We start from the raw sequence: 144,179 nt of genomic DNA, 5'->3' as shown, positions 1-144,179 counted from the left end.
CTGGACCAGGGCATCAATGAGCTCCTGGATCTGCTAAGCTCTGAAATGCAACCTGGCAGCATCGGATGGTCAAAAACATGATGTTCCAGAGGTGTTCCACTGGATTTAGGTCAGGTGCGTGTGGGGGCCCATCAGTGGCGTCGATTCCTTCATCCTCTGGGAACTGCCTGCATACTCTCGCCCAGGGGACCAGGCATTGCCATGCACCAGGAGAAACCCAGGATCCTGTAGAGGTCTGTGTGTCCCTCCATGGATATGCCTCCTCAGAACCAACCCCCCACCAAACCAGTCAAGCTGAACCATATTACAGGCAGCATAAAGTTCTCCACAGCTTCTGCAGACCATTTCACATCTCTCACTCAGGCTTATCAGACTCCTGGGCAGTGAACACAGGGTCCTGTAGGGACACTGGGCCCTCAGGTTCAGAGTTCATATTGTAGCTTTGGCAGTGGACATCCTTTTCCTCTGTGCACAAAGGAACAAATACTTGTCATGCTGTTGGGTTAAGGACCTTCTACGGCTCTGTCCAGCTCTCCTAGAGGAACAGTCTGTCTCTGGGAATCTCGTCCATGCACTTGAGACTGTGCTGAGAGACAGCAAACCTTTAGACAATGGCATGTATTGATGTGCCACCTTGGAGCAGTTTGACATCCTGTGTCACCTCTGTAGGGTCACCACATCGCCTCTCGTTAACAGCAGTGACACTGACCCTAGCCAAATGCAAAACCAGTGAAAAAAAGACCCAGAAAACATGAGGACAGAAAAATGACCTCCAGCTGTAAAACCGTTCCTGTTTTTTCCTGTTTTCTGACTTAACGCTTTACTCTGATTAAAAAGTGTTTCTTTAACCTCTTAAGCCCCAAGCCTAACTGATCTCCTGCCTTTTGCCCCCGTATCAGGGGGTGTTGGGGGCTTATGAGGTTAATTTTTTTGAGCTGCATGCATGATATGGATTATCAGGCTAAGCAGGGTCAAAAAGACTTTGACACAGAAAAACAGCAGCTTAATTGGGGAATTAGACCACTGAGAGATTTAGAGTTATTAGTCAAAGTGGGACACTGAATCATGTTGCTAAACTATTTTATTTAATTTAAATTAACATAGTTATTACACAATTAGCCCACATTTTTAATTTAATGTTGCGCAACTCGTCAAAACATCACAATCAGTCTGAAATACCAACACTGTGTAAAAGAACTTAGACACATCATTGTTATTCACCTCAACATTAAACCGAATGTGAGAAATTCTGATGTGCTTTGTGAGTTCCTTATCAACTCATCGTTAACCAAACAAATATTGAAAAGGAAGAAGCTGAATGACTGCTATATTTAGGGCATGACCAGAATTAAATAAACACAGATTGCATCCTCATATGTATGACAAGGGCCATAACTGGTCATTCATTTTGTGAGGATAGCAGGGCTGAGACATTCCACTCGATCTTGCTAAGATGGATGTGGAGGGCTCAGCTATTCCATTACACTGTCTCAGTAATGCTGAGCCTGTTGGACTGTGCTTAGGAGGAAGTGCGCATACCAATAACTCCAGCATATACGTCTCTGTACACAATCCTGGATGGAAAAGCACATCTTCTTACCTTAAAATATAATTACTTTGACATGTATTGGAAGATTGAAGTGTTTTCATGATAGTTTCGAAGATAGGAAATCAAGCCAACTGCAGCAGTAAAATGTGCCCCGTATGTCAGCAGCAATTAACTCTCGGTGTCACTTTTACAGAGTCTCATTGTGGTCAGTGGTGCTCAGACTGACTGACTGTATTGGCTGTTTTGTTTATAAATCTGACTTGCAGAATTGGGTTGGAGTTGCCACCTGGGAATGGAAATACTTTCAGGCAAGTGTAATGTGAGGTCCTAATTAGTTCCACAGAGGTTAAGATACAGCACAGTTTGGAGCACTGATGGCACGATTTCATAAGTGTGTCCAGCTCTGAATGCAAACGCCTATTTTTAGCATTAATAATTTGCCTTTTTACATTCTGAATTCATGTCTCCCCCCCCCCCCCCCCCCCCAGAACTGCTTAAAACATATATTCAATATTCAGGAACAACTGCTGTCTACAGTATTACACTAACCAGACAAGATGAAGGCAACTGACAACATCTGTCACATACTCTTTGAGGACTCTGCTCCGTTCTTTCATAAAGTTTTCACATTAAATAGATAAACTGAACTTTAATGGATGTGAATAAAAGGTGACCCTTCTTGGCTTGTAGATGGTCGATGGAGAAGTATATGCAGAGTTTACAGAGTGAAATGCACTGAGAATAGGAAAAATATCTCTACCTGCAGACGTCTCTCCCAATGTCTCAGCTTAGGGGCAAAGGTATATTACAGAACAGAAGTCAGACATTAAATTGCCTTTATTGTCATTCCAGAAAACACACAGTATGCTCGTTCACTACACTGCAATTAAAATGTTACTATCAACTTATACTCAGAGGCAGCTGCTTTAGCCCTACTTTGTGGGAATTACAGAGAAACTCTATTGAAGACAAATGAAGTTAATTTGAAAAAAAGGATTTAATGCTAAGAGACACTAAATGAGAGAGTAAATTACTTTACTTTGCTATGAGCACTTTCTCATTTCTAGACAGGACAGCAAAAAGTGAGCAAAACAACATTTAACAGTCAGAGTCCTGTATAAACGAAAAACTAAATGAGGCTCTAAATAAATATGAAAAGTGAAGGGATAAGAATATCTCCACAGTCCCAGAAATTCCTCAGATTAATAATGATATCTTTCAAAAAGACTAAATGATGTCCGCTGGGCAGTGGAAGGCGATGCGACTGTAAATTTTATATTGCATTAGCATGCATTATGGATGAACTGCAACAGTTAAGCTGGGATGCATATAGCAGACAAGAGGAAGGGCAACAGGACTTAAAGGAATACCTTGTTAGCCGTAATAAATCTGTGACTAAATCTACACAGACCGTCACATGAAGAATAGCACATTCACTTTCATGCATCAGCTTCAAGAGTGTCATATGTGGGAGCCTATGGGTATAAATGGCATCAGTGCCTGCAAAGCATCTGTCTGTCCAGGCAGCACAGAATGCATCATGTTTATGTGGATCTCCCTTGGTCTTACTGCATGATGAAGCAGGTCGACAGAACAGAGAGTACAGTCAATAACACGCGGGGTAACTGTGGACAGCTGTAATCTCATAGCACACAGGATTATGTAGTTGCCCCCCCCCCCCGTGACAACCCTCTTGCTGATAATAGATTTGACAACACGAACACTGTGTGCTGTCTCCAAGGAACCATTTAATTTACAAGCCATTGAAATGATTACACGCACAATTTTCTGCACATATTAAAGCAGAGCTGATGTTGTTCCTTCCCTTCAATTGCATTATCCTATTTACAATCCCCTTGACAACTGAAAGTGTGATGCAGCTCTATTAAACACATTTCATTCTTTATCCATTTCATGCTCCAACATAGATCATTCAGTGACACATCGGGGTGGGGGTGGGTGGCTGACAACTGGAGGTTTTTGGAACGAGTTAATAAAATCAACTTAGTCAAAATGTCAGCTGCCTAGAAAAGCAAGGAGCTGTGATTTAGTTAGACTCTTTTCCCTTCAGTCTTTTCTTTGTCTGCCTTCTCTACACCTGTTGGACAACTTCTTACATTATTAACATCAGATTTGCTCATTCAAATCACAAAACTGATCTGAGTAAACAAAACTCCACGTTATTGTTGAACTCCCTCTAAATCAGGTAACGTTAACATTCTGTGCAAGTTTGCTGTTTTCTAAGTCTCGCGGCATCCTCGTACTGCAGCTTGGAAATGGATCACTCTCGCACCCCCGTTGACTGGCAGCAGTAACAAATAAGATTGTTTGTGGCATATTGGCAGATGAGAAGAAAGGAAATGAAATGCTGCCCCTTGGAAGGACAGATGTGCTTCCTACCACTGCAAAGCTGCTTTGTTCTGTGCTGGCATTGCGGGGATACATCAGTAGTCAGCACATGTCTCACCTCGGGTCTTTATCCCTGAAATAATGTGATAGACAGGGATTACACAGCTGGAGTATGTACAAAAGGCAAACAATAGCACAGGGTGCACAACTCCTGAGAAAGAATGTCTAAAACAAGTGTTTTTATCCTGACCTCTACTAACCAAGACTGTAAACAGAGTGACATTTTAGTTTTTCGAATCTGAAGCTCATGCACCACATCAATGACATAATTGCACAATTAAACATTAAAGATGAATCACAACAGCTGCTCAGATGCTCACACTGAATTACCTGTAAATCTCTTCTCTGTCAAAGCGGTGGAAATTTAGCCAGGGCATGTCTCATCATCTCTATTTATCTTATTGATTTAGAGCTCTTTTAAAAGAGACACAAGGTAGCTTTGCACCTTAAATCACATAACTTCTAGAAACGGAGGCACGAGCCAACACATTCTTACACTGTAATATTTCACTGGCTCCAGTAAGAAACTTTGGAAATTTTGCGTTTACTGTGTAATGTCATAGACAGGAAATACAGTATGAGACGGCCAGCTATGCGCAGGTACAATAACAGCTAGTTAGGAATAAGGAGAAAGCTTTTTTACTGTGAGCTCCAGAACCTTCTGTGCTGTGAAAAACATAAGGCTGGTACCTGGAAAAAGCAATCAAGAGGAAACCTAAGAAAAAGTATACGTGAAGTGATCCGTGAAAAGTGGAAGCTGGCTTTTTGTTTGTGATGACAGATTGTGCTCCCAGTGGTTTCACCTATGTTATCTGTGAATTAATGGGATTTGAAACTGTCACTCTTTAACTGCCTGCATTGTTTACTTTGTTTCATATTATTCATTTACACTGCATATGCTCTACCATGCATGTTGTTTGCCTTTAGGCTCTTCAGCTGCTGCAGGTTTTCACTTGCTTTCTCCTGCACTCATTTTTCTCTTTTTTTCATAAAAAGTCACCAGGACACTACCTTTTCCCAAATGGTGATAACACCAATAATTCCATTTTAATAATTAATGACAAAGTGAAATGTAATCACTTGAGCTTGTTGTAACAGTGTAGCAGATATCAGCTTTTAGTGAGAGTCACAGTGATGCTTTTGTGTTTACGTGAACGCCTTCCTGATTTTGTAAAGCCATTCATCAAAGTAATATTTGCACAAGTGTGAAAAACACCACCATGATAGGAAAAATGGGACAGCGTTAGCCATTAAAAGGAACGGTAAAACTAAAACAATCTTGTGACCTTCATGCACAGGGCTTTAACCCCAAAAAGCATACATTGTTCGTTTGGTGTTTGCAATTTCCTGCTCGGTTTCTCTGTGTTTGCTTTTGTTGACCTCTAGTTCAACACAGCCTTTGCATAATATCAGACAATCCTTTAAGAACAAGTTCTGACAACCAGGAAAAAGGCAAAACAGAAGTGAAAGCTGGTGAGAAAAAGGACAGAGAAACTTTATATGAAAAAAACAAACAAAAAAAAAAAACAGTGTAGAAGCACTGGGGGTTTTTTCTTGCTGAGAAACAGTTGTATGCGTGCCAGGAAAAAAAGGGAGACCTGGAAGGCTTGGATAGAAATGAAATTGTCCAATTCTGGTCTCTATTGAAACTTCTTCCAGTGCCTGCAAACAGCAAACTGAAACTGTGAGTTGTTAAGAGACATTCTCAGGCAAATGTTAGAGCAGGCTGATGTGATTTGTAAAGATGTGGCATAATGGTTCAGGGGATGAACGGATTGTGATAAACTTGATAAACATTAAGCAACAATGGCACACCCTTAGAGGAAAACATAGATGGAAAATAGTTATTTGCCTTGACCCACAAATTCACGTTTTATTTATGTATTAGCAATTCAATCAAGGAGCATTATCCAGAGACCTATACTGATTTCTCCATGGCAGCTAGCTGTACTTGACAAATTGATTTTTATTTCTCAGAGTGTCTTGGGTTAAATTACCTATATTGATGAGAATTTACTTTTTTTTTCAGAAAACAGACAAACCCATTCACTTTTTGACACAGTTTGTTATTGTGTTTTGTCGTAGCTTCAAAGTTTCTATAACTAATCTTCACTCAATACAAAGGCAATCAAAATTTATTGCAAACATATATAATTTATTCATTTACTATGTGAAAAGTACAGTATTTTCTAGAATTGCACCCAGTATCAGCTACTGCACAGCACCTCAAACTTACTGAATCAAATACTAGTATCCAAAGTACGATCTCTTACAGTTTATTAGACTAACACTAAAGTTAATGTTTAAGTAAATATTCAGTAACATGTAAGTAAGTAGATAAAGGAAGACATTTTCAGGCATCTCAAGGTGAAGTTTGACTGCATTCAAGTCAGGGCATTGGTCACACAAGATAAGATGTGGTCTAGTTATTATAAAAGTTGGGAAACTATTGTGTTACAGTAGCCAAAACATAACAAAACAACAATCCAAACAAAATAGATTCAAAACATTAAACAGCTCAGTAAAATAAACAGAAAAAAGTGAAGAACTCAATAAATCAAAATCTGAACAAAATAGGAAAAGAAGCCCGATAAATAAACTCTTACTAAATGCGGGTGTCGTGGTTTGAAGCAGACAAAAAGACAAAGTGTTGTGCTGCCTGTCCAGTAAGTGGTGCATAGGGTGGTTTGCATCCATTCATTATGCATTCACCCACAGTCATTTGGATGACTTCTGCAGCAGCTGATGGAGGAATGATGGAGGAACTGGATTCAATCAGCAATAGCAATGACGGGACAAAAATTCCCTTGGCAGGTAAGATGGACAAATTCCCAGAGCTAGCAGTTCAAAATTCAGGCCACAGACACATTATTTTAAAATAACATTACTGAGATTAAACCACTTACTTAAAAACTGTAAGCCCAGTGTTAATTTTTACCACTCAGATTAATTTCCCTGTCTGCCAGGAAAATTCACATTGTGGTTTGGGAAGTGTGAGTGTGGCTCTGTGAAATCAAACTACACTCATTATTCTCACTGGTTCTTAAACTGCTCACCAGGCTCATCCATCTCGCTGTCCAAGGACTTCACATTTCCCATGATGATTGTTGGAACAGATGCTTTATATTTCCTCCTCTTAACCATTCCCGTGGTCTCCTTGCAGGTTCTCCAGGATTAAAAGCCTCGCTCCGTGGACTAGAACTGCCGGTGTGATTAGCTGGTGTGAATCTCTGTTCTCAGAGTATGCGAAAAAGCAGAAAGTAGACTTGCAACACTTGACAAGACTTACAAAATAAAAAGCAGGCATTTCTCCACCACACCAATAAAAATCAACTTCATGTGATGATGAAGTCATTAATCTGTGTGAACATATTTTCATCTTGGTGTACTGTACTGCCATTCAGCCTAACCCTGACCAGATCGCCACACAAACACACAAAATTATGCTGCCACCATCACACCTGAATATTGAGAATATTGTTAATTGATACCAATGTTTGTCCAGACACAAGGTTCAGAATTGAGGCCAAAAAATTCAATCACAGATTTATCAAACAAGAAAATGTCTCAGTGGACCAGATTAGAGATTAGGGCATTGATGGTAGTCCTTAAAGAGATTTCTCACATCTCAACCAAGGATTTCTTCAGATCTCCCAAAGTTACCGTTTGTTACTTGGTCTGTTCTCTTACCAAGGCCCTTCTCCCCCAAATGCTTAGTTTGGCCAGAATACAAGCAGTAGCACAAACCCTGTCTATTCCAGATTTCTCCCATTTACAAATGATTTTGGACACATATGCACTGTCATTTGTTGGATAGGTGAGTAGTGTATCAATGAAAAATCTAATGAGCAACAAACAAAGGTGTAGAAGTAACTCAAAGAGAAAAAATTCTGAATATTTATGTCAATGTGTTTTTTTTAAATGCAAAAGTAGTAATCACAATTATACATTTATAATCTAATGAACAAGTTTAAAAATTATCAAGATTTTGTTAGATGGGAGTCGTTGATTACTTAAGCTCAGATCTCACTGATATTGCATGGCTGTCATTGGAACCTCAGTTCTCTCTCCAGTTACCCTCCCTTGTTGGTTTTATCTCCCGCTTGGTGAGATAACACAACAGGAATGTGACACAGGAGGTACTGCAGAGCTGCTTTACTTCCTTGTATGGCTTCATGTCTACAGTTTTCCAACTTATCTTCACTCTAAACCTGCTCAAATAACTAAAATGTGCTTTGACCTGGGACAAAAAAAAAAGGAATATCAAAACAAAATCATTGAATAGTTCATAAGTTGAGTTCATCACGAGACTGAACACAGCTGCGGCACGTCCACACATTCTACGATGATTGTCAGTACTGGAAGAACATACATGCATATCTTAGTGTGGTGGCACTGGAATACTTCATTTTGATTATTTTTATCAACCGAAATCTGAAGGTCTCTCTCTCTCTCTCTCTCTCTCTCTCTCCCTCTATATATATATATATATATATATATATATATATATATGCAGTATTATCATCTTTCTGGTAAGACACCCATCCATCAGTCTGTTACAATTAGGCAATGAAAATGTGAAAATACATGCCAACAGTTTACCACTATTTAATCAACAATCCCCTTTCAGCCCCAACTTATCTAAGTTATCTAAGTTACCTCCCTAGAATTCTCTGCCTAAGTCCCTTTCATTCAGTGCACACTGCCAGGTCTTAATAATCTCCAACTCCTTCTTTATCTCAGATACAAAAAATGATTTTCTGGGATGTCAAAATTGCCCGCTTTATTTTTCAACTCCCCATCATGGCTTACTAGTTTTTCTGAATTTATGGCTAGTCTTATGGTTGATCTTGACTAATCCGTCCCTGAATGTGTGAAGCTTGGTAACAAAAAAAATCCTTGTTGCTTTTACAGCTTTAGTAGCAAAGGTTCAGGTGTCTGTTGCCACTCTGCATCAGTCAAATTCTTGTATTTCTCTGCAACTTTAGTCTCCTAATGGTGATTCAAACTATGGTGGATATTTATGTTTGAATCCTACTTTACCATTGACCTCACCAGTCAGGGACAACCAAAGGGCTGGATGTGGCCTAGAGGCCATACAATGTCCAGATCTGGTCCAGACACTGAGAGATTTAATTTTAGTCCCTTGAAGCACAATCATATTGTACAAATGGAATTACAGAGCTGTAACCTCTCACATTAAAAATAAATATGAAATAGAGTGCTAATCAAGACCTAATAACATCAGGAAGATAATGGAGAACGCCAGCAGTGTGACAAATTTGAGTATGTCATGTTCTGCTGGAGGCAATGGAGATGTGATTGTAAATGCTTTGGCTGCCTGTTTCATTTAATCTCTAATGCTAATTTGATAAAGTGTTTAAAAGATCTTGTGCATCTTTTATCTAAAAATGCATGTTGTAACATAGTTAGAAAAGTTATTATATAAATTAAGTTCATTATCATTTGTTTTCTTTGTTAATGGATTGTGCTACTTCAAATGCACTCTACAATATAATAGCGTTCACCTGGATAATGGTAATATCTGATTTTACATTATGGATATTCAGTTATTAACCAGTTTGTACTGGTCACAAGAGCACCAATAACTAAGTGCCATGTCAATTAAGCACTTTAAAGCCTTTGCATGTCTTTTCTGAAAAATGCTGTATAAATCAAGTTCCCTTATTTTATTTTATTTTATTTTACTTATTACAGTTTAACCATCCCCTTAAAATGTAATGATTTTTAGTTGTTTTTGACTGAGTAAAGAATATGTTTTCTTTTTTTATGTTAAAAATTATGTTAAAAATCACACAGTCAGATCTGAAATTCATGCATTGTTAAATGGCTAGGTCTTATGCCTTTAGAAATAGTTTGATTCTGTTAGTTCAACAGCGTGCTAAAGCGTCAGAAATTTGGTCCATGGTGATATGATGCCACCACACAGTTGCTGGAGATGTGTTGGCTACACATACATGATGTAAATCCCCTGCTCTACTAATCCCAAAGGTGCTTTATTGGACTGAGATCTGATGTCTGTGGAGACCAACAAACCAGTTTGAGATTATTTGAGCTTTGTGATATGGTGTTTTATCCTCCTCGAAGTGGCCACCAAATGATGGCTACACTGTGGTCATAAAGGGTTGAACATGGCCAACAACAATACTCAGGCTGTGCTCAGCTGGTACTAAGGGGCCCAAACGAAACCATTACACCACCACCATCCACCTAGACCAGGGGTGTCAAACTCAATTGCACAGGGGGCCAAAACTCAAGGCACACTTTAGGTCGCGGGCCAAACAAAATAAACATTTATTGAACACACTAAAACAATGTTTTTTAAACATAAATATGAATAAAAACAGACAGGAATATTATTCCAGATTAAATAAACTTAAAAAAAAAAACTTTAACTTTAAATATTTTGCTCTTCATAAAACTATATCCTGTCAAAATTATGCAAGTTAGAAATATGAACATGCTGCCAAAAACCCCAGAAAAAAAATAAATGAAAGCATATACGAGGTTCGAGCCGCATGTAGACGGAGCTGGGCATTGCTTCAGGAATGGAACTAATAAACTGTGCAGGCCATTCAGTGTCGTACTTTCCCTTGAGTGTATCATTACACTGCAGCTCCATCTGAATCTGCACAGGTGCAGTTCAGCAAAGTCCGCTGACTTTGTTCAACATTACTTGGCAACAGGGAAAGTGAGGCAGGTTGCACTGGTGCATTTGTGACAGCTTCACTTGAAATGTCTTCACCGCATCATACAGGCCATGTCTATGAACTGACAGATTTCCTTGCTGAGCTCAAAAACTCTATTGAGAATTTTTATCCCAACTCAGCCAACGGACCTCTGTATGATAAGGCGGCAAACTCTGAATCTATTTCCCACATAAAAGACTGAAATTGACGGTGATTTAAACTTTTAGCTCAGATAAAATTTACGGTCTGCGTTACGGTGATCATTACATGCTCCATTTTTAGGACTTTACCACACGGCCTTTCCTGGTGTATGATGCAGTGATGCTGTTAACTCACCGGTACAGTTCTCCTCCTGCATCTTTACTCGCATCCTGCTGACTAGTCCGCTTTTTTCACTGCACAACACCGGCGCTCCATCTGTTGTAAGTCCAACAAGTTTGTCCCAGGGCAGTTTCATGTCGGTTACACTTTGACATACGTTTTTAAAAAAATGTCTTTTCCTGTCGTTGTCCCGTGCATCGACTTAATGTTCAATATTTCCTCTCCACGGATGAAGATGGCCAGCTGTGCAATGTCCATCATGTCTATACTTTCATCCACAGCAAGAGAGTATGCAATAAAGTTTTTGCTTCTTTCACACAACTGTGTTCTTAAATCAGTGGCCATCTCACAAACCCGATCAGCAATCGTATTTCTCCTCAGGCTCACATTTGCCAAAATCTGCGTTTTGTCTGGACACAAGACGTCGCACACCTTCATCATGCAGCTCTTCAGAGTGGTACCGGGCTGATTTGGCTCCTCTGCTAAAGTAAAACTTGCTTTCACAACAGCTTCACTTTGTGATTTTGCTCTGGTGAAAAAAAAAGTCTGCTGAAATGTCAGATTCTTCTTTAGACGTCTACTTTCTGTAGTTTCTGCTCTGCATTTAGGTTTTTCAGCTTATCCTGACGTTTTGTCTCGTAGTGCCGTCTTAAATTCCTTAATTACAGCCACATTAGCTCCACTACACGGGTTTACCAGCAATGTCTGTAAACATATATTCAGTCACCCACTGGCGCTGAAAGGCTCTGTTTTCAGAATCAACTTTTCTCTTTGCCATTGTGAGCGGCTAGCTTCGCAATAACAAACTTCGCAAGTTTGACTTGATTGATGCTGGAATGTTCCCAGTTAGCCTAGCTTTCGGCAAGGAGGCTACAGCTCTGCATTATGGGATTTGTAGTTTGTATATTATTAGTGCCTCATATCGCCGGGCCATGCATAACAATAATAATACACCTATATAAAATGATCTCGCGGGCCGGATATATATGTACGCCGGGCAGGATGTGGCCCGCGGGCCTTGATTTTGACACGTGACCTAGACTGTTAATACAGTAGATGGATCAGTGCTGTTATTTAAGTCAAATTCTGACCCTATCATCTGAATGTTGCAGCAGAAATCAAGGCTCAACAACATTTCCCAATCTTCTAATGTCCAACTTTAGTGAGCATGTATGAATTGTAGCCTATGTTTCCTGTTCTTAGCTGACAGGCGTGCCACCCAGTATGGTCCTCTGCTGCTGTAGCCTGTTTGCTTCAAGGTTCAAAATATATTCGAGATAGATGCTCTTCTGCATACCTTTGTTGTAACAAGTGGTCATTTGAGGTACTGTTGCCTTGCTTGCAGTGTGGACATTTTCCTCTGACATCTGGCATCAACAAGGTATTTTAATTTCTCACTGGATATTTTCTTTTTTTGGACCATTCTCTATAAACCTCAGTGTGGAAAAATCCCAGTAAATTAGCAGTTTCTGAAATACTCCAGCCAGGCCAGTCCATCTGGCACCAAGAATCATCCATACACATTCAAAGTCACTTAAAAAATCTTTCTCCCCCTTTTTGATGATCAGTTCAAACTTTAACAGGTTGTTTTGACCATGTCTGCATGCTGAAATGTACTGAGTTGCTGCCATGTGATTGGCTTTAATGACAAGTTCATACCGTACACATCAGTATTATGTTTACAGATGCTTTCTGCCAACATGTCCGATCCTTGGATCAGTGAACATCACCAATCTAAACGCTAAAGGATTTCATGCCATCTAAAATTAAATTAATAGGCTCAGGGGGGAGTTTGTTTCAAAATAATAATTATTATAATGAAACTTAAAAAAGTTTTTTTTTTTAAATTGTCCAAAAAATATATTTCACCTAATTAACCTCTCATCTGCCTCATTGGCCTCATTCAGCCTGTTTTGGCTGAAGTCTCTCAACATGGCAACAAGCAGCAGCTGGGAAATGCCACAAGACTAAAACAAAATTTAAAAGGATAATTATTGCCACAGCAGAAGATTTTTTTTTTATTATGAAATTTTAAAACCACAAAAACAGCAGACTTTAAATGTGGCTTAAATATACCAGAGGAAATTAATGTATATTGTCTATTGGTGTGTGAATTTTTTCTTTTTGCTTGCTTTTCTCCATTGAGGTCAAACAAAGTCAGCCCGAGTACCACAGAACTGATACAGATGGTTATTAAATTTACCCAGTGACACTCAAGTTCTGTGTAATGTTTGTTTTCAATTTCAAGTCATTACACAGCCTGCTGTTGAGGGACCCATTCACATCTCTCAAAGTTAAGAAAGCTATTAACAGCAATAACAAAGAAAGAGAAAGTTGTCCACTTTCTCCTTTTCATTCACAGTCTTATATCACAAAGCTTGGCTGCAGATACTGCCTGCTGCCTCCGAACATGCAACAGCATGTCTAGAAGAAACGATAAGATTGCTTTAGTTGCCAAGAAAAACCGTTAATCATGTCACTTAATTCTATTATGGTCTGTTCTATAAATGGTCTTTTGTCCCCACTAAACAAGCAGTAAATGTGTGGTAATCAAATCTCCATGTGCCAACCTGAGATAGGTGGGGAGTTCCACAGCTGAGGGTATCAGACAGCAAATGCCCGGTCACCTTTGGGCACAAGCAGAGAAACAGGAATCATCAATAAAGTGCTCATGGGGCACATGGAAGCAGGAGTGTAATAATCACTTAAGGCCTAAAATCTGACATGATTTCAGTCTCATGGAGAATCTCAGCGTGTTTGTCAACAAATTTCCCACGTGTGGGACTAATAAAGGTTATCTTATCTTAACTTGCCCACCTCTTCTATCCAAGTGCTAAACTAAAGCGAGTTTTGTCGGGAGAAGCCTCATTAAAATTGCAAACATGTCTAATGGCAAATGAATGCTACTTATACAACCCCTGTTAGAGTAAACGCATGTGGCAAAGGTAATTTAAGTTGATTCAAAGGGATCTGATTATGGAGCACGACTGCGTGACTGTAATTCGATATGAAATATCCTCTGATGTATTTATGCAAATCTCTTATTATTCTCTATAATTCTCAGTACAACAGTATTTTTTTGTGCAAACCTTGACACATCTCTAAACATGATACAGGCTGTTGATGGAGCAAATTAATTCGATCATCTGCAAAAACCCACATAAGCCTGAATGTTAAGCAGGGCTGCTAAATATTTGCATATACAGTAGTGTTTACATACTCTGTGTTCTACTGTCATCTGCTTGTGTGTGTCTCTGTGCTGGAAGCACAGTTTGTGCCTTCCTCTTGAACTCGCAATAACAGATTGCGTTTACTGTATAATGGACTTCTTGTGTGTTTGTTTGGATCCAGCATCTGTCAGCCTGCGTTAAATCCTTTGAACATACCTTTGCTGGGATGGGACCAGATGCCATTCTCCTATTACCTAAATGAACTGTCATGTTTCCATCTGGTATAGGAAACAAAGGGTGAATTTAGTATTTCATACCATATATAACTGTGACACTAAAGGTTTACCATTTGAATTTATGTTAAAAGCTGAGATAGCTGTTTTACACTCAGACTAAAAGAATAAAAGAAGTGAAAGAATTGGAACAGAGAAGAAGCAACAGTGTTTTCAAAATGCGCACAAGAATACTGTTGCCCATGTGCAATCATGGGAAATGTGCTTATTTAAATAGAAATAGTCCTGCTAAGACAAACAATCACATGTCATTACTTCTCTAAAAGCTATAGCTTTCCAGTGTTTTATCTTTTTTAGCTTCACCTCCAGTTTATTATACTAAGGAATAGGTTTCTGTCATCAAGTCTCAAAGAAGCTATTCAATACTGTAAATAACTGTAATTTAATATGTCAGTACTTTATGTGTTAAATGATACGCCTGAGCCTGCCATTGTTATTCCAGACAAGTAAATGAAAGACTGAACAGGATTTTCGGCTTCCTCTCAAAGAGCTCACAGTTTACAAGATAACAAAAACAAATTAGGCCTCAATGTTTTGCATTCTTTTTAATGAATTAGGAATTACATTTTAGTGGTAAAATTAATTTTCATCTTATTCGAGAACACCCCAATGATGCTGGAAACAACAGCAATAACCAAACCAAAACACAGTTAAAGACCAAACAAAAACAACAACAACAAAAAGTGTTTAACAATCTGCTGATTATACTAGATGCTGTCAAGACACAAAATTACTTCCTGGATAATACCTTGTCTTTGTGCCTCTGAGTCTGTTGCCATTGCTGCTGGTGTTTCATCTGACTAGGTAATCGATTGCATTCAGGTCTTAATTTCCTATTTGACAACAAGGTAGAAAACAATCAGGGGTCTGTTGCTGGTTGCTCTAAGTAAAGCGTGATAATGTGACCAGAGTTGAACAGATTTAAAGGAACACAAATCCACAGCAGCACATTGCCTCATCTTGGCCAGGCTCACTCTACACAGTTGAAAGCTTGGGCGGGACACACTACTACACTAATACTGTGCTCTTGACATATACCTAGGCCAAAAATTACTCTTTTGAAGGAAACTCAATTTACAGTCTTTGATCTTGTATTACTCATTCATTAATGGCTACATCATAATTATCAGTGAGTCTTGCTTTTCACACTTTGCTATAGTAACAAGTAGACATGCATTCAACATGATTGGTTCATAGCTAGGTCCATAAATTTTGGTCAGCGACACAATTTTTTAAATTTTGTACGGAAGTGGGTTAGGACCAGTGGAGAAAAAATGTGGGCGTCTTTTTTTGCCCCAGAATTCTGACTTTTTTTGTAATTTTGCCTCTGTACACCACCACAAAATCAAGATGTGATTGAAGTGCTTTTAGTGGTAATTCAAGGGGCTTAAAAAAAAAAAGTATTGCATACACTTTTTCAGAATTTTTTGGATGAACTGACAATTTTAATTGAAAGGATTGTTTTTACGACTTGGATGAAAATCATTTTAATTCAATTCAGTTCCTTCGATTCAATTTTATTTATATTGCGCCAAATAACAGCAGCAGTTGCCTCAAGTAGCTTTAGTCACTCAGTGATTTTCTGAAGTCCAGAACCCATGGACGGCACCAAATGCTGTTTCCTATCTTGAGATGAACTGCCAGGTCTTGACTGCAGCTACCTTCGGTTGCTACTTGATTCAGTATTCAGTTTTATCTTCAGTTTTTAAAAACCTCTCTGTTTGGTTGAGATCTGATGACTGACTTGGGCATTTAAGAATATCTAATTTTTTTGCCTTGAAAAACTCTTTGGTTACTTTTGCAGTATGTTTTAGGCCATTATTGATTTGCACTGGGAAGCGCCATCCAATTAGTTTTGCAGGATTTCGCTGAACCTGAGCAGAGATAGTATAACTCCGCTCAATTTTTAATTCAATAGTCATAATTCATCCTGCTACTTCTGATGGCAGTCACATCATCATTAAACACTATGACAAGGTTCCACTACCAGCTGTACGCATCAATACCATTCATAACCAGTGATTTCCATCTTCTGTCTCTCTGTATTTACATTCTTGAAGGCATCTCTTGATTGATTTAGATACCTATCTAGATGCTGTAAAGTTGTTTTTCTTAACCATAAAAAGAATTTTGTGACTTTGGCTGTCTTCTGTGGTCTTTCAGGCCTTTTGATGTCTCTACACTTGCCAGAGCATTCTTCTTTTTTTAAAAACTATGTACCAGATTGTTAATTTGGCCACTCCTTAAGTTTTTCCTATCTTTCTGGTAGTTTTATTTTTTGTTTTTCAGCCTAGTGCTGGACTCCTTCACTTATACTGACATCTCTTTGGACTTAATATTGGCAGGTCTAGTGAACAGCTACCAAAATCAGGTTCAACACATCAAACGAATGTCAGACTTTTTATCTGCTTAATTTTCATGAAATAGTGAGAGGACACGTGTCATCTGGCCATGAAACTGCTTGTCAAGCAAATATCCAATTACTTTTGCACCTCTGAAATTGGAGGATGAAGTATAAAAATGGCTGTAATTTCTAATTAGACATTTTTGATTATTCCCTTTTTCTACACTTCAAGCACATATTGTTGGATTTAAAAGTTGTGTTCCCCAGTTGGGCTGTTGATTGGCTCTTTGGGGGGTAGAGGCACCTTCCCATTATCCATAGATGGCTATTTAGTGTTTAGGAAAGACTAAATCATTTTAACCAGAAACATATTTAACATTAATTTCTATCACATAATATCATGACAGATTTATCACAGACTGGCACTTATTTTGTTAAATGCACAATGACTGTATCATTGACCAACACTGTTTGTTGTCTCCACTTAAAAATGAGCAGTGTGTAGTAATGAACTCTGAGTGTGCCTGCCTGAGATCTCCAAGTAGAGAATTCCACAGATGAGGGACTCAGTTAACAAATTCCTAATTTTAGGGCCAAGTAGAGAATCATGAATCATAAAAAAAGGTTCTTATTGATGATCTGAAGTAGTAACCAGACTCACAGGGGGAGTTAAAAGACTGCTGATGTGGACAGGAGCCCCATCATTTAAGGTTTTAAAAATCAAGCAGTAATATCTTAAAACCATTTCTAGCATTCCCAGATTCCCACTGAAGGACAGCGACAATTCGTGTATCTGGGCTGATTCTTTCAGTACATGTTACAAGGCTGACAGCAGTGTTTCAGACCAACTGCAGTCTTTGGATATTTCACCTGCTGATCTAAAAGCAAAGTGCTCTGAACTGGTCGATAATGCAAGAGATAAAAGCATAGATGGTGCTTTTTCTAAGTCATTAGTGAATATGTAAGACATGATCTTTCTTAACTGTCTCTGGTGGGCAAAGTAGAGGGTCCACCACTTTAGCCACCTGAGCATCAACCGACAGTACCGAGTAAAAAATTACTACTAGATTCCCTCTTTCATAAGTAAACCCGACTGGAGGAGAGATCAGTAATGCTGGTATTTATTACCTCAAATTTTGAGTAATTTGGCTGCAGGAAACATTTGGACATTCGTCTGATTTTGAATTGGAAATTAGTGCTGTGCCCAAATTGAACTAGAGATTTCACATTTTTACTCGGTGTACTTCTTATACCATCAAATATCAATTTCAGGTTTCATAAAGTAATTTAAGTAATTCATTTGCCATCACAAGTCCTCTTTGGAAACTCCCAAGTAAATGTCAAGAATCCTCTTAAAGCAATACAAAACTGAGTTGTCATGGAGATGGTTAACTTCATCCCCTGAAGACAGCCATGAGAGGTCGTTGAAAGCTTTGGAAATATAATACAAGTGGGAATCATGTACATGATTTTACAGTCAAGCTGTTGCTTTAAGGTCAATGAGAAAGATTCTTCCTTGTCATTCTTGGAAATGGCTCCATGTTCCCTCTTGTTATGAATCCTTTACGTCTGCTTACAGTTCTGCTTCATTCAAAGCAGTTTGTATTTTAAAAGGTTTTCACTATCTCGCAATGTGTGGACCACTGAGATCTACTGAGACTTAAACTGTAGGATTTAAACTTTAAAAAAATGTTTTACCAAGCTTCAACTGTTGGTTGTATTTCAATAAATTCCAGTTCTCCACGTTCAAATTTCTATGTAGATTGTAACTGACAAGTCAAACATACACAATAATCCTGCCAAAGTTATTGTTTACATTTGTGTTCTTTATTAGAACAAATGGGAAAAAGTAACTTCATCACAATATTTTTTAATGTTTGAAATAGAAATAAAAAACAATCACATAGCAGTAGAACAATGGAAGATAAACCGCAAGTCTCTAATGTTTTGCAGTACCTGTAACACGGGTTAAAGATTTAAAAAGGTCAAAACTCCTGCAGTATAAAAAACTGTCAAATCTAAATATTTTATATTTTATGAGTACCAAACTCTTCCCACACTACACTGCCTAACCAAGGCTAACTAAGCTCAATAAGACTCCTTCTTCAGCTTGACAGCTCCCTTCACCTCTGGTGTCCAACATCTGGTTTTGGGAACTACTTTGTGGCTGCAGCTCCTTGCAGCAGCTTCACCAATGCGGGTGTTGAGCATGGTCCACTTCAACTCAATGTCCTTAGCTTCCCTCAGAATACAATCAAAGCTCTGCAAGAGGTTGGAATTGAATATTGTGGAGAGTGGGGCCTCTACCAGACGTTCCCAGCTCACCCTGAATATACGTTTGGAACTAGGTCCGTCCCCATCACCTGACCTAACTCACCACCAGTTGGTGATCAGTTGACAGCTCAGCCCTTTTCTTTACCCCAGTGTCCAAGACATGGACAAAAATCATTGCCTGCAACCTAGGGTGTTATTGCGCCATGTGCACAACATCCTTATTGTCAAATATGGTGTTCTTTATAGTCCAATAACAGAACACCAATAAGGGTCAGATCTCCCTATAACACCCTTCCATGTCACACTGGTGTTGCCCATGTGACCATTGAAGTCCCCTAGCAGAACAATGGAGTTCTTAGTTGAAGCACTCTCCAGCTCCCCACCCAGTGAACCGTCATTTGGCACACAGACATAAATGACAGTCAGGGCCCATTCCCCCTCCTAAACGTAAAGGAAAGCAACCCTCTCATTAACCAGGAAAAACTCCAACATACAGGAAGCAAACCAGGGGGAAACAAATATACCCGTGCCCACCTTCTCTCACCAGGGGAAACTCCAGACTGGAACAGAGCCCAGCCCCTCACCTAGAAACTGGTTTCAGAGCCTGAGCTATGCGTAGAGGTGAGCACGACTATATCTAGACAGTATTTCCTAGCCTCATGCACCAGCTCCAGCTCCTTAACCTCCAGAGAGGTGACATTCTATGGGCTCAAAATGTGGTCATAAATATTTTGTACTTGTAAATCAGGATTTGTATGTGTAAAAAGAATTTGTGTGTGTGTAAAAAAGATTTGTATGTGTAAAAAAGATTTGTGTGTGCGTAAAAAAGATTTGTGTGTGCGTAAAAAAGATATGTGTGTGCGTAAAAAAGATTTGTGTGTGCGTAAAAAAGATTTGTGTGTGCGTAAAAAAGATTTGTGTGTGCGTAAAAAAGATTTGTGTGTGCGTAAAAAAGATTTGTATGTGCGTAAAAAAGATTTGTGTGTGCGTAAAAAAAAAAAGATTTGTATGTGTAAAAAAGATTTGTGTGTGTGTAAAAAAGATTTGTGTGTGCGTAAAAAAGATTTGTGTGTGGACTTAGCCAAAAACCCCCTGCAAGTTACACGTACGAATTTTGACCCTATTTTTCTTCCTTTCATCTGATTGGTCAATGTCATGTCAATCACAAATGTAACAATCCAATCAGAGAACAGATGGGTTTGGCTGTCGGAGGGACGCTTTTTTTGAACTGCAGGTCTTTGAAGGGAATAAATGCCCTTTTACATGCCAACCCAGCGTTTTCCTTCATCACCACGAAGGAAAACAGTCTGTGGTCGTCTGAGTTTGGTGATTTTTGTGTCACAGGTCTATGTGCTTAATACAGGGACTTCCACAGCCTTTTCAACAGCGCTGCGGACCGCGGGGGGCGGGCAGTGTTTTGGAAATGACAGTCTTCATTACAAAGCTTTCTTCCTTATGAATTAGCATACATGTTTTTATTGAACATTTGAAGAACTAGCAAAAAAAAAAAAAAAAAAACTCTTGTAGAGGACATAAAGTCAGAGATAGAAATGACAAGGAGCAGGTGCATCTAGTACAGGTAGAGCTGCTGCAAAAACCCACAGAGCTCAGCAGCCAGCGCAACAAATTCTGGATCCTTTGCTTTTAGTTAGCAGTTAGCATTAGCAGCACATCCTGCGTCCGATGTGGAAGGACTTTTATGCTGCGCACTGTGACTCACAGCAATGGTCCCGGGTCAGCCCTGACTTTGTGTTAAACTAATCCTAAAGTAATGATGGTATTTCTAACCACTGACATACCACAACTTTATCCTTTCAACAGCTGCTGAAAGTTAGCGGACCTAGCTGCTATCGGATATTTATATAGAGATCCTCCAGCTTCAAACTGTATTACCCTTCAAGGACCTGCATTTCAAAAAAGTGCCCCTCCGACAGCCAAACCCATCTGTTCTCTGATTGGATTATTACATTTGTGATTGACATGACATTGACCAATCAGATGAAAGGAAGAAAAATAGGGTCAAAATTCGTACGTGTAACTTGCAGGGGGTTTTTGGCTAAGTCCACACACAAATCTTTTTTACGCACACACAAATCTTTTTTACGCACACAAATCTTTTTTACACATACAAATCTTTTTTACACACACACAAATCTTTTTTACGCACACAAATCTTTTTTACACATACAAATCTTTTTTATGCACACACAAATCTTTTTTACACACACACAAATTCTTTTTACACATACAAATCCTGATTTACACATACAAATCCTGATTTACAAGTACAAAACTGATTTACAAGTACAAAATATTTATGACCACATTTTGAGCCCATAACATTCCATGTTAAGCCAGTTTTGCAAGCCGGGAATCAGAACGCCAGGACCTCCACCTCTGACTATCGCCTATACCCCCTCCCGTCGTTGGTGGGTCAACAGAAGGACAGAGCCACATAGCTTCTTCGAGCAACCTGCAACAATTCTGCTAAGAAGAGGGGATCAAACTTCCTTCGCACCACTGTGAAAGACTCATTGCCAGTTATCACAAAAGCTTAATTGCAGTTCTTGCTGCCAAGAGTGGCACAACCAGCTATTAGGTTTAAAGAGCAATTACTGTTACACAAAGGGCCAGGTAAGTTTGGATTCCGTTTTTTTCCCCTTAATAAATTAAATGATCTTTAAAAAAAACTGCATTCTGTATTTACCCTGGTTATCGCTGTCTAATTTTAAAATCTGTTTGATGAGGCACGATGATGCATGTAACATGAAACATGTAAGTGTGACAAATGTGCAAAAATCTAAGAAATTAGGCAGGGGAAAATGCTTCCTCATCTACCTGAACCCCAAACCAAACAGGAATCATTTCACTTGTTTCCAGCTGAGTTAAAGGCTCCATCTAAAACCCTGTCATTCTACCAGCTTCGTTTTGCTTTGGATGAAGAAACTCCATCACAAAATTTATAAGTAATAAGTACAAAAAAGGATGAAGCACTTATGCTAAAGAAACTGTATTTACCGCAGTGAGTCTTATGTAATATACAGTGCAATGCTAATACAAATTGCAGAGTAAGAAAATAATGATTATACCCATTTCAACAAATTTTGAATTTTCACCAGAAATGTACTAAATGTGGATAATTTTTTGTTATCAATGATGAGCTTAAAGTGAGCTACAGTCAGAGGTGGAGAGGTTTATGCAGAGCACTGAGGATTAATGTGCCCCTGTACTCGAGCTGCCTTAGATTCAGACTGATCTGCGACCATGACATTAAGATTGGTTATCCTTAAGTGATTTGATGGGACCTCGACAGTTACAAAAGCCACTCAAAGGTCATTTTGAGTGAATATAATGTGAATTGGGACCAGAGAGGGACATCATAATATTTACTGCATATTTATGAGCCTGTAAATCTCTTTTACCTTGTGTTGGACAGATGATAAATATCCTGTTCAACATTGCTGTCAAGGCACAGGCAAGTACGGTGACTGTCATTCAGGTGAGGTGTCTGGATCTTTGCCAGACACAATGGGTATATGTGATCAATGAGATCACTACCTGCTTCACTGCTTCTTTAACCGAGGCTGAGATCAAAAGCCTCTCAGTTCTCTCCTGTTATTTGAAAGAGCAGTTGCTCTCATGCTAATTAACCCAGTGACAAAAAGCATCATTGTAAAGGAAAGAATAAGGATGTAGTGAGATAAGGCATGTGTGGCTTAGTGCTCATTTCCCTCCATTCAGCCGGAGCCTAATGATGTCTGGCCATGTCTCTGCTTTGTCTGAGGGGTGAGACGGTTGACTCGGAAGAACCATGTGTCTGACTCCGGGCTAGCTCTGTTTTCAATCAAGGTCAGCTCCCAAATGTTTCCCTGCTAAGTCTCCCATGCATGTGCACATAAACACCACCTTCTCTTCTTAAGTGTTTACACTCTCTCTTGCCTTGACCTCGGGTTTCTGCGAGCACTGAGTTTATTGAGTTACACCGACCCTGGTTACTTTTCCTTCAACGAAAACAAATCAATTTAAAAAGCTACAGATGTGTTGTAAACTTTGAAAATTGAGAATGACAGAGGAATCACACAGGACAGTGCCCCTAGCAGGATTTGGAAACTCATGAGGGAAATTTTGAAGATGGAAGCGATAGATTCGCAAACAAGACTGAACCCTAGCTATCTGATGGGGGAAACAAAAATTGGGAATCATTTAAAACATTGCTAAAATACCTTGATGCCAGACCCTTCCTTTCAGAATTCTTTGAGCTGTTAGGAAGTCAACAGTAACTCAAGCAACAACACATTCAACCTTGAAGCAGCTACACCAGCAGAAGAACACACCCAGGTACTACTCCTGTCAGCTAAGCACAGGAAAGAGACTACAATTCACACAGGCTCATGACAGCTGCTTAGGAAAACCTTGCCTGATCTGAAAATTCTCAACTTTTGCTGCAAAATACAGATGGTAGAGTCAGAATTTGGTGTAAACATGAAAACAGTGATGCATCCTGCCTTTTATTAACAGTTCAGGCTGGTGAAGGTGATAACGTAATGATGTGGGGGATATTTTCCTGGCACACCTTGGCTGTACAAAAGTTATGGCGGCCACTTCTATCAGGATAGCGCACCATGTTACAAAGCTCAATTTATCATAAAATTGGTTTCTTGAACATGACAATAGGATCACTGTAGCCTTGAATAGACCACTTTTGGGATGCGATGGAATGGGAAATCAACAAAATGGACAAATCTGCAACATCTGTGTGATGCCACGATGTCAACATGGACCAAAATCTCTGAGGAATGTTTTCAGCACCACATTGAATTTATACCACAAAGCATTAAGGCAGTACATGATGTAAAATATAAAGTATTCCTGTGTCAAAATATTGAATGTTTCTACTAGTTTATTGCTCTTAAAATCATGTAGCAAAACATGCAATAATACAAACTAGGGATTCGAGTCAAAACACAAACAAGTAGCAACAACAGAAATGGGACATTGACCAGAGTATTGCAAAAGACAAAATTGTAAAAAAGACTAAAGATTTGTAAACATGAAATTACCAGTGCAACTTAATCAGGGTACAAAGAAATGTTTAAAAGGAATGTGCATGTCCTTCAAAGTTAGCTGATACAGAAGGCGTGGGATTTTCTTTAGATTTTTTTCCCGCCTTTCCTTTCCTTCGTCTCTTCTTACGTTTTTCGCCGTCGCTTTCCCAAAACAGGCGATAAAGTGGCATTGTCTTCTGTGGAGTGGGATGTTCGCTTTCGGCCTGGGGTCCTCTCTACATCTCTGTGAATGAATATTTAGAGACAGCTAGTTAATGTTTTGTGAACAGAAGAGATTAGAACAAGCAGCTTGGAAGGTTGGAGCGTCAGCAGATGTTCTTATTGGTAATGTTTTGACAACGTAAAACTGAAACCAAAAGATTTGGTTATTTATTAATTGAGGAAAATAATGTGCAAAAGTATTGAGTGTGACCCCCTTGTGAAAATATTCCACCATGTATGATGCCTACTTCCCTGGTTAAGGTAACAATGGTCTTGATTTTCCACTTTTTGTACTTAATTGCTTGACTTATTGACAAAAACCATTTCCAGCCCGATGAGTCTGAAGAGCATCAAGCCCTCAGAAATATCCTTTGTCCGTGCCATAATACACTTTGACAGATCCCCATTTGGTAAATAAAAACGAGACATCCATTCACATCTGTTTGTCATCCCACTAAACACCTAATTTTATTTTAATTTCACCTACTAATTAAGTGCTACTCCAAGAAGTTAACATACCTTTGCCTCTGTCTAACACATAATATTGGAGCCATGGGCTCTTAAATCCCTTCATTTTAATCAATACTGAATCTCATTAAATTAGCTTCTAGGTTTGTTCTCTGAGGAAACACAGAATACATTTAAATGGGTGTGAGAAATCCTACAATTCAGCCACTTACAAGATTAAATTCTGTGATTTCCCAGTCAGACATGATTACTCGAGCCAAAGAAAACCTTCCACAGGAGTTATGATGCACATTGCAAATTAAAAATGGAAGATGAATGCCTATTTGCACTTGCATCTGACTAACCAAAAGTTCATACAGTCAATTAACACCAAAAGCCCCTTTAATATCACCAACTAATGCGGAGAAGACTCTATACGTTCTGACGAGAACAGGAGCGAGGACGCAAAGCCTCGTACTGCATTCGTACTGATTGTCACGCTGCTGAAAGAAAAAGAAAAAAAAAGACTATCTTCGGCAACAGACGGCTTGACAGCCCTCCAGCAAATTTATTACAGTGGGTTAAAAGGTTGCTCACACACAAGTTCAAAATAACTTTGAAAGGAAGAATGTTGAAAGGAAGAAAGTTGAAAGGAAGAATGCACGCCTCTGCTAACACAAAGCTCTCACACTACTGCCCGACGACGATCGGGCAAAATTAAAGTCAATGTTCATTTGAGAACGTGGTAGAAAACTATTAATCAAAATATTATATTTATCATGCTTTGCCAAAGCACAAACTGCAACATACAGAAATTAGGTGAGCTGCACATGTGCAACTAAAACAACTGCACATCATTTAAGTCAACCTCGGTGAAACTGCACGATCGTTAACAAAATTAGTAGCGCTAATCTCGCTGCTGTGCTTTTCCTGCTATTCATATCAAAATATGTTATGTGAAAGAGGTCAATTAAATCTGTCAGAGGAGGAAACTTTGTATAATTTTATCCTCCATATGATTACATTTAGGGAAGTGTTATGTGGAGGGATAAGATTAGGAGTAAAAATTTCTCCTCCTTTCCTAAACAATAACAAGAACATGAGTTTTTGAGAGCCCTGGCATTTAATTAATAGTTTGAGCTTCACAGGGTTAAATAAGATGGGTAAATGAAATGCACCCTTCTTACTCTTAAAATATAATCATCTCGGAAGCAAACATTTAAAGGTTTACAGGAAAGCTATAGTGAGAAAAGAATAGAGGTGAATCTATACACTCACTCACACTCCCATCTTTTATTCTGGGGGAAGTGACGATCTTGTCTGCAGAAGACGTCAAGAGTAAATACTCAATAGTTCTAAATAAGCAGTTTCCCTTTATGGATTACCTTTCGCCACATCAATTTTTTGCTACCATGTGTCCCCATGTGGGCTCAACAGCTCAGCACGTAGCTTAAAGTTACATCCCCGTTAATGAATCATGCTTGACATTAACAGACAAGGATGTGCAATCTCCTACACAACAAGTGTGCAGATAACATGGCTTAGAAACCAAAAGGGAGCCCTGATGCCACCAGTGTCTCATGTGGGGAATCACTTAAAGTTTCACCTATAGATATAACTCACCATTCATAGACAAGGTTTATGGCTTTTAATCATAACTGCATAAAGAGGAAAAAACAATATTCCCGCATTGGAATTAGGGTCACAAGGCCACATGGACATCGTAAAAAAGGAGGCGTCTAGGTGTTGTGGATTATCAGTAAGCACAGTAGGAAGCCGATCACTTTTCTACTGGTCCACACTTTGCTCAGTACTTTTCCAGAGTCTGACAAAAACTAGAGGATGGATATAAATCCTTGCTCGATGGAAGAACATTTCCTTTCATTCTTGTTTCAAAAACACTCGACTTCAGCCCATAGAATAGTGCCATATGATTACATTCAGTCAAGTGTTATGTGGAACGAAAAGATTAGGAGTGAAAACTGGCAGGTTTGAACCCAACTTCAGGGTCATTCAAAAATACAGATAAAGAGCGAAGTCCAGACAAGGAAAAAAAACAAAGCTGAGAAAAAGCTTAGAAAATGTTTGTGCTATCACCTTTGTGACAGTAGAGCTGTGAATGAAACTTAAAACAGGCCTTAAGTTAAGGTCTCTAATTTGTCCTACATTAAAAATGCATTTTCTAATTGTATTTTATTTATTTATTTATTTATTTTACTTAAGCAGCAAAAAACACATGCTCCTAAAATGGAGAGTAAGGAAAGATGCAATACACCACCACCCTGGAATGATTCAGTGTCCTAGTGCATGGTTTGCAAGTGAATGAGCTCCGACTCAAGTGTTGTTATTTATGTAAGTCTTTTGGGGGTTAAATTCTGCGTGTGGTGTTCTTTTCAGGCTGAATCTCACTTGACAGAGATGACAGAAACAAAGCCCGAAAAAGTAAGTATGAGAGAAAAAAGAAAACCCAGAAGGCACACTTGCATTCAGCTCACACGCGACAGCTACAGTATGTTCAAACCGACCACCACCAGTACTCCTCAAAAATTTGATATTTTTAATAGAAAGATTTCATTTTCTGATTGTTTAATTTGATTAAAATCACTGTTCTATGGATGTTTAAAAAGTCAAAACGATAACAACTTTTGTGCACTGGAACACATTACAACCCCCCCCCCCCCAAAAAAAAAAAAAAAAACTATCAGCCATTTGCCAAAAATAAATAAGAAATTTGCAGGAGTGACTCAAGCAAAATTATATTTCTGCCTTTATGTAAGTGAATTTTCTTAATCCAAAAAAAAATTAAAATAAAATATAAACTCCCAAGAGTTTATGTGTCCTGGAAAAAGTGTTTACTGACAAATTGCTAAATGAAAGAAGAAACATAAGGAACTTAGTGGTGGTGGAAACTGTAGCCATGTGATCATGTACATTTAATTTGTTAATCATATTTCCTGGTTCAGACCTCTGTTAAGCATCTGCTAAAGTTTAAATGAAATAATAATTTAGACATTTTTTTTGTCATTTGTCGAAAGGAAATTTTTTAATATGTATTACTTTGTTGTTGTTTATATAATTTTATGGTTAAGAAGCATGTTCACTAGTGGTGCAACGGATCAAAAATATCACGGTTCGGATTGGATCACGGTTTTCAGTCACGGATCGGATCAATTTTCGGATCAGCAAAAATAGAAAAAAAAAGACAAAAATTCGACTCGCCATTTACTTATTTAAGAATTTTTTGCCTATTAAAAAACATTCAACTGAAGACTCATTCCACGCACTTATATAAAAATAAATTAAGGTGCAATATGGACATTATGGACCATGCTGGGCATCCTCTGCACACGGCCATAAACAACCAGAGGAGTCTGTTCAGTGAGAGGTTGCTTCTCCCAAAGTCAAGGACCAGCAGACTTAAAAAGTCCTTTGTCCCACACGCCATCAAACTGTTTAACTCCTCGCTGGAGGGGAGAGGGAGGGAAAACGGGGACAAAGGAGGGGGGAACAAGTAAGCTGCAGTGCCTTTTCACTGTGCAATAGTTTTTGTTAATATCCAACGGTGTAATAGACTCACAATACTTGAAATGTGCCGTTCCCTTGTATTCTTATTCCTATTTATTCTATTTATCCCTTTTGTATTCTCTGTATTTATATATGTGTATATATGGTATACTTCTGCTCACATTCTGCAACTTCTGTCGGTGCTGTGCTACTGGAAACTGAATTTCCCGGAGGAACCCACCCGAGGGATAAATAAAGTTTCATCTAATCTAATGTAATCTATAGGGCAGTGCAGGGCTTTGTATCTACCACTCCGCTGTGATATAACGAGCGGTCATGGTCACGTAGCTTTCTGTTGCCCTGGAGGTCCACCCATTTGTAGTAGTTAGGGCATCAGAAGATGCCTGGGACAGTTCAGCCATAACTTTAAACTTTTCCTGCTCATACATGCTTGGAACGATCTTGTCACACTGAAGTGGACGCGCAACGAGATATCATAGCGTGGCTCAAGCACGTTCATCACAGTTTAAGCCCCTTGTTTTGCATAACGGAATACGGCCTCCCGTCTGCAGCTAAACTCCCCATTAGCTCTTGGAAAACAGCCCGGTCGGATTGGGCAGCAAAAGGCTGCTTAAATGCCGCAAACTCCTCTGCTCCGCCACTTGGACCGCTAGCGCTGACCATAACTACCACTTGACAGACTGACCACGCACACCATACACATACTTTTTTTTTCTTTTTCGAATCTTCGGATCACGTGCGTACCGAACCGTGGAGTGGGATCGGTTCGGATTTTGGATCAACCGTGATCCGTTGCACCACTAATGTTCACCTAATTAAATAGTTACACAATCTGGAAATTGTAATGTGGAAATCTGTATAATAAAGTACTATAAAAAAACAGATTCATTTAAGACAAAGGGGTCAGCACAAAAAGCAGACTTCAGGTTTCCAAGAAAAAAATAGATTGAACTGGAAAATATAAAAAATATCTGCCCTTTAGACTGATAATACTGAGATGAACTGACTAGATTCGAATAGTTTATTTCGAACATGTAAATATAACTAAGATAACAAGAGAAAAGAAAACCTTAAAAACATCACGTTTTCATGAATATCTCTATGTCTACACATTGTTTATGGTCGAAAAGGATGAAGTTCAAACTTTTTCTGTTCCTACCCAGTTTTTTCAAATGCCATTATTTACAAACCAAAATTCAGAATGCCAGCAGAAGGAGAGTATGAAGAAGGATTGGAAGGGCTCATAATTAAAGCATACCACAACACCTGTCAAACATGGTGGAGGCAGTGTTACGGCATGGGCATATATGGATGCCAATGGATTCAGGTCACCAGTGTTTACTGATTATGTGCAAGTTGGTAGAAATACCACGACTGATTTGCATGGAGCTGTTATTTCTGATAAGTACTGATTCACAGTATAGATGATGACCTAAAGCTACCCTAGAGATTCTTAAGACAGAAATGCAATTTTTTGTAATGTAATATTTTTTATGGCCTCGTTAGCCTCAATCCAAGCGAGCATGCTTTCTGCATGACACCCACAATCAAGCATCAACTAACGGTTCACTGCAGGAAAAGTCTGACAAAGCATCTCAAGGAAGGAAACTTCAGGCAGTCACTGACAGCAAAGAATTTATATTCATGTAATAAAATTATTTGTCAATTACTCATGAGCCAGTGAAAGTGGAGCGGCCATGTAAAAATGCCTATAAATCCTTTATGAGCAAGTTTGCCAAAACCTCTGGATTAGAGCTAAATCTTCACTTCAGTTGCATCTTGATTGCATCATTTCTAATCCGTTGTGGTAGGGCAGAGCGGCCAAACTGAGTCAGATCAAAATACTTGGACCTGACTGTATGGTCTTGATTTACTTCAGGATATAACAGCTGACAGCCCCATATTTTTTTTAATAAATTACAGTAAGTTCTATCTTTCCGTCTCCCCGCTATACTAGAACTGGCTAAAAAAAACAAAAAAACAAAAAACCCAGCTAGTAGGGGCCTTCAGAGGTATCAAGTGGAACAAAAGTTGTGCCACTGAGTGTTACATGGAACTTGGCCTTCAATTTAGAGGTGGTACTGGGGCTCACTCCAAATACTGCTATAACGTGCTTTTGTGGAACACCATCTTGAAGTTGCCCTATGGCACGGGCCCAATCCTGAGGGTGGCATGCTTGGAGCAGACACCAGGTGTAAATCAGTCACCTGACTGTCAGCACCAGAAGCTCAAAACAAGAGTCAATAGCAGAATAAGCTGTTTTCTATTGGCACAACCCACAAACTCTATATATATATATATATATATATATATATATATATATATATATATATATATATATATATATATATATATATATATATATATATATATATATATATATATATATGTATATATGCGTGGGTGTGTTTGTTTGTGTGTGTGCACTTCTGCATGTACAACACGAACACAACAACATCAATAGTACGCTAACATACAACATTACTTGTAATATAAAACAAAACAAAAAAGAAAGAGATGGATGGCAGTAGAACAATATCAAATTTAGACAACAGCAATAACAAAGTAATCACTTACTTTCTGGCAGGTTCTGGACCAAAGATGTCAGAAATAGAACTGTAGGGGAGGAAGGAAACAAAGAAAGGGAAAGGGCAATAAATTAAAGACCTTAACAGTGGCTACATGCACACTAACACAAGAAGCCATAGCAATAGTAAGAAGTGTCCACACAACTAGTATTAAAATTACAAAACGCAACGTGAGTGAAGCTGATTTTCACGTTTTACTTTTCACGTCTGATAAGATTCAATCTTGATGTGATTGAGAAACGGTGACACAAACACAAAAGAGTCTGTCCCGACAAACAAAATCCTGCAGCTTTTAAACTAAAACTAAATGAGAAACACTTCTTAAAATGTTTACATTTGGGAAATCTCTAATGGAGTACTATAAATGTTGAACATAAACATAGTAAAAACGTACCAGTGTGATATACCGTGATTCAGGATACTTGCTGTTTCAATAATAAACACATTTAATGATTTGCCTTGTATCTGTGTTAACTTGCCTGCAGGAGAAATGTGAGATTACAATAAAACCTCATATTTCAGATTCACTGTGTGTTTTACTGTACCTGCAAGATCCATCACAGGCAAAGCCAGTTTATTGGCAAGATCAATAAAATGTGAAAAAGGCCCAGGATGTTACTTCATAACAAAAATCGACCCCCAGTTTTCGGCTTGATTTGAAACTAGAAGGTATTGCACAAAGCTGAGGTAAACACTTCATAAATCTGAATATAGATACAAAAAGAAATTCACTTTTTTTGGCCTCTTATGTTGTCGGTACATCAAATGTGAAAGTCTGCAATTATAATGTGCTGCTGTCCCTCTCGCACACACAACAGGCTGCTGTGCTGCATCAGTGGGGTGCATAAACTATAAACTGATCTAATTTCTGCCATATTCATGCTCTGTGGGTGCTGAAAATATAGAACAATTCCATACCCCTGATAACAATATCACTATTATATTGTTAATTGAATGCATTGTGGATTTTTTGCTGCTGTTTTTTTCTCTCTCTGCCGTATTAACCGATTTGGACGTTCAACCCTTCCGGCACAAAAAGCTTTTTGTTCATGCCGTGATTTATTCTTCTACCATTCTCACTGTAAACTAACAATAAGCTACCGATGTGCATCAGACTTCGCCGTGTATTTTAGTTTCTGTGTGACATTTTGAGTTTTCTGAGGCGCTGGACTTTGATTTCATTTGCATTTGCAAGTCACATCCTGTTGTGATTTTAAGAAGTAGAAACAGGGAGGAAGATCTGTGAAAAACATTATTCCACTCATGTGTTTGATGGCTTAGAAAAAGAAAATAAATTGTCCAAAGTGATTAGTTGCACCTTTTCAGTCTAGTAAGCCAAGTGTGAATATTAAGAACAGAATGTGACTGGTAGAGCTCAGGAAAAAACATTATCTTCCCCCCTTTTAAAATAAAAAAATCAAGACGGTCTAAAAACAAAATACGTCAGCTCATGTTAGCTCAGCAGTCACTAACAGTGACATGATTGATTACACTTAAGAAAATGATAAATTACTTGGGATGTGGACTAAAATACAAAAATTTAAATGGATAAAAAACACAACTCTAGTAGAGACTACATTACATTTTACCATGAAATTTACACATTACACCCTTTAGAAATGTGGCACACCAACTCCCTGATAAGCAATTTTAACTTGAATAAAATGTGAAATGGTGTCAGATCTGAGAAGTCATGAGTCAAAAAGAAGGAAATTAAAGTCTTATCAAAAGAAACTGCAAAAATCTGCATTGAAAAGCACAATCTAACCTAAGACTGGGCTTTTCTCTCCCTGAGGGTGAATAGGTCTTAAAGCAACTTTCTCTCTCCACTTATATTAAATATTCTTGGAGAGCTCCTTTGGTTTCCCCAAGCTGTTGATCCTTAAAGGCACGGATCATTCCTAACACCATTAAATACCTCACAACTCTTTTGGATAGTTATTGCTACTGTTCAAATCTTTTGTAAGCATGGGCCGGCCAATTAAAGTCAGGGTGGACTTAAAAGGAGAGGAACTAAAAGTACTTGTTTCAGACAGTGGATGAACTCCAGGATAAGCTAAAACAAAACCATGCAAAGCCACTCTGAGAAACCAACAATACAAATACCGAGCTGACAAAAGGTATTATTTAAGTGTGTAAACCCACAAAAAACCTAACCAAAAAAAGTGCTTCTCAAGATGTGCTAGTGGCAGGCACTGCCATTTACCAGCAGGTCCCAGTGGGGAAGCTGGTGCGTGCGAAGCATCAAGCATATCTCAACATGACTGAACAACTTCCAGATGAGGTTTGGAGCTCGAAACAGTGGGGTGCTTTAAAAAAGAAAATGAATTGGAAATTGGTCCAGAGCTGGTCCCATACCATCATTTACTGGCTACTTTGCCTGTGTTTATTGCACGCAACTTTTCATGGCCGGGCACAGAAACTAAAGTTAGCCTTGTGTGAAAGCCACACTTTACAAGCGGAGCCTTAAAGGTACATCCTGCTTATATAAAAATATGACAATAACTTCTGTAACAGACAACCATTTCATCTTTAACTCACAGCAAGAGTTTTGTTGCCTCAGCTGTCTGCGGTGTGCTAGGAATAGCCATTTTTCTAGTTAGCAGGTGATCTCTGAGGATAGAGACATGAGTGCTGCACTGGCTTCTTTCCTATTATCAACATATACTTAACTGAAGGACAATGATTAAAGAACTGCAGCAGTGTTGGAGGCCTTCAATATACATATTTAACCAAAGGCTGTACTTATTCATCTGTAGGTAATGCTATTTTAGAGAAGCTACACGTTATTTGTTGTTTAGTTAAAGTGGAAATCTTGTTTTGGGCCAAATGCAGTACATTATTAGACTTCTAGGTAACTGATGTTGGTTTTAAATCTTTTTTTGAGATAAAGATAAAAACAAAACAATTTTTTACATTTACATTTGTTTGACTTCTGTAATATTAACAAAATACATAAAGTGCAAACAGGAAGACTGAAGCCTATCTGTGACCAAGGTGAGATAATGTCCCACTTCATAGGGGCCTGCACATTTTGATTGGTTCTCCTTTGATTGGCGATTCAAAGACATTTACAGACCTGTGGTAGCATCCAAAGGAGCAGCTCAAGTTAACAGTTAACTTGTAACAGTATAGTAAGTATAAGAAGACTATTGCATCATATCCTAAAAATGCATTTTTATCCTTCACACGATCAATGCCAGTTTGTGCGGGTTTATTTCATTTATCAAAGCTTCAGTCTGCCTCTCATCATTAGCGATGTGTCCCACATAGTAGCACATGAATCTGGATTTGTATTGTTGGAAATCTCTCTCTCACTTTATGTGTCAAATGGACAAAAAAAGGCTGAAAGGGATTATGAATTTAAAGTAACGACCTCAGTTGTGCCTAACTTTAAAAAGGCACTTTTGTCTGATTTAGGCAGCACTCTGCTGACAGCACACACAAGAGGCTCTCAACATCATTTATAACTGTGCGGCAAAGGACCTTGTCTCTTTCCCGAGTCTCACAGCACTGGGCTTTATTTAGCGACAGCCAGTTATCTTTCCTCTTTGCAATTATATTCAAAGCTATAATTGAATCCAGACTGAACACCTGCGTGATTCCACACCGATGCTTTTTCCCACTTGATTGGAGGGAGGGGGAATCTAATTCCTGAAAAACAGCTAATTATCTGTTTTATAGAGAAGTTAGGAACTTGTCAGTAAATCTGGACTATCTGAATGCAAAAGTCACAAAAAGAAAATTGACTGTTAATGTTAACCAGTGCGTTTCATGTTCTAATTAAAAATTACAATCAGCTTAGAAGCCCTCAAAAGAATGTGTTATTTGGCATACACAAAACAAATGCCTTTAGGATTTGTAAGAAAATAATCCAACAACAGATTTAATGTGAATGCAGTAAGAGCAACATGAAAAGAAATGCTGCAATGTTTCTGGAAATATGGTACTAATGACTTCTTTAAAAAATAAAGAAAAAAATCCTGGCTTGTAGAACTTATTGGAGGAAGCGCGCTAGTTTTTCAAAAAGAAATTTGAAATGTAAAGAGAATGAAGTGAAACTCCGTGGATGGGGTGTGTATACTGTCATCAATTCTATTTTTAGATCAGACTCTTTACTGATTTATTTATGTATTCCTGGAGCCGGTCTGATTCCCATCGCTGCTTCCTCTGTGTGTGTTGAAATCCAGGCTTCTCAGGCCTGTGGTTTGATAGCAGATCCACAGACATGTAAGCAGATACGAGTCCCTCTCTTCATAACAGATGAATATTTCCACTAAGAGGGTGAACATGATAGCAAAGCGAGATGACAGGATCCAGTCTGGAGTGCTCAGGCAGTGCTTTAAAAGAGAGAATCAGTATTTTATTTGCACTTGTTTCATTACGGCTCAGTGCTCGGATCTACTTGTTTTGCTGCTCTCGGTTTCATCTTAGTTGTGTCTCCTCTGCCAAGCGGAGCAGACCCAAGAGCAGAGGAGACACACACGGAAACATAAACCAGAGAAGAGAGGAAAAACATCTTTATAGAGTCTTGTCACAAGCGGGGGCTCAACATTAGCTGTCTTGCTGAAGCACAGCCATTCATTGATGGTCGTGTGTGCTAACTGATGCTTCTGGATTATTTGCTGGCACTTGTGTGCACGCACTGTCTGGTTATAAATGAAACCCTAAGAGACTGAGGTGTGTCTGATGCACCTGTTTATTTTGGGTTGAGATGCTGGTGTCCAGTGCAGCACTCAGTGGTTCTAAATATTGTTTGTATTTTTTTTTTTTTTTTTTTACCTGCTGACGGACACATCACTATAGGTGGGGCTGGACGGCAACTCGATTACTCCTGCTGATTCCTCGTCTTCAGCTTCATGTTCAACCTTCACCTCTGTGCAGCTTTTTATTTGTGCACCTTGATCTGAAAGAGGCAAACAGTAAATGCCGTACGTCATGCTACAGATCCAGGAGGAAATGACGGGTCAAAAGTTTCTACATAAAATGAATCTCTTTCCCTCCTCAATGATGTGATAACTAATGTGAAAACAGAGTGGCAAGACATATGCTAAATGTTAAATTAACATTTCTGGATTGCAACACCAATTTTTAGAGAGCATTTGAATAAACAAAACCAGGCATCATCTCTTTGTTGATAAAAAACTGAGCATTTGGTGGTGGAAAAGTGCTTATGTCTTTCTACTCAGTTAGAAAAACTACTTTCTTACAAAAAGATGGGATTTTTTCTTTTCTTTAAAGGCAGTTGTGTGGAAAAAAAACATTTTTCACAGGGCTGCAGGGTCTGTGAAAAACTAAGTGCACAGCTTATAGAACCACATTTTGCAGGAATAACTTGAAGTCATTATTTTTTGTATCAGACATCACAGACTCTTCTTTACAACATTGATTCAATTCACTGAAATGTGCAGGTATTTGTTCAAGCGCAGCTCTTTTCCAAGGCAACAATCTGATTATTTTCATTTTGTTCAGACGTGACTTTGCAAAGCTAAGCCAGGCTGCCATGATCATTTTAAAAAGAAGAGGCTTCCACCTGACAGCCATGCTTGTTCAGTCTTTTTCTAATTGTACTGTCAAAAACTTTAACATTTAAACATGCTAACTGAGGCCTCTGGACTCTAACATGTAGGGCTTTGATTTTTTGCATTTTCTCTCAACATTATGGCATCATGTCTTCACACCGACGAAAGCTCCAGACTAACAAACTACCAAAACGTCTGCTATTATAAAAGGTGCTCACACTTGCAGACGATCAATTTATCAAGGGAATTTGATTAGCAGCACCTGGCTGCTACTTATTCTCTTAACTCCTGTGAAAGCAGCAAAGGTGTTCTTAGTTTTCACAGGGCTGCATAGGATCCCCTGAAAGCTTTCCTTTTCACGCAAGTGTACAAGATAGCAGGTAACCACAGACATCAAGTGACTTTTTTTTTTTTTTAAAGGGCGTCAGAGAAGTACACAGAAGTGTCCTTTGGCTAGAAAATATTATGTCTGAATGTCAAAGTACCTGCAGAGTGCGTTTTTTGTACGTCCTTGTTCTCCTCACTGACTTCCTGTTTTACACGAGGTTGTCTGGTGGTCTCCATGCGGCCGCGGACCTGAGCTATTAGCCGGGAAAAGTCACTGCTGTGCTGCTTCCCTGTGGGCAAAATAGCATATCGCTATAGGGTCAAACACATCAAGAGGATAGAATGATTATGACGTTATGTGATAGTCACTGATTTCTAATAGCGGTTCAAGAGTCTAACCTTGAATTCAATGTTTAGATTAAATGCAGTCATAAATTAAAGTTATTCTAATTAAATGGTTGCTAATTAAATTGACTGTAACGCACAGTTGACCACTTGGAGTTGCAGTTTAAACTCACGTCTCAGAAAGTGTTACTGCAGAACATTTTTTTAACCCGCTGTTGTTTTACCATATGGGAATGTTTTCTGAATAACTAGCTACCAACTGTATTAACACTAAAAGAAATTGGTGTCACAGAAAGAAAAGGCTGCGAGCTCCCAGCGGATACGGTGTGTGCATGTGTATACGCTGCTTTCACCTTCTTGCCTGCTCAGGCACCATTGCCCATGCTGGCAGAGTGAGTCATCCACATCCTCCTCTGATAAATCAGGAGGTTATCACAGCAGCGCAGCTATTTATAGAGCACACCTCCTGTGAGTCACATCCATTTTTCAAACACTTTTAAAGTTAGCTCTTAAGAGTTATTTCCAACAAGCTTTTCATCTAGTTCAACTATGTCAACATGACTTGAGAACAATGCCCTGTGATTTTGGTGAACTGGCCTCTGCCCCGAGGATAAAAACACAGAGCTGATCTAGATTTTCTTGCTTCTGTGTATCCGAGTGATTACCTCTGAGGTCACATGGGGAAAAAAAACGTCTCAGACATACAAATCAACAGACAAGTGGCCCTATAAATTATAATGAAATACTGGAGATTATTTACACAGACAAAAACCTATGTCACCACGTGCTGCTAAAAATAACTCACCACAGACAACTGTTGTCCATGTTTCTGCTTCTTTTTAACTTGTTGATGAAGGTATGTGAGGCTAGCTTATAGACTACATAAAGTAACACTTGCGTTATGGCTGTGCGACACACTTCATATGCAAAACTGCAATCCTCTTTCTGAGAAACAAAAGCATGTTATATTAGAGATACTGAATATCAGTAACCTATGCCGGTTTTCACAGGGACAGTTGACCTATCCACAGTATTACCAAGCAACAACTACTCAACCTGACAAAAATGTCATGCAGTCTCTATGAGGGATTGCCTCTCAGTAAGTTCTCTTACAGTGGATTTTCCAACTGAACTAGTGACCTATAAGAATTGATCACCGAGAAGCCTGATGGAGGCTTTGAAAACTGTCATAACAGGCTGTCAATAACATCTATCCAGCTAATTTTAAACTTTTATTTCTTTTGTAGCCAAAAATATATAACATGCACCGTTATTCTGAATATGTCTCTATTCCTTCATTTAAAAAAAAAAACAATGTCTGTATAGAGTTAACAGAGAAGCTCTCCTAAATTCTTTCAAGCATTCTCATTGTACCTGACAAAAATCAGTGGAGTGATGAGCCCAAATTTGAGATTTTTGGTTCAAATTGACATCAATATACAACAGTGATTGTCTACAGCCATCTACCCACCCATTCATAATTTTCCTAGAAAAATATAAAGAAATGAGAGGTGGCTTAAGACTTTCACAATACTGTATGTGTGTTGTATTTCATGTGAGCCATACATTTCAGTCTTTCTTTCCAAAGACAGCAGCATCCAAAAATGAACACCATTCAGTTACTGGCCAAAATAAACAGAGTCAACAGGACTCTGGCTTTTTTTTCCATCACCAAAGTTTATTGTCACTACATGTGTCGTTCTTCACAAGTGTTGATTTAAACGAAAGATTTCCTAGGACTGCGTTGCTGTATGCATGTAATACATGCAACGTCTCAGCACATAAAAGTGTCAGGAGGAAAAAAAGAAAAGAAAATGAAAACTTACTGTAATTTGAATGCATGTCTTCGATCTCTTTCTCAGACTGATTCTTTGAGAAAGCCATGACCTGGAAAAAGATTAATTGGAGAGACATTTGTTCATATTGACAATCAATCAAGAAAAACAAATCTTGAAATTTTGCAATATTTGTAAAGAAACTGAGCTAACCTGTCTTTTTTTAAGCCAGCACCCGTACAACAAAAGTACTGCTTTTCTATTACAAATAACTCATTTTCATAAGACTGCGAAATTTTTAAATTGTAAGAACTTGTCATAATTATTGTTTCTCAAAAAAACAAAAAACAAAAAAACAATTAAAATACAGTAAAATAAACCTTACTGATGACATATAAGAGCTACTGAAAATGCTGCAACGTACATTTCAGAAAAAACAAAAACAAAATTTAAGCTCTCATTAAGCAGTTAATACATACTGGCTTGGCCTTCCCCTGCAACTGATTTCTCATCTTCTCATTGGCCTCGACCTCTTTGGCAATTTCCTCAGCTGTTGACAGACGAAAGGCGAATCTTTATTTGGCTTGAGGTGACAAATATTGTCCCTTATATGAAATGTACCATTTGATCAATGAGGTGGCAAAGCAAAACTGAGGTTTTCCAGAAAAGTAAAAAAAAATCAAGACAAAAACCAAACTAGTGAGATCAAATATCACCAACTTCATTCTATGTTTAAGTCTCATGGGGAAAAAATGTTAAAGATTTGTACCACAGCAAAGACATTTCACGATAGAGTTACAAACCCCCCCAAACAAACAACAAAAAAACTGCCTGTTCCCAAACAAGCAGAGTGTTTGTTAAAGTGAATGCAGAATGGTTCAGTCTGATTTTGCTGAATTAACATTCAGTCTGGGAACAGCAGAGACCATCTGCTGGACTTTTTGAAAAGGAATGTTGTCCCGTTCTCGTCTTATACATGATTCCAGCTGCTCAACAGTCCCGGGTCTTTGTCGTATTTCTTGTTTCACGATTTGTTAAATGTTTTAACTGGTGAAAGTTCAGGACTGTGAAATATGCAAAAGCTTCACTGAAATAAATGTCGTCTGGTTGGGAGAATGCTTGTTTAAAAGTCCGGATGCACTGGATGGTCCCTCTTCTCTTTAGTCCAGAGGACCCTGTGTGGAATTTCAAATTCCCAATAGTATGAGGACAGAACAGTTTTCCACTTTTGCTCCGTCTATTTTAAATGGCCGAGAAACGAAAGCTGTGGATAGCGCTGGATCTTGTTCACTTCTTTGCTCTTTTTGATACCCAATCATGTTACCATCTGTTTCCATTTAACCTCATTAGTTATAAAATGTTGATTGAGTTCTTTTTTTTTCTTCAATGTTGGGGTATACTTTTCCAGCCTTTTGGTGCCTCCATACCAACTTTTGAGACATGTTACCAGCATAACATTCAAAATGAACTAATATTTTTTTATGAAATGTTAAAGATTTTGCAGTTTAAGCATTTAATGTTTCCTAGATTGTGAATAAGATATGGGTTTATGAGATTTTGCAAAACATTGCATTCGTTTTTATTCATATTTTACAAAAAATCTCAATTTTGGGGGTTTCTAAATATTTGAGTGTCATTTTCTGGCTAGAGCATTTATGTCCATGCATGCCTCTGTCTGGTATAATGAAAAGTGCAGGCACAGGTTAAGGGGCTGCCACACTCCCTCCTCTCATTTGTTGTATAACTAATAAGGGCAACAAGTACACAACTGAGAGCTATTATATGACTGTTCCCCTGTTTTGTAAACAACACTGCATCTGGCCCCCTTTATGATGTGTGATTTTTCATTCCACATTCAAGTGTGGCTATTTGAATAGACTACAAACACTTCTGATTTTTAAGTTGAGGTTGGACAATATGCTATACAGTCCACTTCTTCTGTTGTGTAACAAAACACTGTGATATCACAGTAGTTTAGAGTTCTTGTTTTGTTTTTTCATTTTAATAAAAAAAAGACCAAATCCTCTCACCTGATTTCGGGTTTAGAGAGTCACACTGGGCATTGTATAAGTAGGCAAAATCTTGGTGTCTTTTGATCAGCTGGTCTCGAGATCCCTGCAATGACAGATGGCATTCCTTCAGCCTCCTCTTGAGCTCCTGCACTGAAAGCAGGTTGTACACCAACTTCGGCATTGGACGCCTGTTCTGGCTAAGAGAGCAGAAACAAACAGATTCACTGTATATTTTCAGTAACCAACAGATATGACATTTTAATGCTTGAGGTGCATCTCTGTGCTAAGCTACAACAAAAATCTACAACTATAGAAATAAATGTTCTTGAACACAAGCAGAATTTTTATGGTCATAACAGAAAAGGTTCCAATTTAGGTATAAAATTAATATCTTTACACACTAAAAGAAAAGCAAGTGCTTGCAAACCTGTTCCCCACTTTGAAGCAACCATTTCAGAGCCAATGAGCTCACAGGGTCACATTAATTTTGGTCGTGCCAAGTCTCCAACCACTGGTTCCCCTAATGTGATTGTAGCTTTAGTTATTCACAAGTTAAGCCCTGTGACATCAAACTACAACAAGACAGATTTTCATAAGAGTTCAAGAAACTCATGACTGTTGCTACTCTCCCTAAGAATGGGAGCGAGCCCAGGGGTTACAATGAAACACTATATCTATATTTGTGAAAATCTTTGTTCATGTCAAAACAAGCACATTTCATGTTAAAAAGACAACCTGGATGTTCCACAATACATCACTGAAAAATCTTTTAAATCTCTCTAAAGGCACAAAAGTTCCCCAGCATGCTTGGAGGTAAACAAGAAACTGCACAATAGCCACAAACTCTCATATCAGCCTTAAAGCATTGGAACAAGTATTACAGTTTAAGGCTACTTGGCTACCTCATAGCCTAGATGTTTGCAACCTTTGAATGAACAATAGATACAAAATTGTATCAAATTTTAGAGGAAAACGGCAGGGCAGGAGTCCATGACCTAAAGCTCAGCAGATGTTCAGTGATGGAACAAGACAACAAGCAAAAGCACATAAATCAGCAACAGACTGGCTGAATAATAATAATGATAAGAGATAATTCGTGTATGGAAATCCTGACCATAACTCAGTTGAGATGCTGTTCATCAATATAAAAACTGATAAGCTGAAACTGTTTTCCAGGAGATGAGATAAGATACCACAAGGAACATTTGACAGAAGTTGTTGCGTATAAAGGAAACATTATTTTGGAGTTATGAAATTCAAGAGTGCATAGACTCTTTTTGTTGCCTGGACTGTGAGTAATTGTGAATTGTGAAATCAATACAGACATGACCTGTTCATGAGAGTTATTCATTTAGTCATATTGTGTTTGGCTATAATCGGCTTATCCAGACCAAACCTACAATATTTTTCCCAACATTTTTGTTTTTGGTAATTGTATCACAAACTGTATTAAATGTTATTAATAAAGCAGGAAAAAACTGCTGGGAGGACATAAGGTCATCGGTTGACTGAAACCCAACTGTTTTGTTTAGTTTTCTTTGTCTTCTACTTTTATTTATTCTTTTTTTTTTTTTTTTTACTGCATCCATGCACAAGAAAACTTTAATCTCATTATAGAAAAGACATTTAGCCACAAGCTAATTTCCATCTGCTGTCCCTAGGCAGGTAAACATAACTCCACATGGTACCTGTTAATTTGAAGCATAAGGGGTATTTTTAGTTTAAAAAAATCACAAGTAATTAAAAAAAACAAAACTTCTCAACATGTTAGGCTACACGTACACATGTTAATGACAGTTGAAATAATATTATGTTTAATAGTTTAAAAATAATTTTACAGCTAATCTGATTCATATCTGTCTTTTAGTCTGTCTGATCCACGAGAGGGCTGCTGATGAGTTTGGAGATAACAGCAGTGTCTATGATTTCTAATGGCTGTTTGTTGTCTTCGCTATCTTTGATGTCCGGGACCTCCCACATCTTAGGTTGTCACACTGGTGTTCGTTCACCTTCGGAAATTACTGATCTTGTGTGACCTCTCTTTGCTACAATTTCCTTAACTTGAGGAGACTTCTGCCTCTTCCTACGTTTTTGCCCATATTAATAAGGTGTACATGTGATTTTCCTCGTCTTGGCCCTACACGTGTCAGCGACAGCCATTCCTTATTGCTGGTGCTGTGTCTCTATGGTCAGTACTTTAGAAATGCCCCCCCACCCAAACACACACACGTAACTACTAAAACCCTAACTTATCATAATATTTTTAAAGGCCATTATTTTTGAAAACTTCAGATTTTGCTGCCTCCCCAGGGACAGTATTAAAAAAGACACATTAACAGCACAGCAGTACCCTTTTCTTACAGTTTTAAGTGCGAGTAATCTATTAATCATCTTTTATTTATATCCTACCTCCCAAAAGAGCATTAAGGCTTGACAAGACATCAGTACAGTCTTCATTTAAGTGATCAGTAAAGTGGATACTTTACCTCCTCAAGCTTTCCTTCTTGTCGCCACTGGTAAGACACGTGTCCAGATGTTTGTTGATAAAATGCTGGGAAACACTTACAGAACACACAGGGCACTCCACTGCAAAAAAGACACACAAAATAATGTTGATAGTTTTTGGTGCTATGACTCCATAATATATTTCCATGCAATTCAGTGCATGCATCCAACCAGCTGCAGTTATGCAATTCATTCATAATTCAAATTAAGCACATGAAGAACTGAACCGAAATGACACATCTGTATGTTTTGTTATCAATATGTTATATTCACTGGAGGTGAATTTTAATTGTGACCCAGTTAAACTAATAGTGACAATTAAAGCAACAGGTCATGAAAAACACTGACAGTAAACTGTACTCTATGCTGTCTTTTTTGTAGATGGTACAAAGTTGGTATGAAGATGGAATTCAGTCAATGTATCTCAGCATCATCAGCTAAAACTCATATGAATCTCAGCTACACTGTAACCTAACTCTGACCATGAAACCACAGCCACTGTGCACCAGTCACACACTGTTCTGTACTTTAGATCCATCACAGTACAGCAAACTAACCTGTTTATCCTGCACTAACCTGCAGAGGATTTCCATGCAGCCTTTAAATAACACAGTTAGTCTGCCTCAGTTTGAGTTGCAGCACGTTTCACAATATCACATGTCACATGTACAGACCTAATATCTGGTTTAAAAACATGTAGGGCTGCCTAGATGCTGAAGTACCGCAACCACAACTTATGGACACCTGCAGTCGTTCAGGTGTTGTGTCAAAAATTTAAAAAATAAAAAAGCCCCCCCCCCCCCAAAATCCACCCAATCTCCCAAACAAACATAATAAACCCCACCATCCCGCTTTTAACCCCTGACTTTGGCACATGTCGTCTCTTCTTATGTTTAATAACAGTGCCTTTCATGTGTTTCTGTTTAGGCTCAAAGTGGTTTGATGTTTGAAGGCTCCCAGTGACATGAAATATTAACTCCCCTCAAATGTGTTACAGCAAAAGTAACAAGCCTGTTTTGAAAATAAGGAGTAGAAAGTATGGATATTTGTTTACAAATGTAGGGAGTAAAAGTTAAAAAAAGGAGTCAGGGGAAAAAAAAACTACTCAAGCTACTCAAGTACTTAAGTACAGTAAGGAAGTATTTGTACTTAGTTACTTCCCACCTCTGAAATAGGATGACAAAAATGAAAAGAGAATGAAAAAAAATCAGTGTTTGCCTACTGACTCCAGTTTTTTTTTCACATTTGGTTATAAATTACAAGTAGTTGCAGTGACCGGTTGCCCAGTTTGAATCTGCAACACCAACAACTTCTTGCAATCCTTCTGGGTGCAAGGTGATTTCTCATTTATAAACACAGAGTGCAGTCAAACACTCTGCAATCAATCTGAGTCAGACAGTGCTGAAGAGCACAGCTTCTTCCCAAGACAGGAAGCTGACTCAACTGGTTGCTTCCTGTTAGTATTCCTATATAAAAATAAGGCTGCCAAGTGGCTATACTGTGTTTGTTTCTCCAGTTAATCCACCTCCTGCAGCAACTACAAATCTATTTGTGGTGGAATTTCAGTATTAAATCTATGAGGTTGTTCCAACCAACAGATTTGTGATTTTCCCAAGTTTATCACAATTATTCCCATTTATCATAAACAGTTAGCATGCAATTCCCAATTTGAGTCAATCACAAGCTAAGAGCAGATTGATGCCGTCTTATTGCCCTTTTGTCGCCATCTGAATGCTTTAAAAGCCACTTTTACCCATTTTTAAAGCAATAATTTCAAAGGCAACACCCACAATATTTTTACAGTTAAACTGGATTCACCTTTGATTATGGGCTTAATGTCTTTTGAAGGTGTTAAAGAATGTGCCATCCCATTTTCAGCGCTAATACTTGGAAAGGCCGTGGGCTCAAGTCTGAGTGACGTCGAACCCTGAGTAGACGCATCGTCCATATCTATGGGTTCTTCTTTCACAACCACTAAAAGCTCAGCTTTTCCTGAATATAGGTCAGTATCATTGTGGATTCCTGCAGTCCATCTTTTCCCCTCCTGAACGCACTCAGAGATGGAACCATTGCGCTGGGTTTCTTTGCTGGGAGGTGTTTTAGGCTTCTTTTGGAAAAATTGGCTCAGCACAGAGTTGTTACACTTTTTGCCCCTCTCCTTCGGAGTTTTGCATTTAACGGCTGAAGCAGGGGTCTTCGGAGATATTGGAGGAGAGTCAAATTGTGCTTTTAACAACTGTTCCCTGGAAAAAGAGAAAAGAAACAGGGCACATATGAATGAAAAAAATAAATAAAATACAACACAATTACACGCTCTTTTATCACATTCAGTTTGAAAAAAGAAAAAAGAAACGACAACATAGGAAGTGTGAATAAATGTTGTTGGCATTGAAGTGAGCCCTCTGATGTTCTCCTCACCTGCTTAATCATCTTGCTCCTTTTCTACTGAGCCAGAAAAAGGAGACACTTTGGCTTCAGCCTCAGAAATGTGGAAAGCAAACAAATTGCAGCTGGGCCGTTACTTGACAATAAAATGGAACCAATGAGGTGTGCGATGTTCCACTTTCCATATTTAAGAACTTATTTGTGCTTTCTGTCTACATTAGGAGGAGGTTCATGCACATGCACGCACAGATGCAAGCACACGCCAAGTTAGCTTTGCACACATGTGATGTGGAAACACGTTCTACTCCTCCCAACCTTAAACAAATATGCTCTCCCGATAACATTCATCAGTAATGCTGCATACACATAGTCTGGACAAAAATGAACAGAAAATGTCCAATGAACAAAAAACAGATAGGCAGACACAGACACAGAGAGATAAGATAAAGTGCTACTCCACTGTTACTCAACAGAACCTAGACAGTTCTGATGTACACTAATCTTATTAGATGTAACCAATTGTGCCTCATTTGAGAAAGAATGTGTTGTTGTTCACTTCAGTAAGTCAATTGGGTTGAACCCACCATCTTTGTGCTAATGGCATTTTTCCCCATGTGTGATGCACTTAAACCACCTGGCTATCAAGTTATGTCCAAAGCTCTTTTCATGAATATTAATACAGAGCCTCACAATTAACACACCTAAGCTTACCAACGCAGCGATGTCGTCAGGGCAGACACCCCCTGCACTCGTGGTCTCGCAGTGTCCCAGAGACTTATGGCATTACAATAAAACCACCGCTGTCCATTCTTATTTGTTAATATTAATAATAAAATTTGATCTAGTTGGAGAAACTAAAGGTTTCCTAAAATGTTAGGACAGACATGGAGCAATTTAAACAGAGTTATAGATTTCATTTACTGACCAATATATTAAATAAATGTAAAAGATTTACATGTGTTGTATTCACAACCATCCAAAATAATTATTCCAGTGCACTAACATCATTCAGTTGATTAGCCCAATACCATACTGTTGTATATGAATTCGGCTCTGATTTTTTAACAATGAGTAGATAGGAATTTATAGTAAAGGTGAAAAAGAAACCTTACATCTTTCCAAATACTTTCAGCAAAGGATTTAAAGGATTTTTTAAAAATTACTATGAGGTAAATGAATACAATACCGCCTTACTTTAGCCTTACTGCCTTACTGGTCCTATTATATGAACCATATTCTCTAGCTTCTCTTCAAAAGCTGCATCCTTTTCCTGATTAGGTGGAAAAGGATGAATTTAGTTATTATGAGGGAATGAAGCTAAAGTTTGGGCATTTTATTTACAATCCCACTGATCTGTAAGATCAATACAACCTACTTAAATTCCCAACACTTACTGAATTTAAATAGCTGCATCATTGATTTTCTTTACAATGTGAGGGCTAAAGTTTTATAATTAGAACTGGGTTTTAAAGGGCAGGTATAGCTTCTACAGCACTTTTAAAGCTGGGTGTTAGAGACCTTAAACCATAGATACAGAGCAGGAGATCAGAGGAATTCCACACAAAGCCTTTGGACCACATTTTATAAAGTCGCCGTCGCTGTTACTCAGGGACAATACACACGGTAATTGTACCAAGACTTTAAAAAAGAAGCCCTGCAGCAGTCAGAATCATTTCATTAATAGGATTTTGTGTGTGGATATCAATAGACCTCAGAGAACTTAAAGAAAGACTAATGAATGGTGTTAGAAAAAAAATGCATTTTGCACGTGTTACAATAGGAGGGCTCTATAGCAGAAACGTCTGGGTGCTAAAACACCATCAACACATTGTGAAATGAAACCTAAAGCAAATGAGACCCTGAACTTCAGAACAGCTCATATCTTATACCCAGAAAGTTTCAAAACTGCAGAAATTGTTATTAGTGTCAGTATTTTAGAGTATTTTTATTTCACAAGAAGCTGTGATACAACAAAATACACAACCCACATCTAAATGAAACCCTCTGTGAAACACAATTTCATAATGCGATGGTTCAGCCTCACAAATGGTCTCTCAACACTAAATCCAAACCATGTTGCATTTATAATAGAAAAGGGCATGTTGTGATTGTGATTAAACATATTTTGTTAGCAATTTATCTCTTATCCTAATGTGCAAATACACAAATGAGACAAGAGGCTGCAAGGTAACTGGTTACTGTACCAGTGTAAATATGCAGCACTGAGATAACAGCTAATGGTGTGCTAGAGGGAAAAGGCCTCTAATAGAAGTAAATTAGAGCCATCAGATAACAGCAACCCAAAGCACTGATTTCACAGTGATAAATCCGAATGAAGGAGGTTATCCCCAAACACATGCTGGACCAGAGAATCTACCAACCGCATAAGCAGATGTTTAAATAATTATTCCCTAAATGCTCTGCAATGCTGTCATTTCAAAGCAAATAATCCAGTTGAAACAAGTCTATTTTTACACAAAACAACATTTTGACAGAGTCAAAACCAACGAATCCAATTTCTCAGATGCTCAGTGTTAGACAACAGGAAATTAAAAAGAGAAGGAAAAGGCTGCTGCCTAATCCACTCATTCGTAACTGTGATGACAATCAGAAGGGCTACACTTTGAAGGGAGACCTTTCAGACTGTTGATAACAGAGATGTGATTGATGGAAGGGACAAACATTGTGGTAGACTGACTGATAACAGCATTCAGCCATTCTATTGGCATCAGCCCAGATATTGAAGAAACAATTCTAATGACTTTAGGCAGGGGGGGGGGGACAGTCCTATTTAGGCTCACAGGCTTATTTTCAACTAATCTTTAAATAGGAGTTGCTACAAGATTCCCCAAAATATGGATCATCAAAATGATCTGTTAATAGATGACTATCTATAATACAAAGGAACATATATATCCTTTGAGAGATGTTTTCTGTTCTACATTTGGATTATTATTTCTTTAGAAAAGAATGACAGGATGGCGTCACTCTCAGTGAACAAGAGTTTATGAACGCCCTGAACGGCGGAGGCTCCGGCCAGAAGTGTTTTCTCAAAATGTTCCCTACTTCCACGCAAACCAGTTCTATTTCCTGGGAAATGTTGCTGTCTGGAGCCCCACTCTTACACTATTCCCGGGATGGAGATTGTTATGCGTTACCTCAGTGACACATATGGACTATAGATATGAAATGTTCCAGAAGGAGTCAACCTCAGCCACCATCCATAAAAAAAGTGGTTTAGGAGGATTAGTATTAATCGGTAAACCTGGACCAGATCTTTTTTTTAAGGTTTGTGAATCCAGAGTTGCTGGCAGGGAGGTTCTGACATGTGCATTTTAACAGCAGAAATGGAAACACAAGCAAAAGAGAAAAGCATTTCACAGATGTAGTTTTTGCTGGTATGAATATGACGAGTTTGGCAGATGACAAACTTTAATCTTTTTCCAGTACAGAGAAGGGGTGAGGTGGCGTTGTTCTATGCTTTTTGGGACAATTTACTGCCATAGTCTCTGTCCATTTGTCCCCTAGAGGGAAGGGTCATGCAAATCAATACAAAGTCAGTCTGAAGGGCTTTGCTTTTATCCTTGTCATTACAGGATAACAATATCCCACCCACAGGCCTAAATGGTGAAACATAATCATATGCTATGGTTCTTACAGTCAGCAGATCATCAAAACACAGAAGAATGGTGTTCAGCTAACATACAGAGGCTTTGGCAACACACGGTGGCACAAAACATGACTAAACTACATTTTGCAAATATCTAATCAGCCAGTGACCCGGGAGAAAATCAATGCAATTAGGCATATATTCATTGGCAAGATGACCTGCTAAAGTTCAAACTGAGCATCAGAATGGGGAAGAAAGGTTACTGCAGTGATGTTAGGCGTGACAAGATTGTTGGTGCCCAATGGGATGGCCTCAGTATTTCAGAAACTGCTGATTTACTGGGATTTTCCCACACAGTCATCTCTAGGGTTTATGGAGAATGTACCAAAAAAGAAAAAGGAGAAATTATCCAGTGAGCGGCAGCTCTCTGGGTAAAAGTGCCTTGTTAACGTCAGAGGTCAGATAAGGGGTTGATAGATAAGGGGTTGATAGAAAGGCAACAGTAACTCAAATAACCTCTCATTACTAATAGAAAACTGGAAAATTGTTGCCTGTTACTAGCCTGGTCTGATGAGTCTTAATTTCTGCTGTGAGATGTGGATGGCAGGGTCAGAATTTAGACTAAACAACATGAAAGCACGGATCCATCCTGCACTGTGTCAACAGTTCATGTTACTGGTTTTGTGATGCCATGGCAGATATTTTCTCGACACACTTGGTACTAATTAGGCCTCAAGGCAATTAAGCCTGTCGTATAAACTTCAAAATCCTACGTCACCCCATTCTCGAGTTATGTTGACACTGACTGCCCGCGTGACGACAATAACCATTAGCCTTTTATTACTGAGGGGTGAAAATGTAAGCTTCTCCAGAGCTATGTACAATAATAATAATAATAATACAGTTAAACCCTTTTTACATATGTTTAGCATCACCAGGGGACCTTGTGTGATTTATAACCCCTGCGCCAACCTGAAGGAATAAATAATTAGAGTTTGGAGTGACCTGTTGTACCATGACATTGTAAATAATTTACAATAATTACACCTCCCTATAAACAACTGTTCCACAACAGAAACACAGACCAACATTTATCAGTCTAAGACAGCCTGTGACTGCAAGCATGTGGCCAGTGTTATTAACAACAGAACAATCCGTTTTTACAATCTATTTTAAGGGAAAGGTTTTCACTTGTGTGAACTGTGTCACTAGAGCAGAAGATTGAGGATAACATGCAACCTAAATTGAACCTTGAAATTTCCTTTAGCCCAGCTCTGGACTCTGCACCTCATCTCTGCGTCCTGTTGTAATGAAAACTTATCAGCCCCAGAGCTACACAGCACACAGGTAAGTGCAACGCAATGAGAACTCTGAGTGACCTCAGCTGATGAAAACAAAATCCCCATTTGATTTACAGAAAATCTGTAAATAAGAAGTAGATTACTAGGAGGCAATCAGGCTGTTTTTTTCAATACTGTACAGAAGAAAAAGTGAAATAGTTTTCTTAGTGGGCATAATGTAATCTCGCCAATAACAATGGGATCCCCTGAAATCCCTGCAGTGATCTTTTTTTTTTACCCCTTCAGGTCTTACAATCATGAAATACAAATTGAAGAGATGCTCAGAGCACCTGTGCTCATGGTAAAGAGGTTTACATGGATTGCAGAGGAAATCTGATCTGCCGTTTTTATTACTCATTTAGCCTGCCTCTGCAGGATGAAGAATTTTTAAAAAACCACTTTGGATAGCTGTAGCAAAATGGATTATATTAAATCATTGTGTCCCAACAAGTCTGATGTGCAAAATGCCAGAAAGAAATATTTCATTAATGATACTTAGATGAGAAGCTTACTCACAGACCACTTTATTAGGCACAACTATTCGCTAACAGATATCTGATCAGCCAATCACCAGGCAGCAACTCAATGTCTGACCTAAATATACATCAAGAGCAACCGCTAAGTGACACTGAACATGGCACGGTTGTTTGCGTCAGGTCTGAAAAATTCTAGAAACTGCTGATCTTCTGGGATTTTCCCACAAAAACATCTCTAGGGTTTCCAGAGAATGTTTGAGAAAGAGAAAATATCCAGTGAGAGACCGTTTTCTTTTTGAACTGTGTACATCTGTGATGTATTAACTGAATGACAATAAAGGAAATTAGAAATCTGTTAGTTGTTGGTGCTAGAGGTCAGAGGAGAATATCAGCCAAGAACAGGAACCTGAGGATTCACACAAGCTCACCAAAATTGAACCACAGAAGATTGGAAAAACATCACCTAGTCTCACGAGTCTCGCTTTTTGCTGTAACATTCAGATGGTAGGGTCAGAATTTGGTATAAACAACATGAAAGCATGGATCCACTTTGTCTTGTGTCAACAGTTCAGGCTGCTGCTGGTGGTGGTGTAATGGTGTGGGGAAATATTTTCTTGGAACACTTTTGGCCCCTTACTACCAGCTGACCATCATTTAATCTCCACAGGATACCCGAGTATTGTTGTTTATCGTGCCCCTTGATGACCACAGTATGCTAGTTTATTTATAAAGCACTTTTCATAGATAAGCAGTCATAAAGCACTGCACAACAAAATAAAAGTGCAGTTAATAGCGATAGATGCAGAACAAAGTAAAACAGGTAGTTTAAAAACATCTCAACAGAAATTCAGGTTAAACAAAAAGGTATTTAGCTGCTTCTTAAAATAGTCCACAGTCAGCTAGTTGGAGTGGGAGGCTGATCCAAAGCCTTGGTGCCACAGACTGAAGGCTCTGTCCCCCCTAGTCTTTCATCTTGTACGAGGAACCCTTTAACAAATTCTGAGATCCTGTGATCGAAGACCACAAGCAGCAGTGTGTTTAGTAAGAAGCTGGGATAAATAGTCTGGAGTCTGGCTGTTAAGTGCTCAGTATGTGAGTACAAAAATTTTAAATCGAGTCCTGCAATTTACTGGGAGCCAACCTAAAGAGTAATGCAAGTCTGGCTGTGACATTCTGTATAGCTTGGAGGAGTGAAAAAGATGATTTATCGAAGACCACGGCGTACTTATCTTCTGGTGGCTGCTTCCAGCATGATAATGCACCATCTCACAAAGCTCAGATCATCTCAAACTGGTTTCTTGAACATGACAATGAATTCACTGTACTCAAATGACCTCTACAGTCACCAGATCTCAATCCAAGAGAGCACCTTTTGGATGTGCAGCTGACAAATCAGCAGCAACTGTGTGATTCATATCAGTACGGACAAAAATGTTCCTAGCACCTCGCTAAATCAGTGCCATGAAGACTTAAGGCAGTTCTGAAGGTAAACTGGGGTTAAACCCGATAATGTATAACTACTGAAGTGGCCGGTAAGTATATAATTTGCATACACATTTATTCTATATGTGTACCAAATCATGCAATACAGCTGCAAGTATTTTATTTTTTCTGTCCTTTAACTTAATATTGTAATATTGTAATATCGTTGTGGACCCCACTAGCGGTGATTCAGTGTGCACTAAGATCTAAATGCATAAAAAGCTCTTCTTCATTTCAGATATAAGACAGTTCACTTGCTATTTGTCATGAGCTGTACATTACCTTGCAGATTGAAAGTTTGTGACCAAGTCATCCAACAAACGGTTGTTCCTCAGATCTGCTTCTGTCATTTGCTAAAAGAAAATAAGTGAGATATGAAGAAATTCTGCCTATAGGGTTCAAAATCCAGTGATATTTACAATTAAAGTTGAGCAAGACAATGTTTAAGTGATGTTCTTCAGTGAATTACTTAAATAATTTAATCAATATTTACTGATATCAATTAAGTCTCTTTAGGTGATGTCCTTAATTATTATGTAATTCCATTACAAGTCATGGTCATACTTACTGTATTGCAAACTGGACACTGGAGCTTATAGGAAAGAAATTTCCGGATGCACAAAGAACAAACTGCAAAATAAAATGCAAACACAAGGTTTTGGTATATTTAATCAATTACAAATAAAGTAAAGTGGTACCCATTTAATCAGGTTGTCCTCCTTTCCACTACCAGTAAAGTTAGTTCATGTCAGCCTGTTGACATTTTATCACTCTAAGCTATTTGACATGTGTGACAGTTTTTAATTTAGCAAATTGTGAAATTTGAAGAGTGACAGAGAGAGGGTGAAGTGTTAGGAGAAGATGAGAAAAATAATATGATGTCTGCAGCGCTACAGTAAACCATTTTAAATCGTTAAAAACAAAACAATAGAAATTTAATGTGTACCCATCAATGTTGCGTTATGGTAGACAATCAAAAATAATTTATGTAAATATACTTCGTGATCTGCCTCTGCAATGTGTGGGATATAGTGCATAAACCACCCAAAGGACAGCTGATTGTGCTTCAAATTCAGCTTTTCTGAAATCATTTCAGCTCAATTTTGCTCATTTCAAAAAACACTCAGTGTTCTTCCTTTTATTTGCACAAACTTCTTTTATGACTGCATCTGCACTGCTATTACTTACAATTGTGTGAGCATTTTGTCATCATTGAAATATTGAGAAAGTCGAAGCAAATAGGACACCGAAGCAGCGCATCGACATTCTGTAGATGGGAGAGAGGAAAAAACAGCTGAAAATCAACAAGTACCTGGCAATAATAACAACAACAACAATATATTTTACCTACTAAAAGTATGGCTGGCTCAAAGCATCCGTGCATGAACCTTTGCACTTTTAATCATATATTATTTTAGGATGAAAATATCCAAAAGATTCTGTTCATCTGGACGTAGCGTTTTGTGGGAGAAATGTTTGCATAATGACTGAAACCAGCCCACTGAAGGAACAATGGGCTTTGATCAGTGGGTTTTGGTCAGTGGTGTTGATCAATGGTCATGAGAATTTGCATAATTAAGATTAAGAAACTGACCTCCCAGCCCATTGTTCCTTCAGTGGGCTGGTTTCAGTCATTATGCAAATGTACTGTTTATAAGATTGGGGAAAACTGCAGTCAGCTAAGACTGAAGAAGTCACTTGGATGAGTGACAAAACATTTCTCCCACAAAACGCTACGTCCAGATGAACAGAATCAACTTTTGGAGATTTACTTACCTGGATGATTGAGCATGCATCAAGACATAGGATGAAAATAAATTTAAAAAGAGATTCAGGATAGCAAAAGTTGACAGATGAAGATGTTACTCACTGAATGATAAATAAATGTAGTACACTAGAGTTGGTGAATGTCCTCGTTTAGCAAAGGATTGCCCATACATTTCCACACAAAGGATATAATTTCCTAAAACCAGTCTATCCAACTAAATAACAGGAAACTATCTAAGCCTCCTTTCTCAAGTTGAATGTTCTCTTGTAAGAATGTTCAAGGTTCCACATCTTTTTTTTAATGTGATGTTTGCATAGCATCAAGAATACAAGTTGTCCTTTCTTTTCTGACCGCAGACAATACTGTGCACACATTCTGAGTCATCCCTCATGTCTTTATTTTTTGCTTCTTCTTTTCTCTCATTTTCAGTCCCCTCCTTGTACCTGACCATTTTCAGATTAATGTTTTACTTTTCTTGTTGATTTTGAAGCCACTTAATACTGACCTATGTATAAACCAAGCACAAAAATTCCACATAATTCAAGGGATAAAACAGTGTTGTTTCTGCAAATTGACAGATAAATTACCACAGAACCAAATTTAAATAGGATATTTAGCCTCAATGTTAGCAGCTGGCTGGGTACGGTCAAAATTTGCTCCCATTTCTTAAGCTGAATCTATGAAAAATTATAATATAATTATAATTTTATATAGCACTGTTCGAATGTAAGTGCCTTCTATCCAACATTCACACGCCAATGGTTACATCGGCGAGCAACTTGGGGTTAGTATCTTGCCCATGCAGACTATAAGAGACAGAGATCAAACCACCAACCTTCTGATTATTAGATGACGTCCTAAGCTACAACCCACAACAAAACAGTATGTTTGCACCAACTACTCACTTTCCAAAGCACTATTACGAAAGTGAACTAATAGAGGTCAAAATTAGAACTGCCAGGTAGGGGTGGGAGCTATATCCTCAACATGATAACATAAAGGAAATTTGCAATAATATTTCTGACAATACACCAACAAAATAAAAACTGTATGCCCTTTTATTGGTGACTGCAGCTTGCAGGCTAGCGCTAGTGTCTCCTCCTTGCATGCCTTCATAGCCTTGTTTTACTCAATGGTGTTTTTGTAGTGAAACAACATCGTTATTTCCACCTTTATCGGGATTAGTTTTCTTTCTTGTTTTCCTGCGCTTTGCTGGCGATTGTTCAATTACCTTTTTTTTTTTTAACTGAATCATGTAAATCGTCTCTTGCTGTCATTTATGTTTAAGCTAATCTGTGTACCAGAGAACTAAAGGCATGCTGTGGCTCTATCACTGATACTGCAATATGACACAGCCATCTACAGCAGATGAACAGTATCTGAAAGTAATGTCCTTAACATCTCCTTAAAAAGGAGAAGGGAAACCCAGCGAAGACCTGACGTAAGACCTGTGAAATTAGAGATGCACTTTTGCTCAGAGCTGTATGTTTGGTTTGGTTTGGGTTTGGTTACGTCTCAGCGGTACACGATTTAGTTTCTTTTGACGTTAAGGAGCAAGGGGTTCTAGTTCATTAGATTGAAGTTAAATTAGATTGACTTATGTCATTGTTGCACTGTATTTACAAGGTTAGCAAACGTTCATTAGTAACTGTAAGCACGTCAGATACTCAAGTGAGTTACAGAGAAAAGATTGAACGAATGTGATGTAAGTGTAACTGCTGGGGTTTTCAGTTAGCTGGGGGCTAACAGCCAGCATGTCAACAAAACATTTGAAATCAAACATAGCTACAACCTACTTTCAGACATGCGAGACTAGGTGGTAGATCCGCTTCCATCTCGAAGGCCATTTTCTCCGAAATAACGCGCAGATTCTTGACAAAGTTAGCCTCAGCACTTTTTTTTTTATTCGGCGCTCAGCTGTGAGAGTCCCGCTCACAGAACGGGATGCGTCTGACGTCATTTGACAACTTCCGCTGAGCCACAAATATGTAAAGATTGTAGCTGTGCTCGTCACTCAGTCAGAGTCCGGGTTACATTGTTTCAGTTTTACGTTAGAGGATGTCTTTATTGTTTGGACTTAAAGGCATAGCAGTACTTGTGCTGCCTCGTATCTTTCTACAGGTGCAGATTCAAGAATATCAGATTTTATACACAATGTTTTACTGCTTGACGAATAATAGAAAATAGCAATAAAAATAACAAAACAAGGCTTTTTTCAGTTAAAGTTTGACAGTGGTAACAACTTTTTCCAGAATAATTACAATTTATGATGGACAGCAGCTTTTGTCTGTCTCTTTTTCTGATGTACTTTGTTATATGATTTTATAAATAACTTTGAAATTAACTAATTAATTAACTATTAAAAGTTATTTAAAGTTATTAATTAACTTTAAATGACTTTGCAGGACTCCAGTGTAAGATGCAAAAATCCAGCCCTTTCAGTTGTACTCATCGAAGCAGCAGAGCCAGGGCCAGATGCAAATCCAGCATATCCCCATTCTAGCAACCTCTTAGCAATTCCAGCCCCTGCAGACACCAACCCCGAGCCCTCCTCTCGTTTCCACATCCCAACCCCAGAGCCAGGATCTGGCCTTCACCAGCAGGAACAGCTTTATTCTGGACAATCAATTGCTGTCTTCTTTCTCTCCTTGGCCATCTCTCTTCAACCGACAGAAGTGGTGGGGGAGGATGGTGTGGTCTGGGAGCAGGCCGTGCATAGGGGGGGTCTTAGCTGATGGCACTGAGAGACACGTGCAGCAGGTCCCTCTTATAAAACAAAAATGATGCTCACAGAACGTAACCTGAAAGCAGTTTACGTTACCGGTAACCTGACGTTCTTTATCACCACGTTTCAGGTCAATGTAAGCTCACCGGTATATTATGTAAAATACTGGATGTTTCACCTCACATTGAATGGGAGGTGAATCACCTCCTCAAACCTTAAAGAAGTCCAGTCACTTTCATTCCAAGCTCCTTAAACTACCATGACCTGGATGACAGAGAACCTACACACACATTGTGTAATGCTCACTCACTTTCACATTCAGTAGATTGTTAGACTCTCTGTATCAGGAAATGGTATGTGTGTTGCTGTTGTACTTAACAGTCCTGTGATAGCCACTTATGACTATATGTATATATTAATGAGGCTGTGCTGCACATCTGTTGCTATTATGCAATAACATAAAATACCTCTTAGTAATATACAGCACATTTGATGTGTAATTTGTGACAGCAACAAAGTTACCACTGGAATAAATCAGTTTAATTTATATTATGGATTAAACATGAAATACATGAGAAATTTCATACGAAAAAAATCAGTGGACACTGAAGAATCCAAAAGTCATAAAGATTATGTTTTTCTGGCTCAAGTGGAGGGAGCTAATAGGAAAGACAGCCACTGCTAACTCCAACGAGGGAATCTGAGAGTGGAAAATGACTATTACAAAATAAATGACCTACTTGTGGTGGATGTAAAAGGACAGGCTCTTCTTTTGTGGTGTCCACACCATGACAGCCTCGTGTTTTCAGATGACACTAACACAAGTGATTCTGGATGACAAGTGTAGCATGAAAAAATGGTACAATCAGTTCTTAGCTTGCCTCATGCTTTATTATAATAGTTATTCATGCCTTTGGCAGTTATTTTCAGGACATTGATGGGAAAGAAATAAGTTAATCAATCTTGTTCTTACAGTGGAGAATGCTCAGCAGATTTTTCAGAGGCCTTAAATGCAGACAATGAATACCATTTCCCTTATTGAACTTTAGACTAGTAAGTGCTTACCAGAGATCAAACAATAACCCACGTAACATACAGTGTAAACCCAAAGAAGATAGCAGAACTTCAATAAATTAAGGCAATCAATTGCCCTAAGGTTTTTAAGTTTATGAACTTAAAAGTTGAAGCTTATAAGAACTCCAATATTTTAATTACATTTGACTAAAAGTAAAATATGTAATAATTATATTCACAAATATTTATTAAATACAACTTAAAGTCTTGATTTATGTCTCTAATGTGAATAAGGTGGCATAACTTAAAAGGAATGAGTACAACAGAGTCACTTTTTGAGTTATGAAAACTGCGTATTTATTGTTCACTTTGATCATCTTTTTTAATTAAACAATAGTCAAACATCAACATTGAAAACTCAAAAACAAGTCACACAAAACTATTTCTATAGTAAACTATATTTAAGAAAGATTAAAATAAATCATTTTAAAAAGACTTTTAAGTGCTAAAGACATGGTGTGTACTTTTGAATATCTCAGTAGCAGATTTGATTCATTACACTGTAAACTGTTGAAACTCTAAAATGTACATATACCACTGTCCTGTTTCTGTTATTTGTTAATACCTGCTTGGTTAACAATCATATTCAAAGCAGTGACTATTAGAATTCTATTGTAGTCCAGTTATTGCAACAAAACAATGAAAATAACCCCACCAAAAAACAAAACAAGACACTGGATACAGATACAAGTTGGGGAACAGTTTACCAGCTTCCAGACTACTGTACTCTGAATGAATACAGTGTTATTCAGTCCCTTGGTAATAATTGTAGTAGTAGATATAGTGTAAAGATCACTCCAATCATTATGAAGTTCATCAGCAGTTCTTGGGAGACCTCCATAAAGTTGTAACGGACTAGGTCGTTGTCATGGATTACTATAACAAAAAAAGAGGTGGCTCAACAGGCTTGTCCTGAATGAATGTGAGCGTGTCATCGAAAATTAATCAACTATTTCACAAGATGATTTTATGACAAATCATCTCTCCAATTCGTGATCACTAGTAGTGACCTAGACGATTCTGCAAATCGTCATGAAAATTTTATGTCTTTAAGCGTCACCCAGAAACTTTTGGTGTGTAGGAGTTATTTTTGAAAGTTGTGTAATATTTTAGCTAGAACTCTATATTTTGTGTTTTTTTTGAGAACAAATTACATGTGGATCGGTAAAAACAGATGATCTCTGTTCTTCATAGCAATCAGTTCTGAGGCCACCAAACCCAAGTGACAAATAGAGAGGGAAAGCTGAGATGGTTTAGATATTTGCAGAGGTGGGATAGTGGATATAGTGGACAAAGGATGTTGAAGCTTGAGCTGTAAACAGTAGAAAAGGCAGGTGTCACGGTCCTGGGTCTGTGACCCAGTGTTTTCTGTTCTGTATTGTTAATCTTTGATTTCTTGATGTATCTTTGTTTATTCTTACGTTTTGGTTCTGTGTATCCCCTCTAGTATAGTCAGGTCTCCGTGTTAAGCCTGCGTCTCTGAGTCTGTGTCTTTGCGTGTGCGAGTTTCCTGTTTTACTTTGAAGGTTTGTGTCTGATGTCAGTGTGTTCAGATTACGTTTTCCCTGTCTCGTCAGCTCTGATTTCTCCCAGGTGTGTTCCCCTCCTGTCTCCCATCACTTGATTACTGCTGTGAGTATTTAAGCCCTGTGTGTTCTCCTGCCTGTTGCTGGTTTGTCTGTGTTATTCCCCTCCATCAACCTGTGTACTTCCATGTGTGGTTTCCCTGAGTCTCCCTGCATCTCCCTTTCAGGTCTGTTGTTATTAGTTGTTTGCAGTTTAGGCTTTCCTCAGGTTCTGTTTATTTCACCTCCCTAATTAACCCACTCACATCTGAAAGCTGCCTGCATCTTGGGTCCTTCATTAAATTTCACACGGCTCATCCCGCAAGCCGGACAGCAGGAAAAGAAAACGAGGAAAACAAAAATTGAAAACAAAGTGGGCAAATGCTAGAATTCAAAATCTCAGTTTGAGGTTCAGGTTAAATCTCTTTCCATTGTGAAAGTTTTAAATTTGCCAAAACCTTTGCTGTATTAACTGTATTGGGAATCTTCTATTTGAAAATAGGTACTGTGAAGCTTGGCGTAGAACGTGTTGGGCATGCTCGAAATGCTTGTCCAACACCATGCTCTGCTATGGTAAGAACATGAACCTATGTTGTTTATTAAAGTGAGTGAAGTGGGTAGCACATTTGGTTTCTCGTAATATTAGCTGTTGTTTCAAGAGACTGAAACAAGAGCTTTGACTTTTAAAAGGCACACGTGCAGCAACATATTCCTCTCAAAGTTTTGCATAGTCATATCACTAAAGGTTAACTCTTGTCCTTTACCAGCTCATGTCACATATATAACATTTCAGAACTGATGAAAAAGGTTTTCATCAGTGGGTAAATCTTCATTAAGACACACATCCACACGTGCAATAACACTAAGTGCAGCTCTCTTTTTCTGACAATGTTGTATTTTATTCTATTGTGTACAGTATCTTATTCCTACTCTTATTATCTTATCCTATTCCAGTGTTTTTTCTTAATTTTGCTACTGTAACTTTGCACTGTCCACTTTCTGCTGTAACAAAACAAATTCCTAATAAAGGCTATCTTATCTTATTAACTCCATCCGCTTAAATTTGAAAGACTTTGTCATAATATCTGTATACAATAGAGAAAATTTTTTAAAAAAGGGAAGAAACTTAGCAGGCTGTCTCAGCTACTGCGATGAACTCAGCTAACTTATTAACTGTTAGCCAGCTGAATGAGAATTGCTCTGCTGACATTTCACTAAAAGAGCTTGGGGAAAAAATAGAAAGCTAAAGAAAATTAGAATGCTTTTTGTGATACAATGCTGGTAATGAGTGATAAATACAGAGCCACCTAACGGACCTTTCACAAGGTTTTCACTGAATCCCGCCCTCTCACTTTTCAAAATCAAACAACTGCAGACAAGTGGGCAGACCTCCATATTTAAGAGGAAATGACCTCACTAGCGAAGCCTTACAAAATTAATTTAAAAAGATCACTTGATTGTTTCTAAAGCTTGCAGTTGATGTAGTTTTTATGGGGAAAAAATAATAAAAGTCATTAATAAATTAATTGCAGTAAATTCATTATTTTTAAGGCAAACTCTTTAATGTTTAAAGTGTTTATGTAGTGTTTTAAAAAGAAAGGAAAGCAACCAAAAAAGTAAAAAACAAAACACAATTTGTTAAACTTTGTGCTTAATGTTAGTGCAAGAATCTGTGAGCACCTGATATAAGACATTTTACTTTTACTCCATTGTCTTTTCTCAGAATCTAAAACAGTCCAGCTCTTGTATCACACTAAAAACCAATATCTTTTATGTTTGGGTTTACAGTGTACCATTCCCATTATTCCTATTATATTTTATTACATTTAATAGCTGCTGTAAATCTTTGCATCTTTGCTGTCACCAGTTTTATACACTTGACCGAATGCACTTAGACATGGTCATGAAGGTTTGGTTAACGTTTTTCTTTAAGTCATAATGTTTAAAGAATCCACAGAGCAAGAGACAGGGTATACCCTGGACAGGTCGCCTCTCTCTCGCAGGGCCACCACACAGAAACAGACAATAGTTCACACATAAAGTCAATCAAAATCACCATTTAACCCGAACACATGCAAGTCTTTGCACTGTGGGAGGAATCCCTGAGGAGTACCCATGCAGACACAGTGAGGATATATAAACTCTACACAGAAAGGTCCCAAATTCAAATACAGGACCTTCTCGCTGTGAGGTGACAGTGCCATTAACTCCACCATGGTTAACAAAAAGTTAAGCAGAAAACATCTTCCAACTCTGACATTTTGCTCTGACTGTGTTTTACTTTGCCTCTTATGGATGTACTGTACCAGCAGACAAAATAAAAGCAGCCCTGTCAGGCAGCTTTAGCTTCAAAATAATACAAACTGGTATCTGCAGAACAGACAAACACAAAGTAAATGCTTTTCGCTAATAAGTCATGAGATAAGATGCTGACCTTGGAAGTAAAGCCACTGCCTCGATAAAGAGACATTTCCAATTTGATCAGTACAACACAGGGCTGGATTTGACCTGCCAGCTGGCAGTTTGTAGCTTGTGGCCATTCCAAGCCCCAATGTCATCGATCATGTATCCTTAACAAGGCACTAAGACCTTTGTAATGCTGCACTTTGGGCTTAATTGTTCCCAGAACATGCATATATGTTGGTCTTAAATCTGAAGCTCAAGTCTGAAAGGACAGTTTCAACTATCCTTGTGTAAAATAGCTGCCATTATAAACCGGTGCCTGTTTTGTAATCATTGCAGTTTGATTAAATTCTGTTTTAATGGTTCCCTGCTGTTATTTATCAGATGGCTCCAGCTTATATAGATAAAGTCAGTCGAAGTGGAAAGAATACTACAGAGTCTACATCAAAATTCTGATCATGGGGCAACTTTTTTGGATTTGAATTGGATTATTTGGGGATTTCAGCCTTAAATGCAAGGATATCAAACAAATAACAATGAACACAGCTGAAATCCTTGTGATGATTGAAAAAACTCACTAATTATTCAGTACTCTTAGTGCTTACTGGACTCTTACAGCCGATGTATCGCAGATATTCAATGATTTAATGACCACCTTTATATACACAGATGTTGAGCATTAATCACAGGAAGTGTCATGGAAAAGGTCATGCCTCTGTAATAGGTTGCCATCTTACTTTTTCTTCATATATACATCTGTATATATAAATAATGAACAATTTTTCACCATCCATTATTTCCTGTGTGACCGATGTTTCACCTATTAGACTGCAAGGGAGCCAAAAATGTTATCTGTGTCACTGACATTGTAAATGTCAAGGCAACACAAGCTTCCACATTTCAGTTTGTTATGTTAGGTCTGATTAACTGAATTAATTTGGTTATAGATAATATTATGCAGCTTTATTTTGCTTTTTCCCAGCCAAAAGTCTTCATGCTAAAACAATGTTTTCAGGTGTGTGTGTGTGTGTGTGTGTGTGTGTGTGTGTGTGTGTGTGTGTGTGTGTGTGTGTGTGTGTGTGTGTGTGTGTGTGTGTGTGTGTGTGTGTGTTTGATATGCCAAAATTCATTTGTCTCTTTGAATATTACATCTCAAAAGGCTGAACCATGCTTTAAGTCTGCAAATCTATACCAAATGAAGAAATCACTGTCATGGCCCTGTACACTGACCAATTTCAAAATATGCAAATCTAAACTGCTGTGTGATAAATGCTCAAAAAAGAAGCAGAAAAGGACAAATAACACATACAGATATGGAACCATGTAGAAGAGACTAAAAGTCTGATTAGAGCAGTTTAGCCGTATGGCCATCCAGTCAATTTTCACCACTCTATAGAGACATTCTTATGGGCTTGGAAACTGAGGATGTTTAATCACTGGATGCTCCGCCAAGCGGAAAATATATCCCTATATTAGCAAGATGACATGATGTACTGAGTGCCTGTGAGAGTCTCCATTTCAGATTTTCAGGAACTGTGTTACAGATTAAACCCATTACCAGCTATTTTACTCTGTTTCTATTTCAGTCTGTAATTTTGAGATGTTCTTTTCAGAGAACTGAATTACTGATTATGTGTGTTTAAGGATTGTCTTTGGTGCACTGTTTTCTGATATTATGAAGCTCTAATCCAGATTTTTTTTAAAAATATATTATGTTTTATTTTTTTATCTGCCCTGTGGTCAGAGCATTTTTCTAACGTTCTCCTCACATGGAGAAAACATTATTATGATATACTGTAGATGGAATCACAAATAGTTGGCAGCAGGTCTTTTCAAAATGAGCTGATGAACTTTTACTTTTTATACTTTTGGAATATTTGCTGTTATCCTGAACAAAAAGAAAGAAAAAACGTCTCAATATTTAGCACCATATAGATTATTCACAAAGCTATTTTTCTTTAACTGTTAAACTTTAACTGTTGTGATTCATGCTATCACTGCTTAATCATAAGTTAGTGCACAGAGCACCAGCTGGCAGGGAAAGCAGGTTCTCTCTTCTTAAAATAAGGTTAAATAAAGGCAGCAAGCCAAAACTATTTAGTTAAATCTTAAAAGTCAGCTACAGAGATTTTTACAGAACTTTAAGACCAACACTGTTTTACACAAAGTCTCAATTTTAATCTATGTTTTACCCCCAAAAGACCCTGTCAAGGACCCTAAATATGTGAATAATTCTCATGTTAAAAGTTAAATGCACTGTCTGTCTTTATATATGGACTATATTCAAATTTGCAAAAGTGAGAAGCATCTAAACGTGTACAAACATCATTCTGTGCAACGCAAAACAGTGAAATATCAGAATGAAAAAACCACACACAAACACATTTCTGGAGCCAGATTTTAAAAAGATGATCTTATTCACACATTTAATCACAGTTTTAAAAACATTTAGCTTTTTTCGCAGAATTTGTAGCCATTATTTGTAATTCAGAGTCTACAGTAGAAACTGAGCCTTGTGTTCATGATTTTTACATTGAGAAATGTCCAACAGGCTGCTGCTCCTTAGACATTATGCAGAACCTTTGAACTGGGGACGTCTGTGGGGAAATCATATTCAGCCTTTCTTCAGCGAAGTGTAGCATTTTAATGTGGATTCAAACAAGCACCACTCATAAGAAATTTGTTAAGGATGCTAGCTGGGGTTCCACATTCACGATTATATGTAGCTTTGTGGTGGCCTGTCCCTATACTTTCACTGAAATACATTTCACAAGATGAGATTGTGCCGCTCCAGAGACTGAAAATATATATTCTGTTTTTTAAACAGCTAACCATTAAGCAAGCTCTAACAAACACATCATGAATCACTGCTGCATGCTGTTTTATTTTCTTATGTCCAGAGAAAAGAATCTCATATAAAACTAAATCCAGTCATTGTGTTTTACCTTAAAAGTACCTGTTAAATTAAAATAGTTGCATATCAGTACAAACTCTAAGATAAACTACAGCTCTTTTTTGTGATTATTTCTCAATTTTAAATTTTTTATTTTATTTTATTTTATTTTTTTTACCTCACATCATTTTAAAAATTGGTTATTAGATAATAGCAACAGTACCCCTTTCGCCTTATAATATTTTTTGGCAACAAGTGGATTTTCAAGCAGGACACACACCAGGAAGCAGTTTTAGGGTTTTATTGGAAACAAGTGTTTGAGAGAAAGGTGGCTGGGATAGAGTCCAGGGTTGGCTGGAGACAGGGCTTTGGAGAGACGAGGCACTGAGTTTGCCAGGGGAGAGTGGGTTGGCAGGAGAGCACCAGGTAATAGATGAGCAGGGTTGCTAGCAGGCACACACAAGTGATCCAAGCACACAGAAGGAACTGTTTAGCATGAAGGAAAGTATAAGGCAACAAACTACCAGCACAGCAGACAGAATTATTGGGTGAAGAGTGGCTGGAGAAGTCAGAGATGAGATGATGAGGTGCAGGCAGGTGAGAAAGCCAGACAAAGGAGGGGAAGGGAGGAAGCGACACCCAGAGATGCAGACAGACAACATTAAATGTGCGGGCAGACACACACACACGGACACACAGACACACACAGCTTTTTGAGCTGGCAGACACCCTTGTCAGTCTACACTTAGAAAAGTGAAACATCCATGCCATTTAGTTCAGTTGAAATTTTATATTGCTGCAATGGAAAATTGATTTAGCTCATTTGAAACTGTTTATTTCACTTTACCCAAAATTAAGAATCCCTTATTATGGAAAAATCAACAAATACTTTGTCCTTAAGTTAATATGTACTTCAAGTGTATTTCAGTGACCAGACGGCGAGCACTGTGAGGGTCATGTTTTTTGACTTTTCCAGTGCATTCAAAACCATCAGCCTGACCCTTTTGGGTGATAAGCTAACAGCAATGCAGGTGGATGCTTCTCTTGTGTCCTGGATTGCTGACTAACTGACAGGAAGACCACAATATGTGCGTTGTCAACATTGTGTGTCTGACAAGGTGATCAGCAACACAGGAGCACCACAAACAACCGTCTTCTCCCCTTTCCTCTTCACCCTCTACACCACAGACTTCAGCCACAGCACAAAGACCTGCCATCCTAAGGGTTTTTCTGATTACTCTGCGGTGGTTGGATGCATCAGTGAGGGTGATGAGATGGAGCACGGGGCTGTGGTTGACTCCTTTGTCACGTGGTGTGCGCAGAATCATCTGCAGCTCAACGTGACAAAGACCAAAGATTTGATTGTGGACTTTAGGAGGACCAGGAAACCAGTGATCCCTGTTTTAATCCAAGGAGTTGGTGTGGACATTGCGGAGGACATTGCAGGGAACTGTACACATAGATAATTAACTGGACTGTGTTAAAAACACCACTGCACTCTACAGGATGGGCAAGAGTCGTCTCTATTTCCTGAGGCAGCTGAAGTCTTTTAACATCTGTTGGAAAATGCTCAAGAATGTCTATGAATATGTTGTAGCGAGTGCCATCCTCTATGCTGTTGCATGCTGTCGCAGATGCCAACAGACTCAATAAACTGATCCACAATCCCAGTAATGTTGTGGGGATGGATGTGGAAACCCTTAAGGTGGTTTAGGAGTGGCGGATGCTGTCCAAGATAAGGAAATTTCTGGACAATACCTTCTACCTACTCCATGACGTGCTGGCCACTCACAGGAGCACGTTCAGGCAGGGGCTGAGATTACCCAAATGCAACACTTAATGACACATGAAATCATTCCTGCCTGTGACTATCCCCTCCTGCATCTAAAGCACAGTGCAATAGTTACATCCTTTTGCACACCCTCTACAGCGAAAATAACAAATAAAAAAGTTTTATAGTTTACGGTTTAGAGTAAAATGTCAAACATATATATTTAATCTCTGTAATATTCTGGATATTTATAATTGAGCTATTTGTATATATTAGAGCTATTTCTTATATTTTGTAACTTATACATAATATATTGTATTATTTAATTTAGTTCTGTCTGTTACTGCTCTTATTGTTTTGGAGCAACTGTAACCACATAATTTCCTCAGGGATTAATAAAGTATTCTGATTCTGAAGTCAAAGGTGATTGTGTCACATGAGCAAGTGATGTCATTCACATCGCTTTGTGCCATTATTTCACTTAAGCAGTGAACATACTCGGTTCTGGACTGATCTACACCGTGAGCTCGAGCTATCCCAGAGAGCTCAAACACAACAAATTGTTCATGGAGACACGCAGAGTCTGTAGTCTCAGTGTCAAGCTCTACGCACTGGACCAGCCAAAGAGACATGTGGACACTGCATTGTTTTGTTTGTCTTTTAGACCTAATTTGTATTCAGATACACTTCAGGGAAAGTCTAAAGAATTTCTGTTAGTTTATATTAGGAAGGAACAGACTCAAATTTAGGAGAAATTAGAACTACAGCATGTTTTCACAGTGATAGAAATGTTGTTAATGTTAATGGCCGTTACATTAGCAATATCACTTTTTAGGGGAATCGTTTTGCTTTGTCTAATGTTCTTTTTTTTCTCTTTAGCAACTGTTGTGTAAATAGCACTGATAACTTCAGTACTTTATTTTTAAATTTTTATTGATTTTTTTGTACATAAAACACAGCCTTTGTTCTAAAAACACTCTATAATAAATTTGGCAAGCTGATAGTGACAAAATTTTGGTTTTACCTTTAAAAAATCAGCTTTTTTAGTAAAACCATAGCTTTTGTTTGTGGTGAATTTTAAGGAATAAAACTGATTTTTGTGAAGCTTTATTAAGTAACATTTTGAATAAGAAGTCCCCATTTTTTTTCCAGTGGCACTAATCCTCTTCCATAGAATTGTAGTCTGAGTAAAACGAATAACTTTGCTGTTAAAGAAACATTTTTTCAGTGTATTTCGATAGCCCAAATACCTGAGTTTTAGTATTTTTTTGTAGTCTGACATGTGGTTTACAACCAGTGACTTCACACATCTTTTTCTAAATGTAACTGCAGTTTGAGTTGCATTAGTTCATGCAGTTGACATTCAAAGAATATACAATTTCACAGACACTTAACTATTTAATGAGAGGCTCAGAGTACATTTAATACCCTTATATTAATGGTCTATTTTCCGGGAAGGTTTGCTTTAGCTTAATAAATGAATTGATGATAAATATTATGTACTAACAACAAATAAGACTTGAGCCCAAATATCTACAATGAAACATTTGGTTTGGTTTATTTTATATGAAATCGCACCATTCAAAGAATTCACTTTAGAGAGTCATCACAATTTTACAACAATGTTTGGTATGACAATGCAATAAAATAAATAAATACAGAAATAAACAACTGTAAAATCCCAGAGTGTTCATGTCCACCTATTTGCCATCAGGGTGTAATCAGTAATATTTATTGACCTGGTTTCATGCAAGGCATGTCATGTTTTTTTGGCTTGCCTTGTAGGAGGGTGCACATAAACAATAACATTTGCAGGGCCAACATGTCTGTGGATCTTTGTCTTCAGGCTACATTTATTATGCATGCTGTATATGCACTACCCTGCTCCACTCCTGCACTTCAAAGATACAGGCATAGCTAGAAATGTCACTGAATTTGGAGGTGTTGCAATCTACTATAGCCATGCAAGTCTGCTGACTGAGTTGTTGTTGGAAATAAAATGTTTCCATTTCTAATTGAGGTCAGAACTTGTTTTTTTAATAAAGAGGAATCACTAAAGTAAAATTAACAATTGGCATACAGTGTAAATTATTATGTATTTGAGGCATCTCTTCTGCACTCTCATTTTTATCCAACAGACTGAAAAGCTATGAAAAATAATAAAGCCTGATGTTCTCATCTTTCCACAGAAGTGTCTTTCTTGCCAAATCAAATTTCAATCTGTTCTAGGCTCTCTCTCAACTAAAAAATCTCTGATTCAGTCCCTTTCATATTCATGTACAGTGCCAAAGTACTATGGAGAAGAACTCCTACTTACTCACTCTGTGTGATTTTAGTTTACTGTAATGTACTGTAGTGTATTGTAATTCTGTAATGACATTTGTGGGGAAAAAGAAAGACTTCATAGCACTTTTTGCAGTCGTGTGAAAACAACACACATTATGATTCAATACCTTCTATATCACATTCTAGCAGCAATATTTGAGCTAATCATTTTCTGTATGACTCTGTGAGTCTCTCAGATCACTGAAGGAATTTTGACCCACTCTTTTTTACAGCAGTGCTTCAGTTAATTGAGGACTGTAGGGATTTGTTTTATGCACAGGTATCTTAAGATCCTGGCACAGTATTTCAATCAGGGCGAGGTCTGGACTTGGTCATTGTAAATTTGCTGCTCTGCTTGGGATCATTGTCCTGTCACATGACCCAAAGCGGGACAAGCTTTAGCAGTAACCTTTGTTGGACAGATGGCCAGATACAGAGGTTAAGGTAGACTGAATGACTGCAAGTTGCCCAGGTCCTATGGCTGCAAAACAAGCCCAAACTATCATCCCTCCACCACCGTGTGCCACAGTTGATATGCTATGTTTGGTTTTCGCCAAGCATAGTGCTGTGAATTATGGCTAAAGATCTCCACTTTGATCTGGTATGTCCAAAGGAAGTTGTTCCTGGAGTCTTGTGTTTTTTTTTCTTCAGGTGCAACTTTCCAACGCTAAGTTTTGATATCATGTTCTTTTCTAGAGAGAAGAGGCTTCCTCCTGACAACCCTTCCAAACAAGCCATGCTTGTTCAGTCTTTTTTCTAATCGTATTGCTAAAGGAGGAGACCTGCAGTCTGAGACAGTTTCTCTAAGCATGGCCTGACCTTTGGCTGAATTTTCTGAGATTCCCACTCCTGAGAAGATGACATTGCATTAATACACACCTGAATGTGTCAAACCTGCAAACTGCCAAAACCTCTGCTTTTACTGAGGCACTCACAAATTTGATCAGCATCACCTGACTGCTATTTACCGTCTTAACTTCTCTGAAAACAGTAAAGATGTACTTAATATTTCACAGGACTGCTTAGAGTCCTGTGAAAGCTTCCTTCCTTCACATGACTGTAGGCTGAAATAAAAAAAAAAACAAACAAACCAGGTGGTGCGTTCCAGTTTTTAATGTCTCTGCTTTGGTTATTGTAAATTAATTTTCTGACATCATCTCTTTGAGCATGACGAAAAGTACATATTGCTTATTTTACAGCTATAAAAGAATCCACATGGAAATGTTGAATGAAATTAAAACTGACTTTTTTATTACCACGAATGATCTATGGCTCTTTACTGGTCCTCGGATGCTTTTAACCAAAGAGTGTGACTACTTCACCATTAATCATTATGATCTAGCTAAAATGAAGACAGTGAAGGTGAAAGAAGTTATGATAATTTTGTTCTGGTGTGACTTTCACAATGAGATTATTTGTTGCTGGAGCATTTTCTGTAATTTGTGCATTAATTATAATGGAAGACGAGCCAAGCTGTGCCACGGGAGAGGCTTACGCAACTTATTTTTCAAACGTGCTGCAGCATCTGTTCTTGTTGATACCTAGCGCATTGTAGAGATAAAAGCGTTCCTATAACAGAGGAAGCAAGTGTAGATTTTATTGCCAATTAATTTTTCGTAGTCTTTCATTTCTAAGTAACGTGAATAATTTATGAGATCATTAGCATAATTAATTCTAGCAAACAAATTCACTTTTTTTTTTACTTTTACGGCCCTCTTTTTTACTGGGCCTAGCTGGGATGTGTGCTGTGGTGCTCACTACATCATCAAACAAAGGAATTAAAGATTGAGTTCAACTAAATTAATATGATTTTCATTATTTTGTTACTGAATTTGGGGTCAAAAAAGCTTTTGTTATCTATGAATATTTGACGGGGCATCACATCTTTAACGCAGGAAGATCTCCAGCTGATCTTATCCCTCATCTACATAACCACAATTTAAATATATCCTCAAGAAATCGTTGATTTGTTAGTAAGAAGTAATTCTAATGAAAAATGTGAACACAGTTGCTTGTTTGACATGTTCTTGTTGAACAGGGATTTCTCAGGTGGAACAAATTAAATTTTGTTTATGCTCTGTCAGTGGAAGCTGCCCGTGAAACACTCTCTGACCAATGGACTAGAAAGTCAATTTCAACGGGAGATGCAATCATATAATTCATGCAAAAATGTGTTCCTCTCACTTAGTTAAAGAGTAATCGACAAATTGCTGACTGCAAACTTACCATGTAAAGCTTATGACACTTTCTATGCGGCAGAGTCTCCATCGTGTGGCCATTGAATTAACTACAAAATCTGGTTAACGGGCGGCATCATTTTTTTAATTTTATATAAACCCACTGCATTGCTATGGAACTGTGAAAACAAAGATCATTCATCTACAGTATTTGTCATCTGTCCCTCATTCATGGAGAACAGATGTGATTAGAGTTCAGGGAGCTTTTATATATAAATGGGTGACAGGGGAGTTGTGTTCTAGGGAAAATGTTTCTGGCATGGCTGAGGTTCACTTGTCTCTAGAAAGAACGGTCACCGCCGAATAAAGTGATGATTTGAATCAAAGTGATGATTTGAATCATCACTTTGATTATTTAATTACGCATTTCAATCCTGATGGGTGTGGTCTCATCCACAATCACAATGCCCCAAACCCTGGAGTATTACAGATCTTCTAACAGTCTGAGTAAATCACGAAAATTAGATAATTACATGCAATGTCTTTCACAGTCACGAGAGATTTTGGACCGACATGTTTTTAAGAGTTCTCCAATGCACTCAATAATAAAAATTCTTCACTATGCACACACGGCAATCAAAATTGTACTTGATAAAAGTACCTAAGCAGTGTGTCTAAACATAACGATTATACTTTAACATACCGTATTACAGTTCCATGCTGTCCATTATATACTCAGTGCCACATCATTAGTTATATCCTGTTATGACAGGGTAGGACCCCTGTTCTCCTTCAGATCTGCTTTTATTATTCGTGGCACACATTTAACGAGGTCCTAGAAACTTTTCTCAAAGATTTTGGTTCATATTGACATGATAGCATTACAGAGTTGATGCCATCTGACATCAACAAGACATTTTTTATCAGGTGAAGTGATGCTTACTGGATATTTTCTCCTTTTCAGCACATTCTCTGTAAACCCTATAGATGGCTGTGTGGGAAAATCCCAGCAGATCATCAGTTTCCTACTTACTCAGACCAGTTCATCTAGCACCAACAACCACGCCGTGTTCAAATCTGCTTTCTCCCCTATTCTGATGCTCAGTTTGAACTTCAGCAGGTCATCTGGACTCTATATGTTTAAATGCACTGAGTTGCTGCTATGTGATTTGCTGATTAGACATTTGTGCTGTAAACTTAAACAGGTGTGCCAAAAAAACCATGGTTTATGCATACTGCAAAATTGTATAGTGGCTCCGAATTGAATAGAAACTTCAAGCTGGAGGTCGTTTGAAGTAGTTTTTTATTTTTTTTTATTTTAAATTGCTAAATAGTTTAATGTGTAACACTAGATCATATTTTCTGAGACAAATGATCAGATATTTGGTTTGTAAAATCTTAATCTAAAAGGTCATTTTAGTCATTTCTATAGCTATATATAGTTATAGTAGAATAATTTGCTCCAAATATAAAGTAATTTTTTTTTTTTGAAAAGTTGTATGTACCTCAATATTACACTTACAGTAATGTTTAGCCTTGACAAGGTTTCCCAGTAAAGATGTATGGCTATTTGAAGACAGAGAAGACAAACATCTCTCTGATTATGTTCTTTGTTTTGTTTTTCTTTTCAAGCATCAAAACCAGTGACTCAGAAAGTCTGGATGACAGAGCAATAATGGTTTTTATTTGGATGCAGGAGTTTTCAACATCCAGTCAGTGGCATGATGTACGTTACATCACAGGTTTCAACCCACCAGACACTCACCAACAAACAGCATCACCAGACAAACAATTAAAGAGAAAGTAAACAGCGTGACAGCAACTCACACTCCGGTCCTCCGATGGGCCCATATTCTGTTCTCAAACTGGGATTTTCTTCTTGATTAATAGCTTGCTGTCTTCTCTTGTCACCAGACAATCAGTGTAACCCATTTAAGCACACATTCCAGAAAAGAAAATGTCAGTGTAACATCACATGTAGGGACTGATGAGAGTGCACCAAGTGCCTTATAACCTCTCATGTAGAGGGTCCATATGAGTCCATCTGGCAGCGATGTTTTTTTGAAAGGGATGGAGCAAAATGGCAAGAATTAAAGGCTCAACCACAGCACAGGCAGTTCACAGGGAAACCCCCAAAAAGTAAAGGAGATGATTCTACCGAGCTCTGCCAGTAGATTATGTATACAGTAGTTCTTATAGCTCCTGATCTTCAGGTCTCACCCAAGCACAGACGAGCAGTTCAATGATTTTATACACAATATAACACTTATGTTGGCCTGACTACTGAGTAGCAAGAGAAAATAAAGATTAAAAAAAGGCAACATCAGTTTATAATAAACATGACAACTAACCACATATCACAGTTAAAAAAGTAAAAAAGTAAAAGTCCAATAAAAATTGATGTTGTGCACAAAAGGCACTCAAATTTTCTGCTCCACTTATAGTCTATAAATAAAAACAAAACAAAAAATAATCTAGCTAAATGTGATTTATTTCCCCCCTTTTAAATTGAATTGTGTGCTTTCTTCATATTTTAATAACAGAAGCGTTTTGTAACATTAACTTCATATACTGCAGATCAACTGGTGCAAAACTAATAACCAGGACAATAAGATGTTAAAACTAGAAGGATTCATTTAACCATTGCGATGATATCTGGATCATAATGCCCATCGAGAGCAATAGCCTCCGCTTGCTTACGCAATACCAGCAGGAACCAGCAGAGGGTGTGACAGCACTGTGTACATTTAAATGCTATATCAACTTTATTCTGGCTGTACTAGCTCTCTGTTCTTACTAATCCTTCCACCCTGTACTTTTGTATATAGGTAAATAATTTGATAGTCGAAAAGCAAACAATACACCAAGAACAAGCGAGTATTTTCATTTTACATCAGGTGTCTGCATTTGACAGGGAAACTGTGATTTACATGCGAATAATTTTGTTAGATTCGATGCATTTTTGTTATTTTGCTTTTGTTCAATCAGGCGTTGTTAGTTCTTGTTCACTTCTGATCTAGCAACAGTTACGAGTATCTTAATTCATCACTCTCAACCCACGTAAATACTAAGGCCAGTTAGTCCAATTTTTAATTAAGTTGTGCGTTTCACCAAGCCAAGGCACCACATACCGTCGAGTCCCACATTACAGCGCAAGACATGCAGAACAGAGCAGGCTCTTTGGGATGCGGATTACAGGGTCTTTAGATTACAGCTGTCAGGATGACAAGAGGTACAGTAGATATAAATACTTAAATGTTCTTCTTTAGATTTCCTCCAACCAAGAGTACGAGTCTACAATCTGAGTGTATCGGTAACCATAGACAATCTATCATGTAAAAGGCAGAAAGAAGGAGGCCGTTCTGATGACTGCACGTTAACACATCTAGTTCTCCAGCTTTTCTGGGTGAGCACAGCATTTTCAGTGTGAAAGAGGAACCATCAGAAGTTTCACTGTTTCTTTCGTAATACTAAAAATCACCCAAATATGACTTGAACCTGAAAACCTTTTGCGAACTGTGAAGAGACTGAAAGATATGTCAAAAACATACTTTGTGTTGTTTCCAGCAGCAATTAGTGGTCTATAGTTCAAATGCGTACCATTTGAACAGTACTATGGTGAATGATGATCTGAACTCTTTGTTTTCTTTTTTTTTTTTCAGTCAAAATGTTTGAACTTTACCGGAAATGATAAAAAGGTGGTTCAGAATCCTTACAAGTGCCATTCATATCAACCCTTTACGACATTTCATATTAACCTGTACACAAATAACACTTACAAATTACTAGCTATATATTATGTACAAGTTTACCACAGGATTCCTACATTAGTTGGTGCATTATTCTTCTGCATTCCATACACAGCAACTAGAAAAACAAAATAAAACATGGAAACAGCCGTGTTACGTCTGTCCACTGTTCAACCATGCATGATGGTAGAGGCCGACTTATTTTACTCTAGTACTGATTAGTAACTTCTAAGACTTCACAGATCATCTTCATGCCAAGATGCTCCATCTTTTGCAGCGACACCCACACGAAAAGTCAACGTATGGTGGCAAGGCATTATTTTTTTTAATATGTGGGCATCTGAATCCTGATTTTAGTTTTTCATTCTTGTGGATCAGAGTTTAAAGTCATATGGATTTCTTAGAATTAGCAAGCTTGTTCACAGATCATTTCATTACAAGTCTCCTTTCAGTGATGCAACTTTCCCTTATTTTCCCCAATCTGTGCATGCAGGAATAAATTTCACTGTTATGTTGCTGAAGATCCAATGTATTATAATACAAACAGAAAGGATGGTTATTTCAAGTAAGTTTGTATTTAGAGCCATAAGGCCTTTGCCCAAAATGGACAAACTGACATATTTTTACGCCTGAACAACTGCCAACATGAGGCGTTTTCACATAACAGGAGGGACTGAAAGATCGGCTAGACTGGACATGTGATGGGTAGAAAACCAAATTTCACACAAGTATTGCTTTACTTGCATTCATTGCATCTCTGAAACAAGAACATGGCCACAGAATTTTGTTAAAACTGAGGTATAACTGAAATACACGTATTCCTATACACATTTAGTCTAGTTAAATCAAGTTTCAAAGAGAGCTGAGCTTTATCACACCTCTACAGCTTCTGCCACTGCTTTATTACCATGGTAACATACTTTAGAAGCTTTAGTGGCATCCTTTATATACGAATTAAGTCAAGCAAAAAACAGACAGGAGTATATCCGTATCTGGTTTGCACACATCAACATCTGTTTCCATAAGCTTTTCTCCCACTTGGAAAGCTTCACAGGCCTCTTGCCTACAAGCTTCCACCTTTGCTACATGGTACCAGACTTATCTCCGCCATCACCGGAAATATTCACATTGGAACCTGCAGATGCATTGTTACTCGGAAACATCTTCTCAGTGGGAGTCACAGCTGGACTGCCGACCCCTGAAGAGCTGGAGCTGCTTGAGCGGTGCTGCGTTGGAGGAGGTCGCACCGGTCTCATGGGCGGGGGGCGTAACTGTGCTCCAGCCAGCCGGGCAGAGAGAGCCGGTTTAAAGGTGGTCATCATCTCAGATGTGGAGCTGCTACTGCGCCGCATGGCAGCATCTGGATCACGGATCATAATGGTGTGCAGTGGACTCCCGGGCTCTGAGCTAACTGGATTCTTCATTGGCTCCAGCGTGTCCAAGACAACATCGGGAGCCTGTTTAACGGTGTTTTGGCGCTCCAGCTCCCGCAGCTCATGAAGTGCCGTATTCATAGTCTTCTCTATGTCCTGAAGAGAGGAACAAAGCAGAGAATCAGAAATAAAAGCCAGGACTCCACTGCGTTACCTAAAAAAAGTTTTGTTTAACACGGTTTACAAAAAAGCTTAGTTATCATGTCAAATATATTTATACTTCCATAAAATGGCTTAAACATACCACTGTTATTGTCCTGTTTATATTCATACTGGGTAGAAAAAAAACTCAAGATGGTGGCGCGTGCATCATGCGAGGCCCAGCATCTCTTCAGATTTTGCAAATTAGCTGTGTTGTATATACGTAGCACATCTGTATATTTGTTCATAGTACATCTGTATATCTGCCCCTCTGTATAGCAATACAGATCATCTGTATATTGGTACGTGTATATACATCAGCACATCTGTACATTTGCCCATAGTACTATGGATCCTAATACTAATCCTAACTTTATTAGTTATTCCAAACCCTTTGAAACACTGACCCTTCCGAAATTCTAAAGCAAGCTTATTTATGCACTGGTTAGCAAGTGAAGAGAACCTGGATCAAGGCCAGCAGTGTGCTCTAGCTTCGGTTTTAGAGATACAGGTCTACCTTAGTGCAACAATATCAAACTTGGATGTTGGCTACAGTGATGTCATCCATTGTGAAGTATCAGTACCTATCAGGAAGTATCAAGCTTTTCCGCCATCGCCATCTTGCTAGCAAAAACTAGATATGATGAGGATTAGTGGGTCTGACTGTGAAACCGCATGCTAGTTGGCTAACAACTTGTGATTAACAACTCCTTAGCCAATGAGCTTGTGGTTTCATACCACAAATAATCCTCCATTTTGAAAGATGGCATAATGAAGATTTATCAGACAGATCTAATTTTTTCCCAACATGAGCCAAAGTGAGTGACTGAACTCATAAATTCAGAAGAAAAGTGTTCACATAGGTTAGGACAGAAAGCCTTTTTCTTGTAGACTTCTATAATAGCAAACGTCTTTTTGCAATCTAAGCTATCGCCATCTGGTGGCTGTCAGACAGAAACAGGTTTATTGCACTTTGGCATTGGCTTCATTTTTTCTAACCAGGTAGTTACGTCCATGTTTTATACTGTATACGGTCACATCTCCTGCTCTCAGACAGGTTTCCCTGTCAACTGTTCTCACTTGTACCCTATTAATGTTTGAGACAAGAGACATACTCTGTGAATTAAAATTTCAAACTGTTTATTTTAGTCTTACCTCTGCCAGAGCCTCAGTGTCTAGTGATTTGTGGTCCCCCAGGCTGCTGTGGCGAGTGGTCCCTGGCACTGGCCTCAGTGGGTGGCCCTCAGGATAGCCCTTCCTATCTGGATAGTTTATGCTTCCTGCACTGCCAAAGGTACCAAGGCGCCTTTTTTCTGGGCTCTCCATGCGGCCTTTGCTGATGGATACCTTGTGAGGGCTGCTAGGACAGGCTGCAGCCCGTGGTGGAGTGTCAGGCACTCTTGTTGGGCTCTGGGTGTCTGTTCGGCGACGCGGGATTGCTGCTCCATCAGATCGCAACCTGACCCTGCAGACATGGATCAGATCATATCAACTGTCAAGAAAATGTCTCAACATTACAAACACTTGAAAAATGAAAGGTGTTTATTTTTAAATGTACCTCCCCATGACTCCTCCAAAGTTGTAATCCGGTGATTGCTCGCATGGTGATGGGACATCATTTTTGGATGAACCCTTATCTTCCAGCAACGGTCCACTGCTGGCTTCACTATCTGCTTTCTGGCTGAGGTTATCTGAGAACGCATCATCTCTGAAAGAGCAGATTCAGGTGCACTAAGAATAAGCTATGGATGCAGACTACAACAAATACAAAGGGCTTACAGTACTTAACACAAGATAAAGAACTACTAAAGCTCAGTCTGTTGGCACGTACAGGTCTTGTACTACGATGTACTGATGAGGGATGAGGCCATCCACGCCATTGTGACGGCCTTCCCACCAGTCTTCAGATGCTCTGTGATACAGAAGCAGGGAGGCTCCCTTCTTGAAGGACAGCTCCCTGGGACTGCGTCCCACATAGTCAAATTTGGCAATGGCCTCAATCTGTTCCACTTCTGAAAGAAACAAACAAGAAAGGAAGCATGAAAAAAAACGTATCAAAGTGGACACAGCATGATTAGTCATACCACAGAGACAGACAGCACTGTGTAAGCTTTATCTCATAGCTCTTTTTTCTGTGGTAAATCCCTCAAACAGGCACGTTTCCTTTATATCAACTTTATTACTTGTGTATGTGGGCTGTAAAAATAAAAACTGAAGCACATATTATGTTTTCTAACATTTCTTGTTTGCTTCAATAGTAACTGAACTGGAGAGTTTGATTTGATTTGAAAGGTGGATTTCAAAAGGTCAGTAGGGGTCAGTCAGAGTTCACTGTATGTTGAACAGGAATCATCTATGAGCCAGAAAACCTGCAAGTGTAGTTTTATTTTGAGAACCCATTAGAGGTGTGTCTGAGTGTTACAGAAGAGAGCACAAGACAAAGTTGAAAAGCAGCTTTGTTCATGTTTTATTTCAACTATAAGGACACTGTCATTGCAGCGCGTGTAAGAACTAAATTTTAATTTCTTAAATTAAACCTGAAGCATTGCCACAGGAGACAAACTGCAAAAACACAGCACTTCACTCCCAATACTAAGGCCAGAAGGAGAATAACCTGCAACAGGAAACCAGCCTTTGGTCTTACCAAGTAAGAAAAGTACCAAAAGAGCCAACAACACAGATGAATGTCACAGATAGTTGTTGTCACCGAGAGGAGATATGATTCTCTGTTTTACCTGTGTTTTTAGCTTACGTGCCTGCCCTGATTATGGATTCAAAGCTAAGAGTGGGACTGAGGAAGTACTACACAAAGGAGAAAGTCTCAGGAGAGTTGCTGACTAATGCTAAACAAAGAACAAGCATGAGAGCAGGGGGTGGGGTGGCCAGACACACACACACACACACACACACACAAATAGATCAAAGAGGCAGTGCTGCATGCCAATACTGTTTACTCAACTTGCCTTCAGCTTCAAACATCACTTAAGCTGTTGTGATCAGAAGCCGCTGCAGCTCAAGCCTTGCTCACCTCTCAGTCAAAAGCACTAATAAAAAAGGTCAGGCTATATTTAAGACTTTCTGATCCACAAACAATTCTAAAATCCCACATATAAAATATTATATGAAATCCTTGTTATACACATGTTTAAAATGTGAATTGCTTAGCAAACGACCAGTATATCTGCTTTTAAAAATAGTTGTCTCTGGAGCATTAGAATGATAGTTAACCACAACAAGTCTAAAACTACAATCTACCACAATGTGAGAGAATGATAACGTTATGCTGAAGTTCTGAATTTAACTACAGACGCAAGACCACAGTTCAGATGGCCACTGACATCAGAGCTAAATGAAAATAACAGCTCTGCCCTTTATAGGTAGGTTTATACGCTGTATAGGCATAGAGGTAGCCTGACTGCTTACAGCGGTTTGCAAGTCTTCACTGGCCCTTATTTCTTTTCTTTGCTACAAAAATGGAAAAAAGGTGCAGCAATTTATTGAAAAATGCAAACATGCATGGAGATATAGTGTATAAAGCAAGAACAGAGCTTAAAGGGTCAATATTTGATTTGACCACCTTTACTCTTCAGCACAGCCTGAACTCTCTTATTGTAAATTCTCTTTAGGTAATTTTCAGGAATAGTTCTCCAGGGTGATTTTTAGTCTAGTTCTTCTGTAATGTGGCATAGCTCAGCTTTTTCTCCGTCTTTCTTCCTTAAGAATGGCTTCTTGATAGCCTCTCTTTCACAGCAATAATGCAGATGTTCAGCAGGAGGATAATTTTTCATGTTCAACACCTTAGCTTGGTTATAAAGGTATTAGGTCCTAAAGCCTTTTATAGTAATTCAAGTGGTGGCCTGTTACTGTTGGTCAGTGGGAGAAAAATTACTACGAGGCCTTTAATAAAAAAAAAACGAAGTGACTAACCCTCATCGCTGGTGTGTGGTTCTGTCCCATTATCAGCCTCATCAATGGTTCCTGGTTCACTGTGTGGACTGTCACTAGAGAAACAAAAAGAGACCAGAAAGACATTAATATGTAGATAAAAAAAATATGAAAAAATCATGTTTGTACAGTGAATTTGTTAATTTAGTGTCACAATTCAGCCTTAAAATCAATGCAAAACAGAGTTGAACACACTATAGTGTCACATAAGTATTACACTGTACCACAATACCTACCAATACTCTTCGCCCCCGGTCATGCACTTCTCATAGACTGGGCCATCCAGCTCTCGTTGACTTGGAAAGATGACTTCATTGTGGCTAATTATAGTTTTGATGACTTCGTTAACATGAGCTTGACATGTTACAGGATCCTGGCCATCTGGGATGGGCATCAGAGTTGGACCAAAGCAGATAGCTAAATTGTATGTATCCATCATGTTCTCATCACTGTACTGTGAAAGACTGTCGGACGACACAGGACAGAAGTCACAATTTTTTGTTATGTATGCAAACTGTACATCTATTTAGTTAAAACCTTATTGATAACCAAACAACATAAATATGTGCTAATCTGATTATTCCGATTCATCAGTTCACTTAGAAACGATTCAATTTCTCTTTCTATTTTGTCTATTTTGACAGAATTTGCAGTAGCAGATGCGTCTCTTAGGGAGTCACTGGCTTCACCTGATTTCAGTCCTTATGTACAGTCATCACTGCAGCTTGCTTGAAAAACATTTTGATCAGTCAACCTCTCCAAGAAATCAACTTACACCGCACAGCCCACTCTTAATAACGAAATCATCGAGTCATCAAAAGGAAATCATCAAGAGGAAGCCATAATAAATGTCTACTTGAACATCGTACTTAAGCTGAGGTTGAGCAGCATCATTGCAGTTCATGTGGCTCCAACAAATTTGACAATTAAATCAGCTAAATCCAGTAAAAGGAGCACAGATAACATCTATTATCAGAAGAAAGGTTTTTTATTCCAATATGGAAACCTATAAATAACTTCTAAAACACTGATATAGTAATAAATACCATGTCTTATTTTAAATACTATACTTTTTTCCATATTGTATGCCTATTCTGTAATTTTCATATTAGTAAAGGTGTAAGATTCAGTGTCATATCCTAGTGCTTAAACAACCGCTGAACTCATCTTTTTACACTGTTTTGGGAGACCCAAAGCAGTGAAATGTGTGACTCACTGGTTAAGGAAAGCAAAAAGATATCTCATGACGATTATGATGGTCCGAGGAAGAGTGACAATAATCTGCTGGATGTGGTGTGCTCTCTCAGCTTCAGACTCCAGCTCTGAAAGACAGAAACAGAGACGTTTAAAGATGCTGCACTGAAAAAAAAGAGAGACACAAACTGCGGCTACAGTGCCAAGGCAAAAGGTGGTGGAGATTCTGCACCCCAAAGCAGAAAGCGCTGGTGTTACTGTTAGACTGCTTCCACGTGCAGCACGGCATGACTTTCTCTAGTCCAATAAAGCTACACATCTACCTATCACTGTGTTTTCTCTTTTCTGTGAAGGTCAGTGAAAAACGCTTGAAACAAGGTCTGTTAACTCACTGATAGTAGAGATGAAGTCCAGGAAACGCTCCTTTGGGAAGAGCGGGTTCTCGAGTCCTCTGAAGTACAGCTTCAGGACGCCTGCCACTGAGTTAATATCATGCTCATTCTGATCATCAATCAAGGGATCCTCACCTAATTAAGAAACACACGAGTGCTTTCAGCGGCAGCATTTGTTGAACTGAAAAACGTATCAAGGTAGTTCATCCCACAGATCATGTTGAAATATTGACTAACCTCTCTCAAATGAGTTTTTAATATCATTGACCTCCACCTGCGATCCTGGCACACGGAATATGCCTTGCTGCTGCAAACCTGAAAGAAATACAACCCAGAATTTACTGAATTAGAGTTACGCTAGCTGCCATTATCTCCAAAACCACTGCCAGCTTCTTTGAAAGCCCACTGGAAACGCATAACACAGAGCAGGAAATGTAATCTAGCCATAAAGGGAGATGCGTATTTTTCCAGCAGAGGGCCCCTCACTGAGTCTGCACCATATGGTTCCAGTTAGAGGGTTCTAATCAGTTTTCTGTAGTTTCATTAGGTCCAGATCCAGGGGAAAGGCCTGCAGGCTAAACCAACGAGCTGAAGACAGATGTGAAAGGTAGACAGGGAGGAGTTATGCGCGGGGGGGTGGGGTGGGGGGTTGGCTGAACTTACTAAACAAAGACCAATGGGACTTTCAAAACTCTCAGTGTGTGACCTATTGTTATGAGCCTGTCAAATCACTGGTAAGCAGCTGAGGGCTGTGGTGGCGAGTAGAGCAAGCTTCTACCAGCAGCTATTTGTGAAAATAGACTGCTGATGTCTCTTCTTGTAAGTCTAAAGAAGTTTTCAAAGGACTTTACTTTACAGTTCACTCTCATTATTTTTGCCCCATCACGCAGAAGGACTTGATGAAAGACTTACCGTATAGATTGATGTATCTGATACAGCTTTCAACAACAAGTGGAATTGGTTGACCTGAATCCTGAAAAGAAAAGAAATAAATACATTATGAATTTTTGCTTTTATAGGGATCTATTAAGGGATATCTATATCTATCTATCTATCTATCTATTAGGGGTGCAACAATACACAAAATTCACGGTTCAGTTAGGTTCGATACTTTGGTGTCACGGTTCGATATTTTTTCGATACAAAAAAATGTTCATGCCTTTTTAATTTGTCATTTATTAAAATTATAAATATATATTTTACCTCAAAAGTACAGTTATTAAATGTAATGTTGCTGAAACAACAAAATAATTAAAAAAAATAAATCTATCTGATCGAGAAATCACTCATCTTTGGAAAAGAGAGTTTATTACAGAGAAATGGCTCTTTCCAAAATAAAAGCTATACTATACGCTTCTTCTGGGGTATACTCTCAGCAGCATATTAAACATATCAGGTCCCCATAAGGAGAATCATGTGCTAACGGCTGTCTAAATGACTGGGGCAAAGTCTGTAGCACGTGTGCTTGTTGTTTTTTGTCTGCTTCCACTTGTCTTTGCACTAGGATGATGTTGGCGTAAATGTGCAGTCATATTCATTGTGTTCCCACTAGTGCTGTCAGCGTTAATCTCGTTAAAATGACATTAACGCCATAACGCCGCAAATCTCCGTTAACGAGTTACCGCGGATCGCCCCGTGTGTGGGGCTGGACAGCGTCAACACGTTACCGAGCTAACTGCGCTAACGCACTAGTTCCCACCAATGTAATTGAGCATTGCGTGGCACATCCGACATACTGTTTTACTTTTGTCGCGCTTACCATCAGGGTCATACTTCACATGAAAACCAAAATAGTTCCAAACGCCAGATCTGAATGAGGGTGGGGGGGTTCAGTTTCGGGTAGCGTTGAGGCAGTTGCCATGTTGCAACGAGCTTAGCTTCTGTCTCGCTAGCTTGCTCAGTGGATCTGCGCTCGACAGTGCAGCCTAGGAGGAGTAGTCGAACGCAGATCCACTGAGCTCTCAACACAGACAGCACCGTCAGAAGAAAAGTTGATAAAATAAATTACAGTTTTGTATTGTTCGATACATATGCGTACCAAACCGAAAGCACTGTATCAAACGGTTCAATACCGATACGAGTATTGTTGCACCCCTACTATCTATCTATCTAGATATATCTATATCTAGATAGATAGATATACATAAGAATTAAACATACAATATTAACCTTGCAATATACAGGTATGTAACATAGTATAATAACAAAAAGCAAAAAATGACAAGACAGAAGCAGTCTAATACCAAAAACTGCACAAGATTTATAGCATGCGGGTAGAGCAGAAGCAGCAGCAAATAAATGGCTACTATTAGTTCGGAAGTTTTAGTTTGTCATGTTCCCTAACTATAGCAGTACCTGAATGCGGGCGCGGGCATTCCTTCTTCCTCTGGGACAGAAAGCAGCAAAGCACAGAAGAAGAAGAGGAAGAAGGGTCAACAAAAAGAAAGGTTAGAAAAGCTCAACTGGGTCCTTTGAAAGTTAAAAGCAAATTACAGGGACTGGTCATAGCACAGCCTTAGAAATGCAGTAAGGATTGGGTGCAGTGAGGGATAAAGCAGACATACTGCTGACTCCTGCCTCAGTCCAAAAAAAAAAAAGAAAGAAAAAAAGCCAGAGATGGTAAATTGCTCTGGAAGGAAATAAAGAGACAGCTGACTGCCGCTCTGTCTGTCTGCACCGGCAGAACCATGGAAGGAAGGAAACAGATTAGAGGTTAAACAGAGGCGTTATATCATGATCAAGGGCAGCTGGAAGAGGGAGGAACAGAAGGCTAAAGAGGAAGAGAATGAGAGCGAAGGCTCTAGCTGCCTTCCCCTCCTGCTCCACAGGGACCGCTCGGTCATACACCACCACCAGAGGGTACCTTGATGAATGCCTCCATATTGCCGTTAAACAGCTTATGGTTATAGACGGAGCGTGGCCTAGGCTTCCGCATTTTCTGTGGTTTAGGGGGAAGGGTGGGGGGCCTGGAAATGACGGACAAAAGGAGAAAAACAAACAAAACAAAAGACCACATTGTGTGAAACTACAGAAAAAATGTGGTTCAAAAGCAGGTATTAAAAATCTGGCTCTAAAACAGAGCTTTATCATCTGTTTGATTGTGGTAATACAAACCAAGCGGTAGAGTAAAAAAAAGGGCTTGAATGCAATTTCCATTTAATTGCTAACAATGGATTTGGAAGACCAAGACTGGAGAATAATTTTTAAAAAAAATGCTTAAGTGCAAGTAAGAGAGAAGTAATTAAATTTCCACAGTTTATAGTTAATAGAAATACAGACCTAGAAAACCAAATGTGACATGTGATTATGCAACCAACTGAATGCCTTTTGCATCATCTTTAATATTATGTGAACACTAATGAAAATGACACAAATTGTTTTTGATGTCATTTTGTTTAAGAACATACTAAAGGACAAACTAAACTAAAGGAAAATCCTGAGGCCTCAATTCCCCGTAGTGGTGAGGGATCTTTTCCTCTTATAGGGAAGGATCACTGCAAATCAGCACAAAGTTGTTTTTGTCCTGATGCGACTGGTCTCTTCCGATATGAAAGTGCCCCATTCATGGGGCATGAGGGGTCACAGAAGTGTGATGAGTGTAAAAGTACAAAAGCGAGCTTCACAGTATGCAAAACCTTAACACCAATGCATCATCTTCAAAGCACAAAATGAGGGAATATGTTTTAGCAGAGTGGTATTCTCTCTGTTGGAGTTACTGAGTAGCTGTTTAGATATTGGATTTTCCTTAAATTTGTCATCTGTCATTAAAAAAATCATCAAAATGCAAAATCTGTTATATCCATTCACATAAATTACAAAATCATATATGGCCACAATATACCCACAGAAAGATGGAAACAACCTTTTGGGTAAGTTCAGCAAGATGCAAAGAAATATCATTTTAATATTTATAACAATAAACAATATGTTTAAAAAAAGCAACTTGTACCTTTTTTGCATATGTTAAATACTTTCATGACTACATAGTACACGCAAACATGTCATTTATTTTTCTAGGAATTCTTTAAAAACATGTTTTTATAGTTCCATTAACCTTTTTTTTTCTTTTCCTTTCTTTTCTAAAGATGAATTAAATATCTTGAATTCTGAAATGAGTGGAATAAGCAGGTGTTTTGTGGCAGAGAGTCAGGGATTAGAAGCAGCCCACTTCAAGTGCAAGCTTACCTTGTTGTTCCGCACTCAGCTCTTTCCCCTGCGAAGGAAACACACACACACACACACACACACACACACACACACACACACACACACACACACACGAGGGAGATGTTATATACTGGTTTCTTTCTGGTACACATTATACAGACTCCAGTCAGTGTCCAGCCTCATAAAGGGATTCATGACAAACAACATCGCCATTGAGGGCTGGGTGAATAAAATGGTGCTAACACCATTCACTGAAAAAGCTCCTGAGCAGTCGTAGCTAAAGCCTCAGGGGAGCCAGAGGGCCCTAAAGGGTTACAGAGCAGAGAAATGAGGGTGGCAGCTGCAGTGTTTGTATGGTGGGTAGGGAGGGGTCCTTCAGTATTGAGACTGAACAATGTCTTTGCTGGCTCACTGAGCCTTTTGTTATAGGTTTTTAACCACACATGCGTATGCTTATCCTTGCATTCTGATAAACCTAAGAACAGGAGATATCATGTAAAGAATTATTTAAAAAGAGAAGGATAACAATGGCATCAATGGAGGCATTATTTATTTATTCTATATTTACTCTGACTAACAAAGGAAGAAAGAGTGAAGGCTAACTCATTGCTAGCAGGTCTTTGGAGCATTAAAGTGAGGAACCAACAGTTAGTCTGGTATGAAATCATTCCACTGAGTGATAGACCTCGCTACCTTTGAGCAACCTTGGAATTACAGAGCAAGCATTCCTCACTCAAGCATGAGCGAGAAACTCTAAATTGATTTTTGATTCCTCTGTGACATATCTATTCTAAAAAAATAAAAAAAAAGTGACAAGAACAAATCATATTTTACAGAACAAGGAAATTGGTGAGTCTTTATCTGGAAAAGAAGGGCTGGCAGATGTCCCAGCACAATCTTGTCTAGTGCCAACACTTGACATTATGTTTTTATTAATACATGCAGCAAGATGTAAACGCCATGTGGCACTCACCAGTCTCATCTCGTTCCCCTCTGTCATGCTCCCACGCAAGTGCGCATACACAAACATACACAAATGTGCAAGTCTTGGGTGTGAAGCAACGAGCTAATGAGCACGACTCGGCCCTGATTGATCACCTGAATAATTAAACATGGGTGGTACCTGGAGGCGCCATATGCTCTGCTCATACATTCTCTCAGCTGTGACACCACGGACGTTGAATGATAATGTGATTGTTTATGGGTATAAGAGTGTGCAGATGATTGCCACATGACTTGAATGCAATCACAGGAACAATCTCAGGTCCTGAAAATATAATAAATGCTTAAATAATGAATATAACCTGAATATAAGTGTGAAAATCTATGCATGGACGACTTAAGGCCTCAGCTGGCTGCACCTTGTGTCCTTTCCTATTAGTTGAACCCCTGGTGCAGGAGCAGCTGCAGATATGGGCCTCACTTTGGTCCTGCTGATTGATTGGGCATAAACTGTTCACAGCCGAGGTGACAAGGGGACCCTTGGGGAAGAGGGGGAGCCAAGAAAACCTCTCTCTTGCAGCCTGGAAATAGAAACCCCCCCTGCGGCTACACCATACAGAGACTAACCGGATAATATTTTAACCACTGGAGATAAATAGAAAGTGGAATGAATACCTCAAAGTGGATACGGTCTGTTCTTTCAGGTGGTACTTTTCTATCTGAATATCAGCTCTTACTCCCTCTGCTATCTTTAAAAAAAGTGTCTGGTGTCTTTGTGGACTCTGATACCTTGCTTCCTGATAGCTGCACCACTATAACCCCGAAGTCAACAGTTTTCTCAGTTTTCTGTGGGTCATTACTCAGCAAAACACTAGTTAATGCACATGCCATTACCAGACACCAAAGAGAAATCAAGAGAAAGGGATTCTCACCTTCCCCCAGCGTCTGCTTCAGCAAGTCATGCTTGGCCTGCAGCTTAATGATGAGGTTACTACCATTCAGGTACTCTTTGAATTTCTAGATGGAGATGTGAAGAAACATTTCAGTGCCATTGAAATCAGCTTATATGCTTTTTCCTCTGCTCAGCTGATAACTGATGGCTTTATAATGAAAAGGTGCTCAGAGGCCATGACTTTGGACCGAGAGATGAACTCACTGAAAAGTAGAACATTTCTGTCTCCTGCTGATTCGCTCTCCTCTTGGCTATATTGAGCTTGCTCATGTACGTCTCAGAGGCCACAGATTTGATGGATTCAGTGGAACGGCTGTGTTGAAAGGCATCTGACACGTCAAAGTCCTCCACTGTCAGCATGTCCTGCAGTGTTTGCATGGTGGCATCCAAAGTCTTCCTCACCTGGAGAGATAGCAGGGTCACCCATAAAGCATTACATCGTAACCTGTGTTGACCATGTATTTTGTTTTGCATCAGAATATGAGTTTAGAGCAGGCTACAGGTCAAGCATACATCAGGCCTAGTCAGGAAAATGAGGAGTTTCTGGCACAGATACAAACTGTTCATGAAATTATTGAGAGAGGCTTTTTGTTTAGGATTGAGATTGATAAAGCCCATTTCCCCTAATGGCATTCATTATCTTCCAGAACACAATTCACTGGGAGACAGGAAAGAAACAGAGCTGTTGGCGCTTGCAATTTAAACAGTCCCTGGTTATTATCGCTTCCATTTCCACCTTTCTGTCGGCGTTTCTTAATGAGAAAGGTCTCTTTTCATCAAGAAAAGAGACAATTTCATATATAACTTCATAGAAAACACAACATTGGCAGTGTGACAATCTAAATATATTCCCAGCCCCTGCAGAGAGAGGGGTCATCGGAGAGTAATTGCAATGAGAACAGATGGTGATGTGGCCATCCTGCTCCGATGGTATGATGGCCTTGGGGAAAATGGGAGAGGGCTTTCTGTTTAAGAGGGGGAGGAGAGGGCTACTGGTGCTGGACAGACACAGCTCATACGCCCTCACCTCCTCATTTTCAATTTTTAGTGTTGCTAAGCGAGACTGCAGTTGATGGTAGCGCATCAGAAGTTCGGTCTGAACCGGCTGCTGGGCGCTCACTTGGCACACCTGAGGGTGGAGAAAAAACAGGTTAGAAAGGAATAAAAAAAAAAAATTAAACTGCAATATTTTCTAGCATCTCACCTCATCTCCCATGTGTGGCAGGTATTCAAAGCGCATTGGAGGACAGAACACCTGGTTATGCATATCCATGATCTTGTGCTTGTCACTGCGGGAGTCCAAGTTGTCCACTGCATTCTCCAGGATATCCAGTCCCTCGTGGCGTGATGTCTCCAAGTTGTACTCCGCAGACAAATAGGTCCTTAGGGTGCGTGCCAAGCTAGCATGGTAGCCCAAGTCACAGCACTGCAGAGACGCAATACTAGATTAACAACTTAAAAATAAACTGTAGTTGTTAGCGAAATGGTAAAAAAATAAAATAAAATTAGTGGAAAAAAGGAACCACTGCATGTGGTCTGTAACTATAACTGAGTTTTCACAGTAATGCTAAGTGAAAAGTTCCCATCTGAACTTGGATATAGTCAAAAGTCTGCTAACAATCAAAGGCAACAGCAATGCCATGATATACTGACCATGCCCTGGACTGCAGAGTGCAACTGGTATTTAATTGTGCTATAAATTAATACACCAATATATGTGAAAGAATAAGAATGTAAAAGTGAAACATTCAAGTCTAATTATATTCAGTATTTTCACAGTTATTTATTTAATGGACTAAATTCCAAATTATAACCTGATACAATAAAAAAAAAGAAGTACAGTTCATAGAATTACAGCAGCTAGCACAGTAGGACATCAGGGATAATTAAAGAGCCTTATCACACAGAGCTGTATGAAGTAACCTAATTAAGAAGAGAATAGTAGAGCAGAGGTTTAGAGGGAGCTTGAGGCAACTGACAGCTCTGTAAATCACTAAGTAGACGCTCTTGAGCACTCTTTAGTACTGAGGAAGTAGTCTCTTCAGTTTGTGCGCCTCATTGCACCACTCAGTCAAACTGGCTCAGTAGACCAAACGCTCCAGAGAGTGAATTAGCTTCTTTTTAACTAAGCAAACAGAGTGAGAACGCATTCACTCATATCCTTACATTCATATAAAATCTAAATAAAATGCTACAAGTACTATTAACTCCCAGTTGCACCGCACTATAATCATAGGAAGAGTACAAAGTTTCTTATGTGGTGGGCTGTGACTCTCTTATGACAAACTAAGCCTTTTTTCCTCTCGCCTGATTGCAGCAGACAAACCAGTGGAGCTCATGATCCCACTCCTTTTAGCCCAGCAGGATTCAGGATGACATGGACTTTTCATTTTCTAGACACTGAGTACGCAAGAGCTGCCCAGCAAAAAGGCAGCCACAGCCACAAATCGGGTTCCCAGCATGCCAAAGTACCACCATTGAACTGCATATAGCCCAACAAAGGTTAAGCCACAAGTCATGTGTGTAATATTACAGAAATGCCACTGAAATCATGTCTTATCACGACCGTCCAGGAAAATGTGCAACCATCACCGTGGGTAATGTAGCTCCGTATGGTGAGCTGGCCTCGGGCAAAAATGTAACAAACAGGCCAGGAGCTCAGAGAGATGAGGAAAGCACAATGTGACCTTCAGATTTAGGATTTATATATTATATATATATTTTTCATATGTTTCAAATGTTGTTGGTCAAAAATGGTGATTAAAAGCTTCTTCATCTGCTTTCTGAGCCATAATGGGTAGCAGGTCACCCGAGGTTGAGAGGCTTGTGCCAGCCACATTAATTGTATTCATGCCTGCATAAACAGAGCCTCTGCTTTCACCAGCTGACTTTCACTGACTTCCAACCAACAGTGGTTTGTTAAACAAAGTCATCCTTTTAAATAAAGATAGTGAGACTGTCCAGCAAGGCTTTTGATTAACAATGTGAATAAATTTTAGCTTGAACTGTCAAAAACAACCACAGAAATCACATTTCGCATACTGCAAATGAGGAGAGACGTGTTTTTTATCAGTGAAAATTAAGTTTTCATTTGTAATAAGTAAAGTGCAGCTGCTTAAGCTTCAGAAAGCCTGTGTTCTACATTATGATTCATGAAAGAAAAGCCCATAGATACCAGAAGAAAATGTGCCTCTGTGTGTATGTGTTTTTGTCCTGGGCCATTTTTTTTTTCCTGGGTGACAGTTAGAGGCAGACAGTTACAAGGACATGCTGTGCTTGTCCCAGCAAAGCTCCCAAAAGCAGCATCAACAAAAACAAATGAACCACAAAAAGACTGAGGAAGAGGAGAGCAAGCAGACTGAGCAGAAATCATTCTGTCAACACTGATGGAGCCCATTGAAATCATCAGTCAAAAATGTCCTTCTGTGCTGAAGTACAGAACATCGCTAAACGAGATTTAATGTCAACAGCAGTTAGTCAGTAGCATATCAGTGTTAGGTTTGTTATTAATAATCCCCCCCACCCAAAAAAAGGTGCTAAATAGACTTTACTCAGGCCAACAGAGCAGCTTTAAAACAAGCAGCTTACAAGCTAAAAGCAAATGAGACACGCGAACAGATGGAGAGAAAAGTGACAGTGCTACAGTGTTAAATCGACATCAGAAATCCCAGCTGACAGAGGTAAACAAACACATGTGCTTAATGCATACTTACATCAATCATATCAGAGACGTCATGGATGTAATATTTTGCAACCACAGCATTTGTTGCTGCCAGGTTCAACAAATAGTCATTCCGAGCTTTTGTGCATTTCAGCTTATTCTCTGAATACTTGGCCTGCCTCTGGGGAGATAAGAGGAGAGAGCAGACAAAGGGGAAAAAACATCAGTGCTGTAGGGAGGATCATGAGACAGGTAGAGATGGAAGAGAAAGTTTGGAGAAACAGGCTCTAGAGAAGCTGCCCCTAAATAATATAATATGTATTAAGTGGCACAGCCAGGCTCATACCTAGTTATTATGGCTGTGTGCTGCAGCCAGTTTGCTTAGCTCTGCATCAAGACCAAAAAACAGCAAAACCCGGGGCTGGAAATTTAGGCCAATGTGAAAGTAGCTTAAATGGACCTTTAGGGGTTGTTGCAAAAGTGAGTCCCTCTGCACAGACTAATGTTAAAATAACAACATTTACGATACAAACAATCATATTTACATCCTGATACAAAATTATAGATTTATTTTTTTGAAATTCACCTTTTGTAATGGTTTTAAGTCTATGGATACATATTGCTAACCAAGCATGTTAGCAATAACTAATAGCTTTACACTCCAAACATTTTCTGGCCACCACAAAAAAAAAGGTATGGCTATATAAGACTAAGGCAAAGGCTTCACAAAAAACTAAACAAAAAACTAAAGGGTGATGCTACAATGATTGCATAAATTTTATAAATCTTATAGAAGCTCTAATATACAGTTTATTGCTATTGATATTATTGCGAAAACTGCTAGCTTGTCTATCTAAAGGGAACAAAACTACTAATTTCTACCTCAAAAAAGCACCAGTTATGATATTATTAAACCATTTCTCTATAAAAACAGAAGTTTTAAGATGTTAGGTATTAATATTCGTTTATATAATTGATAGCCATAAATACATGTGTTGCTTCTACCTGTTTACCATGTAGACATCAAACAAACCAAACAGGTATTTTCAAATTTAGCCAACATGGTTGCCTTTCTGTCGGCCTGTATTCCAGTGAAAATTTAAATAAATACCTGCAGTTGCACTCAGCACTTAAGTAGGAGGAAAAGAAATGACACAGTGACATAATGTTCTGAAAACAGTGTTTTTTCTGTTACATTATGCCGAAAATGCTGCAAAAACTTGTCTCACACCAGTAAAGCAGTGATTCAGGCTCAACCCAGAAAACCACTGCTGCTGTTTGAAATGCAACAAAAGATTCACAATTATATTCTTTTTTTGTACTTTGCAGGGGCATTTTAGTTCTGATTTCACTAAGCCACTGTGATGCAAATTTTAGCAGGAAAAGACTTTAACTTTGCATTCCTTCGTCTTCCTCTTCCAAGTGTTTGCCGGTAGAACAATGAGACAAAAGTGTGGAAACCATTCACAGGAAAAAAAATAAATTCACCACCACATTGTGTTATAAATAGTCTGTGGCTTCCAAGCTAAGCAGCATCTCTGAGGATACCAGCCTGAGGATGGAGAAACACTGCCGTACTGACAGCCTTTTGATTTTCTGCACCTGAGAGATGATGGAAATTTCATTTGCATGAAGAAATCTAAGACGAAGATGCAGAATAAAAAAATGCATAGGGGTATCTAAAGTTCAGCATGCTCCGGAGAGCCCAACACCGCTGGCAGGAGAAGACTTTTCACAAGCTAGAAATCTGAATAAGATGGAAAGGGAGTGAGGTTATTGGCCGAAAGAACTTCTCAGTACTCATCTGGCTGCAGACCTACAGTATGCTCCTGAGACTTTCTGTCTAGCTGCTGGTCTACTCATCTCTCGATATTTCCAAGTACACCTGGCAAAAAAAGCTGGCTTACCATTAACAAAACACCAACACTGATCTTGATGAGAAACTGCTTAAAGGTTTTTCCTAACCTAAATGTAAAACTGATGATTCAGGATTTAACAGCACAAACAGAACTGCGTTTATGTAAACAAACGGTGCTCTTCATATACATATATATACCTTCTCCTTCATCTTCTCAATTTTCCTGACGGAGCTGCGTCTCGGCTGGCGGTCCTCATGCCGGAGGAGGTTGACGTTGAGATCTCCCGACTTGCTGAACTGCTTCTCTTCCTGCTTCTCAGCGTCTTTCAGCTTGCTCTCTGCACTGATGCTCTCAGTGTGGTACATGTGATATGTTTTCATCACCTGCAAGAAGAGTATAACAGATGATTTTATGTAGCTGAACATCACAGCCTTTTACAGTATTAGTTATGAGCTAAACTTACAGAGGTTTGTGGGTAACAAATACCAGACGATACTTTGGTTTTATGTTCCAGAGTACCCTGTATTTTCCTCTTGCATCTGTTTTTTAAATTCACAGTGTAAACATTATTTATTACTAAGATCTGCATTACTCTCTTGCACAATCTCAATATTACTTTTTACTCTTCTTGAACCTCATTTTTGCTGTTTATTTTCGTTGTTTTTTGCATTCACAGTATAAGACCTTCACCATGTGCTTGTGGCACTTTTACATTAACAATGCTTTTTTTTAAAATTATATTCTGTACTATTTTTATTCTTTATCATGTTCCTATAACACAGTAATTTCCCTTGTGAGATCAATAAATCTTATCAGTGAAGGGCGGGTACACCGTGGACAGCTAACTGATCTATCGCAGGGTTAACAGAAAGAGAATGACAAACATCCACACGCACATTTACACTTATGGCCAATTTCAAGTTGCTAATTAAACCTAGCCTGTCTCTGGACTGTGGGAGGGTGCTGGGGTACTCAGACAGAAGCACAGGGAGAACATGCTGAGCTGTCCAGTGGATTCAAACTCTGGACCTTGTTGTTGAGTGCTGGCTACTGGTGCCATGTAATTAAACAGAGCAAATAGCTCTCAGTATGAGCTATTTACCATTTAACATTAATTAATGATATAGTATTAAAATGTTAATTAACACCCTAGATAAAATAATACAGCATGAGTAGTAATAGAATGTATTCAACTGTATTTTTAATCACATGGTAAATGGACTGGTGCCTAAGTACTTTTACCGAATGTTCACACTCACATGGATGAATCAGGGCAAACTTGGGGTTCAGCACCTTACTTCAACGTACAGTTTGGGGGAGTCAGTAAAGAAAATCTTCACTGTCTCTTTACAAAATCTGGTCTGATTTGAGCCTTTTCGTGGTGGCCAGGAGGATCAGTTTGGGTCATCGGTACAGAAGTAACACAGATGTTACTACATGTGGAATATTTTAAGTGGATCCAGAGCCCCAAAGTTGTCTGTGGTTTTGACTTGGCTGTCAAATCTCCAACTTGCCCCCTCTTCCCCTCCTCGCTGTAGCTTTCCTGGCCTGTTTCCTACAGTAATTCCTCATTACCTCATCCTTCTACATTTTCAGCTCTTTGGAGAAGCAGAATGACATTTTATTCCGTCTTCCCTGGAATTAGTGTACCTCTTCACTTTGATCTCTACTTAGACACTTAAACTTTTACACCCCTTTCCCCTTGTTCAGCACGATGGGGATACGACTGCAGTGGCAGAAAACCCTCATTAGACAACGCAGGAGCACCGCTTGTCCCTCTTAACTCATCACAGATGCTTGCTGAGAGTCTCTCGGAGGCCCATTCCTAATTCTCTTAATGAAACATCCATATGCCAATTGCAACTTCAAACATTTCACCCATTCATGATTTCCTATGAACACCACAGGAAGTGAAACAGTCAGCATAAACAGTTATTTATTTGTTTCCTGCAATCAAGCAGCTTGATGCTGTGCTTAAACAGTGGGGCTCTTCTTATCTGCGTGAGAACTGCTCATCAAAAGCACATGTTTGCTGTTGGGTCACTTACAACTATAATCTTTCACTGACCTCAAATGATACTAATGTGACTGGAGAGCAGTCTGTCCATTGGGAAATTTGAAAATGTAAACTTGTAAACTTGTATAGTGCATTTCTATGCTATTTGAGCAAAGCACTTTCTTACTACAAGTCTTAACAAACACAATTGCTGTTTTTTCTATGCCTGAGTCTAGCACTGACACACTCACACGTTGACGGATGTATTGAGAAGACTGGTTTTTGAGTATTGTGTTTGCTATAGGTGTGTTTCAACATTTATTTTGTCTTTTAAGTAAGATTATTATTAATAATTATTAAATATTATGAGCTCAAGCATGAAAAAGTAAGTCATTTTGCAGAGATCTGCAACATCCCTAGCACAAAGAGAGACCCACAAAGGCACAGGAAGAAGACACAAACTCCACTTTGTTCTGTCAACTTCCTGCTCTGCGGTGGCATTACTAAGCACTGCTCCACCACCACCACCACCACCACCATCATATTGCTTATATTAATGCATTAATGTGTAGGCACCATTTTACCACAGAAGTTCCTTGAGGTAATATTATTATTTAATAATTTATTTAAATAGCACAGAGTGGTGAAGAGCTGTAAGGCAAACACCTAAGAAAAAAAAAATCCTACACTATTTTTGGAGTGTCACAGCTAGGTATTAATTTAGCTACTCACAGACAACAGAAATTAGGCTAACACTCCGTTCTTTCACATGCTGTCAAAACTATTTTCTGAATATGTGCTGCATTTCAAATTTACTTTGAAGCATCTGACTACAAGACCCGCAGCCAAAAACGCAGAGTCATTTGCAGGAAGACCAAGCTTCAGCTGTGTCTACAGGAGGTGTGTGCATTGTTGAGTCGTCTGACAACAACCTAGGGCTACTTAACTTCAGAACCTCAGAGTCTCTGAGCCGGTGAAAGACACAGTCAGAGGATGACTGGAGTTTTTCATAATGAATGCAAGGCAAACCTCTGTAATGTCCAAATATTAACATCCACAATGATGTGAAAGACTGAGAAAATGAGGTGGTTCATTATGGGATGTGCAGTGTGTCTTTGAAGACACTGTTTCACCTGCATTTTAACACAGGTTTTGTCAAATACATAATAGCACAGTGCAATATGTCTTCTGCTGTTATTCATCTGTAGTTGTAGTTATCTAATTTAAAGACCTTTTTTTCCCCCTATGTCTATATGTTAAAACATAGAATGGGCAAGCATACTTTCTTATAAATAGAGGAATGAAAACTAGATCCAAACCATCACCTGTGACAGAACCTCAGAACCACTGTTGTTATATTGTCAGCAACAGAATAACTGTGTGAAACTAAGGAGCAGACATCAGGCACAAGGATCAGAAAGATAAGATACACTATAGCTCTATTTATCCCCTTGGGGATATTAAGCTCGTGTACCAGGAAATTAACACAGGTACAAGCAAACAAAAGTAAATTTCGCAGGGCCTAGCTGCTGAAAGCAATATCAGGAAATGCACGACTCTTCAGGACAATCAGGCCCTTTTCAACATTTTTTATTTTAGGGTTTGTTTTAATGACAAATTGCAGACAACAGGATCTTCGAGCGGTTTTTTTTACTCCCATTTCAGCATCGCACTATATTTGAAAAACAATATTTTGAACAACAGCTTCAGCCCACAGTCATACCTCTCCTCCCCTTACCTCTCACCAAGCTGCCAGAGATCCAAATGGGATTTCACAGTTTTGTTTTAGCAAAATTTGTTTTGTTGGCAACCAGCAAAAGTGTTGGAAAATACCACGAGGTAACCACCATGTGGCAACGCTATTGATTTAGCTATTTTTGAACAATGAAGTAACAAAGGTCTAGTCATAAAATAGAACAAAATACTGCTGCCTGTGGATCATCAAGATGGGAAAGAGACTGGTCTGTCATGTTTTGTAACCTTTAAACTGCCTTGAAAGTGTTTGCTACAGTTTGTGGTGATAAGGAGAAACCATTTCTAACACACCACTTTTCAGCTCTGAAAATAAAATTGTTCTTGTAAATAAATGGTGGCAATGTTGGATGAAAACACAGACTGTATACAATGATGGTCATGGGCTTCAAGTCGAAAAAGTGAAGCCAATGAGAAAATGACTTTAATCGGAATCTTTTTTTAATGGCTAGCACGTCCATGATGAGAATCTCCTGTTCCACCACCTCTCAAGAGTGCTCTGTTGATTGAAATCATGTGACCGTTGAAGCCTTTTGAGTACAGTGAACTCTTTGCCATGTTCAAGAAACTAGTTTGAGATGATTTGAGCTTTGTGACATGGAAACATTTATCAGAAGATCAGCACACTGTAGCCATAAAGGGATGGACACTGTATTAATACTCAGTTAGCTGTGGCATTTAAACGATGCTCAATTGGGCTCAAAGTGTGTAAACTGTTACTGTTGTCTTCCTTTTATCTCAAAGCACTCTAGCCATTCTCCTCTGGCCTCTGGCATCAACAAATTCTCTTTAAAACTTGTAAACCTTAGAGTTGGCTGCATGGGAAAAACCATCTGGCACCAACAACCATGACACGTTCAAAAGAATTTAAATCACCTTTCTTCCCCATTCTGATGCTCAGTTTGAACTTCAGCAGGTCGTCTCGACCACGTCTACATGTCTACATGTCTAAATGTGCGGAGCTGCTGCCATGCGATTGGCTGATTAGATAATTGCTTTAATGAGTAGTTGAGTTGAACAGATGTACCTAACAAAGGTAATACCAAAATAAAAAAAGATTTATACCGCCAGTAAACATTTTCCTGTTGAGTTTCTGTACTTAGTCACTAGCCTCAAAATTAATTTCAGCGATTTTAAAACTATGGTCCCATTTAGAGTCAATTAAATGATAAAGCAGTGTTTTTGGCTTCTTAGTGGGATTCACACAGGTAAAATATTTAAGTTGATGGTTTTAAAATGGGGAGCTTATAGCTCGACTTATTACAAACAATAATAACAGGATAATGCTTACTAAGCAGAGAATGAGAAAAAAAAAACAATGTAATTAAAAGAAAACTTGACCTATAGCGAAAAGAGAGAACAGCCTTTGAGAAAATTATTATTATTTTGCTCAAAAAAATGTGCCAAAGTATGACTTTTGAGACATATTTGTGTTGCCCCAGCATTTCATTTATTTACCACCTAAGCTGTGAAATTTCACACAACTCCCACAACCTCTCTCTCGTATGTAGAAAGAATGAGGCTATACGTCAGCATCTGAGTTCTTAGCTTTCAGCCAGACTGTAGCTGAGGCCAAGTGCAGCATGAGAAGACGGATCATCTGAGTTTTATTATGCAGCCAGAAAGAGTGAGTGGGTAAAACAAATACATAGTAAAACGTCTGCTACAGTGAACCTGAAGTGCACTGACACTTCAAACCAAACTGTAAATGTCTGGGAGGCATTTACTTTTGAAAACAGAATCATTTTATTTATTCAGACACAGATGACCACTTGTGCAGAAAATAGTAACATGGTAACATTTTACCAACAAGACGGTCCTTCGGAAATTTGCATGCATGTAATTTATACATATGAACTTGTCATTACCTCACATGCGAACCTGAACACTGTGTGCTGTGTCCAAATCTACAGATGGCTTAAATAATGATGGTCGCCAGCACTGCCTTTGGGGTTTTGACTTTCATCACAATGCACATATGAATAAGTCATTTAAGGCAGCTCTGCCATCTCTTCTGTTTCACCTCAGGGGGCAGAAGACTGCTGAAGTTGCTTGGCGCTTGTCCAGTTTGGTGGACTATGAATCCCTCAATAAGCGCTCAAATTAGACTAACAGCGCAGCACCAGTTCCATTTGTTGCTATCCCAGACATATGTTAATCTATCAACACGGTCTCTTGCAGAAAATTCCGCCATAAGCAAAGCAGTTTGTAAACTATTGCTAATGACTGTACAGTGAAGACAGTACAACTGCAAATGGTTGGAGAAATATTGCGGAGGAAAGTTATGATAAATCTGCCAATACACTGCAGTTAATTAGAAACATTAATCATAATATATGTAAAATTATATGGCCCATGTCTTTTATTCTTACAGCAATGCAGCATGCGTGACACCCAGGCTTTGTAGACATGCTGTTTTCATTAATATCGAGCTCTTACTATACTGAACTGATTTCTGACAATCAAAGTTCTCTTGAGTTGACATTTCATAGCTGAAATGAAATATTAGGAATATTGGACCTTTTGAGGATAAAACTTTCAAACTATAGTTACAATTTATATCACAAAGCATCCATCAATATGACATTTCACGATTAACCTGTTTTAAATTAAAACATATGGGAAGCAGATGCAGGATATGAGAAAGCTGCTTGGTATGAAATAAAAATGTGGTTGAACAGAAGTGAAGGGTAAAAAAAAAGAAAGAAAAAAACAGCTTTTTCGAGAAAAATGGAGTAAACCACGGGCTACGGTCAAAATGAAGCAGAGTGTTTCTGCAAAGACAAAAATAAATAAATAAGAAGCGCACTGTACCAGCAGAGAAACTGCTCATTAGAATTGCTGCATATATACAAAGTGCTGGTATCAAACACAACCAAGCAACTGAGCTAGAATAGGTGACCCTAAAATTAATGAGCACCTCAACCCTCTGACAGAATTATGCAAACACATTTCATTAAAATGGCACACTTATGTGTCAGCAGGCAATTATTTCACAGCTCTTCACAGATGCAGTCAGTGATGTGAACCCTGAAATCAACCAGATATGTTAGTGATTTGAGCCCTGAAATGGTAAACCTTGGGGAAAAATTTAATTCTTTTTCTTCATTCATACCTACCACACGCTCTCACACGTTCATCTTGAATATTCAAGCAAGTATATATAACAGGAAAGTTTACAGTAAACGGAGTGCAATGAACACTCAGGGAAGACACTGAAATTGACCATTTAACAATAGAAGAAAACATAAACAAAGCTTATAAGAACATAAACTGGTTTCTTTTGATTCAGTACAACTATAAAAGTTTCATTGATCCTGTCCAAGGCTAAAGGCAGTCCCATAATAAGGAGTGCAAAAAACTGAATCCATAAATCTGAAGGGAGAAAGGCATTTTCTCTTTTTAATAAGGAAGACAGAATGAAAGATAAAGGCTGCAAGGTCACTATAACCCTTCCATGATCACTAAAAGGAACCAAAATGTTTTCAGGAACACACAAAGAAAGTAAAGACAGAAAGATGAGATCCATGCACGTGTTAATAAGAGTTTCTACTATGGTGCACCAAAGGGAATAGAGACGAACCATGACTGAAAGCTATTTAACAAAGGAATACAGAAGAACATGAAAAAACAGTTTGGAGAAAGAACTTTGGGAGAGCTCAGTGAAGAGATGAGGTGTGAGAGATCGATCTGCAGGAGACACAGTCTATTACTTACAGTGTAGAGTTCATTCGTCACCTTCACAAGCTCCTCGTGCATCTGGATACCAATGTCCTTGCTCTGAAAACGGCAAGAAGACAGAACAGGGGTAAGAAAGCAAATACTGTCTGAGCAATCAGCAGTGACCCGATGTTTCAAACTCCAGTTATTATGCTGGCACTGTGACTTTGGTGAGTCACAGAGAAACAACTCAACAAATATTAGATGGATGACCACAAAGACTGGTGCAGAGGGTGTATCTGACTGTCTTTTCTCATTGAACCCCGCATACAAGTGAGAATTGGCACAACTGCACAAATATATTTCACAATGTGCAAGCAGTGGAGTGTTTTGGAATGGATAATTGTACTTATTACAAACAAATTTTAACATATAAGTTATAAGTAACATATAAGCATTTCCACCTTTCTAGGACACCCACAACCTCTGTTGTCAGTCAACAGTGAACAAATTTAACTGCAGGAAATGCAATATTCTAATTTCCTGCAGTTAATGCACACTACATTACATGTTAGATACTGCATATTCAGATCAATTCTATGTCCTCAACAATGAAACAGCTTGTAAAATATCTCAGTTAATTCTTCTTACAGCTTTTAATACTCTTACAACTTGAATTTTACTACAGAGCATGCCTTGTAATAGAAGGAGAAATAAATAACAGTCGATGCATTGACATCTGTTTGTGTCGTGGGGGAACAAGACTTAATATGAAGACTCTGAGGTGAGAATACAACAACAGGATATCTCAGTTTGATGGTCTCACACATTCAAAAACAGAGGCAACACCTTCCTAGCTTAACAAAGTGACATGAAAGTGTTATGTCTGAAAAAGAATGACACAGATAAACATCAGTACAACCCGAAATATAAAACTGTTTAAACTTCCTGATAATTTTACTTGAATTGGCTTTTCATTATAATAACTCTTGTTGTCCTTTGATGTCACAAAACTCGGAGTTCTATTTTCAGAAATGATGCTTTTTCGGGTTGTGTAGGTATTTTTTTAGTTGACATTCAGGGTAGGTGTTGAATGAAAATGTAGATTTTCTTAGCCTAGAACCAGTTTTGTTCTCATTCCATTCATTTTGTTAACCCTTACCCAGTCAGGGTCACAGGGGTCTGGAGCGTATACCACTGGAAATAGTATGAGAAGCAGTGAGAAAGATCCTCATGCCCAGTTCCACGCCTACTGCCATTATATGCCGAACAATCGTTTTTTGGACTATGGGAAGAGAGCTACAAACCACAGGAAGAACAAGCAACAACATATCGAAAGGCTGAAGACAACTAGGTGTTTCAAACTAAGAACCTTCTTGCTATGAGATAACTCACTGCACCACCCCGACAGAATTTCTGGGCATCTTGAGTAAGGAACTAAAACTCAGTAACCCATGATTCAAACAGGAACGGTCACTACATGGGTGTTTTAATGTCTCTAGAATAAACAGCCAAAATGAAATATGTTACCTGACCATCAAATCAAATTCAGCTACTTGTGAATTATAACAGAGGTTTTGGGGCTAAGCTCTGAGAAGCAAACTAAGCTTGAAGTTGCTGAAGGCTGAATCCTACTGTCAAAATGGAGTGGTGGAAAACAAGAGGTACATGAAGTTCTAAGGTTCCTCAGCAGAACTGCAAACGAGACCCAAAACAGTTCCCAGGACCTTTAAGCTCTGATACTGTGTTGCTTGACACTTGTTTTGTGCGTTGCCTGGAAGGTGTCACCACAGCCATTAACACTGGGAACATTTCAGCTATAAACTGCAACACAATAACATACTAATAAGCAAACATGATGTTATGATGCTGATTGCTAAAGAACAAAACAAGTGGTTTGTCAAATACGGCAATGACTTTTAGCAGAAAAGATTATGTATCCCCTCATGTGCACAACTTTTCTTAGACACATTTTTAACAGTGAAAACAGCTGACTCTTTTTCTGGTGTATGGAAGATAATGACTCAGCAACAGTCATTTCATATTTGAACAAAGCATTGTTTGCTGTCAGATCAATAACGGATGTATTTTGCTATAATGAAACCTTCCTGCACCTATGACAAAGCATAGCTGAACACAAAGCATACTCACACACAAACACACCCAGTATTTTCATCACTTCAGACAGCAAGATATTGACTTACTTCTATTGTCTTATGGGGACCTGCTCCTGCCCTTCTCTTCGGGGGACTTACTGTTACGCTTGGCATAATTACTCCTTGCTTAACTCTAACCCTGAATCTAGACATAACTTTAACACATTTTGTTTGCAGGAGTTTATTTTTAGCTTATTTTCATACTGGGACCCCACAATATGCAATGTCCCCACAACATAGGTAAAAGAAGTACAAACACTCAACTTAAACCACATCCACCCACAGATCAGAGGCGTTCATTGACATATGAAAGGTAACCTTTTTTTGTCCACACCCTGGTCTGCTATGGTAACTGTGCTTGAAAAAACTTGCAACCCATGAGTCACAAACTAACCTAATTATAATTATAAAAGAATCTCAAAAGAAAATGTTTCTGTAACAGTTCAACTTGATTATAAAGTACGCTCAGAAGAGGAAAATAAACACAGCCTTGGTAATAAAGAAGGGATTTGATGTTCCAGCTTGGTTTTTATCTGGATCACAAGCAATAAGTTCTTCTCAAACAATCATTGAACTGAATGTAATGAACTGGATACACCCTGAGAGGGCTCCAGCAGCTGGTGAATGGCATCTGTATGCATCAGTGGCTCTGAGGTGAGACAGACTGCAGCGTGTACTGCAGAGGCTTGGGGGATGAGGAAGGTTTCATTGAGTGAGTAAAAACTGTGATGCAATACACTGTAAGAGCTGTGGCGCTTACAGAGCCCTTTATAGTGAATGTACATTTTTAAAATCTTCCCTCAATAAAAGGCACGAAAAAAGAAGATTATTAATGTATTCTGTTTGAAATTAAAAGTGATGTAGAATAGAGAAGACAACAGGAAAATATTGCACTCTGTACATTCATACTTGCCACACCTTTTGTAATTATATTACCACTGACTATTTTACAGCACATTCATCAGAACACACCCTTCTAACTCTGATCAGCCCATCAACAGTAGCATAACAAACCAATATTCATATAATATCAGAGATATTTCCTGTAACAAAATTCCTATTTTATTTACTACTTGACAAACTATTTGTGGTGGTTGATAAAGTTTTTACAGATTACATTTTCTCTTTGTTCGCCCCGTCTCACATTTAACCAAAGCTCATTTATATTAGTATAAACATTCATGATTTTCTGCAGAAAACAAACACACACACACACACACACACACACACACACACACACACACACACACACACACACACACACACACACACAAACACACACACACACACACACACACACACACACACACACACACACACAAACAAACAGAGCATCAGAATCAAACCTCATAAGCAAAGTTCACTACAGGAAAGCCTACAAGGTGAAAACAACCTTCCGGTGTTTGGATAGGGCCTCAGTCATTTCTAAAATGTGCTGACAGAGAGCCAGGTGTTGCTCACACTAGTACGAGCTGTAGATTCTTAGACCAGGGAGTCTCGGCTTGTCCCCCAAGCTGCTTTTACTGCTCCGTAGGCCATGCAAAACCTAGACATCTTACGAACTCCATGAGCACTTAATGCACTTAATCAGCAAAATTAAAGCTTAAAGGCAAAGCGGAGGTTTGGCTGCATACTGAAATATTTTCATTGGTAACAAAGTAGGAAAAAAAGGAGGGAGATTGATGGTCTTACCTTTTTGAACAGGCGAATTACATCCTCGCTGATCTGGGCCAGGCGGACAATAACATTGTTTGTGTAGATGTCACTGAGGGTGGCATGGTCACGGCTCTCACGCCTCGTCTGGTTCAGCAACAGATACCAGCAGTTTACGGATGACAGCAAGTGCTGATCTTTCCTGGGTTATAAGAGACATAGAGGACTGTTAAAGAGCTTTTCAGAACAGAATCAGGTCTCACACAGGTGGTAATTATATACTGAAAAAAAAAAAAGAAGTTTTGCTTCAAATGTTCAGATTTATTTAGTAAAATTATAGTTTAGACACACTAAGAACAGACACTTGTACCTAAAGCTATCCACAACTCAGAGCTAGCTATGGCTTATAATAAACTATTAAGTTCAATATAGACAACATGTTTATGGTTAGCTGGGGCCTCTCTGTGTAGAGTTTGCATGTTGTTGTGCAAGTAGCACTGGGCAACTAAAACTGATGGGAATTTCACCAGCCAGATACAACAAAGGTTGGCTAAAGATTAACACAAAATTATTGTTAGGATAAAAAATAATAATAATAAAGATTTTACCTAACTGAATGTGTTAATCCCTCTCACTATCACGTCCTTTTTGCTTTCCAAGACACTCCAAGCAATGCTATAGCTAGCAAGGCACCAAGTGGTTAAATTTATAATGCTCTTGACCATAGCGATCGAGAGAGTCACAGGCCCTGATTGCTGCATAATCAGTTTAAACTGTCTTGGCCTCGGGTGCTTTTATATCGCAAGACCAAGTCACATAGACATTGAACAACTGCACACACACACGCACAATCCCTTCAAACCCATACCCTTGTCTGGATTCAATCTGAGCATTAATCAATCAACCGACCCTGAGGAAGAGACAAAGGGGGTGGGGCGGGGAGGGGGGTAAGAGCATAGAAGGGAGAGAACCGGAGCACAGCAGAGGATTGGATTTCACTGTTGAGGGGAAGAAAAAGATGAGCAGCACCAACATCAAAGACATTCCCTTCAGAGAGCTTCCATAATGCTAATCGCATCTAATGAAGCTGATATCTTGCTACTCCAGAGTTCCTCCACCATTATTTCTTTACTTAACTCTGCCTCTAAACACACTTACAAGAGGCTGACAGGATACAAACAGCAGCACATCATCTTCATAACATCCTTGTGGAGCAGAAAATAGGATAGCATTTGAAGTAAACTTGATCTTTCCATTTACTGTGCACCCTGCCTCTTAATGTTAAACTGAACATAGTGCATCCATGCACGTTATCCAAAAGGTAGGTCAGTTCATTTAAAACCACAAAAACTGAGTAGTAAAGATCCGATATAAGCCAAGTGTTAATCAAACATCACATTTCAGTCTTGATTGTGACAATTAAAAAGCAATAATAAAATTATTCAACAATTAACTTACTCTATTATAGTGATATGAACTCATTTGTAAGACTGTGTAAAGGACAAGTGGGACATAGTAAAACCCAACATTAGTAGGTCTAATAAAGTCCATATTCTCTGTCATTCCTCTGGGATGACCTATTTTGACTGTCTCACCATCCCTCATTTTGTGCCAGTTCTTCTTGACTGACCTATCTACCCATAAGAGAAGCAGCTCCTTGGTGTATAATTGCTGTTTGTGGTTGAGAGGTTTAGGGAACAGGCACCTCTACTCACTGTTAATCCCTGAAAGTGGCCAGAGATGCTTCATCTCATCCCTAAGCACAACCAAGCTCCAATTTTAGTTCTTTTTATCCACCTCAGCTTTCCACCCAAGCACCGAACACTTCCTACAGGCATAAATCCCAGGCCCGCCTATGATGATTTAAAGCGGTAGTGGACCTTCGGTCTATAAGTATGGTTACTTTTTCCTTTAATATCTGTTTAACTTGACTGGAGCACCAGATTCATGCCACACTGAAATAAATAGCAATTTGCAGTTTACTCAACAGATTTTAAGCACACAGCTTATAAAAAAAAAAAACCCCAAAAAGCTGTTTTCACATATGAACTCTGCAGAATATCGATAGACCCATGTTTTCTCACATATAGCAAATACTCACAAAATAGCTTCGGCTAATACGCTATTCTATCCGTTACAAAGTTTGGTTCTGCAGTCCATGTGTGAAAACATCTGAAGAGATTAGTGCCTGTGAGTCAAGTTAATGTAACCATACATGGCCCAGTGTCATAATACTCTGAGGATACTACCATGCCCAGCATACTGTTGCTTGCATGAGTAGGGCCGTGTCTATAGTTAGCTATTAAAAAGCCTGATGGCAGCACAGTCAGTAAAATTATTTTTCTGAGGTCCTTGGCAGGTATTACAATACTGTGCAAAAGCATGAAGCAACACTTCAGCTTCCTCAGCTTGTATTTAGCTTCCAAAGAACCAGACTTTCTTTTTAAAGTGGACTTAAGTGATACTTTTAAAGGCTTTCCTTGTATATTGGTTGCTTTTTCACAGATTTTCAGTCCAATTCTTGTACCTGACCATTTTCAGAATAAAGTTTTGTTTGTTAGTCTTCTTACCACTGACCTATGAATCCTATAAAAAATAAACTCAAGGGATGAACCAGTCTTAACTCTATATGTAGCAAAAACTTAGCACAAAAACAGGTTTTAAATTGTATCTTTAACCCTCTCAGGCTCAAATTAAGTTTTAGTTACAGGAAAAATCTGATATTTGGGGAAAATTATCAAAAAAAACCCTCATAAAATATGTATGTGGGGTAATCAGGTTGTTAGTTTTTAACTGTTGCAAATCGGGAATGACTGCCTCGAAAGGGTTAAGCAGTTTGTTACTAGTAGCTTGTCATAAAAATATCCTCTGTTATCATCTCTTCAGTTTAATTTATAAAAACATGCCAAAGATAACATAGTTCGATAGGCATAAAATTATGTTTTTGCACAAATAAGGTGATTCCCTAAGAGTTGCTGGTTTCCTGCACACCTAAGCATGCTGGTGTGCAGAAGAAAACTTTTGGAAAGCAGGACAAAGGGCAGACAAAATTAAGCATGACTGTGGCATCCTGTCAATTCAGTAAAAGTATCCCGAGAAAAACAGACAAGTGACTGCTATCAGTCATGGATTGGGCTCCCTAGAGCCATTCCATGACTAGTGATGACAGTTTGAACCAAAACTTTCAAGTTGGATTAATCACTTCGTAAGATCATAAGACCTGTTGATTTTCAGAACAATTCCTGTGTAATCTGGCAGATTACTCCCAATTTGCCTTCCTTAAGAATGGCTTCTGCAGGGCCTCAACATTATTGAAGCACCTTGTCAGAAAACAGAACAAAAAGCAGCCAACATCCAAAGAAGAGCTTTGATTGCTTTTCAAGAACCCTGGAGAACTATTCCTGAAGACTACTTAAAGAAATTACAAGAAAACTGTCTAAGAGAGATCAAAATATCTTAAAGAATAAAGCTGGTCGTACCAAATAGACTTTCAAGCTTGTCACAATTCTTAAAACTCAGTTTTTTGCTTTATGTAACATCACTGCACCCAGTTCCAATGTCCCTCATTCACTGAGTTTTTAAAAAAATGTAGAAGGATGTTTTTGGTGTGTGAGCGTAGGGGAGGACTCTCAGTTAAGGAATAAGAAGGCATGAAAATGGAAGGGCACAGATTTTTAATGTTGTGGCATAAAACCTTGGCAACAAGAAAAAGAAAGCGATAACGGACACAAGATCTCCTTGTTTTATCACTGGTGCCCTATTTTCACAGAAATTAGGAGCATAAGGTCAGTAATTAGGCCTGTGTGGGAGCAGAGCCTGTTAACTCTGTACTAAATGTAGCTCCTCCACTTTTTACAGTACTGAGACACAACCTTCTTCTGTACTGGTTCTACAGAGATATATCAGTCATAAAAGACAGAAAATATTCATTCCTCAGTCTCTACGTTTTACCCGCTTCTTGCCAATTTCCTTTAGAAGGATGAATATCAAGTGAGAACTTGCAGGTCAATTAATCTTGAGGGCTTCAAAAGGTTTGATTTTGAATGGCTTCATGCCCTCTGTATTTATACAAGGAATATCATTAACATGCAGAAGAAGGCAAATGATGAGCCCTGACAGTCTCTAGAGAAACAAAGAGGAAGAGGAGGAGGAGGACGAGTGCAGCTTTCTGGCATCCTGTTATATTCATCTCATTCAGCAAAGCACTGTCTGCCTGTCTGCATAGTTTTAGACTCTGCTCCCCGTGTAATGCAGGTACATACACTGAGCATAATCTGTGAACAATTCAAAGAGAATGAAGAAGAAGATGAGACACAGTGTCAGTGGAAGTGAATGGAGAAACAAAAAAAGAGAGCGTGTTTGGAGAGTATAGCAATAATCCTCTGATTCAAGGATAAAATGATGGCAGGCTGTCTCCTTAATATACATACTCTGAACAAGTGAGTATTGTATAGAAGAGTGGCCATGCTTTAGTCACGGTTGCTCTGAATGCCACCATCTAATCACCAAGAGCCTCTGATGTGTCTGAGCCAGGATTTCCAGAAGGAAGTGTGTATTTATCAAACCAGGACTCAGCTTTATAAAGGCCTTTAATCCGCTCCACACTGCTTGCCTGCTGCTTATCAATGAAACAGCCAAGGAAAAGAAGAAAGTGCCAAACAGCTTCAAAAGACAAGGGACATGTGGGCACATGCAGCTTGCTTTGCCATTTAAATTTTCTTTTGCCCCCATTTTTCAGCACAGCTTAAATATGCTACATCGCTGATTTGCACACCATTTACTTTGGGTTTTTTTCGAGGAGACACACTGCCAGCACTTGATAATGCACAGCTGTACAGACAGATGGGGCAGAGCAGGGCAGAGCATGGGGCAGTGCCTGCGAAGAGGACACGGGGCTTTGACAAGATCTGAAACGCAAACTGCAAAACAGCTACTCTATTGATCCGCACACCCTGATTTGCAAAAGCATCACACCGACTGCTGTGCACTGACTACAAGAGATACAACTCAACCTTTTACTCTTTGACCCTCAGACCACCAGAGAGTAGCCATACTTATAAAAACCAATGGAACTAAAGTCATTGCTCTAGGTTGATGCTTGTCTGCCAAGCCTGCAAAGCACAATTAAAAAGGTTGTTGCATTCCTAAAATGAGACGAATCATAACTGAAGAGCATCATCATGTTTCGAGGCTTCTCAAAGAGAAGCTTGTTACGAGCACAGGCTGGATCAAAATATGTAATGCTGAAACATGACAATATCCAGCTATACAGTTTCAAGTTGTGACATCTGAGCATGACATGAACCGAGACGTCTCTTGAATGAGCGAAGGTCATTACTAAAAGGAAAGCCTGATATACACAAAGATCTCAATAAAGACATCAAACTTTTTTCCCCAGATTCCTCTCAAACCTAATGAGCATACACACAAACTTAGACACCACTATAACCCCAGCTTCATCTCCACAGAAAGGTTGTTATCCATATTAGTGCTGCATGATTTGCCATCCTATCTATATCACAGACATACAATATCAATCCATCCTAATTTGATGGGTTACTTTATAAAACCTGCTCATAATTTACTTGTAAACATCTGTCCTATAAATAAAATCAAGTCAGCTGTTGTCTCTAAGGATCCAATAAGCAGGGTTTTTCCTGGCTCAAAATAAAATAGGCGGTGACTCCGTACGGCACAAAGCACAATCACTTTGTACAGAAAAGACATTAAAAGCGTTGCCCTATTTGACATCTATGCAGTTCTCTAGCATCTCGGAGTATTTCGTAAACAAAAATGCACATTGCACATGGTAAATAGAGTCCAAACACTTTAATAACAACACTGGAGGATGTGGGAGCACCCTGGTGAGAGAAAGAAAAGCACTTGCACCCTAACTGTAGCACAGAACACCTAAGTAACCTCTCAGTGTGTCTTTTCACTGAGGCAAATGGGGTAAAGCGCCAGAGCAAAATAATTCTCGGTTGGGTTGCTGCAGTGTAGCCTTAGCTGCAGTAGCTGTAAATCACAGTGGCATTCAGCTTGCTAATGAATTTGCACTGGAAGGGTTCAGCCAGCAGCTGTAGGCAGGGATCCAGGACATATGGAAGTGTGTCCTGGTCAGAATGACGCCATTTTACCACTGTGTGTTGATGTCCACTAAGCTGCTTACGAAGCACCCCTTAGCAGTACAGTACAAGGCTTACTGAGCATGGCTTCCTTTGCAATGATGGTCACCTAAGCGAGAGTGAAAACATTTTTTTTCCAAAAAAAAAAGTATAAGTGAAAGGCATAATGTACATTTCTGTGACTTTGATGTTGAATACTGCATGATTTGTGCCACCAAAGTGGGTTTTTTTTTCTTTTTTTAAGAAAAACACAAGTGCTCTTCTTGCTTATTTGGTGTTTTAGTGGCTCCTCATTAACTTAACTACACTAAAGTAGTAGGAAAGGCTGACTGAAGGGTGTGTCACGGCTGATTACCAGGATTTGTGGTTGCCCGCCTGCAGACTGGGAGTTCAAGGAAGAAGGTGCGGTAATGTTATAAACCTTTTTGTGTCATTATCAAAAGCTTATGAACTCACTTTGGTTGATGTATGAGACGGTTTGAATTTACTGTGCCCTGATGTGTTTCTGTCTAACACACACAAAAGTGTGTGTGGCCTGAGTGAACCTTACATCCTCCCCACCCACACTTCCTCCGTTAGTGGTTTGTGAGCGCATCAGTTCTTTCAGACAGAGTCCAGAGTATTCTCTAGCAGTTAGTCTAATAAGCTTTTAAAATGTCACGTCTGCTTAAATATCATTTTACTCTAAACCTGTTTATGTCTGTGTGGGAGATCTCTGCCCAGACACTGCACCGAAACACCTGTTGGGTCACCACAAGCAGAAAGCATAAGTAGACTGGATATCTTCGGATTATTCTTCTAACACTTGTCCATCACTGCATGGATCAGCTGTGGAGTCAAAAGGTTAAGCCACTGTCTCGAACTAGCAGTTCTGGTTTTTGTGAGGCTGTCTTCAGAGTAACATACACCCATTCATACACTCATACAGCTCAATTATCCAGCCAAATCCTCATCTGCTTTAGAAACACTGTACAATACTGCTAAAAAAAGAACGCACACACTACACGGCCTTGTGTACACAGAGTTACGCAAGTCTTCTGAAAATTAAAAACACTGGTTTTCTGGTTAAAAATTAAAAGTGGAAGGCGAGGCACAAACTTAATCATCTATCTGCAAATCTCAAGCAAGATTAATATATGTATTACTATGTATTACATGTGACCCAATACATTGACTTTTTTTCAACTTTCACACTTTCAGGGGCTTAAAAAACAGGAAATCATGTACTTTTTTTGCGCAACTACATTTTGGCTACCAAGACCAGTTATATTATCAAAACTGCTGCTTACATTTTAATGCATCAGCAGCAAGCAATAAATAATACATCAGTAGCATAACCCTAACAGTTTTCACTTTATATAATCTGTTTAAACTTTAACTAGTGATTCTGCTATTAATTATAGACTTTTGCACTTAGTATGTCAATATACACAATTCTCTCAAACAAGGTTTTCACACAAAAACAAAAAAGTCATTTTTTTTTGTTAGGCATCATAATTAAAATCAGAGGTGGAGGGTTAGAATATATACTGCGTATGTTGGTGCAGATTTATGCCTCAGATCTGCTGGGTTAGTGCTCCCACTACCAAACTGAACAAAGCAAGATTAATATAAATATATTATTAGTAACCCACTGAGTTGACTTGTCACCTTTTTGCACTCACACTTTCAGAGGATAAAAAAAGCAAAACAGGAAATAGTTTTAGTGCAACTACATTGCAGCTACCAAGACCAGTTATATTATTCAAATGCTGCTTACACAGTAATGCATCAATGACATGCAATAAATAATACATCAAAGCATAACCCCAACAGTATTAACTGTGTGAAATCAGTACTTTACCTACTGATTCTGTTATTACTAATAGCCTGCTGCACTTAATGTGTCAAATGCAGGATATTTACACACCTCTCTCGAAAAGGTTTTGACACCTGAACAAAATAATCAGTTTTATTTTTAAGAATCAGGCAAAACACTAATACTATTTTCTCAACTTTTGAGAATTAAACAGACCTTCTTATGGAAATATTGGAAATACATTTGTGTTGTTCCCATTTGCAAGAATCAGAAGCTAGAATTTGACTACATACTGCGTATGTTGGTGCAGATTTATGTCTGAGATCTGCTGCCAGATCACAGCTGGGTTAGTGCTCCCATTACCAAACTGAACTAAGCTTGCCTGCTCGCCTGAGGTGCTTGATTTTGGGAGCGGCAGAACTCAATTTCATGCCCTGCGTGAGTCATGCACCAATGTGTTGTGGTAATCTCTGGCCAGACGATTCCTTATTTCATCACTGGCATCCATTTCAGTATTTTCAGAACTTCAAATCTAAATAGGTCAAAGCTGCATGAGGTCTGATTTTGATCTGATGATGTTTAGCGATATTTGCCTTTTTTGCTTTTGTACTTGGCCACAGGATTTATAATGCTCCCTCCTGTGACCCGTCTTTAAAAAACACTGGCAGTCACCAGTTCCTCCACTCCTAGTAGATGCGTCTATGGTATTGATTTGAAAATCCTAGGTGACTTTTAGAAAAGTTAACCTCTGACCTTGAGGTCATGGTCACTGGGATTCAAACTCATAGATGGTATGGTGATATCAATTTAAAACTCCTACATCGCCTTGTTCTCATATTATCGCATTCACAAACTCTGGTGTCCGCCTGCCCACACAGGCAATGGGGTAACAACAATACAACAAAAATGTAATGGCTTTTAGTTTATTGCTACTCAGCACATTTATGCACATTTAATTTACATTTTTGATAAAAAGTTAGAAAGCTAAGTTCTCATTTATAGTGGCAAGAGTGAACTACATGTAGTATGACCAACATTCAACAGTTGAAACCTCTAATGAACTGCACGGTCATTGTGAAGCTAAAATAATCTGACCTTTGAAGCTGTCATAAAGGCGAAGATTGTAATAAGAGACGTTCCCTGACAGCACGTAAACAAATGGGAGCATTCTGTTATATAATGCTGCAATGTGATTAGCATCAAGGAAGGAAGTGTTTAGTGAGGAGAAAAAGTGACTTGACATTCATATGATAAAGGAAATAAAGCAAGTAGGTCATGAAATTCCATTTAAATTCAAATCTAACAAGAAGCAAAAAACTTAGACAACATTAAGGAAAGAAAATATGACAGTGCACTGCTTCCAATCAACAACACACAAATACTCCAATGCACAGAAGAATATACATTAAACAGTACCAGCTATAAATACTTCAACTCACTTAAACTGTTGGTGTTCTCTGGAGCTGCGGATCTTCGAGGAGAACCTCTCAGCCAGTTTCTCCAAGCTGCGAGAGTATTCCAGTTCAATCTCTGCTTTGCGACGGAAGAACTCCTGCAGATCCTGCAGGAGCTGGATACGAGATTCAGACTGTTGCTCCAGGCATTTAAACTGCTCCACCAGCTGGTTACGGATCTCTGTACAAGAAAACACCAAACAAAAAGGAGTTTAATTGACTTTTTACACACAAAATTAAGGCACAGTAATGTGAAAAAGAAGATGTTCATATGACTCTAGGCAGTATTGTAAAAAACTAAGTGAACCATTACTGCTTCCATAGGTGAGTAAGTAAATGATGCTGATTAACTGATTATCAGCAGGAGTAACCACCTCTATAAATAATACGTTTTGGCAGTTTGTTGGTCTGGAGCATTGAGGTGTGAGTTAATACAATCTTGCCCGGAGTGGGTGTGCCAAGAAATTCACCCTAATGTCAGACAGTGCAGTGCTCAAAGAAACTGAGGAAACTAAGAGCTATATCTCATACTCTACAGACTTCAGTTAGCATGCTAAATGTTATTTCCTGACAGTACCTTTAGATGAAGATTAAACAAGTATGTCTTGTTTAGAGGGTTTTAAGGGTTTCCAGGAGAAAGCCTCTTCTCTCTAAAAAGGACATGGCAGTATAGCTTTGGTTTACAAAGTTGCATCTGAACAAACTACAGGATTTCTGGAACAATGTCCTTTGGGCAGACCAGACTAAAGTGGAGACGTTTGGCCATAATGCACAGCTGCACATTTGGTGAAAACCAATCACAGCACATTCGCACAAACACCTCAAACCACCCTTTGAGCACGGTGGTGGAAGGGGGATGAGTTGGGTTTGTTTTCCAGCCACAGGACCTGGGCACCATACAAACACGTCAACCACGAACTCCTCTGTACACCAAAATATTCTCCATCTAAACATGAAGCCTGTCTGACAGCTAAAGCTTGGCTAAAACTAGGTTATTTTCCAGAACATCAACCTCAAGAAGAGAGAAAGATTGCAAACCTCAATGGACAGAAGCAACACTCTAAAGGAGACTGGGTGAAAATTCCTCCATAACGATGTGAGAAAAAAAATAAAGTACATCAATTTGTTGATGCTAAAGTCGGTTCTACACCTTTAGTGAATAATGAATTGTACTAAGTTTTGACAGGACTCTTTGCAGTCCTCTGTAAAATCTTTTTCTCCTTATTGTATATGTTGAATGACTGTTTTTAGAATTATCCATCTCCACTTTTACTATAGGAATGTAACAAAGTTAAAAGCTTCTGTGACAAACATACAAATTCCCCAAAACATAACACAACCCACTTACAGCTACACAGATAATAATGCACAATAAAACCTTGACTAACCTTCAAATTAAATGAAATCAACAAAATTGAGAAATCTGCTCGTAATAATTCAAAGCAGCAGAGCAGCGGTAAAGAGAGTCAGCTGCGAGAGAGAAGCCAGTAAGTTGACCTATGTTTATGACCTCTCATAAGCAATCATAATGTGCATGTACATCTAAATAAAGCTGATTTAATGAGAAACGCTTCACTCCCCCACTTGGACAAAGTAGCAACATTTCGCCTCAAGAGGAACACGATGTTAGCAGCCAGACTACAGACCCTTCATGCCGGCGGGAGCCACAAGCAAAACTCAATTCCCCTTTGTAGTGCTGTCATCAGCAACAATGACGCCTCAGCTCAGGAACAGAAAAATGCCTATTCTGTAGAATAAAATTATACTGTTAAGGAAGGAGCTCAAGTAAACAGGATGAATCTCACTTGAAAAGAGGAAGAAAACACCACGAACCCATGTGAAACCTTTACTAGAAATCCCAGTTTTGTTGATGCGTCTATATTCTCGATTAACTTTATTTTTCCCTCAGTGTGATTCAAGAAGCGAGTATCAAAACATGATGAAATGACAGCTACCAGTACTGCTGCCACAGATTTTTAAGCTTTCAAGGTTTGTCTTGTGAATACTTCATCCTAACCTATAATGACTAAATAAAGCCAAGAGCCACATTGTGCTAACTTTTGGCAATTAAGATTTTCCACCAATCAAAAGGATCTTTTATTTATTTCTGCATGAAAATGTGCTAAAACGGCAGCTAAAAAAGAAGAAGAAGAAGAAGAACTTCCTAATGCAAGTCATGTCATGTTGCAACATCCCTTATTTACAATATGAGTCACTGCAAGTTATAACCTTTAAAATGAAGGCAGGATGAATCGCACACGTACAGTGTCAAAGCCGTGTCAGTGACACTCTGCAGGGAGACGAACTGCTAGCTGAATGGTGAAACCACAGCAGTGACACAGACTGTGTTTTCATGCTGCTGAGGGTGTAATTTGGACAGCAAAGCCCTCATCATGGATATATGTTGGCTCTGACTGCTGGGGAAACCGTAACGCTGTGCACAGGGAGCCTTTGCTCTCCCTGTGATGTCGTGCCGCCTGGCCTCAGCCTCAAGCGGCATGCTTCACTCTGTGGTTAACCATTGTCCCAGCCCTCCCCTTTATCCAGGGGGCCTCCCTCTCTCTCTCTCTCTCAGCAGGGCTAAAGCTCTGTTTTTAGTGGGAACTGAATCAGAGCTCAGGGATATACAGTATTTTACTACTTCACTTCTGTCAGGAATGCTTTGCTTTGCCAAACATTCAGTTATGTTTTTTAGATCATATATATATATATTACTTTCAGAAGACAGAAACAGTGCAGAAGAATTCAAGGCAAGAAAAAAGATGCCAGAGGAAAATGTGACAGCAATGTGCGTGAGTGACATGGAGGACTTTTAAAAACATTCTTTTACAGAAAGGGAACCACCAGCTGCAGCCTTGCTTTTGACAGATGAGATTGGAAAAATAGGTCACACCAGAAGTGTGCCCTTCCCTCTGAGAAACCATGAGCAATTGAAGAATTATTCCCTAAGTATTTCCAGCACATTGAGTATGGCTTGATTTGCTGTGGTTTCTTCAAAGAGAAGGACCCTTCTTTAGTTCGCTTCCGTCTGTGAGGTTGGCAAAATTCTGTGAATATGTGTGTGCAGTAAATTTAAAGATGCCTTCTTACAGTTTTGAAGACAACGCATTAATATTTTTGCTAGATAGATACATTTATGTAATATCTGATATCCTTTGTCTTTCTACCATGTAATTGTTGAAAGAATATTGATTGCCCAGATGAAATACTCTGTAACTAGTATGGCAAACAAACCCTAATGCTTTCAAGAACATTTACATACTCAAACTGTGATGGCCCTCCTGGCTTGGCTGAACCTGAGGGGTACACCATGAAGGAAGTTCAACACAACCAGACTGTGTCTGCGTTAGCTGGCTTGACAGAGTTCAAACGCTAGTCGGAGATAACAGGGATCAGATGGTGGTTCTCAGAAGTCTCTGTTAAGCCGGGCTTTCTGCTTCAGGCTCTGTGTGCTCACTCATCATGTGACTCTTCCACACTAAATGATCCCTATGAGTGTCACATCAGCTGACATGTTATCAATGATGATAAAACAGTGAGAAAAATCTTTAAAGAACATTTAACCCATTCACTGCTTCACTGAGTGAATGGGTTAAATGCAGAGAGGAATTTCCCCACGAGGATCAATAAAGTATACATTATTATTATTATCATTATAAAAACTGCAGCACTGTTGCAAATAAGACAAGAGATAAATGCTGCAGAAAATCACTAATCTGGCGATCTATCCCGCAGACCTATAGTTTATTTGTAATGTGGCAGCTGCTAATTAAAACTGTGAAACACTAAACTGGATAAACTTAAAGATTAAAGGTTACTAGCCCAAAGGAGATGTGGAAATTTAGTTTTCGGCAGATCAAAGTGAAATGAATTTTATTGATTGAACAGATGTTCCTGGTGTGTGTTCTACCACTTCCAGCAGTGTAGAACAGACTTAGCAGCAGGTTAGAATTAAAAATAAAAACATTTACACATTTTTTTTGTTTTTTGGATTGCCAGCTGCATTTATGCAAATTTCAGTGATGATGGGATACACAGTTTGCACTGCTGTAACTTTAGAGCTGGGTTTCAGTTGTGATAAAACATGCTGTAAATAAAAGAATTAGAGAAACTGTGGCTCTTCTTGCAAAACAAACCTCTGAACATTATCCTGCTCCTTACCAGATTATGTGTACCATAAGTTACCATGGTGATTTAGCCAGGTAAGAAGAGAGAAACGTTTGTGACATGTTTAAGTCTGACTTTAAGTTCAACATAGATCACTAACTCATTAATCTCACTTCACAGTACACCCAGCTGCCCTGTGTTCTTCCCCATTTCTCCTTCTGTGTTGTCTTGCAAGTTCCCGGTAGGTGGAGTTAATCAGTTCAAATGGGAGTACATGGCCTGTTTCTCTGGCGCATTTAAGAGCTGGTTATTTCAGACTTTGCTCATCCCATCAGCCTCCACCATGCTATTTGTTTGGCTGGCTTCACCCTGGTTATTTTAGCTTTTGTCACGGTTCATGAATTGGACCACAATGAAACTGTCAATAAATAAAATACTTCTACAGTTGTCAAACGATTCACGTAGAAGTCACATTTGTACTGTTTCATCAGACTAATATTGCATAAATATATTTTGAGCTGTAACGACCACCTCAAATGTATTTTCCTTTCTGGCGTGTATGTAAACAGGCTTATAACCCACACACTTTGGTGTAAAAGTGTTAAATATAGATGCCCCAAATTCAGTTTAGCTGCTCTGGTTTTCAAAGCATAATTCTTTTTATAGCAAAAATATGACTGTAAATTGGGAAAGCTTTCTTTTCCTAATCATGTCCAGCAGTATTTCTGCTTTTGCTTTTAGAAACTGAGGTGGGGCTCTTCTTCAGACAGAAATGCTGATGATGGACTGAAGCACCTAAATGTAATTGTCAAACTATGTTTGGATAATACAAACAATGGCTGTGGGTTTCTTAAGGATAATTTAGTCACTTTAAGCTTCATGACAGCTAATGATTTGATGACAGAATATATGATTGCATAACTATTTTTTTTCTTGGGAAAACAAGTGTAATTTGGACCTTTTGACCCATCTCAATAACAAGTGACAAAAAATGATTTTTCTCTGTTATGCAAATATTCCTCCTGCTGTTTGTCCACTTGCCTCCCATTACCAGACAGCTATAACAGCTATAATCAGGACTACTTATTCCTTTTAAATGCTCCCTTTTGATGTTTTGCAACAGCAAATACAAATTCCAAAAGCTCTATTCAATAGCATTTCTAACAAGTTACTTTTCTGATGTAACAAGACATTTGATATTCAGTTCTAGCTGTACTAAAATTAAATACATTAACTTAAAGCATGTTGGAGCGTTTTCATATGTGCAGATTCATGTATCCTATAACACTGATTCAGTTCAGCTGGACACAACATTTTCCACAACCTTATAAACAGTAAAATTGCATGACATTTGAAACCAGCACTATAGCATAACACTGAGACATGATAGATATGCAAATTGTCATGACTGTTATTCAGTGGCTATGAATACTATACAGCTGGGGAGTAGCTGCAGTCTGGGACTTGTTTACCTGGATATATGAGCATCTACCAAGATCCATTCATACCATAGTTGGTGTGACAAAATACAAATCCATTTTAGGCATCCAATTATACAGTTATTTGATAGCACAGTAACAATGTATAGGAGCTACAGATGTAGCATATTTGCTAGAGCAAAATGGCAAAATAGCACTAGCTAGCTTAGCTCCGCACCATCCACAGATTCGGTCACACATCCGCTGAATAGTGATAATATGACTAAAATAGCACACAAATTTCCAACTCCTTGAGCCATTTTTAGTACAGTTAACTACACATCAAGTCAGGTTATTACAGATAATTTCATAAAAATGCTCCAAAAGGCACCAACACTACAAACAGTTGAGAGATCCACTTCAATGATTCAAATGAGCTGAAGTGAGGTTAACAGATAGCTGGCTGCGTCAGCATCCACCTGTCATTAAAAATCCCTGCATGCATAAATTTACGCCTTTGCACATTTTTAGATGTTTGACATACATAAAAATTCACCCTCGTAAAAGTTGATTCTAAAAAAATGTTGAATTCTGCTTCAGAATTAGAGATTTAACACAGGACTAAGTTACCTTTTGTAGCAGCTTCTAGCAGTCATTTGAGCAATTGTTTTGTATTTCCTAAAGTTGCTACTTGCACATAGAAGCAACAGATACTTTATGTTCCTGACTTCATCATTTTAAGCTCAGGTCCTTCAGAATACCACCTGCTCGACACTGAAACTTGTTATACACCATTTAGGGAAGGGAACTGAAGCACAGTGAATACTCAACTCTTCACAGAACAGGAAATCTTCAAAAAACAATAGTAGGATGTTGGAGATCCCTGAACTTTGGCCCCTTACAGACAAAATCCTGTGCTGGCAGCTATGCAACAACACAGTAGGGGCATCTTTCTAGTAATCACTCTTAGCTGCACAGAAAAAATGAATCCCAAACTGACCGTCTATGAACAGAATTGTGGCATGTCTGTAAAAAGTTTGGTTCAGATAAAATGGGTATGAAATGATCTGCACCTTTCAAGCTTTTTATGTCCACCGGCTTGTGCTATGGCTATATTACACAAATTCGATTTGTGACTATTTTGGGTGGCGTTTAAAGGTTCTGGTGACATAGTTCTGAGCATCACATGTATTTAAAGCCCAGATTTACATATATTTTTAATAACATCTGCATTAGAGACATCCTCTAGTTGACCCACTTGACTTCCTGTTGACTCCCTGCACACAGATTACAAAAAATCTATTCAAAGACAGCAATATGATACTTTTAAAATCACCGGTTTAGCTCTATAAAGATTCCGGTTTCTGATTTGTAGTACTCAGAAGTAAAGTAATCAATAAGGAATAATGAATTTTTTTTCAATGATTCAATAATGGGCAGATCTTGTCACATAACCTGGTCACTGACTGTGGCCAGTTTATCCACATTGACTGCACATCAGTTCCAATGTGTTGTTCCAGCAGGCTTAGTTAGCCAAAACAACTGGCTGCTCTGTCAAAGATTTACATTTTTATCCACATATCTCAAAGTCCCTCTGATCAGAAATCATAGTTTCTGATGCAACTTAAATATGTCTGTCACCAAAAGCCAAAACACAACTCAGTGCAAAACAATGACAAAAATGTCCTAAACATATGCATGAGTGTAAAGCTGATCCACATTTAATGGACTTTGATATTTCTTTTAAGGCATCATTCCCTCTGTATGCTAAGCTGAGAACAAGACATCACCCTTTTCCACATAAAATTAATCAATCAATAAAACCTGCATCTCTTCCCAGAACCAGTATAGGACATCAGGGGTGATGCATTGGCAGAGCATTTTACTGCAAGTCTGCCGTTTGGGAGGGCCACGTGACGCCTTGACGCAATGAAGCGGAGATAAAATAGGAGTGCAGTGAATGAGAGGGATTTTCTGCAGAGCATCCTGAGGGCAGCAGGGAAGGCTGGGCTGCACAGGGCAGCCAAGTGACTGACGAGAAGCAGGAAAGACTGGTCATTTCCCTAAAGAGTAATATAACAACTAAAACGCAATCCCACATATAAAAAGTTTGAAAGTGAACATGTTCTATTTGTCGTTAATTACAGGCAAGTACATGAGACAGTAAAATGTCTGAGGATGCAAGAACTATGAGTCTCCTAACGTAATTTGGATAAATTATAGATTTTAATGAGCCTCAGAAGCTATTAAACGCTTTGAAAATAATGTCCCTTGGTGTTCAGATCACCATGCAGTAAAACACACACAAAAATGAGACATACACACATAGACATCACACAAAGGCAACTCTGAGCCAAATTTCTCTAATCCCCAACTCAGCGCCGCAGTATCTGGGCTCTACACAGCAGAGACAAATTTGTGTGAAAAGAACAGACAAATGCAACCCTTATACAGACCTTATTTCACTCTATCTGTCCCACACACCGAGTCTCATAATACAAGTTCCAGTCTTTGAACTAATCCCCCTTTTTTCTGTTCTGTTTTAATCCTCTAATGATTAAGACAATTTTGGATTCACAAGGGCATGCTCCCGGTGTCAGCACAGGTTCTTCTCTGTATGTCTCTATCTCATCTGATTCGTCTTCGGCACAGACAAGCTGCAGCACATGTCCACAAAGATAAGACAACAGGAGCTGAGTCCAATCAATGGCTGAGGAACTGATGGTGTATCCTACAGCAAGATGTCACTTGTCAGTCGTCCTTCCTGATTATCTGCTGGTTTATAGTATTTTCCACCGGATATTTTGTCTAGTAAACTAAAAATCAATCCAGCTCTAAAGAAAAAAATCTATCAAATTACCTCGTGTCGTGCTTTTTTTTTTTCACTACATTGCATTATTACAGTCCTCCTCTGTGGAAATCAACGTTTTCTATGCAACAATTACTAGATATAATAACTTTGTATTTGAATGGGCAGAATGTCTTTTTTAACCCTTCTGAAACTGAAGAAAACACACGATAACAATTTTTAAAAAAGACTATAACTGTTGCTTTATAAAAGGAGCAAAGAAAACCATCCCTGGCTTCCTGATCACGCTCTAAAGACTTCTGGAAATCATTAAAGACTTCAGGGAAACTGAAAGCTTGAGACACACGCCCTCTCAGAGTCGAGCTGTCTATCATCTGCTGTATCCATGATCCAGCTCTGCAGGACCAGGCTGAGAGGTGTCGCCATGGCAACATGGGCGTGTTCCATTCCCTGGGGAGACGCTTATTGGAGGAAAGGTGGGATCTGATGGGTGTGAATAGGTGGCAGCATTGAATGAAGAGACACGTGCGAGCTGTGTGCACTGACAAGTGGAGAAAATCTGAAAATGAAGTTGATGAGGCAATTTCAAAGAGTATTTCTAAATACAGTTGAGAAATTAGCAACTTAACTGATTGGAATCTTCCAACATTACCGAGCTTTCATTGGATGGTGTGGGCTTCTGAGGCAAACACATGAGTGTATTGCATTTCTTTACTGGCTGAAACTGAGAGTGGAAAACAAAAAAGAAAAGGCAGAACTTGAGAGGAGATGTGTCATCTAGTTTGGCCTTTAACTAGACTCTCTGGTGAGCCACAACCAAATAAGTCCCTTATTTTTTCTGCAAGTTTCAGGTCAAAGTTCTTGAGTTATTTTGGTGTTTCACTGTCAAGACATCAAACATGCTACAATCACAGAAAAACATCAAGCAATACCTGCATTTTTCTTTTTTTGCTCTCTATTTGTCTAAAGTGACAGCAAATAACAAAACCATCTTAAGACAGTTCCTGGAATAATCACACAATTTAATCACTTGATTTGAGTTCAGCACATGAATTTTCCTTGTGTTCATTATGTGTATGCATGTGAAGAAGAGCTGTCACACACTGATCAAAGCTGTAAAATTTTCTGGTACTATCGGCGGTGAATCACTATAATTCAAATTGCAATCTGCAGCAATGTATGACTTTTTACCCTATAAATGATTATTTTCACTTTCTGTTGCAGTTTGGTTAGGTTTAGGCAACAAGAATAAGAATCAGAATCATCTGTATTTGGCCAAGTTTGCACACACATACAAGGAATTTGACTCTGGTTCACTTTGCTCACTTTGCGGTTCTAAATACCCATATATACACAAGGAGCACATAAATATGAGGAGAAGACAAGAAGTAAGAAAAATATAAGTTACAGAAAGTCTTAAGGAACTGTACAAACTATAACAAACTACAACTGGGCATGGATGATAGATTAAAACACAGAAATAATATTATATTTGCTTTAAAAATAAATTTCCAAGGTGGTCTGGGGGGACTAGTCCCCTCTCAGAGGTCTCGAAAACATTCATTTCATGAGAACTGAAACATATGAGTTTCATTGTCTTGCTGGCTATCATGAAAAAAAGATCAATATGTGCTCATGACCTACTAAGAAATAGGTTGAAATTAGTAAGGGTCTGCACATAAAACCAAGCTCTAACTTAATGTCTGAGTTTGGGACTGGTGGTCAAACAAAACAAACTATTTAAAGATAGTTTAGTTTAATTATACCAGGTTAATTAGTACTGGAAAAATATAATACCAGTAGTTGCAGCCACAGTTTTGTGCTTCTATTAGCACGTGAAACTGTGCCACTTATGCTGCTACAATCTGTTAGCTGGAAATAGGTGCGCTGTTTAATTATCTCAAGTCTGCTGTGGGACATGTGCTTCACCAATATGGAATAAAGTTATCTAACAGGTCCCAAGCCTGCAATGGCAAGAACTGAACTAATTACTTCATTAGTGACTTTTTCAAACTTGTTATTTTTACACAAACTTGTTTCTGCCTGTTTCTAAGGTTACTGTCTCTTGGCAGGAAGTGCATGTTGAAATTTTTCTTGTAAAGACTACTGCTATCAGCAATAACTCACCTCTGGAACAGCAATGCGAGTTTACAAAGTGACCCAAACACACTCAGTCTCAGCATTCACACCATTCTGACTGCCTGAGTTAGACAAATGGGAATTTTTAAAATAGAAAAATAAGAGCATTGAAATTCTGCACGCAATCGTCAAAGATCTCTAACACATGTTTGTGTCTTTCTGAGGGAGGGGGGGGGCACAGACATGACAGAAAATAAAGGTCAAACTGCAACTACAGTATGCTTTTATCTCCCAAAAGCAACAGTTGTGCATTGCTGGACTTGTAATACTGTGTTAACTGAGAAATACTTCTCAGAGCTGAATCAATTGAGAAATGAAATCATGCACTGACTGGCATCACATTAACAAGGAAATTAAACCTTTTTCATGTTTAAATGGACCTTTGTCTGGTTCATCAACACCAACATGAACTGAAAAACTGTGGGACAGCAGTGAATGATAATCTTTGCTCAGGACATTAGGCATTTTATGAAAGGCTGATTATGTCTTCTGTGAAACGGACAGAGCAAACTCTCAGCTAAACGAGTGGCAGCTGCATTCATCATACTGAGCTTATAGAGACGAGAGAAGAGTCAACAAAGAGGAAGCTCTAAAGAAAAACTCTGGCGACAGAGAGCACGATAAAACTTCAGTATGACATGATTATACTGTTCACTGAACGCAACACAAGTGGACAGTTTGTGCTGAATATTGTACTTCTTACTTATGGACACAAATAGAGTGAACAACCAAAGTTATGCACTGTACGGCACGATTCAAATTCACAGGGTTATATACAATTACTGACTTCAACAATCTGTCATTACAAACAGTAGACTTTTGCATTATTCTTAGTGTTGTTTGAGGTGCATATACCATCCAATACAGGTATGACTGCACAGCAACTGAAATACAATGCACGGGGTTAGAGTTTAACTGCTACAATAGCGTGTTTTTTTTCCATTATGTAAAACGGTTATTGTTTTGCATTCTCACTTTCTATATTGTTTTGACACCCACAATGTGCAATAGAATCTCATAAAACATAATAATCATATGCCTAACTTCATGCATTTCACATACATTTTGCAATGATAAAAATGATACTTAAATGTTACTAGCGTCATTGCCATAAGTAATGCAAAAAATAAAGAAAATCTCAGCTTTCTTTTCAGGTTTATTCAATAAAATGTTGAAAGGATAAAACACATTTCAGTCAGATGCACTATTTACAAATGATTTTGTTTCCATCTGCAGTAATTTATACATGTGGCAGCGCGGCTTTGTTTTTCCATGAGCACATGTGAAGTAGTAAGTGGATGTGGGTTGCAAAGCAGCTTGCAGGTGCACAGCAAAAGCAGCTTAAAGAGAGTGCCTTTAATGAGATAGCTCATTTAGCTAACATGGCCTGACACTGAGATTAGCTGATTCTATAATTATGGCTAAGATTGGCTTGGTGGCCTGCCATAAAAGAATGTTGGAAGATTAGTTTAAGGAGTAGTGCAGTGTTTTGGAAATCTGTGCAGTAAATGTAAACTAAAATTAGCACCACGCTAACTTCTCTTGGCTAAACTGTCCTCCCAAAGAATATCTGATGTGTTAATTAATGAGTAGTGACACAAGTGTGTATATTTTGTTAGTTTTGAACAGAACCAAGTTGTTTCTAGTTTATGTGATAATCTAAACTAGCTTTATACTTAGAAATAGAGAAGAGGGTACTTTCAGGTGCTCCCTCATTTCCCAAAGGGTCACCACATCACAGAGCATGGACCTACATGTTTGATTTGGCAGACTTCCTCACATAACCTGCCCATTAAGCCAGGCTTGTGACCCACACTAGGAGCTTGTGACCTCCCTGAAGCTGGGTTTGTGATCTCCTGTTGGTCTGGGGATCTTTCATTTGTAAGATGAACACGTTAACACTACACCAGCATACACAGAGTTGTACAAACCATCTTATCTAACTCTAAACAAGAAAGCGAATGAGCTGTGTGTTTGACTATTCACTGCCACTCCATGCAAACAAACCAACCCTGAATGAAGTCCAAGATTTATTGGACCACACAACAAACAAGCTGTCCCACACAAATTTTATTCAGCCTTAATATCTAGTGGATGTTTTTTGCTCTGCAAATGCTCAGCAGGTTTGCCAAACAAGTGGGCAGCTGGAGGATCCTCAGCCAGTGACTCAGTGAGACCATTTCTTCATCTCCCTACATGTGTGTTTCCACCCTGCCACACTCATGCTACTCAGCAGGGTGCTGAGAGGTAACTAACCAAATCTAAGCATGATGACAATACACTCTGATCTTAAGACTGACGAAAACAATACACAAATGCAACAAATTCAGCTACTGCAACCAGAACAGTGATTTGTATCTCACTCAGCAGAGAGCTGTCTGTGGCCTGGGGCAATAACAAACAGAGACACACCTAGTGTCTCACATAATTCTCATCAGCGTTTAACCAAAGCAACACTTCGGGGTTCATTAGAAGGTGCTTCATAACACATGGCATACTGAAGTCTTATTTTCACACAAGCAGTGAAAACTGTGTTTTGTAACAGCACATGTGTTAAACTGGAAGCTAATTGTTGACCTTAAACTGCCAATAATATGTCATAACACCTCACAATTACACACATATAGGTGTGTGATTACCTTACCGTATACTGCAATGCAGTGCTTGATTTGTAAATGAAGCACACAGGTTTGTGCTCTGCAAAAAACACAGAAAAATATTTCATAACACATTGTGTAACAAACGATGTAGCGAATGTTGGTCAAATTCTTTTCAGGTTTTCATTAGGTTCTGCTTGGGAGTCTAAACTTGACTGTGTTCAGTCAGGTAGAATGAAACCAGCAGAGGTTAGCAATAAACGGCAAAGAGAAACTTGAACCGAGAGGTGGTAAACCATGCTTCCTTTTCAGAATCACCTGAAATGTACCCCATGAACATGAGCTGTCATACCTTGTGTACATCTGTAGACCACTAAAGTTTTCCATGAGCCCATGCTTGCATTAATTCCTCTGTTCATGGCAAGGGAAACTAAACAACTAGAACCAAATGGTATCACTTCCAATCTTTGGTAACCTCCATCACATTCAAACTCTACTTCCTCTCAATAACACTTCACCATCTCAGCGTTGGTGAGTGTGTCTGTGTCTAAATGCCCGTTCAGTGTGTGGATGTATTGTCAGTAATGAATCGGATGCTTGTGTCAGAGCAAGGCATTAGCTACTTCTTGGAAGTGACTACCATCATACCATTAAAAGGTTAAATATGGAGCTTTGGATATAAGCTACCAGACTGAGAAATCAAATGAAACTAGAATTACAGCATCACGTTTCTTTGCCTCCGCAAACCAGTCAGGTTTCAGTTTACATTCATGCCCGTCCAAACTAACACAGCATATAAGAGAAGACACTGAAAGAACCTCATTAAAGGCAGTAAGTGAATTCATGTTTGCTCAGTGAGGCTGAAGATGGCAGAATACAGAGTTGTAGCCCCATATTACTCAACATGCAAGTGAATCTTTTTCATAATTAATTATTTCTCAGGTTATGACCCCCGTTAGGTCAAACCACCAAAATACAAATCAGTTAATCCTTGAGTGCATGAGAATATTAACCAAATTTGAAGAAAGTCCTTTAAACCATTTCAGAGACATGGTGTTCAAAACTATTTGATGGATAGACGGACCAACCAAAAAAAAACAAAAAGCAATACTGTCACCATTGCAGACATTCAGAGACTGTCCATGCATGAGTTTAAGTTGTTAAATACAAGAAGACAGCATTATTTAAATGCACAGTTTGACAAATAAAGGCAACAGGGTAAAATGCACTGCATGACATCCAATTAGTGATTTATTACAGAGCTGGATTTTGGGAGACACAGGACCTGCTATCGCTTCAGTCAAAGCACACACAAAAAGAAAGAGGGAGAGAGAGAGAGAGAGAGTAAACACCAGACTAGTTAAATAAAAATGAGTCACGGTGAAAACAGTGCTCAGCTGTTGACTTTCAATTTTTGGCTTCAAAGCTATTTCATCACCACCTTCTCTCTGGTAAGCCAGCTAATTAACTCATGATTGTCATGATTGCAAAGCTTTTAAAACATACATGTATATATAATAATGGTGGCTCCAAAGTGTAGTTGTTCACATGTTTGCTTAACAAGCAAAAGATCCCAGTTTCATGTCAGGAGGAGACACAAACCCTTTGGGGGTGCCTTGGGAAGGGCGTAAAAAAAAAAAAAAGCTGCCAAATCAAAGGTGCAGAGCTATCCGCTGCGGCGACCCATTGTGAATAACGGAGCAGCCAAAAGTAGCCTCTATGTGTACATAATAACAGACGAGCATGGGTTTATCCCTAAAGCTGCCATTGTAAATGTCAAGACAGCTGCTGGTGATTTAGCCCACTTCACAAACTGCCTATAAAACTGGCAAACAGGAGGAAGAATAGCTGCAGTCCTGTAACCACACGGCGGTTAGCTACAAAAGTCCAAACTCCTCAGTAAATGCAGTGTATGAACCGTCTCTATTGACATGCTAATGCAAGATCTACCAGCTGAACAGCTTGAACAAAGTGAACCCCGTCTCACAGGGGTCCTTCAGAGGCCTCAGCTTTGGCAGCCGGCCTCAAGGGTTGTCAAGAATTCATTAATAGCAGGAGTTAAGATTTTAGCAGAGCAGTTTGTTGCACTCTAACAGATTAACTTTTGATATGACATGCCATCTCCCTGCACCGGTCACATTTAAGCAACCCCAGTACTGATCCACAGTGAACCTACTGACGAGGTTTCTTCTTTGTTTCTGAAGCCAAATGATCTTTTTGTCACCCATCTATAAGCCCTCATACATAATAAAGCAACCCCGCCATCGTGTTATTAACCCATCACTGACACGCTGATGATCTGGACCCTTCTGCCATGTACACATTAGCCATTAAGCAATAACTCAGGGTAAGACAGGTGCAATTTTCAATCTGAATTTCATTACCGTGCGCTCACTGCCAGGTTCAGCTCATAACATTACCATTGTTGTGAGGCGGTGTATGTCAAGAGCAGAGCCCTCTCTGTCTGCAGGCTATGATACACACCAGCTGTGAATGAGAAACAAGCAGCATTCATCATAAATTAACGTCCTTCCTCCTCACGCAGCTGAAAGGCCCCATCTAATTCAAAGAGGCAGCAGACAGGGCCTGGATCTAAGAAACAGCAGCAATTCTGCCACAGTACTAAACTGACGCCCGAATTATCAGAAAATGTCTTGGGTAAAGAGGAAAGCAAGAGAATCAGATAAGTGCTCAGTTGTTTACAGGCAGTTTTTTTCAATGACCAGCCAAGGCCACAAGACAAAAGAATAAAAAACATAATAACAGTAAAAAAGAGTTAGAAAATGGTTGAAAGTAACAAAACAAATAAATGAATCCGCTGATCCACTTTCAACACCATGTGACAAGTGCAGATTCTCACACTTAGCATCCAGTGGTCCAGACAGGCACACGACTGAAAGGGTGATCATCAGAGATTTAGCACCAGTGGAACCACAGAGAGTGAGAGTGCCAGTAGTGAGCCTACGGCCTTGAAGCGGAACCCCAGAGTCAACCATGGCCAGCACCCTATGCTTGTGTGCACAATTGATGTCTTCATTCCTCAGCTATTTGCCCTGGTTATCATCGGATTTTTTTTAATTATTAATTCAGGATTAAATGGTACAGAACCACTCCAAAACCAGCAGAGTCTATCTGAGCCTAGGTGTCACACAGTGAGAGAAACACTGCACTGCAAATGCTAATAGGCTCGTGTTATAGTTAAAGAGTGCCGGATGAGTTTTAGATAAAGGGGTGAAAGCTGGCATGCAATCAAAGAGCGTGTGTTACCCATGTTGTCAGGTGAAAGCAGTGAGTCAAACCGCAAGCAATCACCGTCAAGGAATCAAAGGCAAAGCATGGGGAGGGTGAGCAGGTACTTATGTGCATTCACTCTAAGCCACCATGTCATCATATGAGATTAGCCTATAACACACCGAATATGGATTTATAATATATAACCTACTATTCCTAAATATTAGTCTATCATCCAACCACAAACCACAACAAGCCAAACACAGGCTTCCCCCTCAAGAATCTGAAAGAATGAGGTGCAATAATAAAAGCAGTCCAACCTCCATCCTTTGCACAGGGATCATTTTACCCAGCAACAACAAAGCGTGCAGAACCTGGACCCTAACCACATGATGACAAATTAACATTCAGCTTACAGACATCCCACTGGCTGATGGTGAATTAATGACAGAAGCCTTTGCACACGGGAGAGAAGACTATAGTCTGCTGCTCTTGTCATTTACTTGACTGTCACGGTTTGCTTGTTATCTTGAGGGAGAAGTCAATCTGTGCTATAAGGTTTACAATATAAAGGATATTGCTTTGAATTTTTTCTATTTTAAAAATACAAATAAAGGAGGAAAGGGGGGTAGGGCTCGAGCCAATTAAAACTGGCTCGTGGAGAGAACAGAATCGGCGGACAGACAATCCACACAGAGCGGACACAGGCATCAGATTCACACCGCACCTTTCACTTGGGTCTCATATTCCGCTATGATCTCCTTGTCCTTTCTGAATCTCGTGGATGACATGGTTCCTCGGGTTATGGGGTTGAGCCCCTGTCAGTCGACGACTTTTGGGGGGTCTCTGCAGTTGATCTCCGACTTGCAACGTTGCAACGCGATCCTCCGTTTTCTTCTCCTTTCTTTTCTAGTGACCGTGCATCGGTAAGGGAAAAACAGTAATAATGAGGCTCAGTGCTATTGTATCCCGCAGTTGTATTCCTCCAGCTTTTTAATCACCCTATCGCAGAAATGACAGTTGAGCAGCAGTCCGGTGTTGCATTCTTCTCTCTGACTGCTTTCTCTGCTGTCAGGAGTCCTCCTTCTCCTGCTGCTCAAAAACTCAAAGCCTTCAGCAGGGTGAGGGAAAAACACACACACACACACACACACACACACAAACGGACTGAAAACTATAATAACAACATGATGAAGGGGGCAAGGAGACGCCTGAAGGTTTCCAGCAGGAAAGTCCTAGTACCTCCTGTGTCCAAAATAAGCAGGCATGCTTACCAAGAGCGAAGCAGCCACACACAATTCAGACTGACAAATTGCGCTGCAGGGAAACAGGAATTTAAAAGCTTGTCACGTGAGCCCCCCTCATATTATCAACCATCCCTCCTTCCTCTTCCACCCGCCCCCTCTCTCTCGCTCTCGCTCTCTCACACACACACGTTTATCCACGACTTCAGGGGACACACAATGGCACACATTAATGTTCGGAAAACAAAAACTATAGTTTTAACCATTACCTCTTTGCTTTAAAGCATGTCTTCTCCTTAAGACGAATGGAGCTACCCCCATAATGTGACTGTGTAGTACTGATCATAATATCAGTAATAGGTGGAGCTGTGCACACACACACACACACGCACAAAGCAACGTTTCCATAAATTCAAATCTTTATTTCCTGGAGACCTCACTATAACTACTTCTTGCCTACTTCCAACCCTGCAACCACACAATGGTTTATATCCTCAGAGCATGAGTAGCCTCATTCAATCACGTTTGTAATCCACGCACCTCGGGATTGTTGTTCTGTTCTTATTGCACAAACATTTGCATGCACACAGAGCATCATTATCAACACTAAAGGTGTTCCACCACCACCTTCAGGCTCCTGTTTCAGTTGTTCTCACAGCTTCTGTGCTAACCTAACCGAGCAATCATCCCCCAATTATTCGCCATTGGCATGGAAACCTCATATTTTTATCTCTGCACTACTTTCACCATGGCTACTGTTTAAGAGCTGTGGTAGATTGTGAGAGTTAATCTTTGAAATGTGAGAAGCCTGGTCCTTAAATGGCTCGATAACACATCAGGGCGGCACTGATGTGGTACCTATAAATGAACACAAGCCATTAGCTGGTGAAAGTAAAACTGTGTTGCCAGGATGCATCTTCTTGTCCATGTTAGTCACATTTAACCTCTTCTTTCTGATCATTAAAGATAACTGTGACAATAATGGCATCAGTCACAACAATATATTTAGTCTCCTACAGTAAGCCTTTGAACATCAGTATAAAGAATAAATTAAATAATTTGGTGTCAGGGGAGAAGAACTGTTAATTCTTTGTAAAGGAACAAACAAATATGGTCCAAATTTATTCAGTTTCTGTTTTTCAGTAAGTAATGCTTGTACAGATCCCTGTGCCATGTCAGTGTTGCAGCCTGTTCCTTGCATTTGTGTCATGAAGATAAGCATTGTGACAGAGACTGAGTGTGTTCCTGACAGACACTGTCATTTGGATCTGTCACTGTTTTTAACAGTTCTGGGAACTCAGATTGTTGTCACCTTAGCTATTCTCGGTTCAGAAGAACCAGGCTGCGTGACTCACATTGAAATGACATAAAATCGGCATACTGACACACTATACACCTCTGCATTTTATTTCCATCTGCAGTTCACAGACATCAGTATCATGAGCTGACACTTGACAGGTTCCATATCTACGTTCTGCCACATTTCAAAACACAATCATTTGATTTTTAAGAAGAAAGAAAGAAAGACTTTTTTCCCCCCTGAACGTGAGATTTTTAACTTGATTCGTTATTGCAAAATGATTCAACAGCAGATGTTATTAACCCCGTGAGGTCCAATCCAAATCTTATGCTATCAGAATATATAATGTTGTTCTGTTTAAAAACAGTTCTTCAAAGTCTTAGCAATCAGGGGAAAATAATTCTCACTGATACAGATCAAAAATATTTATTTTTCCCCCCCAAAAAACAGCTTTTTTTGCCTTTTGCTTGACTCCAAACATTGGGTTAGGGTTAGAGCTCAGTGCTAGGGTTGGCGTCATCAGTGATGACTTACATCCAAGGGGTTTTTCATCCACCAAGACCTGTTTGGGGCTTAGGTTAGGTTCATTTCCACTCCTGCTCGTTTACGATTTGCTGACATGAAGTTAAAGTCAAATTAAGAAATTCTTTCTAGAATTACTAGCCATACAGATTACTTTTACATGGCTGGTAAAAGACTGGTTTCCACCTACCAGACATGTCACTCACTGAAGACAGTGAGTGACATGCTTTCTGACATGCTTGCTTTCTGAAACTAAAAATATAATAAAGGAAGACCCAAACTGCTGATTCAGCTGAAATCACATATTAAGCAAGAAAGAGGAAATATTTTGAACTCTAAAGGACAGCAACTGTACTCCTTGGTTCACTTCTTAAATGCGCATAGAGTGCTATTAAAGGAAGAGGTGATGTAACACAGGGATATTTAAAAGAAAAAAGAATGGTAAATGGACTGCTAGTCATACTGCTTCTCTAACTGAGCAATCAGAGCACTTTTTCCTCAGTCACCCAATCACACACATTCATACAAGTACTTTTCTTTTCTATATCTAAGCACATTAATAATATTTAAATTTCACATGTTAACCCTCTGAGATCTAAGTCATCATAGTATCCCTACTTTAAGCATGTATTTTGGAGAAAGGTGAAGCAGACTTTTATGGAAAGAATATGAACAGCTTTTGATGTGTGAAGGTTGGTGATTATTTTCTTTGTTCCCTGATTACAGATTACCAAGACTCTAGAGAACGAAAGATTATAAAAAATACAACTGTGAGATTTTCATAGGCTAAGGTTAGTTAGTTAGTTAGGATAGTTTTAGACCTCAAAGGGTTAATGAGTAATAAGTATGGTTTATTCAATCTTTTATGAACTGTGTATTAAACATTATTGATTCCATTAGAAAGTCTGTATGCATGGCACTGTTTTTGTAAATCAATTGTTACAAATGAGCATTAAATTATCAAGACATGTATGGTTTTCAGAATATAGCAACAAATTACTTTCATTTGACAAAAGAAATAGCATATCATTGTAAGCTAAGGGCCTGCATTAGTATTCAGCCAGCAACACCAATTTAAGTGCAATTTACATATTACATGGTACAAATGAGATGGAACAATTAGCTAGTCACCCAATAAGCATCTAATTGATCAATTACCGCACAGAAGATCTGTAAAGGGTTTGTCTCCCTCAAACAGTGTGCACGCAGGCTTGCTCTGCCCTGCTGCTTTCTCACCAGTTATGATTTAAGGAGTCAGGTTTGAATTCTTCGCTGGCCTTGTGATGTCAACTGATGTTTTCAGGCTGTTGAACACAGCATGCACAAGCCTCTTCACAGGAGTAAAAGGCCCAGAGGAATTTTAAATGGCCTCTGAAAGGCTGTGTGTGTATATCTATGTCTGGGTTCAGTGAGCTTGGATATGAAAGAGAAACTGAGCATCTTCCTGTGTTGTGTGCATTTACTGTGTATCACTCTGTATCTTTGTGTGGTATTTGTCAGACCCTATGCATCACCTACACGTCTGAAAAGTGAAGCCATGAGGGAGCACTTCAGTTGTGACACGTCAGGTGTGACAGAGATCAGCCTTACAGGGTGGATGTTGCTTGAATTAGCTGGAAATCTCTTAGACATCGCAGGTGCTTTCATAACAAGTAAAAGAAATTTAGATAATTAATGAAACTGTTCTGGGATTTTTTTTAAATTAGAGTTCATTTTTTAATCTGTCCAAAATATACTGGGGTTTTTTGTTGTTGTTGTTGTTGTTTTGGGGGACTTTTATTTCAATTCAGTTTTATTTATATAGCAGCAAATCACAACAGTTGCCTCAAAGGGCTTTAGATTGTAAGGTAAAGATCCTACAATAGTGGATAGAACGCAGCAAGAATGAGATAACCCCTATTAGCAAGCACTTGGTGACAATGGGAAGGAAAAACTCCCTTTTTAGAGGAAGAACTCTCCGGTAGAACCAGGCTCAGGGAGGGGCAGCCATCTGCTGTGACAAAAGACACACTGTGGAAGAGAGCCAGAGATTAATAATAATGATTAAATGAGGAATGGTTTATAAACACATAGAGTGAACAGAAAAGAGTGAAGAAGAAACAATCAGTGAATCATAGTAAGCAAGATGAGGAGAGGCTGTTGGTTTCACATATAACTGTAATAGCTAAAGCACTGCACGCTTTAAGGTAGGAAAGTTGCACTTTAACTGGTGTTTCGCATTGGCTTGTATTTAAATTCAGCTATACTCAGGATCACAGGGAGATGGAGCCTATCCCAGCTGTCATAAAGGCAAGAGGCAGGTTACACCCTGAACGCCTCACCAGTCATTCATATGGCTAACAAAGAATGAGACAGAAGACCAATCACACCTACTGCCAATTTATAATTACAAATTAACGTAATCCCATGTATGTCTTTGGACTGTGGGAGGGAGCCCGGGCACTTGGAACCACACAAGCACAGAAATAAGGTGCAATCACAATACAATCTGCAAAGCTTTAGGTTAAACAACTGGAGGTATATACTGAGGAGCATGATTGGCTAACTGGACACTGTTGTGCCACAGAAAAGTGTGGAAAACAGAACAGTGAGCTGGAAGCACAACTAACTGTGTTGTAAGACTAAACAAATGTCAAAATGAAACAGGAAGTGATTAATACATGGATGGTGCACACAACAGAGAAAGAAACAGGAAATTATGCAACAGAAACCCATCATGACACACATGACAGCAGATTATATATTTACCAAGAATGATTATCATATGATTTGCTAGGATTCCTCTTAAGGTTGAGGTCAATTTGTAATGCATTGTCACCACTGTGTATTTGATGTGTTATTTAAATATGTAAAATTTGGTCAAAGAGAAGGACTTTTCAGAATCAGATGCTCAATTAATATATAAATATGGAAGATGGAAAAATATGTCCTATATGTAAAAAAATAAGGTGCTCTATTCAAGACGCAATATTCAAAGATGAATGCTCAAAAGGTGAACGATACTGTGTACAATCTATACAGCATAAAGCTAATTTAAATAGTTCAGGTGTCATAGGAAGGACTTTTTTTGATGGACACAGGTACAAATGGTTTCCTGTAGTTTCCTGTGGGGCATCTGTGGTGACTGTCATGGAGAGAGTGTGCAGGACTGTCCAATATTGTCCGTGACTTGGACAGCATCCTCCTTTCTGACACCGCCATCTGAGAGTCAAGCTCCACACCCACAGCGCTACTGGCCTGGAGGATCAGTTTATGTTGGTTCTGCTACCTGCTGCTTGAGTGTGCCACGGTATCAAGGATGAGAAATGGCCACCACAGACTCGGAACACATCCAGATTTCAAAGGGCCTAAGCTTCCCCAGAAAAGAGAGATGGCTTGGGTCTTTCTTGCCTTGAACTCATCTACACTTCTGACAATAGTAATTCTGAGTAAGGAATAAAAATAGTTACTGATCTTTGAGCTGGACTCAAGGCATGAAGTATCACTAAGGAATAGGTGGTAGTTGTGTTTATAGCAGCACTGAGTTGCCAGTAAGTTCTCTGCAGTCTCTGTTCGTATGCAGCACTTGCCATCTGTTGAGCAGGACTTTTCATTCCCTGAAGTGATAAAACGCCCACTTGCTTCACAGACTTGATGCTTACTAATCACTTGACCTGCAACAAAAAGTTGGAAAACAACTAAACATTTTCAACAAACACAGAGGATGCAGTGTGGGGAGGCGTGGGGGCATTTGTCTGTTTTAGAAGGTGATGCAGATAAGCATCTTAAATACCAGTGATTCATAAAGCGCTTTTTACACGTCACAATAATAGTATAGAAAACACTGTGAATAAATAGACATGATATTTATTGTTCTCTGCAAGTGTTTGCTTAAAAAAAAATTATCTTGTGCTGCTTAGAGGCTTCAGTGTTGATCACTTACCCGTGACACAGAGAAGAAGGCCATTATTCACATCTTCACCCACAGCCTCATCTCCATTAATGACAAATGATAAATGAGGACCGGAGATTGTGTTTGAGTGCACTGGCCAGTGGAAAGACTAACACTTTTCAAGAGGGAAAAAATCAATAGCAGTGTATTTGGGTTTACCTGTGACATGTAGCTGTATACTGTCACTGTGAGAAATATGAAATCCATAAATATCAGCAGACACTCCTATATGTGAAGCACAATCACAAATAAACAGATAGCAATCCATAATAACAGACATGTAAATCTATAAAAGAGATGATGGTTTTAAACCCTCCATCATATCTCACCTACTAGATTTTCTCTGAGCTTTTTCCATGTATATAATTATCCATTTTCTTCTTCATATGATAGGATACTTCAATATTTGGCTGTGTGATGATACATATGATGTCATATGATGTTTTTCTTATTTTGGCTTCTTCTTTTTCCATGTTCTATGAATGGGTTTGTGCTCATTCCCAGCTCAAAGCATTGTTCTGTAGCGCCCTCTGCCGGTCATTTTTTTAATCGGTTTGTCGTGTTCGGGTAAATGAAAGAGGATATATCCCGGTGGCACTTTTAGTGGATTTGTAACAGCCATAAATTCTGTTATTTAGTTGTTTTGTAGTTATTGTGACGCAAAAGGCTTATCTGAATAAGGACACAAAACGTTTTACGACAGCTCCAAAAGCGCCTCTATTTGAAAACAGTCATGTGTATATGGATAGAAAAACAGTCCCTCCAAATTACTTAAATATTTGTGTTGCCTTCACACACTGATAAAGTGTCATGAGGACTGTGATTCAGGAGTGCATATGTAATAACTCAGTCACATGTTTTTCTTTTTAATCCTTGAATGCGTTAATCAGCTCTTTTCTGTGTTTCTGTGACTTAATATCACAGCGCAAGAGATTTAAATGATCTGTACATAATTTATCTATGTGTTCATGACTATTAATATCAGCTATATAAAGGATCAGGCTTTGTTTCACTCAGCTTTACCTTATGAGAGCAAAATGATCTCTGCTGGCTTCCTGACATTAGTATTATTAGCTTAGTATGCAGATGCTCAGCCAACAACGACGCTCCATAACCACTGTAGCACTTTATCTGCAATAAATCATCAGTAGACAAAGCATTTGACAAAGCTTATATTTCTTTGTAATGCGGCTTATATAAAGCCTCTATGGATTGACTTTAGGTTTACATTTTGTAATACAGTAAGCTAAAGCAAGCCAAACAACCCCATGTCAACATAACTTGTCAGAACACAGTAGATTTAGTTCTCCCTACTAGCAATCAAAATAATGACCTGTGACTCATTTTCATTGATTAGTCTTAATAGTTATTTTTATTCAACAAGTCTTGCAGCAGAACATTAAAATAGTCTATAGTTGTAGTTTGAAAGCAATTTCACACTAAAGCCTTCCAGTCACATCAAGTCAGTATGTAAATAAGATGTGGTAATATGAAGGAATTACACAGCTTCATAGACATAACCTGAATATTCACAGTCTCTGTGGAAAGGGTTTTGGTCTCTGTTGCTATGATAACAATGGTAAAGTGTTCAGATGGAAACTGAAACGCCTGTGCCGTAAATCTGCTGAAATATGAAAGAGAAGCTGGAGCTGAGCTGGTATTCTCATTCAGTCTGTCAGTCATTGCGTTAGTGGGAGCAAGTTTGCTCCATCCTCCAATGGAGCTGTCAATAGTTCACGGCCTCCAGCGCGGTGACGTCATATATAGGTCGGGGCAGATATACAAGATGATGATGATTATGCCGCCCAGGATGTCATAATTTGTCCAAGTATTAACAAGACCTTTAACAATCAACAATCTAAGAGGCTCTCGGTGAGTCTTGCTGGGTCAACTCTCTTTTTTTTCTTTTTCTTTTTTTCTGTTCACATATATGGACACCCAAATTACAATTCTCTTGGCACCCCGTAGGCGACTAGTTATATGAAAGGAACAGAAATATGTGAAATGTGTTAAATATTTAATCGATTTGCTCGTTTATGTGGTTCACCAAACGCATTACAATTTTACTTTGAATGCGTACAGTCTCTGTTTCCGGTTTGCGTCGCGTTTGTGTTTAAACTTTGATGTACAGGGGACAAACGGGTGCTTCTATACCCTGAATTATATTGTACGTTTTTGTCAAAATCCTATACGATTTCTATTATAATATTTCTAAAGCATTGTTCCTTCTGATTTTTTTTTCAAGTTGCACATCAGTTTTTGTTCACTTTTTGTATGTATCTAAATGTTCATTTCGAAAAAAAGAAATGTGTTGCTGACTTGAAGTGACTTCATTCTTTTTTTTTGACTTCATTCTTAACCCAGTGTGGGGTTTCTGAGATTCAACCCAGGACTAATAGCTCAAGATACGCTTTTATTTTGAAGAATGTAGACCGGAAAAAAGTGAAGCTGTTGCTGTTGTCGAGCGGAAGCAGCATGTTGTTACCTCGTGTGTGACAGGTTGGTCCTAATACATTTAGCAAACATAATACAACTTAGTCTTAAAAGGTTTTTGTGTTCAGACGGTGGGCTTGATGCATAAATACATATTTATATGAGTTAGCAGTTAAATATAAAAGCTGTGTCAGCGGCTAACGCTTCGTGGCTTTGCACGCGAAACCAACTTTTTAGTCATTTAAAGCTAGCGTTAGCCAGCTAACTGAAAGCGTTATTTCCCGAGAAGTAACAATAAAGGTCTTTGCTTACAGTGGTTAGACACACAGACATTCATGCTAATTTAATGCCACTAACTATTTAAAAGACGTTTAAATAGTATAATGCTTCCTCACATATTTCTCCCTCCAGGTGAGCTGCAGTGCTTGATATTGGTTGTCACAGACATACAAGTATATCCGTGTCTATTGAAGATTGGACCTCATATTAAAATATGTCCTGCGAAGGAGATGGACCTTCAGAGCAGGGCTCCAACTCCGTGGGACCATGCACCTCTTCTTCCTCAGAGACGGATTCCAAAAGTGGAGACGTGATTACTGTGACCATCGGGGCGACTGTGCCCACAGGTTTTGAACACACTGCTGCAGAGGAGGTCAAGGAGAAAATTGGGGTGGAGGCACGAATTAGCAAAGATCGCGGTCGCATATACTTTCCTATAACTACTGACAAGCTTTTCCAGGTAAAAATGTTGCCATGTTGGGTTTTTATGTTTGCCTTTTTCAAGCTCACCAATCTAAAATCATTGTGTCTGGTTAACTTGGCGTTCCCTGCTGTAGGTTCATCTTCTGAGGTCTGTAGACAACCTGTTTGTTGTCGTTGAGGAATATGATCATTACCAGTTTAAACAATCCAAGGTAAACCAGGCCCGTCTTTATTCTTGGTGCTGATGTTAGGTGCATGTCATTGTCAGTATAACAAACACTGTGGCTTCTACAGGAGGAGACATTGATGGAGCTGCAGCAGCTCGCCTCTAAACTCCCCTGGACTAATGCCCTTGAGGTTTGGAAACTAAATGGAACACTTAAAAAGAAGAAAGGCCACCGAAAAGGAGGCAACACCACCAAAGTGAAACCTAACAGGAACACAGCTGATGTAGCTGCTGCTGACACTGAGCAGCAGCTACATCAGGTGGTGTCTGCTGCTGAAAGCCATTTGGAGGCAGATGGCGCAGCTGACGCTGAGCCCTGCGAACAGGGCTCGCAAGAGGCAGCGCCTGAGGCCAGAGTCATCAAGTTTCGCGTGACATGTAACAGGGCCGGTGACAAACACAGCTTTTCCTCTAATGAGGCAGCTCGAGACTTTGGGGGAGCTGTGCAAGAATTCTTCCAGTGGAAAGCAGACATGACAAAGTTTGACATAGAGGTAGGCACGCTTCAGCGTTGATAGATGCACACTAAACACCATCACATTATATCACACAAAAAAAGAGTGAAGCTTGCGAGGCAATATTAGGGAGTAACAAAGTAATTAACACTTTCCATTTAGGTAAAGTGTTTATATCATGTGACAAGATGAGAAAAATGCTTTAGCACCGTAAAGATTAAAATATTGGAGATGATGTGTACATTTTGCAAATCAGTGTTTACCCGCCCCCTCCCCAACACCACCACCAAAAATAACACCTGTCACACTGTGGTGGTAATCACATCTATTAATCTACTACTTTATTACACTCTCCACCACCTCATGCCAGCTTTTTAGTTTGCTTTTATTTATTTGCTTAAGTTTAAGGATATCAAACTTTCTACTAACTGTTATTTTCTATTTTTAACGACCTGCAGATCTGTTTCTCTTAATTTAGTCCATATGACAAAGTAAAACATGTCAGTTACAGTACTTTGCAATAAATTTATTTTAATCCGTTAAATAATTTCAGCACACTCACAATGATATAATATAACATACTAAAGTGCTCCAGGACACATCAGTAATCTTTCTCTCCTATAGGTCTTACTCAACATACACAATGAGGAGATGGTGATTGGTATTGCACTAACTGAAGAGAGCCTTCATAGGAGAAACATCAGTCACTTTGGACCCACTACCCTGCGGTCCACTTTGTGCTACGGCATGCTGAGGTAAGTCCTCTAACAACGATTGCACTGTTTGAGTCCAAGAGTTGATGGGATGTGCTTTCCAATAATTTATGTCACATAATGTTTTCTTGTCATACTTGCTTAAAGTGGACATGAAACACTACATGTACAAAGGCAAATTTACACCATGATGGCCTACTCTTAAAAAAAAAAACTGTCATAGTTTTAACTCTGTCTGTGAAGCTGGACTTAATACATAAATGTTTAAAAGTTTTTGGAGCATGTTAAGCACCATCTTGTGCCAGGACAGAACATGATGTCACTGGGTTTGTTGGTTGGTTGTTTGCTGCTAATAAGCTTTCGTTAGTTTATGTTCGCTAACTTTTGACAGAACTGACAACTCAGTGGAAACTCATAAGGACACTAAAACTAAAAAGCAGTTTAAGGGGGTCAGTTTTGTCCTGCCCCTGGCTGCAACAGTGAGTTTTATGTTATAAAAACAAGGATATTCTGTCCACTTTTACTGTGTCTTAGCAGTAAGTGGCTCTACTGGCTCAAATGAAAATCCACCTGTCAGCCATAATGTTCGGGTTTGTAGATCACTTTATGAATGGGAACCGTGTGGAGAAAAGCCTGTTTCAGTGAGTTGCACTGGTGGTTCACCGGACCAACAAGTTGGAGTCCAACAGTGTTCGATGTCCGCAAGATGTGATCAGCACCATTTTATGCAATAAAATAGTCTTTCTTTTCCCAGGCACTCCCAAACAGCTTAGAACATAAGCAGCTACTACATCTGCATCACACCACAGACATAACTAAGCTTCTTACTGAAGCATGATTAGGAATCCTGATATCTATTAGCATGTCTATAGAAGTCTCCTTCACATAGAGTTGGACTTCACTTTTTCTTACTTCTAGTATGATAACAGTGACATAGTGTGAGATAAGAATTTCTAAAAAAAAAATGAATCCACATTAACCTGTTTTTCCTGCCAAGATGCCGATAACAAACCTAGTTATGTTTGGGTTGGCAAATGGACTGAGAACTCAAAGTGCTTTTGTGCAACGTGCCTCATTCACCCGATCAAGTACTTGATTTACTTTTTCTTTCATAAGTGCTTTCTGTGTAACATTCACACTGTGATGATCACTCTGATGGAGCAAATTGGGACTGAGTATCTTGCCCAAAGATATTTGGCATGTACACTGTAGCAGCCAGGAATCGAACCACAAACCTTCGGATTAGTAGATGACCTGCTCTACCTCTACCTGAACTGAGGTGGTGCGATGCTCATGTAGTAAACTGTTTGGGTGTGACTGATTTATTGCATATAATCAGTCTGATCACATCTTGCGGACAGCAGCAGATTTTCTGGAAGAACCACTTATTGCTAAAGAGACAGAGTGAACGTTGACAGAATATCCTTTTTTTTGTCTCATTGTTTTCCAGTTAATTATCAGTTCTGTCACTAGTTAGCTAACATAACATAACATTCCCACTCGTGGGACTAATAAAGGTATCTTATCTTATCTTATCTTAAACTAATGTAGGTCTGTTGGCAGCAACTGACCAACCAACCAATGACCCTAGTGATGTCAAGTTCTGTACTGGCACAAGATGGCGCTGCACATTGTCTAAAAACTTTAACTTTTAAACTCTTGTTTCTTAAATCTAGCTTCACAGATAGACTTTGTTCGTTTTGTTGTTGTTAACCTGTCAGGCAACCAGAATTATGATCTGAATGCTCTGTTGTGCCAAGCACACTTGCTTTTCCAAGACGAGCTGTATAAATTCTGTCTGTCTGTTGTTCATGTTTTTATTTTTATTTTGCTTGCTTATTTATTCATTTTCCTTATTATTATTTCTATTATCATAATATTTCTATTTATTTCAACTACGTCAAAACTGAAAGATGGGAAAAATGTTTAGTCAGTTTGCCTGCAGC

At 38.9% G+C, this 144,179-nt stretch overlaps 3 protein-coding genes across 5 annotated transcripts in view; 1 reads left to right on the top strand and 2 right to left on the bottom strand.

The window, feature by feature from the left end:
- Positions 1-23,391: 23,391 nt before the first annotated feature.
- Positions 23,392-56,382, bottom strand: rad18 (RAD18 E3 ubiquitin protein ligase). Its single transcript, XM_063473049.1, has 13 exons — positions 56,241-56,382; positions 53,865-53,943; positions 53,245-53,306; positions 52,959-53,029; positions 45,202-45,626; positions 43,365-43,464; positions 40,897-41,075; positions 39,346-39,416; positions 38,918-38,978; positions 36,905-37,036; positions 35,680-35,803; positions 30,887-30,925; positions 23,392-24,359 (listed from the first exon to the last, which is right to left on the bottom strand). Exons 1-13 carry the CDS (start codon positions 56,289-56,291, stop codon positions 24,260-24,262), a joined length of 1,494 nt encoding a protein of 497 aa, XP_063329119.1. The 5' UTR covers positions 56,292-56,382; the 3' UTR covers positions 23,392-24,259.
- A 16,651-nt stretch (positions 56,383-73,033) lies between these two features.
- Positions 73,034-132,016, bottom strand: srgap3 (SLIT-ROBO Rho GTPase activating protein 3). 3 transcript variants are annotated; one of them, XM_063474145.1, is made up of 22 exons: positions 131,435-132,016; positions 114,392-114,587; positions 105,069-105,231; positions 101,278-101,340; positions 94,010-94,195; positions 92,006-92,134; positions 89,497-89,718; positions 89,320-89,421; positions 88,497-88,694; positions 88,273-88,357; positions 86,417-86,444; positions 85,095-85,197; positions 83,144-83,204; positions 82,469-82,546; positions 82,232-82,366; positions 81,862-81,967; positions 80,882-81,109; positions 80,628-80,701; positions 78,532-78,712; positions 78,259-78,408; positions 77,856-78,165; positions 73,034-76,655 (listed from the first exon to the last, which is right to left on the bottom strand). In XM_063474145.1, the coding sequence occupies exons 1-22, from the start codon at positions 131,496-131,498 to the stop codon at positions 76,209-76,211; spliced, it is 3,309 nt and encodes a 1,102-aa protein (XP_063330215.1). In that variant the 5' UTR covers positions 131,499-132,016; the 3' UTR covers positions 73,034-76,208. The 3 variants fall into 3 exon arrangements, with proteins under 3 accessions (XP_063330215.1, XP_063330216.1, XP_063330217.1); XM_063474146.1 differs by lacking the exon at positions 85,095-85,197 and adding an exon at positions 84,587-84,617; XM_063474147.1 differs by lacking the exons at positions 73,034-76,655; positions 77,856-78,165; positions 78,259-78,408; positions 78,532-78,712 and adding an exon at positions 79,685-79,744.
- Positions 132,017-140,151: 8,135 nt separating this feature from the next.
- The window catches only part of thumpd3 (THUMP domain containing 3), a 16,859-nt gene continuing 12,831 nt past the window's right edge, over positions 140,152-144,179 (top strand). Inside the window, exons 1-5 of the mRNA XM_063474143.1 lie at positions 140,152-140,203; positions 140,549-140,876; positions 140,974-141,051; positions 141,134-141,559; positions 142,145-142,275. Coding sequence (XP_063330213.1) covers positions 140,631-140,876; positions 140,974-141,051; positions 141,134-141,559; positions 142,145-142,275 — 881 coding nt within the window. The 5' untranslated portion in view covers positions 140,152-140,203; positions 140,549-140,630. The remainder of the gene's footprint in view (positions 140,204-140,548; positions 140,877-140,973; positions 141,052-141,133; positions 141,560-142,144; positions 142,276-144,179) is intronic.

Source organism: Pelmatolapia mariae, linkage group LG5, assembly GCF_036321145.2.
Source record: "Pelmatolapia mariae isolate MD_Pm_ZW linkage group LG5, Pm_UMD_F_2, whole genome shotgun sequence".
NCBI classification, from domain to species: domain Eukaryota; kingdom Metazoa; phylum Chordata; class Actinopteri; order Cichliformes; family Cichlidae; genus Pelmatolapia; species Pelmatolapia mariae.
This window is presented reverse-complemented; position numbering and strand designations above follow the sequence as displayed.

Excerpts from the sequence above, each read along its gene's own strand:
- rad18 (XM_063473049.1), bottom strand. The coding sequence starts at position 56,291 with ATGGCCTTCGAGATGGAAGCGGATCTACCACCTAGTCTCGCATGTCTG. Across the intron at positions 53,307-53,864 it reads GACAAAATGCTCACACAATT|TTTGTTCTTTGTGCATCCGG; the intron begins GTAAGTAATAGC and ends TTTATTTTGCAG. Across the intron at positions 53,030-53,244 it reads AGTGTCCAGTTTGCAATACA|CAAATGACAGAAGCAGATCT; the intron begins GTAAGTATGACC and ends ATTTTCTTTTAG.
- srgap3 (XM_063474145.1), bottom strand. The coding sequence starts at position 131,498 with ATGTCATCCACGAGATTCAGAAAGGACAAGGAGATCATAGCGGAATAT. Across the intron at positions 92,135-94,009 it reads TTGAGAAGATGAAGGAGAAG|AGGCAGGCCAAGTATTCAGA; the intron begins GTATATATATGT and ends TTATCTCCCCAG. Across the intron at positions 80,702-80,881 it reads ACCGGGGGCGAAGAGTATTG|TGACAGTCCACACAGTGAAC; the intron begins GTAGGTATTGTG and ends TTGTTTCTCTAG.